The sequence below is a fragment of the Ranitomeya imitator genome, chromosome 10, assembly GCF_032444005.1.
Source record: "Ranitomeya imitator isolate aRanImi1 chromosome 10, aRanImi1.pri, whole genome shotgun sequence".
Taxonomy (NCBI): domain Eukaryota; kingdom Metazoa; phylum Chordata; class Amphibia; order Anura; family Dendrobatidae; genus Ranitomeya; species Ranitomeya imitator.
In genome coordinates this window covers 10,269,471-10,413,649 of record NC_091291.1, presented here as the reverse complement: position 1 = coordinate 10,413,649, position 144,179 = coordinate 10,269,471, and the positions used below count along the sequence as shown (strand labels likewise).

Below are 144,179 nucleotides of genomic sequence, written 5' to 3'. Positions count from 1 at the left end.
AAGATACATCCTGTCTTTCACACTTCCCTACTAAAAGCTGTAGTACCAAATCCTTTTCCAGGACGTTCATCTCCTCCTCCCGATCCCGTTCTTGTGGATGGTCAAGAGCAGCTCATCGTTGAGAGGATTCTGGATTCAAGAATCTTCAGAAATCGATTGCAGTATTTGATTAAATGGCAAGGCTATTCTTCAGAGGAGAATTCCTGGGAACCCATGGATAATATTAACGCCTCCCAACTAATTGAGCAGTTCCATCAAAGGTACCCTGGCAAACCTGCTTAGGGTTGTCCGGATGTCGTTCTTGAGGTGGGAATAATGTCAGTATCTAGTCCTGGAATCTGTTTCTCTTGCCCTTAGACTTGCCCTTAGTTAAAGGGAAGGTGCCACATTTTATTTTTTGTATTAAAAATAATTGTTTATATAAACAATTATTTTTCATACAAATTTCCTTTTTTTAACTTTAACATTTTTTTATTATTAATTTTTTTTTCAGCCACTCCTTTGCAGGAGTGTAAGTGTAGCTGCACGACACTTACGCTCTGCAAATATGGCAGCCCTGGGCATAGACATCTGCGGTCGGGAGCCGACCATATAGTTTACATTGTGCTGCTCTCTGCTCTGGTCTGGCCAGCCCCCTGAGCCGTCCACACCACAGCAGAGGCAGGAGATCAGCGCCATCTTCCTGGAGCTCCAGCTTCCCAGGATAATTGCAGGAGCCCTGCGGTTATAGGAGAGGAGAAGAAGGAGGAGACAATGGACAGGAGGGAGAAAGGACTCAGCAGTGGAGCCGTGAAGTAAGTATCAGTGGGGAGGGGGAGAGGCAATATAATCCTCTCCTTTGTGGTGCTGATTCTGAGCCGTGTATCTCCTCCCATGTGTGCTACTGTGCTGAGCTGTGTATCTAATCCTCTCTTGTGTGATACTGTCTGCTGAGCCGTGCATCTAATCCTATCCTGTGTGATACTGACTGAGCCATATATCTAATCCTCTCCTGTGTGATACTTTGCTGAGACGTGTATCTAATCCTCTCCTGTGTGATACTGTCTGCTGAGCCGTGTAGGTAATCCTATCCTGTGTGAACTGACTGAGCTGTGTATCTAATCCTCTCCTGTGTGATACTGTGCTGAGCTGTGTATCTAATCCTATCGTGTGATACTGTGCTGTACTGTGTATCTAATCCTCTCCTGTGAGATACTGTCTGCTGAGCCATGTATCTAATCCTACCCTGTGTGATACTGTGCTGAGACGTGTATCTAATCCTACCCTGTGTGATACTGACTGCTGAGACCTGTATCTAATCCTCTCCTGTGTGATGCTGTCTGCTGAGCCGTGTATCTAATCCTCTCCTGTGTGATGCTGTCTGCTGAGCCGTGCATCTAATCCTATCCTGTGTGATACTGACTGAGCCATATATCTAATCCTCTCCTGTGTGATACTTTGCTGAGACGTGTATCTAATCCTCTCCTGTGTGATACTGTCTGCTGAGCCGTGTATCTAATCCTCCCCTGTGTGATACTGACTGCTGAGCCGTGTATCTAATCCTATCCTGTGTGAACTGACTGAGCTGTGTATCTAATCCTCTCCTGTGTGATACTGACTGCTGAGCCGTGTATCTAATCCTCTCCTGTGTGATACTGACTGCTGAGCCGTGTATCTAATCCTCTCCTGTGTGATACTGTCTGCTGAGCCGTGTATCTAATCCTCTCCTGTGTGATACTGTCTACTGAGCCGTGTATCTCATCCTATTCTGTGTGATACTGTCTGCTGAGCTGTGTATCTAATCCCATCATGTGTGATACTGACTGCTGAGCTGTGTATCTCATCCTATTCTGTGTGATACTGTCTGCTGAGCCTTGTATCTAATCCTATCCTGTGTGATACTGTCTGCTGAGCCGTGTATCTAATCCTCTCCTGTGTGATGCTGTCTGCTGAGCCGTGTATCTAATCCTCTCCTGTGTGATACTGCCTGCTGAGCCGTGTATCTAATCCTATCCTGTGTGCTACTGACTGCTGAGCCGTGTATCTAATCCTCTCCTGTGTGATACTGTCTGCTGAGCCGTGTATCTCATCCTATTCTGTGTGATACTGTCTGCTGAGCCTTGTATCTAATCCTATCCTGTGTGATACTGTCTGCTGAGCCGTGTATCTAATCCTCTCCTGTGTGATACTGTCTACTGAGCCGTGTATCTCATCCTATTCTGTGTGATACTGTCTGCTGAGCCTTGTATCTAATCCTATCCTGTGTGATACTGACTGCTGAGCCGTGTATCTAATCCTCTCCTGTGATACTGTCTGCTGAGCCGTGTATCTAATCCTATTCTGTGTGATACTGTCTGCTGAGCCGTGTATCTAATCCTCTCCTGTGATACTGACTGCTGAGCCGTGTATCTAATCCTATCCTGTGTGATACTGTCTGCTGAGCCTTGTATCTCATCCTATTCTGTGTGATACTGTCTGCTGAGCCGTGTATCTAATCCTCTCCTGTGATACTGACTGCTGAGCCGTGTATCTAATCCTCTCCTGTGATACTGACTGCTGAGCCGTGTATCTAATCCTATCCTGTGTGATACTGACTGCTGAGCCGTGTATCTAATCCTCTCCTGTGTGATACTGTCTGCTGAGCCGTGTATCTAATCCTATTCTGTGTGATACTGTCTGCTGAGCCGTGTATCTAATCCTCTCCTGTGATACTGACTGCTGAGCTGTGTATCTAATCCTCTCCTGTGTGATACTGTCTGCTGAGCTGTGTATCTAATCCTCTCCTGTGTGATACTGACTGCTGAGCTGTGTATCTAATCCTATCCTGTGTGATACTGTCTGCTGAGCCGTGTATCTAATCCTATCCTGTGTGATACTGTCTGCTGAGCCGTGTATCTAATCCTATCCTGTGTGATACTGTCTGCTGAGCCTTGTATCTAATCCTCTCCTGTGTGATACTGACTGCTGAGCTGTGTATCTAATCCTCCCCTGTGATACTGACTGCTGAGCTGTGTATCTAATCCTATCCTTTGTGATACTGACGGCTGAGCCATGTATCTAATCCTATCCTGTATGATACTGACTGAGCCGTGTATCTAATCCTATCCTGTGTGATACTGACTGCTGAGCTGTGTATCTAATCCTCTCCTATGCACTCCTCTCCCCCGTTATGTGTGATCTATATGGCGTCGTTATGTGTGATGTATATGCCGGTATTATGTGTGATGTATATGCCGGTATTATGTGTGATCTATATGGCGGTATTATGTGTGCTCTATATGGCGGTATTATGTGTGCTCTAAATGGCGGTATTATGTGTGCTCTATATGGCGGTATTATGTGTTCTCTATATAGCGGTATTATGTGAGATCTATATGGCAGTATTATGTGAGAACACTATGGCGTCGTTATTTGCTATCTATATGATGGTATTATGTGAGAACTATAGGACAGTATTATGTGTGATATATATGGCGGTATTATGTGAGAACACTATGGCAGTATTATCTTCATAATGCGGACCCATTCTATGGTGGTTCTGACTGAGCACCTGCACGCGGGTCTGGGGTAATAGAGGGGGCAGCATGACCTCCAGTTAGGTGTAGTCAGGGCTGGTGAGGCAGCTGAAGAGAGGGGTCTCATGGTTATTGTTACTATATGGCTACATTTCCTTCCCAGCGTCACCCCGGACTTCGCCTGTCGCCTCGCTTTCACACATCGCCAGGACAGGAGGGAGAAGACAGGATCTGAGGAGGGGAATGGGGTCTGCATGCAAAGTCTGGATCAGACCAGGCCATCAATCCGCAGAAATGTTCCCTGGATTTCTGAGGAGACGGTCCATCCATATGTATAAAAGACAGCGCTCTATGTACAATCCCTGGCTGCTCCGCGCACCGAACATGGTGTCCCCATAGACCAGCACACTGCTCTCCTGAAATACTCTGTGCTGCTGTCACCCTGCTCCCTCCACCACATATCTCCCAGAATCCTTGCTGCCTGCCATCCTCGGTGACTGTCTACTTGTCAGTATAACTTTGCAGTCACCAACAAAATGGCTGCTCACTGGGATCCTGAATATCATCCTCTCTTATCCCTTACCAAACACCAGAAGGGGAGGAGAGGAGACATCACACACGTCAGCAGACTCCGCCCATATTTACTGCAGTGCAGTAATGTGAGCTAGTTGTCCACTAGGTTTTTGTCAAATTTCATTAGCTGCTCCCCCTAGTGTTTAAAAGTGGAAATGCCAAACCTTTTAAAATTATTTTTCATATTTTACTAAATTATAAACAAATGATAATATTTTTTAAGAAAATGTAAACATTAATTCTTTACATTTTTTCAATCGCTGGAAAAAACATTTTTTTGATGGCACCTTCCCTTTAACATGGATCTTGATGTTTCACGTCGGCCATCTTGCTTCCTGCCAAAGCTGTATATACAGCCAGCACCTGTTCTGTTTCATTGCTTGTGTATTATGTTTTGGACCTTGTTCCTCTGCAGTTCCGAGCCTGGACTTACGATCCTTGTTGGTCCTCTCCTAACGGCGGAGTCCTCTGCCAACCTGCACGTCTGGATCCCTGCCTGCTGACTGAGTGATTGCTGAACACCTGACTTCAGAAACCTCTGCCTGACCACACCTGCGGTGAAGTAAGAACTCCAGCCAGCTAGTGTGTTCCTCTGCTCTGCAAGAGGCTGTGTCTTGTGCACTCATTGCTCAGTGACTTTGCATGCTGTGTCGCAGAGTATCAGCTCTGCTATTACCGTTTATCAGATTGACTGAACATTTATCTGGACTTACATGCTATATTGCATTCAGATCACAAATACAATTCTGCTTGTTCAAACCATTGTGTCTGCAGTCTCTTTGACTTAGCCACTGGTGTCCAGTTGTATCCACTAGTATTGTGACAGTCTTACATGGTAGGTCAAGAAAGTAGGTCTTACATGATAGTCAAGAAAGTAGGTCTTACATGGTAGGTCAAGAAAGTGGGTCTTACATGGTAGGTCAAGAAAGTAGGTCTTACATGGTAGGTCAAGAAAGTAGGTCTTACATGGTAGGTCAAGAAAGTAGGTCTTACATGGTAGGTCAAGAAAGTAGGTCTTACATGATAGTCAAGAAAGTGGGTCTTACATGGTAGGTCAAGAAAGTGGGTCTTACATGGTAGGTCAAGAAAGTAGGTCTTACATGGTATGTCAAGAAAGTAGGTCTTACATGATAGTCAAGAAAGTAGGTGTTACATGATAGTCAAGAAAGTGGGTCTTACATGGTAGGTCAAGAAAGTAGGTCTTACATGGTAGGTCAAGAAAGTGGGTCTTACATGGTAGGTCAAGAAAGTGGGTCTTACATGGTAGGTCAAGAAAGTAGGTCTTACATGGTAGGTCAAGAAAGTAGGTCTTACATGATAGTCAAGAAAGTAGGTGTTACATGGTAGGTCAAGAAAGTAGGTCTTACATGATAGTCAAGAAAGTAGGTCTTACATGGTAGGTCAAGAAAGTAGGTCTTACATGGTAGGTCAAGAAAGTAGGTCTTACATGGTAGGTCAAGAAAGTAGGTCTTACATGATAGTCAAGAAAGTAGGTCGTACATGGTAGGTCAAGAAAGTAGGTCTTACATGATAGTCAAGAAAGTGGGTCTTACATGGTAGGTCAAGAAAGTAGGTCTTACATGGTAGGTCAAGAAAGTAGGTCTTCCATGATAGTCAAGAAAGTAGGTCTTACATGGTAGGTCAAGAAAGTAGGTCTTACATGGTAGGTCAAGAAAGTAGGTCTTACATGATAGTCAAGAAAGTAGGTGTTACATGGTAGGTCAAGAAAGTAGGTCTTACATGATAGTCAAGAAAGTAGGTCTTACATGGTAGGTCAAGAAAGTAGGTCTTACATGGTAGGTCAAGAAAGTAGGTCTTACATGGTAGGTCAAGAAAGTAGGTCTTACATGATAGTCAAGAAAGTAGGTCGTACATGGTAGGTCAAGAAAGTAGGTCTTACATGATAGTCAAGAAAGTAGGTCTTACATGGTAGGTCAAGAAAGTAGGTCTTACATGATAGTCAAGAAAGTAGGTCGTACATGGTAGGTCAAGAAAGTAGGTCTTACATGATAGGTCAAGAAAGTAGGTCTTACATGATAGTCAAGAAAGTAGGTCTTACATGATAGTCAAGAAAGTAGGTCTTACATGGTAGGTTAAGATTGTAGGTCAACATGGCACACCTTACAGCGGTGTAACAGTAGAGAGGGTTCAACCTCAACTGGAGGACAATGTGGTGGGAATAACAAAATTGAGGATGACATAGGCAATGACCCTTTTAATCAAGTGCACCTCTTTGTCATTTTTGTCTATTGGATTTAAATAAAAGCCAATAATATCCTCCTCTCACTTTCAGGTCCAGGCATTGTCAAAATTTGGATCCTATATTGAGTGTTGTCCAAAGATGTGGAGAGAAGGAAAGAGAGCAAGTATGTTGGTTGAGGTATGAGTATATTTTAATGTAAGGGTCTGGTTTAGTGTCTGGTCTGTGGTCTGTATTTATTCCAGGGTCTGAATTTTTATAGGGGTCTTGTCTTGAGTTTTATTTTATTTAGGAGTCCGGTCACAGTTCTGATTTCATTTTGTAGTCAAGCCTACCAACCTTACACACTGCGGCACCCATAGTCTTATGAGTGAGTGCATTGATTACTCAGTGAAAATATTGTTGTAAACCCCACCCTGATCTTAACTTTCATTTTGTAAACTATGAATAATATTTAGTAATCAGTTTGTCTCATGAAATCACTTCCTTTTCAGGATATGGATAATATAGGACTTGACGAGGTTAGGAGAACAAACTGCACCAGCAGAATAGTGAGTGCAGCTCTGGGGTATAATACAGGATGTAACGCACGATCAGTAATGTAATGTATGTACACAGTGACTGCACCAGCAGAATAGTGAGTGCAGCTCTGGAGTATAATACAGTATGTAACTCAGGATCAGTAATGTAATGTATGTACACAGTGACTGCACCAGCAGAATAGTGAGTGCAGCTCTGGGGTATAATACAGGAGGTAACTCAGGATCAGTAATGTAATGTATGTATACAGTGACTGCACCAGCAGAATAGTGAGTGCAGCTCTGGGGTATAATACAGGAGGTAACTCAGGATCAGTAATGTATGTACACAGTGACTGCACCAGCAGAATAGAGAGTGCAGCTCTGGGGTTTAATACAGGATGTAACTCCGGATCAGTAATGTAATGTATGTACACAATGACTGCACCAGCAGAATAGTGAGTGCAGCTCTGGGGTATAATACAGGAGGTAACTCAGGATCAGTAATGTATGTACACAGTGACTGCACCAGCAGAATAGTGAGTGCAGCTCTGGGGTATAATACAGGATGTAACTCAGGATCAGTAATGTAATGTATGTACACAGTGACTGCACCAGCAGAATAGTGAGTGCAGCTCTGGAATATAATACAGGATATAACTCAGGATCAGTAATGTAATGTATGTACACAGTGACTGCACCAGCAGAATAGTGAGTGCAGCTCTGGGGTATAATACAGGATGTAACTCAGGATCAGTAATGTAATGTATGTACATAGTGACTGCACCAGCAGAATAGTGAGTGCAGCTCTGGAGTATAATACAGGATGTAACTTAGGATCAGTAATGTAATGTATGTACACAGTGACTGCACCAGCAGAATAGTGAGTGCAGCTCTGGGGTATAATACAGGATGTAACTCAGGATCAGTAATGTATTGTATGTACACAGTGACTGCACCAGAAGAATAGTGAGTGCAGCTCTGGGGTATAATACAGGACGTGACTCAGGATCAGTAATGTAATATATGTACACAGTGACTGCACCAGCAGAATAGTGAGTGCAGCTCTGGGGTATAATACAGGATGTAACTCAGGATCAATAATGTAATGTATGTACACAGTGACTGCACCAGCAGAATAGTGAGTGCAGCTCTGGAGGATAATACAGGATGTAACTCAGGATCAGTAATGTAATGTATGTACACAGTGACTGCACCAGCAGAATAGTGAGTGCAGCTCTGGGGTATAATACAGGATGTATCTCAGGATCAGTAATGTAATGTATGTACACAGTGACTGCACCAGCAGAATAGTGAGTGCAGCTCTGGGGTATAATACAGGATGTATCTCAGGATCAGTAATGTAATGTATGTACACAGTGACTGCACCAGCAGAATAGTGAGTGCAGCTCTGGGGTATAATACAGGACGTGACTCAGGATCAGTAATGTAATGTATGTACACAGTGACTGCACCAGCAGAATAGTGAGTGCAGCTCTGGGGTATAATACAGGACGTGACTCAGGATCAGTAATGTAATGTATGTACACAGTGACTGCACCAGCAGAATAGTGAGTGCAGCTCTGGAGTATAATACTTGAGGTAACTCAGGGTCAGTAATGTAATGTATGTACACAGTGACTGCACCGGCAGAATAGCGAGTGCAGCTCTGGAGTATACTTGCTGTTGTTGATAAATAATGTCTTGTATTTGCAAAATAACTTAGCATATGACAATTGAACATAAAGTAGGTAATCTGATTTTTTGCATCTGACTATCACTCTAGTATATGCTTTCTCAGTGGGAATACTCCTCAATTACTGATTATTTTATTCAAACCCCAAACAAAATGCAAAATAAAATAATTTTATTGAAAGCAGAAACAGAAAACATATATACAGTGCACTTAAATATGTCAGAAGCCATGCGGTATAACCCTAAGTGGCTCTGTTGGTGGTATTTGAAGCCCCGCCATATAACAGGGGCAAAAATATTGGATTCAAAGACCGTGTCCTATTGGGGCACAGTATGGGCTTAATACACTGATTATTGTACATAACGTAACCCTTCTCACAGACGCAGCCAGGCTGGCACATCATGGGGCAGGCTCTGTTTATCTCCATGTAGTTGTCACAGGTGTCCTGGCAGCGAGAGTTACAGTCTGTGAACTTCGCATTTGGCCCACAGGACGTGCACTGAGACTCGGGGATACAGGTGTTGGAGTTCACAGATGCCAGGACGTAACCAGGTTTGCAGTAACATTCGGGCTGACAAATCTTCAGACATGGGATATTCACGTCACCACAGGTCCTTGGGCAGGGTTTACACTGGTAAAACATCTTATTGGGCTCACAGAAGGAATCTGCAAGGAAGAAAAAAACCGAAACCTCGTGTGATAATAATCACAACACGATATATTCTTCTATATAGGGGCAGTATTATAGTAGTTATATTCTTGTACATAGGGGCAGTATTATAGTAGTTATATTCTTGTACATAGGAGCAGTATTATAGTAGTTATATTCTTGTACATAGGAGCAGTATTATAGTAGTTATATTCTTGTACATAGGGGGCAGTATTATAGTAGTTATATTCTTGTACATAGGAGCAGTATTATAGTAGTTATATTCTTGTACATAGGGGCAGTATTATAGTAGTTATATTCTTGTACATAGAGGGCAGTATTATAGTAGTTATATTCTTGTACATAGGGGCAGTATTATAGTAGTTATATTCTTGTATAAAGGGGCAGTATTATAGTAGTTATATTCTTGTACATAGGGGCAGTATTATAGTAGTTATAATCTTGTACATATGAGCAGTATTATAGTAGTTATATTCTTGTATAAAGGGGCAGTATTATAGTAGTTATATTCTTGTACATAGGAGCAGTATTATAGTAGCTATATTCTTGTACATAGAGGGCAGTATTATAGTAGTTATATTCTTGTACATAGGGGCAGTATTATAGTAGTTATATTCTTGTACATAGGGGCAGTATTATAGTAGCTATATTCTTGTACATAGAGGGCAGTATTATAGTAGTTATATTCTTGTACATAGGGGCAGTATTATAGTAGTTATATTCTTGTACATAGGGGCAGTATTATAGTAGTTATATTCTTGTACATAGGAGCAGTATTATAGTAGCTATATTCTTGTACATAGAGGGCAGTATTATAGTAGTTATATTCTTGTACATAGAGGGCAGTATTATAGTAGTTATATTCTTGTACATAGGGAGCAGTATTATAGTAGTTATATTCTTGTACATAGGGGCAGTATTATAGTAGTAATATTCTTGTACATAGGAGCAGTATTATAGTAGTTATATTCTTGTACATAGAGGGCAGTATTATAGTAGTAATATTCTTGTACATAGGAGCAGTATTATAGTAGTTATATTCTTGTACATAGGGAGCAGTATTATAGTAGCTATATTCTTGTACATAGAGGGCAGTATTATAGTAGTTATATTCTTGTACATAGGGGCAGTATTATAATAGTTATATTCTTGTACATAGGAGCAGTATTATAGTAGTTATATTCTTGTACATAGAGGGCAGTATTATAGTAGTTATATTCTTGTACATAGGAGCAGTATTATAGTAGTTATATTCTTGTACATAGAGGGCAGTATTATAGTAGTTATATTCTTGTACATAGGAGCAGTATTATAGCAGTTATATTCTTGTACATAGGAGCAGTATTATAGTAGTTATATTCTTGTACATAGGGGCAGTATTATAGTAGTTATATTATTGTACATAGGAGCAGTATTATAGTAGCTATATTCTTGTACATAGAGGGCAGTATTATAGTAGTTATATTCTTGTACATAGGAGCAGTATTATAGTAGCTATATTCTTGTACATAGAGGGCAGTATTATAGTAGTTCTATTCTTGTACATAGGAGCAGTATTATAGTAGTTATATTCTTGTACATAGGAGCAGTATTATAGTAGTTATATTCTTGTACATAGGAGCAGTATTATAGTAGTTATATTCTCGTTCATAGGAGCAGTATCATAGTAAAGAAGGACCTCAAGATCACTGTGACTGAGCTCCAGAGATGCAGTAGGGAGATTGGAGAAAGTTCTACAAAGTCAACTATCACTGCAGCCTCCACCAGTCGGACCTTTATGGCAGAGTGGCCGGACGGAAGCCTCTCCTCAAGTGCAAGACATATGAAAGCCGCATAGAGTTTGCTAAAAACACATGAAGTACTCCCAGACTATGAGAAATGAGATTCTCAGGTCTAATGAGATGAAGATATACTGCTTACAATTATCACCAAAAAGGTCTATCTGGAGAAAACCAGGCACTGCTCATCACCTGCCCAATACAATCCCAACAGTGAAACATAGTGGAGGCACCATCATGCTATGGGGGTGTTTTTCAGCTGCAGGGACAGGACGACTGGTTGTCATTGAAGGAAATATGAATGCGGCCAAGTAGAGAAATCCTGGATGGAAATCTCTTCCAGAGAGCTCTGGACCTCAGACTTGGCTGAAGGTTCACCTTCCAACAAGACAATGACCCTAAGCACACAGCTAAAATAACAAAGGAGCGGCTTCAGAACAACTCTGTGACCATTCCTGACCGGCCCAACCAGAGCCCTGACCTAAACCCAATGGAGCATCTCTGGAGAGACCCGAAAATGGCGTCCACCAACGTTCACCATCCAACCTGACAGAACTGGAGAGGATCTGCAAGGAAGAATGGCCGAAGACCCGTAAAGCCAGGGGTGAAAAACTTGTATCATTCCCAAAAAGACTCACGGCTGTACGAGCTCAAAAGAGGCTTCTACTGAATACTGAGCAAAGGGTCTGAAGACTTATGACCATGTGATATTTCAATTTTTCTTTTTTTATTATAGTAGTTATATTCTTGTACATAGGAGGAGTATTATAGTAGTTATATTCTTGTACATAGGGGCAGTATTATAGTAGTTATATTCTTGTACATAGGGGCAGTATTATAGTAGTTATATTCTTGTACATAGGGGCAGTATTATAGTAGTTATATTCTTGTACATAGCAGCAGTATTATAGTAGTTATATTCTTGTACATAGGAGCAGTATTATAGCAGTTATATTCTTGTACATAAGAGCAGTATTATAGTAGTTATATTCTTGTACATAGGGGCAGTATTATAGTAGTTATATTCTTGTACATAGGAGCAGTATTATAGTAGTTATATTCTTGTACATAGCAGCAGTATTATAGTAGTTATATTCTTGTACATAGGAGCAGTATTATAGCAGTTATATTCTTGTACATAGGGGGCAGTATTATAGTAGTTATATTCTTGTACATAGGGGCAGTATTATAGTAGTTATATTCTTGTACATAGGAGCAGTATTATAGTAGTTATATTCATGTACATAGGGGCAGTATTATTATAGTTATATTCTTGTACATAGGAGCAGTATTATAGTAGTTATATTCTTGTACATAGGAGCAGTATTATAGTAGTTATATTCATGTACATAGGGGCAGTATTATTATAGTTATATTCTTGTACATAGGAGCAGTATTATAGTAGTTATATTCTTGTACATAGGAGCAGTATTATAGTAATTATATTCTTGCACATAGGGGCAGTATTATAGTAGTTATATTCTTGTACATAGGAGCAGTATTATAGTAGTTATATTCTTGTACATAGGGGCAGTATTATAGTAGTTATATTCTTGTACATAGGAGCAGTATTATAGTAGTTATATTCTTGTACATAGGGGCAGTATTATAGTAGTTATATTCTTGTACATAGGAGCAGTATTATAGTAGTTATATTCTTGTACATAGGGGCAGTATTATAGTAGTTATATTCTTGTACATAGGAGCAGTATTATAGTAGTTATATTCTTGTACATGGGGACAGTATTATAGTAGTTATATTCTTGTACATAGGAGCAGTATTATAGTAGTTATATTCTTGTACATGGGGACAGTATTATAGTAGTTATATTCTTGTACATAGGGGCAGTATTATAGTAGTTATATTCTTGTACATAGGGGCAGTATTATTATAGTTATATTCTTGTACATAGGGGCAGTATTATAGTAGTTATATTCTTGTACATAGGAGCAGTATTATAGTAGTTATATTCTTGCACATAGGAGCGGTATTATAGTAGTTATATTCTTGTACATAGGAGCAGTATTATAGTAGTTATATTCTTGTACATGGGGACAGTATTATAGTAGTTATATTCTTGTATATAGGGAGCAGTATTATAGTAGTTATATTCTTGTATATAGGGGCAGTATTATAGTAGTTATAGTCTTGTACATAGGGGCAGTATTATAGTAGTTATATTCTTGTACATAGGAACAGTATTATAGTAGTTATATTCTTGTACATGGGGGCAGTATTATAGTAGTTATATTCTTGTACATGGGGGCAGTATAATGTTAGATACATTCTTTGTAATATGTATTAGCAAACAAATTCTGAGTAAATGAAACAATGTAAATATTCTTATATTAATCATTACCTGGCTGTAAAGCTGCTGACTCCTGTGCGGATATAAATACAGTAAATATTTCTGCAAGAAGAAAAAAATTAAGAATTTATGGCTTATATTTAGAATTTATTGCCATTGTTAGCAACATTTATACTTTTCTAAACGTCCATCAGTAGAAAATATATTATCGTAAATATTGTACAATTTATTCCCACTTGATTTATATTTTATAATACAAATAAAAAATAGAAATTTAGAAAATAAATGTAAGATTTGGAAACTTTGACCAGTATTCCACCAAGAATTATAGTTTCGCTGGATTTAAAGGGAACGTGTCAGGACTCCCATGTTCCTAACCCAGCAGCATTCTTCACCTATATATACCTAGGCTTTAAAAAAAAGAATTTGAAGCCGACAGGTTCCCTTTAAGATATAATTTATTGAATCTCTTGAATTTTTCCCTTATCGTGAAGAACATTCTGTGTTTCTTTTGCGCACTGACTTTCCTAATTGAAGTCCCAACAAAGACGAGACACAATCTCGCACCCAAGTGACTCATTGAAAAACTGGTCTCCAGGCGTCCAAGCAGCTGTCAGATCCAACATTCTGGAGGATAGTGTTTTTCCATTTGATTGTATTAATGATTTGGACACGTGATTGATTTGTTTTAGCATGTAAGACTGTGATCATCCGGAAATTCTCATCGTCTGGAACATGGATCGATGCATATACACTAAGATCTCCCCCAAAGTTATATGAGGAAGGAAGGAAGGAAGGAAGAAAGAAAGGAAGGGAGGAAGAAAGAAAGGAAGGGAGGAAGAAAGAAGGGAGGAAGGAGTGGAGAAAGGAATGAAAGATGAGAGGGATGGAGGGAGGAAGGAAGGAAGAAAGAGAGAAAGTAAAAGAAAGGGTGAAAGGGAGGGAGGAAGTAAAAAAGATAGGAAGGAAGGGAGGAAGAAAGGAAGGAAGGGAGGAAGGAAGGAATGGAGAAATGAATGAAAGATGAGAGGGATGGAGGGAGGAAGGAAGGAAGAAAGAGAGAAAGTAAAAGAAAAGGAGAAAGGGAGGGAGGAAGGAAAAAAGATAGGAAGGAAGGAAAGAAGGAAGGGGGGAATGAAAGGAAGGGAGGAAGAAAGGAAGGGAGGAAGGAATGGAGAAAGGAATGAAAGATGAGATGGATGGAGAGAGGAAGGAAGGAAGAAAGAGAGAAAGTAAAAGAAAGGGTGAAAGGGAGGGAGGAAGTAAAAAAGATAGGAAGGAAGGAAGGAAGGAAGGAAGGAAAGAAGGAAGGGGAAATGAAAGGAAGGGAGGAAGAAAGGAAGGGAGGAAGGAAGGAAGGGAGGAAGGAAGGAAGGAATGGAGAAAGGAATGAAAGATGAGAGGGATGGAGGGAGGACGGAAGGAAGAAAGAGAGAAAGTAAAAGAAAGGGAGAAAGGGAGGGAGGAAGGAAAAAAGATAGGAAGGAAGGAAAGAAGGAAGGGGGGAATGAAAGGATAGATAAAAGGGAGAAAGGAAGGAAGGAGGGAAGGAAGAAAGAAAGGGAGAAAATAAGGATGGATGGAAGGAGAATCGAAGGAAGGAAGAAAGAAAGGATGTGATGGAGGAAAGGGAGAAATGAAGGAAGGGGGGATGGAGGAAGGAAGGAATGAGGGAAAGACGAGAGGGAGGAAAAGTAAGGAGGAGAGAAAGAAGGAAGAGAAAATAAAGAACGGAAAGCGAAAGGGAGAGAAGGCAGTAAGGAAAGAGAGAAAGGGAGGGTAGGGAAGAAGGAAGGAAAAAGGAAGGAAGGAAAAATAGAGGGTGGAAAGGAAGAAAGGAGAGACAGAGAAGGAAGAAGGTAAGGATGAGAAGAAAGGAGGGAGGGAGGTAGACAAGGAAGGAGGGTGAAAGTGAAGTAAGGAGAGAAGGAGGGAATGAAGGAAAGAAGTAAGGAAGAATGAAGGAGGGAGAGGAGGATGGAGGAAGCAAGTAGGAAGGAAAGAGAGAAAAAGGAAAGAAAGATGGGAAAGAAGATAGAGATATGACATAGAAAAATAAGAAATAGATGGATGTATAGATACGATAAGAGGTACATAGATATGTTAAATCAATTAAATCTAAAATAATGTATCATCCTACATGATGTCAATGCACTCTTTATAATGAGACCATGCAGCTTCGAGGAACTCGGTTACAAAGCTACCTCTGCTACATCACGGGTACAGCAGGGTGGAACTATCTGGATTTCGGTAGTTACTTGTCTGAGATGTTTCCAGGCCACACTAACAAACTGTGAGAGTCTTCTCTGTCTAATGTGTGCAGGTCGTGTACTCACCAAGTATCAGGAAGACGTTCACGGCGATTCTCTTCTGCATTTTGTATGTATCCTCCGAATCGTCCTGGAAGCTTCTGTCTCGGATGTGTATTGTTCCTCTAAGCTGTAATGACTTTGATGGACTCAGATACTTATAGTCTGAGCAGAAGTGGGTGGTGGACCTTATTAAATGACAGGAATTGTCTGAGTACGTAGGCGGCTGAGTGACATCATCCTCAAATTCTGTCCATTTCCCAAAGACTTTTACAGACGCAAAAAAAAAAATCTTGCCCCGGAGAATGCGAGAAAATTCCTGAGCACGCATGAGCTTGGGTGACTGGTGACTGATTATTTGGAGGTCGCTACATTTATGGGACAGTAAATACTTTTGTTGTTTACAAACACTCAAACACTACGTGCTTTGCCGCAGCAACTAGAGGCTGAGAAACAAATACTATGTCATACTCGGTTAAAGGGATTTTCCTGTTACCCGATTTCTGCTTCTTCTTTTTTTTCATCAAAACATAGAAGGAAAGAAAATGCGCTTTCCTCACCCCCCTCGGGTCCAGAGTTGAGTCTTCTGGTGTCCGTTATTGTCTCACGTCACCAGCGCTGCATGCCAGTTTTTGGGCATGAGCTGCTCAAAACCCATGAGCTCAGTGATTGACTGCAGCGCTGTTGACGCGACAATTAAAAACACCAGGAGCCGTAGTGGAGTCTCGGCCCTGGATCTGGAGATGGTTTCCCAAACTCCACTTACAAAATGCTTAGGCTACTTTCACACTAGCGTTTTTTTGCAATAAGTCGCAATGCGTCGTTTATGGCAAAAAACGCATCCTGCAAAGTTGTTTGCAGGATGCGTTTTTGCCCCATAGATTAACATTATTGACGCATTGCCACACGTCGCAACCGTCATGCGACGGTTGCGCCGTGTTGTGTAGGACTGCCGGGTGCAAAAAACGTTAAATGTAACGTTTTTTGCTGTCGACGGACTGCTTTTTCCGACCGCACATGCGCAGCCGGAACTCCGCCCCCACCTCCCCGCACCTCACAATGGGGCAGCTGATGCGCCGGAGAAATGCATCCGCTACACCCGTTGTGCGGCGCATCAAACGCTAGCGTCGGAATCTCGGCCCGACGCATTGCGACGGGGAGATTCCGACGCTAGTGTGAAAGTAGCCTTATGGTTGGCTTGTGCTTATGCAAAGAAGAAAGAGCAGGAGCCCAAGTTTTGGGACCTGTGAGGGTTTCATCAATCCGATCCCCAGCAATCAGAATTTGAAAACTTACTTTATGGATAGGTGAAATTACCCACTTGGGACAAACCATAATATTAAAAATCCCCTACAGAATTGCAGAATCATTCCCTTTGCCAAAAAAAGGCAATTTTTGCTAATTGTTCACGGATATTTTTTCTGAATTTTGTAAAGCTCCATAATTTTAATTATTTTTCTGATAGTAGTTGACTAGACACGTTCCTGAGAGACCATTGTATTCATTGAGGTACGCACAACATAGATAGATAATACATAAAGCAAAGTTTTTGAAGACTTTCCAATTTTACGGCCAAGACACGTGTAGGCGACCGTTCTGAAAAATATCAATGACAAACGTGTTCCTTTTAACGGTTCAACGCCCTGATCATAGTGCAAGTGAACGAGACTCGTCGATGTTGTATAGAGCGTTTCCTTCGTCAAACGTGACTGCATTTTTGTGAAACCCTCTTCGTTTGGGAGGGATTCCCTCTGAATACGATGAGTAACTCTAGGGACAAAGCAGACACATAGTTGAGGGTTGAGTGTAATCTTCTGATGACTTGAGTGAAATCCTTTCTTTTTATGGATCTTCTCAAGGACTGGTTTATTCCAGAGGACAGGGCGGATCAAACAACCTCTCAACAATGTTTTGATCTTCTGACATGTCTTAGATACATTGAAGAGTCAATCAGTTGAATGTCAAGTTGCCAAAGTAAGTAATTCCACCTTGAACCATTCAAGTCATTTTAGGACCTTCAACTGAATCCTTCAAGATAATATGTAGTGGTACCATAAATGATGTTGAAGGACTCTGTCGCAGCATCTTCTGTTAAAAGATCTTCAGAATCTCACGAAGATACATTAGAGTGACATTCAAGTAGGTCTATCACTGGAAAAAAGATCTTGAAAATCCATGGTGCTAAAGATTTTTCCATAAAGGAAAATCTCTAAAGCTTTTCGAAAGGTTTAAGGAACATCAAAGACATTACACCTGAAAAATTAGAGAAGAATCAAGCGCCAATACTCCAGTGATGTGATCTGACATGGACCTAACAGAACGCAGAAGATTGGTTTTAAATGGATTTTCTTCCAATGCAAATCTCTTCTGAAAACATCTTTAATATCTATGGTGCTTCGAAACATTCCATTATTGAAGATTGTTAAAATGTTTTAGCTGATATCAAGAAATGAATGGTGGACTAAGCCAATTCATCAGTCGTGTAATCTACTGATGTGGACCTGTAAGAACTCAAGAGATTAGTTTTAAAAGAATTTTCATTTATTCGATACCATTGGAGGGTTCCAAATATTGTAGAAAAAAAAATATTGTTCTTACTCAGGTCTAGAGGGTCGAGAGCTGAAAAAGTCACATCTTTTGATCCAGCCAAGCGACTAGTCCAATATTACCAACTTCAGATCCATTAGCTGAGTTTGAGCTGTCAATTGATTAAAAAATATGTCAAATGTGAATAGTGTGAACCACAAATAAGTTTGATTTGGTGTGCCAAGAGAATCGAAAATTAGATTCATGACTGAGGAGTCGGTTGGTCATGTCTTAGAAAGGATGCCAATCTTTAATGAAACCAAAATCAAAACTTTTACACAACTTCCACTGATGAGTTGAACCCAAATCCATAAAATGATCCATGGATATAAATTTGTTTGAGTTCAGTAAATTTTTCTCCTAAAAATCTCCTGAAATTCGATCCTGGCAGATTTTGTCAATTCGAAGAGATTTTTACGTCACATGAATTCAGTACAAAGTGACTCTGCCGGGAAGAGTTTAACAAAAGATAAACTCTTATACTTTCCTCTTCTCCATCCTCCCATGCATGTCCTGCCGCTACCGCTCCCGACTCCCCTGAAGGTCTTCTGATCAGCTCCTCTTCCTTCTTCTTCATCTTCTGGATCTCCTGGCAGGTGCCACCATTGCTAATTAGGCCCTACGGTGTCATGAGTTCCACACACCTAGTTATGCCAGATGCGACGCACATTACTGATGTGCGTCACACACTGTCACCATGACAGAAGACCTAGAGGACAAAGGAAGGAAGAGGCGCTGAATGGAGGTGCATTCAAGGTGGGTTAGATTTGGGGAAGGCCAAGAAAAGATGAGTATAAGATTTGATTGTTTTTTAACCAGTTTCAAGCACCCAAAATCAAGCAAAATGGTAGATTGTTAGTTACCATTTTGCCTATTTGTTTTGTGCTAAGCAAATCGCTCAAGATTCCTAATTGCTCAGATTTTGGGAGATTTTATTAAAATTTGATTGTTTAAAATCGATCCGCTCATCCGTCATATTTGTCAATAATGTTGGCCAATCTTACTTCATTGGATGAAGACATTATCCGTTCTTGACCTTATATCTGCCTTGATTTCTCGTACCCCTCCTTGTTCCTACAACTCCCTTAATGTCTCCTTACATTATGATCAAGAAGGAGGATACCTTCTGGCTGGTGGGTATATTCTCCTGTCGTCTTGACCAAAGACTTGGGTTTTCGGAAAAATCTTAAGAGTCAGAGAAAACTGATCTTGTTTCATGCCATCAAAATCCAAACTAAAGCATAGGTAATTCCTCAGAGCGTCCAGAACAATGGACGGGGTATGACCACAAATTGAACTTCAACCATCAAAGTCTCGTGTGTCACTTTTCTTCAGCTCAACGTAAACTTTCGCTTCCTGATATTTGAAGATGTCATTCTCATACATAACTCAGTATTTTCTTTCCTTATTTAACAGAATGAGAAGTAGTAGTATGAGCATTCAAGGAGGCTACACCGGCAACATGACTCGTCCCAGACATGAATTACTGAACTCGAGGGAGCAAGAAACGCGGCATATCTAAAAATAGTAATTTGACCTCCATCTCCACACAGACCTGGGAGAACACCCATTTTAATTACCACGTTTCACATTGCTCACGATGAGTAGTCCCATTTGTATCTCATGGGTGATGCAACAATAGTCAATACCAAAAAAAGCAATGAAGGACAGCATCCAGTCCGGGTGAAATATCCAAACCAAATTTCTTTATTTGCCACGTGCAACGTTTCAACCACAAGGGTCTTCTTCAAGCATACAATGCATTGGTAATGGCGGACTTATATAGGAAGTGGATTAGCATCCACCAACCCCTACACAATAACCACCACCAATTAACACATATAGTTAAAAACAACATATAAATACATACAAATAGAGTCTATATTATATACAAACCAGATATTAAGGCAATATACAAAAAATTCTTTACAGGTACAACAATAATTGATATACTACCTTTTAGAGGAACAGCTTACAGTAACATCATGGTGTCCATGACAACACAGCTCCAATCGCAATGTATATCACATTTTGAGCACTAGTTCACAGCCAATCAGGCTCCGTTTACGATCCTATTCCGCCACATGTACATATTCTACCAATGTGTGCTTCATATGTTCCCACCCATCAAACATCATACCCACAATGCCTCAGGTCCCAGGGGCACCAATCCCCAGATACGTCACATGTACTGTTTACAAAACAACCAGCCCAACCAATAGATGAGCTGCTTCCCAAAGGCACTAGACAAAAGCGCATGTGCGGTCACCAATGAGAAGGGCTGACAGTCTTACCACCCTTCAGGGATCAGCGTCCGGACCTCCATGTTTGTGTGCAAGAGCGCGGGCGCCCAAGGTTCCACCCACCGGGACGTCATCACTACGGGATGTGTCCCAATGGGGGAAACAATGTACGCCCACCGCCACATCACCGCGCATGCGCACCGGCGTCCAATCACATGCCACCAATGTGACGCTATTTTTGCAACAATAGTCAATGTCTAAAATGTTCTAGTTCATCTTCTGTGAAGCTTGCATATTATTTGGGTTTCTGGAGAGACCACATAGGTAAAAACAAAAGATGGGCACAGTTTTTTGGGTTTTCAAATGTTGCATTAATAACAAATGACTTATTAATGATGGACTACAAGCACCTACCAAGATGTGTCAATTTGGCATTGACTTGGCTGGGATGCGGAGTCTCTGTAATCCCTGGTTTTCACCCTTACGCTTCTCAAAAAGTGTAGACTTCGCTTCAGTAAGCATTATTAGCATCGTAGTCAGGGGTCATCACCAAGAGACTATAAGGCAGGAGAGAGGATCCTTTTTCTTGCCAAACACCATTTGCATTTATACCATCATTTGTGTATCAGCTTGAAAATTATCCTGCCATATTAATGCAGGCAACTCTTTGTGATGGTAAGTTTTGTATAACACTGCAGGTCTCCTCATCAATGTTCACGTTACATTTATAAAACTCAAGCAGTGAGAGATCTGCAGTATGCATCATATAAGGGGATACTGAAACTGCTGTATATATTTCACGTAGGAGACACTAAGACTGCTACAAATACATCACTTAGGAAACACCCACCGATACTACTGTATACACATCACATAGGAGACACCAAGCCCGCTGTATATAAATCACATAGGAGACACTGAGACTGCTACAAATACATCACTTAGGAAACACCCACCGATACTACTGTATACACATCACATAGGAGACACCAAGCCCGCTGTAAATAAATCACATAGGAGACACTGAGACTGCTACAAATACATCACTTATGAAACACCCACCGAGACTACTGTATACACATCACATAGGAGACACCAAGCCCGCTGTATATAAATCACATAGGAGACTCTGAGACTGCTACAAATGCATCACTTAGGAAACACCCACCGATACTGCTGTATACACATCACATAGGAGACACCAAGCCCGCTGAATATAAATCACATAGGAGACACTGAGACTGCTACAAATGCATCACTTAGGGGACAACAAGACTGTTATATACATGAAATAGGAAACACTGAGACTGCTGCATATACATCACATAGAGGACACCGAGGCTGCTGTATATATCACACAGGAGACACATAACCGTATACATGACATAGGAGACACAGAGGGCCATATACATTACATAGGAGACACGGAGACTGCTGTATACATCACACAGGAGACATTGAGACTGCTTTGTATACAGAGGATACTATACGACACACTTTATTGATCTTGAGGGAAATTGTAGTATCACAGCTGCACAACATAAGCAAGAACATTAAATTACTTAATTAATAAAAACAAAACAGTAGAATTAACGGACGAATGTCATACATTACTATTATCCCGGACAGGTTATACACAGGTCATACCCAATTATCCACAGGTTATACCCACTTGGTACCCAATAAAACCACAAATCACTGTGAGGATTTTTAACTTAGGTAATTGTTATACATTTCCATAGCCGTCAGCACAGATTATTTTTTGTATCTTTCCTTCTTACACCTTAGTTACTGAAGGTGCTCCTCTGTCCATACACAGCTCATATATTGGGAGATAATAGAGAGATAATAGATAGATGATAGACAGATAATAGGTAGCTGCATAATAGATAGATGATAGATAATAGACAGATAGATAATAGGTAGATAGATAATAGATGATAGATGACAGATAGATAGATAGATAGATAGATAGATAGATAGATAATAGACAGATAGATAATAGATAGATAATTATTGTTATTATTTATTTATATAGCACCATTGATTCCATGGTGCTGTACATGAGAAGGGGTGACATACAAATTACAGATATCACTTACAGTAAGCAAACTAACAATGACAGACTGGTACAGAGGGGCGAGGACCCTGCCCTTGCGGGCTTACATTCTACAGGATGGTGGGGATGGAGACAATAGGTTGAGGGTTGTAGGAGCTCCGGTGTTGGTGAGGCGGCAGCGGGGTCAGTGCAGGCTGTAGGCTTTCCTGAAGAGATGGGTTTTCAGGTTCCGTCTGAAGAATTCCAGAGGATGGGGGATATTCGGGAGAAGTCTTGGAGGCGGTTGGGTGAGGAGCGGATAAGTGTGGAGGAGAGGAGGAGGTCTTGGGAGGACCGGAGATTACGTGAGGGAAGATATCGGAAGATTAGTTCAGAGATATATGGAGGAGACAGGTTATGGATGGCTTTGTAGGTCAGTATTAGTAATTTGAACTGGATACGCTGAGGAAATGGGAGCCAGTGAAGAGATTTGCAGAGGGGGGAAGCGGAGGAGTAGCGAGGAGAGAGATGGATTAGTCGGGCAGCAGAGTTAAGGATGGACTGGAGAGGTGCAAGGGTGTTATCAGGGAGGCCACAGCAAAGGAATTTGCAGTGGTTAAGATGATGAGGGCATGCACAAGCATTTTAGTAGATTGACAGTTGAGGAAAGGACGAATTCTGGAGATATTTTTGAGCTGGAGGCGACAGGAGGTATAAAGAGCTTGGATGTGCGGTTTGAAGGACAGGGCAGAGTCAAGGGTTACTCCGAAGCAGCGGACTTCCGGTACGGGGGAAAGCGTGATGTTAATTGCGATAGATAGGTCAGGTAAGGAAGATCTATGAGATGGAGGAAAGATGATGAGTTCAGATTTGTCCACATTGAGTTTGAGGAAGCAAGAGGAGGAGAAGGAGGATATGGCTGATAGGCACTCTGGGATTCTGGACAGCAGAGCGGTGACGTCTGGGCCAGAGAGGTAGAGCTGAGTGTCATCAGCATAGAGGTGGTACTGGAATCCATGGGACTTTATGAGTTGTCCTAGGCCAAGTGTATAGATTGAGAAGAGAAGGGGTCCTAGAACAGAGCCTTGGAGGACTCCAACAGAGAGAGGGTGGGATGAGGAGGTAGTGTGGGAGTGGGAGACGCTGAATGTGCGGTTGGAAAGGTACGAGGAGATCCAGGATAGGGCGAGGTCTTTGATGCCAAAGGAGGAGAGGATCTGTAGTAGGAGGCAGTGGTCGACTGTGTGGAAAGCAGAGGACAGGTCTAGAAGGAGGAGTACAGAGTATTGTCCGTTAGCTTTGGCGGTAAGTAGGTCGTTAGTGATTTTGGTCAGGGCAGTCTCAGTTGAGTGATGGGGGCGGAAAACAAGATTGTAGATTGTCAAAGAGCAAGTTAGATGAGAGGTGGGAGGAGAGTTCAGCGTGGACGTGCTGCTCCAGGAGTTTGGAAGCAAATGGGAGCAGCGATATGGGGCGATAGCTGGACATAGCAGTTGGATCGAGGGTTGGCTTTTTAAGGATAGGTGTGATTGTGGCATGTTTGAAAGCGGAAGGGAAGGTGCCAGAAGTTAGTGATAGGTTGAAGAGGTGGGTTAGGGATGGGATAAGTGTGGTGGTGAGGTTGGGGAGGAGGTGGGATGGGATGGGGTCGAGCACACAGGTGGTGAAGTGCGATTTGGAGAGGAGAGAGTTAAGATAATAGATAATAGATAGATAATAGACAGAGATAGAGAGATAGATGGATAGATAGATAGATAATAGACAGAGATAGATAGATGATAGATAGATGGATAGATAGATAGATAATAGATAGATGATGGATGGATAGATAGATAATAGATAGATAGATAGATAGATAGATAGATAATAGATAGATAGATAGATAGATAGATAGATAGATAGATAATAGATAGATGATAGATAGATAGATAGATAGATAGATAGATAGATAGATAGATAGATAGATAGATAGATAGATAGATAGATAATAGATAGATGATGGATGGATAGATAGATGATGGATGGATAGATTGATAATAGATAGATAGATAGATAGATAGATAGATAGATAGATAATAGATAGATGATGGATGGATAGATTGATAATAGATAGATAGATAGATAGATAGATAGATAGATAGATAGATAGATGATGGATGGATAGATTGATGGCTTTATTGGAAGGTTCCCACGTGCTGGATGAGACATATGTAGCGTGTTACGTGTTCTTTTCCCACGCACGGCTGAAGATGTGACATGCCTGTGTTGTAGTAGATTGCTGTTTTGTGCAGCCGTTGCTATGTGTAGTTAGGAGGATGAGAGGTGACACTTTTATGTATGTGAGCGTGTTTGATCACGTCGGGGCCCGGTCCTCAGCGGCGTGCTTCAACCATTGCTGTACTAAGCCATAAAATCCTGAGCCGCTGCTTATTCCTAGAGAGTTATTCACATCAGAGCTGATTGATCCTCCAGGAATGGGGTCAGACCAGCAGGGTCACCAGTCACACCAGTCACACAGCCTACTGGAGATCTGCAGTGAATGGAAATCCGAAGAGGAGGATGCAAGGATGGACGGGTCACATATAGCATATATAGATATGCATACACTCTTCATTATTGACATTGCTTCACCAAGAAGGAGAAGTCGTGAAATGATGTAAATCACAGGATGGATAGAAATGTTACTGATCCGTCAATGATGAGAAACGGAAACATTTTGATTTACTCAGTCTCGAGTCTGAGCCTCGTGCAGAAATCCCGGCACTTATAGCTTCGTCTGCCATCAATGAGGTCATTCATGGTCGTCTGAGGAAGGTTCTGCCGCTGAATGCACTCAGGCAAATCATCAAGATCCACTGCTGGCAGCTCCTGTGTAACCACCAAGCAGTGACGTCCCCGATGTGCTCGATGGAAACAAGTCCGGAGATGCTGCAGCCATGGGAGCAGGTTTAGGCCACACAGGCGGCTCACAGTAGAATCAGCCTGGGGTTGGCTTGGTGAAAAACGACTCCTGGGACACTTTGGAGAAATGGCGGCACCACTGGTTCCCCCACAAATCAATGTAACTGAGCTGTTAGAGCACCTGGAATGAAAACTAAAGGGACCCGGCTACCATAAACTAATAATAATCCCAGGAGCAGGACTGGTGTGACCCTTCTTTGTGGCCCTAATTCTGGGATCATGGTGTGAATGACACAGTGTATGATAGCCGGATCCTTCTTGTCTTCTTTCCAGTTACACTTATTGATTCGGTGTGGAGCCAGTGATGTGGCCATTTATCCAAAGTATCGCAGTAGACGTTTTCCACATGACAATACTAGGCCGCATGTTCCTCATACTATTGTGAGCCGCCTGCGTGGCCTAACATGCTCCCATGGCTGCGCGTCTCCAGACTTGTATCCCTCGAGCACATCAAGGGCATCATCGGTCGGTGATTACACAGGAGCTGCCAGCAGCATCTCCGGACTTGTCTCTATTGGGGACGTCATTGGTCGGTGATTACACAGGAGCTGCCAGCAGCATCTCCGGACTTGTCTCTATTGGGGACGTCATTGGTCAGTGATTACACAGGAGCTGCCAGCAGCGTCTCTGGAGTTGTCTCCATTGGGGATGTCATTGGTCTGTGATTACACAGGAGCTGCCAGCAGCGTTTCTGGACTTGTCTCTATTGGGGACGTCATTGGTCAGTGATTAGATTACACAGGAGCTGCCAGCAGCATCTCTGGACTTGTCTCTATTGGGGACGTCATCAGTCAGTGATTACACAGGATATGCCAGCAGCGTCTCCAGACTTGTCTCTATTGGGGACGTCATTGGTCGGTGATTACACAGGAGCTGCCAGCAGCATCTCCGGACTTGTCTCTATTGGGGATGTCATTGGTCGGTGATTACACAGGAGCTGCCAGCAGCGTCTCTGGACCTGTCTCTATTGGGGACGTCATTGGTCGGTGATTACACAGGAGCTGCCAGCAGTGTCTCTGGAGTTGTCTCCATTGGGGACATCATTGGTCACTGATTACACAGGAGCTGCCAGATGCATCTCCGGAGTTGTCTCCATTGGGGATGTCATTGGTCGCTGATTACACAGGAGCTGCCAGCCGCATCTCCGGAGTTGTCTCCATTGGGGACATCATTGGTTGTTGATTACACAAGAGCTGCCAGCAGCGTCTCTGGAGTTGTCTCCATTGAGGACGTCATTGGTCGGTGATTACACAGGAGCTGCCAGCAGCGTCTCTGGAGTTGTCTCCATTGAGGACGTCATTGGTCGGTGATTACACAGGAGCTGCCAGCAGCGTCTCCGGACTTGTCTGTATTGGGGACGTCACTGGTCGGTGATTACACAGGAGCTGCCAGCAGCGTCTCTGGAGTTGTCTCCATTGGGGACGTCATTGGTCTGTGATTACACAGGAGCTGCCAGCAGCGTCTCCGAAGTTGGGTCCATTGAGGACGTCATTGGTCGGTGATTACACAGAAGCTGCCAGCAGCGTCTCCGGACCTGTCTCTGTTGGGGACGTCATTGGTCGGTGATTACACAGGAGCTGCCAGCAGCGTCTCCGGACCTGTCTCTGTTGGGGACGTCATTGGTCGGTGATTACACAGGAGCTGCCAGCAGCATCTCTGGACTTGTCTGTATTGGGGACGTCACTGGTCGGTGATTACACAGGAGCTGCCAGCAGCGTCTCTGGAGTTGTCTCCATTGGGGACGTCATTGGTCTGTGATTACACAGGAGCTGCCAGCAGCGTCTCCGAAGTTGTCTCCATTGAGGACATCATTGGTCGGTGATTACACAGAAGCTGCCAGCAGCGTCTCCGGACCTGTCTCTGTTGGGGACGTCATTGGTCGGTGATTACACAGGAGCTGCCAGCAGCGTCTCTGGAGTTGTCTCCATTGGGGACGTCATTGGTCGGTGATTACACAGGAGCTGCCAGCAGCGTCTCTGGAGTTGTCTCCATTGAGGACGTCATTGGTCGGTGATTACACAGGAGCTGCCAGCAGCAGATCTTGATGATTTTGCCTAGTGCATTCAGCATCAGAACCTTCCTCAGACAACCATTAATTAGCCCAGTGACAGCAGTCGAGGCTGGAGGTGCCGTAATTTCTGCACGTGGCTCGTACTCCACACCATCATGTGTTTCTATGGATGATCCTATGTATATGACGGGGTCCGCTATCACTGGCACCGTATTATACTCACACACAACGCCATCGCCCTCCACAGAGAAACAGCCGACTGACAGGAAGAAGACGACGGTGGCAGCCATTTCTTACACTGCTGAGGTAAAAAGAAAGCTGAGCTCTGATTGGGTAAAATTAAAAAACTGAGCTGTGATTGGTTGCTGGGTTAACTAAAAGCTGAGCTCTGATTGAATAGTTTGAAAGCTGAGCTGTGATTGGTTGCTGTGGTAAATGGTAATATATAAGCTGCTCTCTGGTTGTTATCAATCGCACAGACGCTCTCGCCATAAGACAGTTCTGATGACTGAAGTCCGAAAAGCGTCGTCCTGTTCAGACCCCACAAGGTAATGGGGGGTTCCGGTTATCATGAACCCGCTCTGTATATACAGCACTGCCGGTGTACCCCTATAAACCAACATGCTTTTAAAAAAACAACATACCCATGTATAACATATAATGAGCTGCCAGTACTACCATGTGATAGAGCGCCCCGATACCAGTACCAGTACGGCTGTAATGGGAGTCACTGAGGTAACAAGTTCGTCCATGATATTTCTACCCCCATCACCTGTGAGCGATAATATTGAGAAGTGGAAGGAACCGCAACTCAGCCACGAAGTGGAGACCCCGTAATGTTACAGAGCGGGGGACCAAGTGCAGAGGAGTGGAAGAGTTACCACGGCTCTGCTGACCCCCCTCTGGTATAAACACTGCGCCCCTTCCGGAAGCTTCATGGCCGAGCAGCTGCATGCAGCCGTACATCACCAAGCAGGGCCGGCTCCTGGTTTTTGAGGGCCCCGGGCGAAAGAGTCTCATTGGGCCCCCCCCCCCCCTTTAACACATACCTTGATTCATGATCGCATATAACACAGCCATGTAGTATATAACAGAGCCCACATAGTATATAACACAGCCACGTAGCATATAACACAGCCATTTAGTATATAACAGCCCACGTAGCATATAACACAGCCACATAGTTTATAGCACAGCCACATATTATATAACACAGCCCACGTAGTATATAACACGGCCCAAGTAGTATATAGAACAGGCATGTAGTATATAGCACAGCCCATGTAGCATTTATCAGTCCACGTAGTATATAGAACAGCCATGTAGTGTATAGCACAGCCCACGTAGCATATAACAGCCCACGTAGTATATAACACGGACCACATAGTATATAGAACAGCCAAGTAGTATGTAGCACAGCCCACGTAGCATATAACAGCCCATATAGTATGTAGCACAGCCACATAGTATATAACACGGCCCACGTAGTATATAGAACAGCCATGTAGTATATAGCACAGCCCACGCAGCATATAACAGCCCATATAGTATATAGCACAGCCACATAGTATATAACACGGCCCACATAGTATATAGAACAGCCATGTAGTACAAAGCACAGGCCACGCAGCATATAACAGCCCATATAGTATATAGCACAGCCCACGTAGTATATAACACAGCCATGTAGTATATAGCACAGACATGTAGTATACAGCCCCCCTCCCCCCAAGAATGGCCCCATAGTCCAGTACTCACTGTTATAGTTACAAATAAAAAGCACTCCTCACCTCTCAATGTTCCCGTGCTGCTCCATGCTCCGGTCTCGGTGGCTGCTGCTGCACTGCCTGACACACAGCGAGTGCGCGATGATGTCATCGCGCACCTGCAGCAGCAGTGTCAGAGGCAGAGTGGGGAATGATGGAAGAGGGAGCATCAGGTGATGCTCTCTCCTCCATCATTTCCTTTGAACTTTACCGGCAGATGCCGGTATAGTTCAATGCGGCGGCGGGGGAGTTGGCGCTGGCGACAGGCGGGCCCCCCTGCCTCACAGAGGCCCCATAGCGGCTACGTGATGTGCCGTTAGCTGAGGGCCCCTGGGGGAGCAGGGGCTCTAGGCAGCTGCCTGCCCCTAACGCCGGCCCTGAATGGCCCCCCTGTCTCGCCAGGGCCCCGGCATTTGCCCATGTACGCCGGGTGCTGACGCCGGCGCTGTCACCAAGCACAATGCCGAGCATCGGATGGAGTGGTGTAAAGCCGCCACCACTGGACTCTGGAGGAGACGTGTTCTGTGCAGTGACGGATCACACTTCTCTATCTGCGTCTGATGGAGGAGGCTGGGTTTGGTGATTCCAGGAAGATGTTACCCCCTGACTGCATTGTGCCCCCTGTACAGATGGTGGAGGGGGATACTGCTATGTGCTGTTATCAGGGGGCGGCCGCGGACCCTCCGGTGATGGGAAATCTTCATATTCAGCACAAGATACTGTGGAGAATTGTAGCTTCAGCTTTGGGGGAACTGTTTGGGGAAGCCCCTTATCTGCCCCCCATGACTGTGCCCAGCGCACAAGCTCCAAAACGACATGTAGGGGGGAACATGAGCGACCACACAGAGCCCGGACCTCAGCCCCATCCAAGAATGGAGATTGTGAGCCCGGACCCCCCCAACATCAGGGTCTAACCGCACAAATGAAGGGGCAAAAAAGTTCCACAGATGACTCCAAAATCTCATAGAGGAGCGAGAGTCATTTTTCTGTAGGGGGGTTGGGTCCATATTAATGTCTATGGATGTCGATGGAGGTCAGAAAAGCCCCCCGGAGGTGTCATGTGGAGGGGTCTCCTAATGACCATTATTTACGACCTCCCTATAGAGAGTTTCCCTGGATTCGTAGATTGGGCAGTGTTTCATTCCTAAGGATGAATTGTATTAATTAAGTGATGGAAAGTCTTCTTCTTTATTAGTAACGAGGTTAATTAGTGTTTTACGTGTCATTTTTCATTAATTAGTGTTTTACGTGTCTGCTGGACCTACGTGAATCCTGGCTGCAGACGCCACTTACTACTGGCACAGATTAACCGGATTAAGAAAATATATTCGGCGCCATAAAATGATTCTGTGTCATAGTAATATTTATTTTTTATTATATTTATTTAATTATTATTTATTATTATTTATTTTATTAATTGTTACCTGTATCGCAAAAGTTTTACGTGACTCTTTTCTTTTTCGGACTTTTTTTGTGACAAATCCTTCAATATGGAACTCGTAGTTTGATCAATTTTGCTCCAAATCCAAGATGTTCTTTTTTTTTATATCTTTTACCTTTTTAGGCACCTTTTAAAGCGAAAAGATGACTTTAAAATGTCGCTCGTTAGTCTTCAACTGCGCCAAAAAATAAAATGATACAGGTTTTGTATTCCGCTAAAATACTGGAGCATAATTAATTAACTTTTTTGACATTTCGAAAAGTCGCAAATGATAAATTTAGGATAAAACTTCTGGATATGGAAAACTACGTCCGCCATGCCGAAAACGGAGAGATTGGAATAAAGTTAACTTAAAAGAAGGCGCAAATTAAATAATAAATAAGGCGCAAACGTAAATTAGTATTAGAACCAGGGGAAAAAAAAAAAAGAACAAAGACAAAAATGAATCTTTGGAAATGTTGGCCAACAGTTTTTTTTGTCGCAAAAAAAGTTTGCAAATTGGCACAAAAAAATGTAGAAAAAAATTGCATGTTGCGCTCAAAAAATTTCGACTTTTACTACACTCTCAAATCAATTTGGAAAAAGCGTATGTGGTCGTCACGTAATAAATCGATTTATTAAGAGAAAAGATAGAAAATTTGGCAAATTTTGGTGAGGATTTCATTTTAGGACTTTAGTCAGTCTAAAATGCACCAAATTGATAGAAAGGTGTGAATTACTGCAACTTATTTTTTGTTTTTAAAGTCTGGTGTGTAAAGTTAAAGTCTTAAAGGGATGGCCGAGGATTTTGATATTGATAGCATTTTATAGGGATGAGTCATTATTATTCGACAAATCCATGATCAGTTACTACCAGCTATGGATGGCGACTATTGTACAAATCTAGAAGAGCACAGCGCCATACACTGTTCAGTGGTCGTTCTCAGTACTGCAGGTCAGGTAGACGCTGAGCTGCAGTACCGAGAGTGGCCACTACACAGTGAGTGGCGCTGTGCTATTATGGCTCAGTTTTGCGGGATTCGGTACCTCGTGATCATAGGGTGAAGAGTGTCAGATGCCACCAATCAGTTCTTGGTGATCTATACTAAGCATAGGCCATTGTTATTAAAGTCTTGGAAGACCCCTTCAATAAATTTGTGTCTATATTCTGTGCCACAAAAATAATGGGGATAGGAAATAAGATAAAGTTGCAGAATTCGTACATACCTTGCTCCACATTTATTCTGCACCCTAGTCTTTTTTTTTGGTCTAAATTATTGGAGAAAGTATCTAAATAGGCGTTTCATACACCAGTCTTGAGCCCAAAGTCATGAAAGTTGCAAATTTGCTAAATTTTAGCTACTATGTTCGCCAATTTTTCGGGTATTTATTATAGCAAGTTTGTGGTGTTGGGTTTCACCGTTTTCCTTGCCCTTTGGATAAACGATCACTGTTTTTAGTAAAGCGCAGCAAAAAAAAATCAAAAAAAGTTTTCGAACAAATTTTCCCGGCCAAATTTTGCAAATTTTTCGACAAAGGATGATAAAATCGTCCCTTTCTTGGGAGTGGAGTTATCCCTCTTGTTCCCTCAACAGAAAAAGAGGAAAACACAAAAAATATGGTGGGAATCCTTTATTAGAATTTTGAAGGAGGACAAGATAGTGTCTTCGGAAGAGAACAATGACAAGTATGGCCGCCTAGACGGGGTATAGGGGTCTCTAGGGTTTTACGTAAACCTAGGGACAATCTTGGGGGAGGACACAAGTGTCATTATCCAGAAACACGTAACCTGGATTACAGAAGCAGCCTTCAACGCACTGTAAAGTGCAAATCTGGGGCTGGTAGGTGCTGGTTTCGGGACAATTGTTGCCGCATGTTGCGTACGTCCGGTTCCCGGTTCAGTCCTCACATTTCTCCTTCTCTACACAAAACTCCCCCAGCTCCACGTATCCATCCTTACAGAAGCAGCCGGGGTTACATCTCCTGTTACAAGGGACGCCATTGAGGTGGGTACAGTTTGGGGGACAGGCGCTCCCACATGAGTTATATTCTTTGTCGGGTCCACAGTCTACATCTGCAAAAGTAAAACAGTGTGAAACGGAGGAAGGATATTAAAAAAAATACACGTAAAAAAGTAAACATATAAATGAGAGTGAAAGTTTGCGAGAAAGCAGGAATATCAGCAAATTTCATGGGTGAGAAGGGTCTCCAGCACTACCTGAAGTCCAGTCTTCGTTGATGTACGAGATAAATCTGCATTTTCAAGATACAAAGCATTTAGGTTCTTGGTTATAGAACCTCCTACATTGTATCAAGGTGATTGATGCTGATTACTTCTGATTTGGGCTAATATAGTGGCTCAGTGAGTAAGAAATGGTTGTATGGTTACTTAGTTGTTATAAAATGGCACAGTGGTTATTTAGTTGCCCAGTGAATAAGATAAAGTGGCCCAGTACAAATATAGCAATTGATTAGTTATATAGTAGGTCTTAGTGGATCGATGAGAAAGATATACTGACTCAGTGATTATATGTTAGTTCAGTGAGTTCTGCGATTTATAGTGGCTCAGTAGTTAGTGACTCAATGAGTAAAAAAAAGTGTCTTGGACTTTATAAGGTGGCACTGTGAGTAAAATAGGGTTTCTTGATAATTATTCAGAGGCTCAGTAAGTAAGTGTGTTTTTTAGTGACTTAATGGTTGTAAAGGGGTCATTAGTGATTGCAATGTTACTTGATTATATAGCGGTCCAGTAAGTAATATCACGTGGCTTAGTGGTTACATTGACTCATTGGTTGTTAAGTGTCTTAGTGTTTTATACAGAAAATCTGAGACCAGTGAGCTAGATACAGTGACACAGTGGTTATATAATGGCTCAGTGAGTAAAATATCATTTTCAGCAGCCCATTTGTTATATACTGGCTAAGTCACTACATGGTATGTCAATTAATGAAATGTTGTGACTCAGTGGTTATGTGTTTTTAGATTTTTTCAGCTGTATTATTGGCGGTCTTACTGACGACGTTATCTCTTATGTATCGCTTCTATGCTTAAAATAGTGAGTAGTTTCCAAGCAAAAGCTTCCTGAAGAATTGTCTGTCACTTCCTTTAACTTTGGAGACTTTGAAGTTACAAGATGCTGAAAAAACTGAAGGTGTGAACAGCGAGTCATCCTCACACTGCACAGCGCATGCGTTTATTGCACTGTGCACTTACCCACATAATTCCTTTTGTGCAGGTCGCGTGCGCTGATCAGGATAACGGCTACACCTACAAAACAGAAATTACCGGAGAATTTCTAGCAGCACTATGGTGAAAGTACAGTAAGTCAATTTTTTCATGTATTTTTGGAGCAATTTTTTTCATATGTTTATATACAGATGTTCTCAAAAGTTTTCATACCCTGACAGAATTTTTGCTTTCTTGGCCTTTCTTCAGAGAATATGAATGATAACACCAAACCTTTTCCTCCACTCATGGATAGTGGTTGGGTGAAGCCATTTATTGTCAATCTACTGGGTTTTCTCTTTTTAAATCATAATGACAACCCAAAACATCCAAATGTCCCTGATGAAAAGTTCACATACCCCATTTCTTAATACCGTGTGTTGCCCCCTCTAAAATCAATGACAGCTTACAGTCTTTTGTGGTAGTTGTGGATGAGGTTCTTTATTTTCTCAGATGGTAAAGCTGCCCACTCTTCTTGGCAAAAAGCCTCCAGTTCCTGTGAATTCCTGGGCTCTCTAGCATGAACTGCGCGCTTGAGATCTCCCCAGAGTGGCTCAATGATATTGAGGTCAGGAGACTGAGATGGCCACTCCAGAACCTTCACTTTGTTCTGCTGTAGCCAATGACAGGTCAACTTGGCGTTGTGTTTTGGGTCATTGTCATGTTGGAAAGTCCAAGTATGTCCCATGTGCAGCTTCCGGGCTGATGATTGTAAATTTGCCTCCAGTATTTGCTGGTAACGTGCTGCATTCATCTTTAATTCAACTTTGACCAAGTTTCCTGTGCATTTGTAGCTCACACATCTCCAAAACATCAGCGATCCACCTCCATGCTTTACAGTAGGAATGGTGTTCCTTTCATCATAGGCCATGTTGACCTCTATCCAAATGTAACGTTTATCGTTGTGGCTAAAAAGTTCAATTTTGGTCTCATCACTCCAAATTGCGTTGCTCCAGAAGTTTTGAGGCTTGTCTCTGTGCTGTTTTGCAGGTGAGATCCTTTGTGGCATTTGAGCAGCAATGGCTTTCTTCTGGCAACTCAACCATGCAGTCATTTCTCTTCAAGTCCCTCCTTATTGTGCATCTTGAAACAGCCACACAGCTAGTTTTCAGAGAGTCCTGTATTTCAGCTGATTTTATTTTGGGGGTTTTCTTTGCGTCCCGAACAATTTTCCTGGCTGTTGTGGATGACACTTTTGCTGGTCTACCTGACCGTGGTTTTGTTTTTACATAGCCCCTGATTTTCCATTTGTCAATCACAGCTTGAGCGCTGCTGACTGGCATTATCAATTCCTTAGATATCTTTTTGTATCCCTTTCCTGTTTTGTACAGTTCAACCAGCTTTTCCCGTAGATCTGTTGACAATTCATTTGCTTTCCCCATGACTCACAATCCAGAAACATCAGTGGCTGGATGAAAGATGCAAGAGTCTGTCTGGATCCCAGAAACTCACTCAGCTTTTATGCACACACTGATTACAAGCAAACAGGTCACAGGTGAGGATGTTACCTTTAGTAGCTATTCACACCCATTTGTGTCAACTTCTGTGCATGTTATCAGGCCAAAATCACCAGGGTATGTAAACTTTTGATCAGGGTGATTTGGATGTTTTGGGTTGTCATTATGATTTAAAAAGAGAAAACACAGAAGTTTGACGATAAATGGCTTCACCTAACCACTAACCATGAGTGGAGAAAAGGTTTTGGTGTCATCATTCATATTCTCTGAAAAAAAGGCCAAGAAAGCAAAAATTCTGCTGGGGTATGTAAACTTTTGAGCATAACTATATAGGGATAGTAAATAGCCCGGTGTCTATCAGTGTCATCAATTAAAATTCAGTGGCAGAAAATTATATTTAATGTGAACTGTACTCAACATATAGTGGGAGTTAGGCATTACATAAATATTTCTGTATGTTATGTTAATATCATAACTTAGCAGCCAGAATACCTGTGCACCATGTTCTCTGTACCACATGAGACCATATAGTGCTCAAATAAAGCCGCCATGTAGTGTTCGCCACATAAAAGAACATTGCATAAAATAATCTGTGTGACAGAGAAAATTAAAATCTATAAAGACATATCCAGAGAGGGGACATATGACCTACACATTGAACACATGGGATAAATTATAACTGGTGAAATGAGAGAGAACTGACACTTCAACCTCCATGGAAGTAGGGGCCCTCTGTAGTGATCAGGTAATTACAGCAGGATCTGCTCTGAGAGCCAGACGCTAAGACTGGGATTGATTTACATAGAGGCGGGGCAGTACGCTTCACAGGCCAGAGCTTCCTCTGATCAAAGCACTATTCAGAGACATTTTTGCAGCCAGAGGTCAGTGATGAATATTGGGGTTTGCATCTATCCAATATTTATAGGAGATATATTTTTGGCGCTCTAGCGAAGGGACGAACATGATATATACTCTCACATGACCGCAAGGCCATTCTAACCTCCAACTTAATATCGATCGGATAGATGGTGTTATCCATACCATGTTTCAGCTCTATAGAAAGGTAAAATCATGATAAGAAACATAACGACCATATCTACCGCCTGGGACCTCCAGGGGTGAAGATATCCTGAAATTTAGGGAACTCATAAAATACTAAAAGACCTAGCATATCTCACAATCATATGAGCTCATCAATGGGAGGCACATGGGCATAACCTTGATCTAATAAACATTAGTTTGGGTGTCTGTCATTGTTCATTCTGGAAGACATCGTTCACTGTTATAGTGTCTCATTTTCCTAATCGGAGTGCTTCCCTCTGCTAAGTTCTGAGCCATCCCTTCAACATCAGGTTTAGAACTTTTCTTTTGTTATCTCATTTATCCTTTGTAATTGTATATCTACGGATTAGATATATGTACTTCTACCTTTCTGGATTAAATAAATAAAATTGAATAGCTCCGTTCCTCTTGCTCTGTAAACCGCACCTCTGAAGCCATACGCTGCCTGTAACAAGTATCCGATTATAAATGATTGGTGGTGGCAGCTAGTGGTGGTTCCTTTTGTTATTGTGGAGTTGGCAGTGATCGTATTGCAGTATATATATATATTCCAGGCATTCAGAGATGTATATACCGTACGCTCACTGTGAGTTCCCCAATAACCAGCCGCGGCAGCGTCCATCACTCATCAGTCAATTGAGTAATTATCCTGACGATTGGAGGTAGCGGAGTTGTGTCCTCTAACAAACTTGTGGCAGCGGTGGGATCCGCGTGACCCCCCGGCTGTTATCCCTGACAATCTGACACTGCTATACAATCTGAAAATAATACTGTTATGTAAATGATATCAAAGGGGTTGTCGGGTCACAAGATATTGATGACCTTATCTGCACATTTGAACCGCAACCACAACACCATGAATCACCACCTGTGCCTATGGCGGCTGATCAATAGGGGCGGCAGGCATCAGACTTCACTTATATGAATTGGTCATCAATAGCTTGGTATCTGACAATGCCTTTAAGATTTATGATGGTGATCAGCTATGTGTTCATGGGCTTCTGTGGCGTCCCTTCAACACGGCTGGGTGAGTAAATGCAAACTTCAAAAGATGGGTGTAATAAATACTTCTCCTCACCCAGGAATGGCAGCAGCAGAGCAGAGATGGGCGTCATTGTCACTTATGTTGCGTCACCTGCCTTCTGTAAAAGACAAAATTGAATCTGAAATATTATTCACACACAGTGCATGACACTATCATATATACTGTATCTGATACTATTATATATAATGTGGGCGAAATAAGTATTGCACACATCACTAATTTTCTAAGTAAATTTATTTCTAAAGGTGCTATTTACATGAAATTCTCACCAGATGTCAGTAACAACCCAGCCAATTCACACAGGCAAATAAATCACCATAGATGTCCATAAATTATGTGTAATAATGAGAAATTACACTGGGAAAAAGTATTGAACATATGAAGAAAGAGAGGTGCAAAAAGTCCTGATAAGTCCTGACACAGGCTGAGATCTATCAGTAATTAGAAAGCAATCCATGACACTTAGTGACAAATAATATCAGCTGATGGCCTATAAAAAGGTGTGTCATTGCCAAGGTGCCACACAAAAAAACATCTCAGGATGGGTACAACCAGGGAGCTGTCTCAAGACCTTTGCAACCTTATTGTTGCAAAACATACTAATGGCATTGGTTACAGAAGAATTTCTAAACTATTGAAGGTTCCAGTAAGCACTGTTGCCGCAATGATCCGGAAGTGGAAATAACATAATTTCACCATAAACCAGCCATGACCAGGTGCTCCCCGCAAGTCTCCAGAGAGAGGAATGAAAAGAATTATCAAAATTGTTGTCCAAGAGCCACGGATCATGTGAGGAGAGCTACAGAAAGACCTAGAATCAGTAGGTCCAAAGGTACAAGTGTTTCTAGCAAAGAAAACACCACATCCTGTATGCACGCTCACTGCGCAACCAGCATGAACTGCATGAACGCTCACCACCCAAGACTCAATTGCTAAACAAAATACATGTTCAAGCACGTTTACAGTTTGCTTAGCAACATTTAGACAAGCCTGTGACATACTGGGAGAATATAGTCTGGTTAGATGAGACCAAAATTGAACTCTTTAGATTCCATAATACCATGTTTGGAGGCCAAAAGGCACTGCATATTACCTCCAAAAAGCTATACCAACAGTGAAGTTTGGAGTTGGGAATATCATGGTTTGGGCCTGTTTTTCAGCGTAAGGCCCTGGCAAACTTCATGTACTTGAAGGATGGATGAATGGTGAAATTTACCGAGACACTCTTCATAAAAATCTGCCATTTAACAGGATGATGAATATGAAACAAGGGTGGATATATTAGCAAGACAATGATCGCAAACACACAGCCAAGGAATCTCTCAATGGGTTTCGGGGAAAGAAAAAGCTGCTGGAATGACCCAGCCGATCACCAGACCTAAATCCAATAGAAAATGTATGGAAGGTACTAAAGATCAGAGTTCATAGAAGAAACCGATCAAAGCTTCAGGATGTGAAGAGTGTTTGTGTGGAAAAATGGGCCAAAATTACACCTGAGCAATGCCTGCGACTAGTTTCTCCATACTGTATCTGATTCCATTATGTATACATTGTATCAGACACTAATAAATCTTTACCATTCAAAAGTTACAAACAAAAATAAATGAAAAGACATTTAATTTTTTTTTTATAAATGGAGAATTCCAAAACTTACTTATTCCTCGTTGTAGTCTTGTCTCCTCCCAGGAATGAGAACAGAAAATCTACAAGTAGCCAAATGGCTCTTTTCCCCCCGGCTTGTTCCCTCGCGGTGTGGATGGGCCATTATTCTTATACGCTCCAGCAGTGGGGTTGGGTTGGGCAGATGATCTTCCTCCTCTGCCTCTCTTGGTCGGTCCACCGGACGGCTCTTCATCATCAATGCACAATGCCGCACGTCGCCCGCACACAGTGATGATGAAACATTGCAGAGCATTGTGCCGACCAGGTGTGACAGAAGTTACACTGACCGCGTCCTTCCATAAATCTTCTTACATCCTGCCCGGTGTCATCCGTGACCGATGTCATCATCACATGGCGGCAAAATTAATACATTATATGGAATATTCGTGTGCACTGGACTGTAATCTGGAGACATAAGGGAGTCCAGAAAACATATCTTATAATATAACATATGTCGGCACCAGGATTAAAGCAGAAGGATGGAGGAGACTGGCATCAGCATCTTACATTAGACTGCGGACTGACTTGTGGCAGCGTTTACACTAGACTGTGGACTGACTGGTAGCAGCATTTACACTGCTTCTTTCTCCACTTATACACCTCTTCTTTCTCTCCCACTGCCTCCTGTTATTCACTGTGAAAAAAAAACTGCTAAAATCTGTCTTTCTCGGGCAACATGGACTTCCACCTCCCTCGGTGTCAGGTTCCATTGAAATGAAGAAAGGAGGAGTAAAGAGCAGAGTGAGAAAATAGGCAGAGGGTGACACAAAAATATTGTGCTGAGCTTTCTAAGAAGTCTTTTAACTCATCGCAAAGGTGGATTCACAGCTGCACTGCACAGTACTTTGGTAGAATTTCCTCCATGTTGCTGTTTTCTATTATGAGTATTATTTCACTCCATCGCTGGATTCATATCTACTCTTCTCAGTACTGCTGCATAATGTCCTCCATGCTTCTGCTTTCTAGCAAGTGTTTATCTCAGCCCAGAGCTGGAATCACAGCTATATTGCTCAGTATTGCTGTATAATGTCCTCCATGCTTCTGCTTTCTATAAAGTGTTTATCTCAACCCAGAGCTGGAATCACAGCTATATTGCTCAGTATTGCTGTATAATGTCCTCCATGCTTCTGCTTTCTATAAAGTGTTTATCTCAACCCAGAGCTGGAATCACAGCTATATTGCTCAGTATTGCTGTATAATGTCCTCCATGCTTCTGCTTTCTATAAAGTGTTTATCTCAACCCAGAGCTGGAATCACAGCTATATTGCTCAGTATTGCTGTATCATGTCCTCCATGCTTCTGCTTTCTATAAAGTGTTTATCTCAACCCAGAGCTGGAATCACAGCTATATTGCTCAGTATTGCTGTATAATGTCCTCCAAGCTTCTGCTTTCTAGCAAGTGTTTCTCAGCGGAATCACAGCAATATTGCTCAGTATTGCTGTATACTGTCTTCCTTGCTGTAGCTTTCTTGTAAGTATTTTGTCTCACCCCAGTGCTGGATTTGCAGCTACACTTCTCAGTACTGCTGTATAATGTCCTCCACGCTTCTGCTTTCTAGCAAGTGTTTATCTCAGCCCAGAGCTGGAATCACAGCTATATTCCTCAGTATTGCTATGTAATAGCTTCCTTGCTGTAGCTTTCTTGTAAGTATTTTGTCTCACCCCAGGGCTGGATTTACAGCTACACTTCTCATTACAGAATTGTGCTGTATAACGTGATTTGTGCTGTGTACGGAAGACATCATAGCTGCTAGTCTTCTCTTACTAGCTCAGAGACAACTGAAAATTACAGATAGGAGTCTGAAAAGGGTATAAGTGATGAAAAACGAAGGAATTCAGTTCTGCAGGGGGCAGAAACAGAGTTGATGACATGAAATGATATTTTGTATCAGTTGTGTGTTCTTAAAGTATATTATGTGAAGAAAAATATCCATTGTTACAAATAATGTAATGCAAGAACGCCTCCGCACAACGATTCTTGGAAACGGCTGGCGTTGACCCTGATAAGAGAAAAAGGCATAAAACATTATTATGAATCTTTTATTATCCTTTTATAGATACACAATATCCGACCACAGAGAACAAAGGAAAGGAGATACAATATGGGGTCTGGGGGATCAGTCTGCTGGGGGACAGTCCTCGGGAAGCACGCACGCTGACTTAACATCCAGGAATATGTAATCGTCCTTACAGTAGCAGCCTTCGGTGCATTGAAATGGACACTTAGCCTTAAAGTTGCAGGTACTGGGGCAGGGGCTGCCGCATGTCGTGTACGTCCGGTTCCCGGTGCAGCCCTCACATTTCTCCTTCTCTACACAAGTCTCCCCCAGCTCCACATATCCGTCCTTACAGAAGCAGCCGCTCTTACAATTCTTCGTGCAAGCACCTCCATTAGGGTGGGTGCAGTTCGGGGGGCAGACGCTCCCACACTTTTTATATACTTTATCGGGTCCACAGTCTACGACCCGGGCTGTAAAATTAGAAAAAATGTCAGATGAGGAAAGGGGATGAATGAAAAGAAAGCTTTCTAAAACGGAAATGTATAATTTTAAGATAGGAGCGAACAAAGAAGAGGGCAGGACTTTCTAACAACCATATGTCGAGATACATCGGCTCAGTGAGTAAAATAAAGTGAGACAGTAATTATAGAATGATTCATTGGTTACATACCTGTAGTTGCTCAATAGTTACACAGTAGCTCAATAACTAAGATATAGTGGCTCAGTAGTTACCCACTGGCTTAGTGAGATCAATATAGTGCCTTAGTGATTATTTAGTGGCGTCGTGAATAAAGTAAAGTGGCGCAGTGATTTTTTTTTTTTAGTTAGGGCTCACTCTGACAGATAGAGTGGCTCAATATTTGGTTTAGAGCGGCTCAGTAGTAAAGTAGTGGCTCAGTGATTTAGACATAGTGGTCCAGTGATATTGTGATGATTTAGTGAGTGTTAAACTGCTTGATGCTGCAAAGTTGTTTGAAGAGCAAAATAAAGTGGCGCTTGGTAGTTATATAATGAGTCTTTGCTAATGTAATGGCTTAGTAGTTATATAATGATTCACTGATAATATAAGGGCTCAGTGGTTATATATTGATTCGCTGGTTATATAGGGGCTCAGTGGTTACATATTGACTAGATGGTGGCCCGATTCTAACGCATCGGGTATTCTAGAATATGCATGTCCACGTAGTATATTGCCCAGCCACGTAGTATATTGCCCAGCCACGTAGTATATTGCCCAGTCACGTAGTATATTGCCCAGTCACGTAGTATATTGCCCAGTCACGTAGTATATTGCCCAGCCACATAGTATATTGCCCAGTCACGTAGTATATTGCCCAGCCACATAGTATATTGCCCAGCTACGTAGTATATTGCCCAGTCACGTACTATATTGCCCAGCCACGTAGTATATTGCCCAGCTACGTAGTATATTGCCCAGCCACGTAGTATATTGCCCAGCCACGTAGTATATTGCCCAGCTACGTAGTATATTGCCCAGCCACGTAGTATATTGCCCAGCCACGTAGTATATTGCCCAGCTACGTAGTATATTGCCCAGCTACGTAGTATATTGCCCAGCCACGTAGTATATTGCCCAGCTACATAGTATATTGCCCAGCCACGTAGTATATTGCCCAGCTACGTAGTATATTGCCCAGCTACGTAGTATATTGCCCAGCCACGTAGTATATTGCCCAGCCACGTAGTATATTGCCCAGCCACGTAGTATATTGCCCAGTCACATAGTATATTGCCCAGCTACGTAGTATATTGCCCAGTCACGTAGTATATTGCCCAGTCACGTAGTATATTGCCCAGTCACGTAGTATATTGACCAGCCACGTAGTATATTGACCAGCCACGTAGTATATTGACCATCCACGTAGTATATTGCCCAGTCACATAGTATATTGCCTAGACACGTAGTATATTGCCCAGCCACGTAGTATATTGCCCAGCCACGTAGTATATTGCCCAGTCACGTAGTATATTGCCCAGTGACGTAGTATATTGCCAAGCGACGTAGTATATTGCCCAGCCACGTAGTATATTGCCCAGCCACGTAGTATATTGCCCAGTCACATAGTATATTGCCCAGTCACGTAGTATATTGCCTAGACACATAGTATATTGCCTAGTCACGTAGTATATTGCCCAGTCACGTAGTATATTGCCAAGCGACGTAGTATATTGCCCAGCCACGTAGTATATTGGCCAGCACAGAGCCACGTAGTATATTGCCCAGCACAGAGCCATGTAGTATAGAGACTTAAAAATAAAAATAAACATATACTCACCTTCCGAAGGCCCGTTGGAAGTCCTGCTATACTCACCCTCCGCCGCCTTTCTCGCTCCTCGCCACGCTCCCGGGACCGCTCCATTGCAAGCGGCAGCTTCCGGTCCCAGGGCCGGTGTGAGCAGGACCTATGATGACGTCGCGGTCACATGACCGTCACGTGACGTCACGGCAGGTCCTTGCCGCACACCAGCCCTGGGACGGTACCGGAAGCTGCCGCTTGCAATGGAGCGGTCCCGGGAGCGTGGCGAGGAGCGAGAAAGGCGGCGGAGGGTGAGTATAGCAGGTTTTTTGTTTTTTTTATTATTTTTAACATGACCTATTTTTACTATTGATGCTGCATAGGCAGCATCAATAGTAAATAGTTGGGGACACACAGGGTTAATAGCAGCGGTAACGGAGTGTGTTACACCGCGGGCCGTTACCGCTGCCATTAACCCTGTGTGAGCGGTGAGTGGAGGGGATTACGGAGCGGGCGCCGGGCAGTGAGTGCAGGGGAGTAGGGGAGGAACTAATCGGACTGTGCCCGTCGCTGATTGGTCGCGGCAGCCATGACAGGCAGCTGCCGAGACCAATCAGCGAATAAATAACTGTGACAGAAGGACAGACAGACGGAAGTGACCCTTAGACAATTATATAGTAGATTCGCTGGTTATATAGGGGCTCAGTGGTTATATATATATATATATATTGATTCGCTGGTTATACAGGGGCTCAGTCAGGGGTGGATTAAGGGTAGCCAGGGCCCCGGGCTGTTCACACACTGTGGGCCCCCCGGTCATGTGACGGGGGTCACGTGACGGGGGTCACGTGACGGGGGTCACGTGACGGGGGTCACGATATACCCGAACCAGATTATTCCAGAAAAAGGGCCGGGCCCTACTCTACTGTAACCTAGGAAATATTTGTTAAAATCTGCAATACAATTTAGGTATATTTTGACCAATAATATCACATACAAGGAACAAATACCACCGCACCATGACCAGACCACAAATTACAACCACAGTGATCGAATAATAGCACATACAAGGGACAAATACCACCGCACCATTTCCAGACCACATATTACCATACCTCCCAACTTTTGAAGTTGGGAAAGAGGGACAAAGGTTGCGGCGCGCGTTGTGCGCCGCAGCAAATTTTAGGCCACACCTCTGACCACACCCATTCACTAGTCACACCCATATCCATGTCTCAACCACACCCATTTAGCACTGCTGATCACACTGTTCATAAAGAATAATTATAAAAAAAAAATATGGCCACACAGTGCTCGATACTGTATAATGGCCACACAGTGCTCCATACTGTATAATGACCCCACATGACCACATGATGTTCAATACTGTATAATGACCCCACATGATGCTCAATACTGTATAATGGCCCCACATGATGCTCCATACTGTATAATGACCCCACATGATGCTCCATACTGTATAATGACCCCACATGACCACATGATGTTCAATACTGTATAATGGCCCCACATGATGCTCAATACTGTATAATGGCCCCACATGATGCTCAATACTGTATAATGACCCCACATGATGCTCCATACTGTATAATGGCCCCACATGATGCTCAATACTGTATAATGGCCACACATGATGCTCCATACTGTATAGTGACTGCACATGATGCTCCATACTGTATAGTGACCGCACATGATGCTCAATACTGTATAATGGCCACACATGATGCTCCATACTGTATAATGGCCACACATGATGCTCCATACTGTATAATGACCGCACATGATGCTCTATACTGTATAATGACCACACATGATGCTCCATACTGTATAACGGCCGCACATGATGCTCCATAATGGCCACACATGATGCTCCATACTGTATAATGACCGCATATGATGCTCCATACTGTATAATAGCCGCACATGATGCTCCATACTGTATGACAGCACATGATGCTCCATACTGTATAATGACTGCACATGATGCTCCATACTGTATAATGACAGCACATGATGCTCCATACTGTATAATGACCGCACATGATGTTCCATACTGTATAATGACCGCACATGATGTTCCATACTGTATAATGACAGCACATGATGCTCCATACTTTATAATGACCGCACATGAGGCTCTATACTGTATAATGGCCACACATGATGCTCCATACTTTATAATGACCGCACATGATGCTCTATACTGTATAATGGCCACACATGATGCTCCATACTTTATAATGACCGCACATGAGGCTCCATACTGTATAATGGCCACACATGATGCTCCATACTGTATAATGACCGCACATGATGCTCCATACTTTATAATGACCGCACATGAGGCTCCATACTGTATAATAGCCGCACATGATGCTCCATACTGTATAATGACCGCACATGATGCTCCATACTGTATAATGGCCACACAGTGCTCCATACTGTATAATGGCCGCACATGATGTTCCATACTGTATAATAGCCGCACATGATGCTCCATACTGTATAATGACCGCACATGAGGCTCCATACTGTATAATGACCGCACATGATGTTCCATACTGTATAATAGCCACACATGATGCTCCATACTGTATAATGACTGCACATCATGCTCCATACTGTATAATGACCGCACATGATGCTCCATACTGTATAATGACCGCACATGATGCTCCATACTGTATAATGGCCACACATGATGCTCCATACTGTATAATGACCGCACATGATGCTCCATACTGTATAATGGCCCCACATGATGCTCCATACTGTATAATGACCGCACATGATGCTCCATACTGTATAATGGCCACACATGATGCTCCATACTGTATAATGGCCACACATGATTCTCCATACTGTATAATGACCGCACATGATGCTCAATAATACTGTATAATGACCGCACATGATGCTCCATACTGTATAATGACCACACATGATGCTCCTTACTGTATTATGACCACACATGATGCTCCATACTGTATAATAATAATAATAATAATAATCTTTATTTTTATATAGCGCTAACATATTCCGCAGCGCTTTACATTTAGCACACATTATCATCACTGTCCCAGATGGGGCTCACAATCTAAATTCCCTATCAGTATGTCTTTGGAATGTGGGAGGAAACCAGAGTGCCCGGAGGAAACCCACGCAAACACGGAGAGAACATACAAACTCTTTGCAGATGTTGTCCTTGGTGGGGTTTGAACCCAGGACTCCAGCGCTGCAAGGCTGCTGTGCTAACCACTACGCCACCGTGCCGCCACGGTATAATAGCCGCACATGATGCTCCATACTGTATAATGACCGCACATGATGCTCAATAATACTGTATAATGACCGCACATGATGCTCAATAATTCTGTATAATGACCGCACATGATGCTCCTTACTGTATAATGACCGCACATGATGCTCCTTACTGTATAATGGCCGCACATGATGCTCCTTACTGTATAATGGCCGCACATGATGCTCAATACTGTATAATGACCGCACATGATGCTCCTTACTGTATAATGACAGCACATGATGCTCCATACTGTATAATGACTGCACATGATGCTCCATACTGTATAATGACCGCACATGATGCTCCTTACTGTATAATGACCACACATGATGCTCCTTACTGTATATTGGCCGCACATGATGCTCAATACTGTATAATGACCGCACATGATGCTCCTTACTGTATAATGACCGCACATGATGCTCAATAATACTGTATAATGACCGCATATGATGCTCCTTACTGTATAATGGCCACACATGATGCTCTATACAGTATATTGGCCGCACATGATAATGGCCACACATAGCTACTCCTACACACGCAGCTGCGCTCCGTAAACTTTGCATACACGGCTCCGCTCCGTACACACGGCTCCACTCCATACATCTCATACACACACGGCTCCGCTCCGTACACATTCAGCTCCGCTCCATACACCTCATACACGGCTCTGCTCCATACACCTCATACACGGCTCCGCTCCATACACCTCATACACACGGCTCCGCTCCATACATCTCGTACACACGGCACTACTCCGTACACCTCATACACACACCGCTCCGCTCCATACACATTGCACACACTGCTCCGCATACCTTGCACACACACAGCTCCGCTGCGTACACCTCATACACATACGGCTCCTCTCCATACATCTCGTACACACACGGCACTACTCCGTACACCTCATACACACGTGGCTGTGCTCCGTACACCTCATACACACGCGGCTGTGCTCCGTACACCTCATACACACGCGGCAGTGCTCCGTATACCTCGTACACACGGCTCCACTCCGTACACCTCGTACACACGCGGCTGTGCTCCGTACACCTTGTACACATGGCTCCGTACACCTCTTACACACGACTCCGCTCCGTACACCTTGTACACATGGCTCCGTACACCTCTTACACACGACTCCGCTCCGTACACCTTGTACACATGGCTCCGTACACCTCTTACACACGACTCCGCTCCGTACACCTCGTACACACGCGGCTGTGCTCCGTACACCTCGTACACACGCGGCTGTGCTCCGTACACCTCGTACACACGCGGCTGTGCTCCGTACACCTCGTACACACGCGGCTGTGCTCCGTACACCTCGTACACACGCGGCAGTGCTCCGTACACCTCGTACACACGCGGCTGTGCTCTGTACACCTCGTACACACGACTCCACTCCGTACACCTTTCACATGCTGCTCCGCTTCGTACACCTCATACACACGCGGCTGTGCTCCGTACACCTCGTACACACGCGGCAGTGCTCCGTACACCTCGTACACACGGCTCCGCTCCGTACACCTTGTACACACGCGGCTGTGCTCCGTACACCTCGTACACATGGCTCCGTACACCTCTTACACACGACTCCGCTCCGTACACCTTGTACACACGCGGCTGTGCTCCGTACACCTCGTACACATGGCTCCGTACACCTCTTACACACGACTCCGCTCTGTACACCTTGTACACACGCGGCTGTGCTCCATACACCTTGTACACATGGCTCCGTACACCTCTTACACACGACTCCGCTCCCTACACCTCGTACACACGCGGCTGTGCTCTGTACACCTCGTACACACGACTCCACTCCGTACACCTTTCACATGCTGCTCCGCTTCGTACACACGCGGCTGTGCTCCGTACACCTCATACACACGACTCCACTCCGTACACCTTTCACATGCTGCTCCGCTCCGTACACCTCATACACACGCGGCTGTGCTCCGTACACCTCGTACACACGCGGCAGTGCTCCGTACACCTCGTACACACGGCTCCGCTCCGTACACCTTGTACACACGCGGCTGTGCTCCGTACACCTCGTACACATGGCTCCGTACACCTCGTACACACGGCTCCGCTCCGTACACCTTGTACACACGCGGCTGCGCTCCGTACACCTCGTACACATGGCTCCGTACACCTCTTACACACGACTCCGCTCTGTACACCTTGTACACACGCGGCTGTGCTCCGTACACCTCGTACACATGGCTCCGTACACCTCGTACACACGGCTCCGCTCCGTACACCTTGTACACACGCGGCTGCGCTCCGTACACCTCGTACACATGGCTCCGTACACCTCTTACACACGACTCCGCTCCGTACACCTTGTACACACGCGGCTGTGCTCCGTACACCTCGTACACATGGCTCCGTACACCTCTTACACACGACTCCGCTCTGTACACCTTGTACACACGCGGCTGTGCTCCGTACACCTTGTACACATGGCTCCGTACACCTCTTACACACGACTCCGCTCCCTACACCTCGTACACACGCGGCTGTGCTCTGTACACCTCGTACACACGACTCCACTCCGTACACCTTTCACATGCTGCTCCGCTTCGTACACACGCGGCTGTGCTCCGTACACCTCATACACACGACTCCACTCCGTACACCTTTCACATGCTGCTCCGCTCCGTACACCTCATACACACGCGGCTGTGCTCCGTACACCTCGTACACACGCGGCAGTGCTCCGTACACCTCGTACACACGCGGCTGTGCTCTGTACACCTCGTACACACGCGGCTGTGCTCCGTACACCTCGTACACACGCGGCTCCGCTCCGTACACCTCGTACACACGCGGCTGTGCTCCGTACACCTTGTACACACAACTCCGCTCCGTACACCTCTAACACACGCGGCTGTGCTCCGTACACCTCGTACGCACGCGGCTCTGCTCCGTACACCTCGTACGCACGCGGCTGTGCTCCGTACACCTCATACACACGCTGCTCTGCTCCGTACACCTCGTACACACGCGGCTGCGCTCCGTACACCTCATGCACACGGCTCCGTACACATCGTACACACACGACTCCGCTCCATAGACCTTTCACACGCTGCTCTGATCCATACACCTTGTACACACACGGCTCTGCTACATCCACCCTGTAAACACCTCCTGACCTCACACATACGCTGCCTTACCCTCCTCCGGCGCCATGGCAACCAGCAAAGTCCTGTACACGGAGGTCCTCCTCCCGATCATGTGACCCCTGACTCCTCCCATCCTGTGACCTCATCACAGGTCCTGTGCACAGAGCAGCCATTATGTGGTGTGCTGCTGTGCAGGCCTGGTGCAGGGACTCGGAGCTCTCAGCTGACCGGCTGATACACGCACCTCCCAACCAATGCGGGCCCCCTCTCTCTGCCCACCGGGTCCGGGGGCACACAAATGCCGGCGGGCATTCAGACAATTAGTGGAGGGTCAATCTGTGCGGTAGCCCAGGGCCCCCCCAGACCACTGGGCCCTGGGCTACCGCCCATATTGACCCTCTGATAATCCGCCCCTGTATCTATGTGCCATCTCCTCCTGTATATAGTATATACCTGTATGTCATCTTCTATATATAGCATATACCTGTATGTCATCTCCTCCTGTATATAGTATATACCTGTATGTCATCTCCTCCTGTATATAGTATATACCTGTATGTCATCTCCTCCTGTATATAGTATGTACCTGTATGTCATCTCCTGTATATAGTATATACCTGTATGTCCTCCTGTATATAGCATATACCTGTGTTGTGAATTCTGTGGCTGAATTCACTTCTGTGGTCACAAGTGGTATTGCAGTCTCTGGGCTTCCTCCCTCAGGTGTTTTGGTGAGCTCGTTGGCTGCCTTGCTATTTAGCTCCACCTGAGTCTGTCTTCCTTGCTCCTTGTCAATGTTCCAGTGTTGGATCTGAGCTACTGCATCTTTCCTTGGGCCTGCTGCTCTGCTAGATAAGTGCTTCTAGTTTGTTTTCTGTTTTTTCTGTCCAGCTTGCTATTAACTTTTGCTGGAAGCTCTGAGAAGCAAAGGGGTGCACCGCCGTGCTGTTAGTTCGGCACGGTGGGTCTTTTTGCCCCTTTGCGTGGTTTTCGTTTTAGGGTTTTTTGTAGACTGCATAGTTCTCTTTGCTATCCTCGCTCTATCTAGAATATCGGGCCTCACTTTGCTGAATCTATTTCATTCCTACGTTTGTCTTTTCATCTTGCTAACAGTCATTATATGTGGGGGGCTGCCTATTCCTTTGGGGTATTTCTCTGAGGTAAGTCAGGCTTGTATTTCTATCTTCAGGCTAGTCAGCTCCTCAGGCTGTGCCGAGTTGCATAGGTAGTGATAGGCGCAATCCACTGCTGCTTATAGTTGTGTGAGGATAGATCAGGTACTGCAGTCTACAGAGATTCCACGTCTCAGAGCTCGTCCTATTGTTTTTGGTTATTGCCAGATCTCTGTATGTGCGCTGATTACTGCACGCTGTGTTGCCTGATTGCCAGCCATAACAGTACAAGGAGCCCTTCAATGATTTCCAATAGAGGGAAAAAAGAAATCCTGACATCATTTTTTTTTCTTAGCTCTGTCTTCAGTCTTTTTTTTCCCCTAGACATTAGAGTGCTTCAGGACACAGCTGTGGACATGGATATTCAGGCTCTGTGCTCCTCAATGGATAATCTCGTTGTAAATGTACAAAAGATTCAAGATACTATTGATCAGAAATCGATGCTAGAACCAAGAATTCCGATTCCTGATTTGTTTTTTGGTGACAGAACTAAGTTCCTGAGCTTCAGAAATAATTGTAAGCTATTTTTGGCCTTGAAACCTCATTCTTCTGGTAATCCTATTCAACAGGTTTTGATTATTATTTCTTTTTTGCGCGGCGACCCACAGGACTGGGCGTTTTCTCTTGCACCAGGAGATTCTGCATTGAGTAATGTTGAGGCATTTTTCCAGGCGCTGGGATTGCTTTACGATGAGCCTAATTCAGTGGATCAAGCTGAGAAAAATCTGCTGGCTTTATGCCAGGGTCAGGATGATGTAGAAGTATATTGTCAGAAATTTAGGAAGTGGTCAGTACTCACTCTGTGGAATGAATCTGCACTAGCGGCTTTGTTCAGAAAGGGTCTCTCTGAAGCTCTTAAGGATGTAATGGTGGGATTTCCTATGCCTGCTGGTTTGAATGAGTCTATGTCCTTGGCCATTCAGATCGGTCGTCGCTTGCGCGAGCGTAAATCTGTGCACCATCTGGCGGTATTGTCTGAGAGTAAACCTGAGCCTATGCAGTGCGACAGGACTATGACTAAAGTAGAACGGCAAGAACACAGACGTCTGAACAGACTGTGTTTCTATTGTGGTGATTCTACTCATGCTATTTCTAATTGTCCTAAACGCACTAGGCGGTTCGATAGCTCTGCCGTTATTGGTACTGTACAGTCCAAATTCCTTTTGTCCATTACCTTAATGTGCTCTTTGTCATCGTATTCTGTCATGGCGTTTGTGGATTCAGGCGCTGCCCTGAATCTGATGGATTTGGATTATGCTAAACGTTGTGGATTTTTCTTGGAGCCTTTGCGGTGTCCTATTCCGTTGAGAGGAATTGATGCTACACCTTTGGCCAAGAATAAGCCTCAGTACTGGGCCCAGCTGACCATGTGCATGGCTCCTGCACATCGGGAAGTTATTCGCTTTCTGGTACTGCATAATTTGCATGATGTGGTCGTGTTGGGGTTGCCATGGCTACAAACCCATAATCCAGTATTGGATTGGAACTCTATGTCGGTAACCAGCTGGGGTTGTCAGGGAGTACATGGTGATGTTCCATTTTTGTCTATTTCGTCATCCATTCCTTCTGACATCCCAGAGTTCTTGTCGGACTTTCAGGATGTATTTGAAGAGTCCAAGTCTGATGCCCTACCTCCGCATAGGAATTGTGATTGTGCTATCAATTTGATTCCTGGTAGTAAATTCCCTAAGGGTCGTTTATTTAATTTGTCCGTGCCTGAACACACCGCTATGCGCAGTTATGTGAAAGAATCCCTGGAGAAGGGACATATTCGCCCATCGTCGTCACCACTGGGAGCAGGGTTCTTTTTTGTAGCCAAGAAGGATGGTTCGCTAAGACCGTGTATTGATTACCGCCTTCTTAATAAGATCACTGTTAAGTTTCAGTATCCCTTGCCATTGATTTCTGACTTGTTTGCTCGGATTAAGGGGGCTAGTTGGTTTACTAAGATTGATCTTCGTGGTGCGTATAATCTGGTGAGAATCAGGCAGGGAGATGAATGGAAAACGGCATTTAATACGCCCGAGGGTCATTTTGAGTATCTGGTGATGCCGTTCGGACTTGCCAATGCTCCATCTGTTTTTCAGTCTTTTATGCATGAAATTTTCCGTGAGTATCTGGATAAATTCTTGATTGTTTACTTGGATGACATTTTGATCTTCTCAGATGATTGGGAGTCTCATGTGAAGCAAGTCAGAATGGTTTTCCAGGTACTGCGTGCTAATTCCTTGTTCGTGAAGGGATCAAAGTGTCTCTTCGGTGTGCAGAAAGTTTCATTTTTGGGGTTCATCTTTTCCCCTTCTACTATCGAGATGGATCCGGTTAAGGTTCAGGCCATCCAGGATTGGACTCAGCCGACATCTCTAAAAAGTCTGCAGAAATTCCTGGGCTTTGCTAATTTTTATCGTCGCTTCATCTGTAATTTTTCTAGCATTGCCAGACCATTGACCGATTTGACCAAGAAGGGTGCTGATTTGGTTAATTGGTCTTCTGCTGCCGTGGAAGCTTTTCAGGAGTTGAAGCGTCGTTTTTGCTGTGCCCCTGTGTTGTGTCAACCTGATGTTTCTCTTCCGTTCCAGGTCGAGGTTGATGCTTCTGAGATTGGTGCAGGGGCGGTTTTGTCACAGAGAGGTTCTGGTTGCTCAGTGTTCAAACCATGTGCTTTCTTTTCCAGGAAATTTTCTGCTGCTGAGCGTAATTATGATGTGGGCAACCGAGAGTTGCTGGCCATGAAGTGGGCATTCGAGGAGTGGCGTCATTGGCTTGAGGGTGCTAAGCATCGCGTGGTGGTTTTGACTGATCATAAGAACCTTACTTATCTTGAGTCTGCCAAGCGCTTGAATCCTAGACAGGCCCGTTGGTCGTTATTTTTTGCTCGTTTTGATTTTGTGATTTCATACCTTCCGGGCTCTAAAAATGTGAAGGCGGATGCTCTGTCTAGGAGTTTTGTGCCCGACTCTCCGGGGTTATCTGAGCCGGCGAGTATCCTCAAGGAAGGAGTCATTGTGTCTGCCATCTCCCCTGATTTGCGGAGAGTGTTGCAGAAATTTCAGGCTAATAAACCTGATCGTTGTCCGGCCGAGAAACTGTTCGTCCCTGATAGGTGGACTAGTAAAGTTATCTCTGAACTTCATTGTTCGGTGCTGGCCGGTCATCCAGGAATCTTTGGTACCAGGGAGTTGGTTGCTAGATCCTTCTGGTGGCCATCTCTGTCGCGGGATGTGCGTGCTTTTGTGCAGTCCTGTGGAATTTGTGCTAGGGCTAAGCCCTGCTGTTCACGTGCCAGTGGGTTGCTTTTGCCCTTGCCGGTCCCGAAGAGGCCTTGGACACATATTTCGATGGATTTCATTTCTGACCTTCCCGTTTCTCAAAAAATGTCGGTCATTTGGGTGGTCTGTGATCGCTTTTCTAAAATGGTCCATCTGGTGCCTTTGGTTAAATTGCCTTCCTCCTCTGATTTGGTGCCTTTGTTCTTCCAGCATGTGGTTCGTTTACATGGCATTCCTGAGAATATTGTTTCTGACAGAGGTTCCCAGTTTGTCTCGAGGTTCTGGCGAGCCTTTTGTGGTAGGATGGGCATTGACCTATCTTTCTCCTCGGCCTTCCATCCTCAGACTAATGGCCAGACCGAACGAACTAATCAGACCTTGGAAACATATCTGAGATGTTTTGTTTCCGCTGACCAGGATGATTGGGTGTCATTTTTGCCGTTGGCTGAGTTCGCCCTTAATAATCGGGCCAGCTCGGCTACCTTGGTCTCTCCATTTTTCTGCAATTCTGGGTTCCATCCTCGTTTCTCTTCAGGACAGGTTGAGTCTTCGGACTGTCCTGGTGTGGATTCTGTGGTGGACAGGTTGCAGCAGATCTGGACTCAGGTAGTGGACAATTTGACCTTGTCCCAGGAGAAGGCTCAGCTTTTCGCTAATCGCAGACGCCGTGTGGGACCCCGACTTCGTGTTGGGGATCTGGTTTGGTTATCTTCTCGTCATATTCCTATGAAGGTTTCCTCTCCTAAATTTAAACCTCGTTTTATTGGTCCGTATAGGATTTCTGAGATTCTCAATCCGGTGTCTTTTCGTCTGATCCTCCCAGACTCCTTTTCCATACATAATGTATTCCATAGGTCGTTGTTGAGGAGATACGTGGCACCTATGGTTCCATCTGTGGAGCCTCCTGCCCCTGTTTTGGTGGAGGGGGAATTGGAGTATATTGTGGAGAAGATTTTGGATTCTCGTGTCTCTAGACGGAAACTCCAGTATCTGGTCAAATGGAAGGGTTATGCTCAGGAAGATAATTCCTGGGTTTTTGCCTCTGATGTCCATGCCCCAGATCTTGTTCGTGCCTTTCATGTGGCTCATCCTGGTCGGCCTGGGGGTTCTGGTGAGGGTTCGGTGACCCCTCCTCAAGGGGGGGGTACTGTTGTGAATTCTGTGGCTGAATTCACTTCTGTGGTCACAAGTGGTATTGCAGTCTCTGGGCTTCCTCCCTCAGGTGTTTTGGTGAGCTCGTTGGCTGCCTTGCTATTTAGCTCCACCTGAGTCTGTCTTCCTTGCTCCTTGTCAATGTTCCAGTGTTGGATCTGAGCTACTGCATCTTTCCTTGGGCCTGCTGCTCTGCTAGATAAGTGCTTCTAGTTTGTTTTTTGTTTTTTCTGTCCAGCTTGCTATTAACTTTTGCTGGAAGCTCTGAGAAGCAAAGGGGTGCACCGCCGTGCTGTTAGTTCGGCACGGTGGGTCTTTTTGCCCCTTTGCGTGGTTTTCGTTTTAGGGTTTTTTGTAGACTGCATAGTTCTCTTTGCTATCCTCGCTCTGTCTAGAATATCGGGCCTCACTTTGCTGAATCTATTTCATTCCTACGTTTGTCTTTTCATCTTGCTAACAGTCATTATATGTGGGGGGCTGCCTATTCCTTTGGGGTATTTCTCTGAGGTAAGTCAGGCTTGTATTTCTATCTTCAGGCTAGTCAGCTCCTCAGGCAGTGCCGAGTTGCATAGGTAGTGATAGGCGCAATCCACTGCTGCTTATAGTTGTGTGAGGATAGATCAGGTACTGCAGTCTACAGAGATTCCACGTCTCAGAGCTCGTCCTATTGTTTTTGGTTATTGCCAGATCTCTGTATGTGCGCTGATTACTGCACGCTGTGTTGCCTGATTGCCAGCCATAACATACCTGTATGTCATCTCCTCCTGTATATAGTATATACCTGTATGTCATCTCCTCCTGTATATAGTATATACCTGTATGTCATCTCCTCCTGTATATAGTATGTACCTGTATGCCATCTCCTCCTCTATATAGTATATACCTGTGTGTCATCTCCTCCTGTATTAGACCTCGTTCACACGTTATTTGCTCAGTATTTTTACCTCAGTATTTGTAAGATAAATTGCCAGCCTGATAAATCCCCAGCCAACAGGAAGCCCCCCCCCCTCCCCCTGGCAGTATATATTAGCTCAAACATACACATAATAGACAGGTCATGTGACTGACAGCTGCCATATTTCCTATATGGTACATTTGTAGTTTGTCTGCTTATTAATCAGTTTTTTTTTAAGGATAATACCAGACTTGTGTGTGTTTTAGGGCGAGTTTCGTTTGTCAAGTTGTGTGTGTTGAGTTGCGTGTGGTGACATGCATGTAGCGAGTTTTGTGAGATGAGTTTTGTGTGGCGACATGCGTGTAGCAACTTTTTGTGTGTGTCGCGTTGCATGTGACAGGTTAGTGTAGCAAGTTGTGTGCAGCAAGTTTTGCGCATGGCGAGTTTTATGTGTGGTGCCTTTTGAGTATGTGCAAGTTTTGTGTGAGGCAACTTTTGCATGTGTTGCAACTTTTGTGCATGTGGCAATTTTTCCGCGTGTGCAAGTTTTGCATGTGGCGAGTTTTCCATGAGGTGAGTTTTGCACTTGTGGCGAGTTTTGCGTGAGCCTAGTTTTTGCATGTGGCGAGTTTTGCGCGTGGCGAGTTTTGAGCGGCGACTTTTGTGTTTCGACTTTTATGTGGTGAGGTTGGTGTATTTGTGGTGAAAAGTGTGTTGAGGGTGATATGTGTTCAAGCACGTGGTAGTGTGTGGTGCATTTTGTGTGTGTGTTCATCTCCCCGTGTGTGGTGAGTATCCCATGTCGGGGCCCCACCTTAGCAACTGTACGGTATATACTCTTTGGCGCCATCGCTCTCATTCTTTAAGTCCCCCTTGTTCACATCTGGCAGCTGTCAATTTGCCTCCAACACTTTTCCTTTCACTTTTTCCCCATTATGTAGATAGGGGCAAAATTGTTTGGTGAATTGGAAAGCGCGGGGTTAAAATTTCACCTCACAACGTAGCCTATGACGCTCTCAGGGTCCAGACGTGTGACTGTGCAAAATTTTGTGGCTGTAGCTGCGACGGTGCAGATGCCAATCCCGGACATACGCACATACACACATTCAGCTTTATATAGTAGATATCTAATATATAATTGCCTAGAATACTACTTCCTGCAATTTGTGCCAACTTCCTGTCCGGAGCTAATGTCCGGAGCTAATGTGCGGAGCTAATGTGCGGAGATAATGTCCGGAGCTAATGTCCGGAGCTAATGTCCGGAGCTAATGTCCGGAGCTAAGTGACGTCAACAGTGTCCAGTGTCTGATTGGTTGCCGCCTGCTGCGAGCGACCAATCAGAAACGTGCCGTACTGTGACACACTCCGCCCGCCATTTTGGTGTGATTTTTGAATTTTTACCTCACAGCAAGTTTCTACTGCGTGGAGGCGGGCCCAGTGACGTTGCTCTTCAAGCTCCTGCCGAATTTCAAGTATATATGGATTCTAGACTCCCGATTCTTTAGAATCGGGCTGCCATCTAGTCTAATATATAATTGCCTAGAATACTATCTAATAGACCTGACAGAATAACAAATCTGCAGGTGGTTGGGCATTTAGGAAATAGCGACCACAATATTGTGCAGTTTCACCTGTCTTTCACTAGGGGGACTTGTCAGGGAGTCACAAAAACATTGAACTTTAGGAAGGCAAAGTTTGAACAGCTTAGAGATGCCCTTAATCTGGTAGACTGGGACAATATCCTCAGAAATGAGAATACAGATAATAAATGGGAAATGTTTAAGAACATCCTAAATAGGCAGTGTAAGCGGTTTATACCTTGTGGGAATAAAAGGACTAGAAATAGGAAAAACCCAATGTGGCTAAACAAAGAAGTAAGACAGGCAATTAACAGTAAAAAGAAAGCATTTGCACTATTAAAGCAGGATGGCACCATTGAAGCTCTAAAAAACTATAGGGAGAAAAATACTTTATCTAAAAAACTAATTAAAGCTGCCAAAAAGGAAACAGAGAAGCACATTGCTAAGGAGAGTAAAACTAATCCCAAACTGTTCTTCAACTATATCAATAGTAAAAGAATAAAAACTGAAAATGTAGGCCCCTTAAAAAATAGTGAGGAAAGAATGGTTGTAGATGACGAGGAAAAAGCTAACATATTAAACACCTTCTTCTCCACGGTATTCACGGTGGAAAATGAAATGCTAGGTGAAATCCCAAGAAACAATGAAAACCCTATATTAAGGGTCACCAATCTAACCCAAGAAGAGGTGCGAAACCGGCTAAATAAGATTAAAATAGATAAATCTCCGGGTCCGGATGGCATACACCCACGAGTACTAAGAGAACTAAGTAATGTAATAGATAAACCATTATTTCTTATTTTTAGTGACTCTATAGCGACAGGGTCTGTTCCGCAGGACTGGCGCATAGCAAATGTGGTGCCAATATTCAAAAAGGGCTCTAAAAGTGAACCTGGAAATTATAGGCCAGTAAGTCTAACCTCTATTGTTGGTAAAATATTTGAAGGGTTTCTGAGGGATGTTATTCTGGATTATCTCAATGAGAATAACTGTTTAACTCCATATCAGCATGGGTTTATGAGAAATCGCTCCTGTCAAACCAATCTAATCAGTTTTTATGAAGAGGTAAGCTATAGGCTGGACCACGGTGAGTCATTGGACGTGGTATATCTCGATTTTTCCAAAGCGTTTGATACCGTGCCGCACAAGAGGTTGGTACACAAAATGAGAATGCTTGGTCTGGGGGATAATGTGTGTAAATGGGTTAGTAACTGGCTTAGTGATAGAAAGCAGAGGGTGGTTATAAATGGTATAGTCTCTAACTGGGTCGCTGTGACCAGTGGGGTACCGCAGGGGTCAGTATTGGGACCTGTTCTCTTCAACATATTCATTAATGATCTGGTAGAAGGTTTACACAGTAAAATATCGATATTTGCAGATGATACAAAACTATGTAAAGCAGTTAATACAAGAGAAGATAGTATTCTGCTACAGATGGATCTGGATAAGTTGGAAACTTGGGCTGAAAGGTGGCAGATGAGGTTTAACAATGATAAATGTAAGGTTATACACATGGGAAGAGGGAATCAATATCACCATTACACACTGAACGGGAAACCACTGGGTAAATCTGACAGGGAGAAGGACTTGGGGATCCTAGTTAATGATAAACTTACCTGGAGCAGCCAGTGCCAGGCAGCAGCTGCCAAGGCAAACAGGATCATGGGGTGCATTAAAAGAGGTCTGGATACACATGATGAGAGCATTATACTGCCTCTGTACAAATCCCTAGTTAGACCGCACATGGAGTACTGTGTCCAGTTTTGGGCACCGGTGCTCAGGAAGGATATAATGGAACTAGAGAGAGTACAAAGGAGGGCAACAAAATTAATAAAGGGGATGGGAGAACTACAATACCCAGATAGATTAGCGAAATTAGGATTATTTAGTCTAGAAAAAAGACGACTGAGGGGCGATCTAATAACCATGTATAAGTATATAAGGGGACAATACAAATATCTGGCTGAGGATCTGTTTATACCAAGGAAGGTGACGGGCACAAGGGGGCATTCTTTGCGTCTGGAGGAGAGAAGGTTTTTCCACCAACATAGAAGAGGATTCTTTACTGTTAGGGCAGTGAGAATCTGGAATTGCTTGCCTGAGGAGGTGGTGATGGCGAACTCAGTCGAGGGGTTCAAGAGAGGCCTGGATGTCTTCCTGGAGCAGAACAATATTGTATCATACAATTATTAGGTTCTGTAGAAGGACGTAGATCTGGGTATTTATTATGATGGAATATAGGCTGAACTGGATGGACAAATGTCTTTTTTCGGCCTTACTAACTATGTTACTATGTATGTTACTATGTTACTTCCTGCAATTTGTGCCAACTTCCGTGGCTTTGTCCGGAGCTAATGTCCGGAGCTAATGTGCGGAGCTAATGTCCGGAGCTAATGTCCGGAGCTAATGTCCGGAGCTAATGTCCGGAGCTAATGTCCGGAGTTAATGTCCGGAGCTAATGTCCGGAGCTAATGTCCGGAGCTAATGTGCGGAGCTAATGTGTGGAGCTAATGTCCGGAGCTAATGTCCGGAGCTAATGTGCGGAGCTAATGTCCGGAGCTAATGTCCGGAGCTAATGTCCGGAGCTAATGTGCGGAGATAATGTCCGGAGCTAATGTGCGGAGCTAATGTCCGGAGATAATGTCCGGATCTAATGTCCGGAGATAAGTGACGTCAACAGTGTCCAGTGTCTGATTGGTTGCCGCCTGCTGCGAGCGACCAATCAGAAACGTGCTGTACTGTGACACACTCCGCCCGCCATTTTGGTGTGATTTTTGAATTTTTACCTCACAGCAAGTTTCTACTGCGTGGAGGCGGGCCCAGTGACGTTGCTCTTCAAGCTCCTGCCGAATTTCGTCAAAAAAATGATAATACCATTTACCAAAACTATATATATTTAGTTGTGAAGTGGTTCAGTGACATTTTCACACCAATTTTGAACTTTTGTTTGGTGTTTTCTCCATATACTGCCTATTATTCACTGACTGTTATACTGAGAGACTGCCGTTTATTAACCTCTTCTTTGCCACATTGGGTATATTGCTCTATTATTTGCCACATAAGGACATTGTCCATTATTGCCCAGCAATTTCTCTGCAATATAAACTGCCTATTTATTAATATCTGCATTCCTGCAAAGAACTATTGCCTATTATTAACTGGCTATTTTCCTACTACCTGACACTGCCTCTTATTAACCTGTTGTTTGCCACCACCACGCTTAAAGCTGTTTAGCTTAGCCAACATGAGCTCTAATAGTAAGGATACTAATGACACAGAGCCCAAAGCTGCTGATGGCGCACGTAAGATTAGGTCTGATATAAAGTATACTAATAATGCAGAGCAAAAAGACGCCGATGCCGCACGTAAGCGCAAACAGCGTGCTAACAAGAGTACAGAGGATAGATGCAAGCGCATGGACACTGTTAAGTATACTAATGACACAGAGTCCAAAGCTGCTGATGGCGCACGTAAGATCAGGTCTGATATAAAGCATGGTAATGATGCAGAGCGAAAAGCCGCCGATGCCGCACGTAAGTGCAAACAGCGTGCTAACAAGAGTACAGAGGAGAGATGCAAGCGCCTGGACACTGTACATACCAATATACATAGTTATTGATACATATTATTTATTATTTACATTATTGTTCTTAAGCAAAGAACCGTTGTTGTGGCATTTGCCACAACACGCAAAGTTGTCGTCTGATGTCTTTCATCCCTCCCCTCATAAGCATGTTCATGGATCCTGTGTAACTGTACCTTAAATAACAAGAATTGTCAAGAGCTGGTGAGTGCAGCCATTTTTTGTTCTTTCTTACTATTATTTATTAATTGTATTATTCTTACATTTGAATAAATAAAGTATATATGGATTCTAGACTCCCGATTCTTTAGAATCGGGCTGCCATCTAGTCTAATATATAATTGCCTAGAATACTACTTCCTGCAATTTGTGCCAACTTCCGTGGCTTTGTCCGGAGCTAATGTCCGGAGCTAATGTGCGGAGCTAATGTCCGGAGCTAATGTCCGGAGCTAATGTGCGGAGCTAATGTGCGGAGCTAATGTCCGGAGCTAATGTCCGGAGCTAATGTCCGGAGCTAATGTGCGGAGCTAATGTCCGGAGCTAATGTCCGGAGCTAATGTCCGGAGCTAATGTCCGGAGCTAATGTGCGGAGATAATGTCCGGAGCTAATGTGCGGAGCTAATGTCCGGAGCTAATGTCCGGAGCTAATGTCCGGAGCTAATGTGCGGAGCTAATGTGCGGAGCTAATGTCCGGAGCTAATGTCCGGAGCTAATGTGCGGAGCTAATGTCCGGAGCTAATGTCCGGAGCTAATGTCCGGAGCTAATGTCCAGAGATAATGTCCGGAGCTAATGTGCGGAGATAATGTCCGGAGCTAATGTGCGGAGATAATGTCCGGAGCTAATGTGCGGAGCTAATGTCCGGAGCTAATGTCCGGAGCTAATGTCCGGAGCTAATGTCCGGAGCTAATGTCCGGAGCTAATGTCCGGAGCTAATGTCCGGAGCTAATGTGCGGAGATAATGTCCGGAGCTAATGTCCGGAGCTAATGTCCAGAGCTAATGTGCGGAGCTAATGTCCGGAGCTAATGTCCGGAGATAATGTCCGGAGCTAATGTCCGGAGCTAATGTCCGGAGCTAATGTGCGGAGATAATGTCCGGAGCTAATGTCCGGAGCTAATGTGCGGAGCTAATGTCCGGAGCTAATGTCCGGAGCTAATGTCCGGAGCTAATGTGCGGAGATAATGTCCGGAGCTAATGTCCGGAGCTAATGTGCGGAGCTAATGTCCGGAGCTAATGTCCGGAGCTAATGTGCGGAGCTAATGTGCGGAGATAATGTCCGGAGCTAATGTCCGGAGCTAATGTCCGGAGATAAGTGACGTCAACAGTGTCCAGTGTCTGGTTGGTTGCCGCCTGCTGCGAGCGACCAATCAGAAACGTGCCGTACTGTGACACACTCCGCCCGCCATTTTGGTGTGATTTTTGAATTTTTACCTCACAGCAAGTTTCTACTGCGTGGAGGCGGGCCCAGTGACGTTGCTCTTCAAGCTCCTGCCGAATTTCAAGTATATATGGATTCTAGACTCCCGATTCTTTAGAATCGGGCTGCCATCTAGTATAATATATTGGCAGATTCCAAAACGTAGAGGATCAGAAAGGCTCCCTTTATTAGTGATCCAATTTTTGTTTATTGCTTCAGTGCATCGTATAACTATGCAAAGAATGTTGATAACTCTTCCACCGTTTTGTGTTTACAGCTACCATGCAGATCTATGCGTCTCCACAGTTAAACATTACAAATAAACCCTGTATGTAGTTTGCTCTCGCAGTCATGCGTCACTCCGCACCCTTTACCCCCTCTTCTCTCCATTGCATATTATTGAGAGAAGTGACTGCTAAAGGATTGCTTGCCTGCCAACCATAGGAGACACATTGCTTTGCATAGGAGCTGTGTACACAAAACACTGGGGAGATTTTTTTTAACAAATACATTGAAACCATTGGAAAATTGGTCGCATACCTTTTAATATTTTGTCAAGCAAATGATCACTGCTGCTAATAGGGGTGAATTTACCCGCAGCGCAGTAATAACAATGAGTAAATATAAAAGTGACCTACAAAAAAGGAGCATTAGAGCGTAAATTAATAACGGATGATACTCACTTTTTTGTGGGTCTTGTGCGCTGATCAGTATGAAGGCTGCCCCTGAAAGATAAGATTTCGGCTGATATCGGAGAGCAGAGGAATGGAGACGATGACACAAAATGTGTCAAAATCAATAGAAATATTTATATTTAAATAAAAACTGAAGTTAGAAAAACGCTCACCCAGCAATGACAGCAGCAGCGCAGAGACGGGCGACATCTTCACCTCTGGAATTTCTTTCTAGAAAAAAAGAAACAATGAAATTAGGAGATTCAGCATTTTTCCAGACCTCTGCCCTGATCATGACACAGGTGTAGGGTTTGTTACATTGTATCAGAACTGTCTACGGAATGGGAAAAGATGAGCAGCCATGATTGTGTCTGGAGGGTAGGAGAGGTAGTTGAGTGGAAGCTGGTACCTGTGTGACCTGTAGGACTGGTGTGCCCGGCGGAGGGGCGGCTTATATAGCACCGGCTGGGTGGCTCCTGATATCTAACCTACACTTCATTTCTGGTTCTATGTCGCCACTGAGGATGTTATGTAACACTTGGGACAATGAGAACTAACATTGCTCCGGGTTATGCTCAGGGCAGATGTCCCAACAGCGGAAATTGCAGCTTTCGAGACTACACAGGTGAAGTCTGATGAAGGGACCCGAGCAGTCTCGAAAGCTTTGCAATTTGTTACCATCTTTTCAGCTAGCCATTAAAAAGGTATCAACCACTGAGGACTCTCAATTCTAAATATTTTAGTAAAACCTACAGGCTTTCTGCTGTTCGCAATAAACCAATGAAACGAGAAGAATGTAAAGGAATGCAAGGAGAGGTTTGTGTATAAAATGTCAGTTTTACTGACTCCTGCAGGATTATTCACCTCTTCATGACCAGCGTCTTAAGTACTTAACAGAGACCCCCTGGCTGTTATGACCTGCTGCAGACGTAATACTAAGACATGCTTTTGACAACATTCTTAGGCCGGTTTCACAAGTCCTGATATTTCCAATACCGGAAAAACCGGTATCGGAGTGTCCTTGAGTCCATGTGTGTAACACTTGCGGCAACCATGCGCCACATCAATATCAAACGTACTGGCCCCAGGGAAGCAGCGATATAGTTAGCACTGTTCCCCGACGTCGGGTGCTGAAGATGGCTCTCATCATTCTCCCCTGCTCTGCCCGCGATCAGGGGAAAATGATGAAAGTGGTCTTCAGCACCCGGTGCCAGGGAACAGCGCTAACTGTACCGCTGATTCTCAGGCGCCGGTACGTATCACGCGGATTACATCCATGTGTGTCACCAGTGTGCGGGACGTTTTGCGGTTCGTGCTGCTTGTAAAAAATGGACATGTGAAGTGTAAACACACGGACGTGTGCACAGACCCATGAATGTGTCTACGTGTGTCAGTGTCTCCGGTACGTGTGAAAACTGTCACCACACGTACAGGACTCACTGACGTCTGAAAGAGCCTTTAAGGAATATTCCATTTCTGTTCTTTGCTTGTTCAAAAAAAAAAAAAAAAAGATCATTACCTTGCTAACTAACAAGGGACTGAATCATTTTGACTGCAAATGCTCCTGCACTTCTGCTGGCTATGCTGCATGCATAAATATGTATACGCAGTGAAGCTATTATATTTATATATACTCATTATATCACATATTCGCACAGTATCAGTCAATATTATAAAATCACTAGGTTCATTCTAGTTAATATAGTAGTTTTCCAGGCATAAAAGAATAAATAAATAAATGATCTGTCGGTCCGCTAAAGCGGGGCTTTAGCTCTTCACTCTTCACTCTTCAGATCATGCAGCCATCCATGGGGTTAGCTATTGTTCCAGACAGCTCTCCCTCTGTGCCTATAAACTATGCATCCCATGAAACAGAGCTAAATCTGTCCCAAACTCAGTGCCCACCCACTCCTCCTACAAAGCACCATCTTGAGACTCTCGCATAGTCTCAGGATTCCTAATATTTCTTCCACTTTACCTGTGCTATTAATATGTTCTCTAGCAGTCAGATATGATCAAGAAGCAATTATTTGTGCACCAAGGCTCATCCTAGAGGGTACGCACAGCATGATGGATTATTTTGCACTGCACTGTCAGACACTAGAGCTGATATTTTACATATACATTTTTTTACATTTATTCATTGCATTGAGTGATATCTATGCCAGCACTAGTAAATACTGTGTATTGTAGGTGAGACAAGTGGACAAGTGGAATATTCATGACACAATTGGCTCACATCTTAAATATAAATACACATCATGTACAGTTTCTTAATATTTCAGGTCCTTCCAGCCGGGTGCCAGAGTCCTGGCAGTGACTACACGTTACATTGTCGTCACTCTTCTTCCTCGTTACTTCATGTCCTCACATATTAATTACTTTATTGTCTTCAATTTTCCTTATGTATATGTATTAAACTCCTTAGGAAAAACATGAGAGAACACAAGTTCCCTCACCCGAGGATCAGCTGACGTAAACACTCGCCAAGTCTCAGGGATTAACAAGCTCGGAACTAATATGGACAAAGGTATCTGAAAACCCCACCGATCCAGAACCAGAATAGACCCCCTTCCCTGCCACCTGACCTATCCTCCATTGATGGTCTTTTCTAGTCCTGAAGCTGTGGGATGCCCCCTATTGCAGAAGTTTAGGTACCAACACGTCTATTGCTTTTGTTCTATATCTCCTAGAGCAGAGATCCCCAAAGTCTCGCTCTGGAGCCACACGTGGTTCGTTGGACCATGATATGTGGCTTAAGGCTGTCGACCAACTTGCTGCATTAGCACCAGATCTGGAAAACAGCTAGAAAGGGCAGGTCGTCAGATGATGTCTTTTAGGCTGGAGTCACACGAGCATTTGAATCGGACGAGTGCAATCCAATAAAAAATTGACAGAGCTACATCTTAGGCTACCTGATCCCTCAAACTAGGGACGCTCTATTCTATCTGTCGTGACTTTGTTGTCAGATGTCCAGGGACCAGGGGCTCCTTCCTTGTCCCTAACACTAGGGTCGCCCTACTCACCCTGTTCCCCGAATTACTTCTAATGGTGAAGACGCTGGGGCCACGTACCTTGCCTTAACTCCTGAATACGCCCTTTGTTGGTACCCTTCCCACACCCAGAGAAGAGGGGAGTAGTAGTATACCGTAATACACCAACCAGACTAATAAGGTAATACAAACCGGGATAACGGAAGATACCAAACATACAAATATACTCACACATGTAACAGAGGAATACATCGGAAAGTGGAGGATGGGGGTTAAACAAAAGTAGGAGAAGAAAGGGAATTATCACACACTCAGAAAATAGCAAAAGTCACAGATAATTCCTCCAAACGTCTTCTCCAATAACCACTATCAGCAACCTCCTGCCATGCAGCAAAAGCTAGCTCTGACAATGAGTGCTAGCCATGGCCCAGATTATATCGGGGATAGGATTATGAGATCTATTATCTATCATTTATCTATCATTTACATATCTATCATCTATGTATCTATTATCTATCATTTATATATCTATTATCTATAGTATCTATTATCTATCTATCTATCCACTTGCAGCATGCTCTGATTTTTTTTCTCAGTTGGATAAGAGCTTACGAAACATTCACAGATCAGCACTGACTCACTGAATAAGGCCGGTGTCACACATCAGTGTCTCCGGTACGTGTGGTGACAGTTTTCTCAGGTACTAGAGACCCTGTCACACGTAGACATATTCAAATGAATGGGTCTATGCACATGTTAGCGTGTTTTCACGTACCCTGTGTCCGTGTGCAAAACCTGCTAACATGTCCGTCTCACGGACCCATACAAGTCAATGGGTCAGTGTAAACACGTACTGCACACGGATGGCGTCCATGTGCCATCCGTGTGTGCTTTTAAAGTCATAGGGTTAAAATTGAAGCAAATTGTTTCAGTACATGGACACGGATACAAGGACACCACAGGGATGTGACAAACGGACACACGCAGGGGTGAACCTAGCCTCCCTGCTGCCTGAGGCCGACTGCAAAACGGCGCCCCCGAAATGGAGTAAAATCAGTACAAATAAATCTGATTTACTCTTTAGGTACTCGCTAACCTGATGCACATGTAAAATATATTCCTATTTAAAAGTGTATGTATTTGAAACATCGATCTTTACACTTGTTACATTTCGGTTTAAGCAGTTGAAAACAAAGGATTTTAAGAATACTACTCACTGCAAGGTTTCAGTTTCAGAAATCAACAGCTGGGCCTTAACAATGAAAATAGTTCAACAATCCCTGTATTATACCGTATGGAGGACCATGTGGGTGCATTATACTATATGGAGCACTATGGGGTGCATTATATCATATGGAGGACAATGGGGTGCATTATACTATATGGAGGTCTATGGGGTGCATTATACTATATGGAGGTCTTTGGGCTATGCATTATACTGTATGGTGGACTTTTATGGTTCATTATACAATATGGAGGTCTATGGGCTATGCATTATACTGTACGGAGGACTATTATGGTGCATTATACTATATGGAGGCCTATGAGGGTGCAATATACTGTATGGAGGACTTTGGGGAGTGCATTATACTATATAGAGGACTATGGGGTGTAGGACTATGGGGTGTATTATACCATATGGAGGACAATGGGGTGCATTATACCATATGGAGGACAATGGGGTGCATTATACCATATGGAGGACAATGGGGTGCATTATACCATATGGAGGACAATGGGGTGCATTATACCATATGGAGGACAATGGGGTGCATTATACTACATGGAGGTCTATGGGCTATGCATTATACTGTATGGAGGACTATTAAGGTGCATTATACTATATGGAGGCCTATGAGGGTGCATTATACTATATGGAGGAACGGTGGACATATATCAGATGGGGATATATACCAGGATGGGGCCAGGATGAGGTACATATACACCAGGATGAGGAACATATATACATATAATTCAGGATGGGGGTGGGCTCTGTCCCAATCTTGCACTGGGGCCCATCAGACTCTAGTTACGCCACTGGTATTTGGCCACCTTAAAAAACAGTAAAGATTTGATCTGCACTATGGGGTCATTGCAGGTGACAGTCTCACATATGCTGCATTTTACACCTTCAGCTCTACAGCCTACAATCCTCACATCTTACATTTCACATCCTCAGCTCTGGCAGATTTAACAACCTTTTTTTTTTTACTTGATACCATTCTGCTATTTCTGACACCCTCTGTCACTTCTATGGCCCTCAGCTCTACTACACTCAACAAACTCATTGCAGCTTGTTCTGAAATAGGCATTTGATTCTCAGTTTGGGATATCTGACAAAATTGAGATTTTATTACATCTGACAACCTCAGCTTTATTTATTCTGACAACAAGCTAGAAACAGCTTCCTGACAACCTCAGGTTTGCTCTAGCTTACAGGCAAAATCTTTATGTCTGTGAAACCCCAGTGATGCATAGCGAGACAATGACCTGTGATGACGTAGTGGTCTCGCGAGACCGCCACCTCATCGGGTCATTTCGCTATGCATCACTGGGAAAGGGAGTTGCTGGCAGCATGACGATCATGGGGAAGGCTGCGGGGGCCGCTCGGGATGCCGGAAGGTAAGAATATCACAATTTTTAATTTTTTTATTCTTTAGGGATGCTCTGCCGCCTGAGGCAAAGTACTCAACTTGCTTCATGATAGCAGCACCCCTGGACACACGGACAGGGATATCTCCAGTACCGGAAATATCAGGACGTGTGAAACTGGCTTAACATTGGTGCGAGTGCAAAGTCATGTTTTCTCACAATGTATTCATTCGATTTATAAGCCCAAACATGTTGTTTCATATCTCCTGGTTTATTTTTAGGATTCCATCATATTTAATTTGATGTGTGTTGCAACAATGTATCTCATGTGCGTGTCTATAGCCACACCTAAATAGGAATAAACTTTTACAAGACGATCAAAACTGAAGCGGTACAAATTATGGCATTGGGAATATTTAAATTTTTCTGTTTTAAGATAATAGTAGACGTAAACATAGGATATCCTGTTCTGATCCTGAGTTACATCCTGTATTATACCCCAGAGCTGCACTCACTATTCTGCTCGTGCAGTCACTGTGTGCATACATTACATTACTGATACTGAGTTACATCCTGTATTATACTCCAGAGCTGCGCTCACTATTCTGCTGGTGCAGTCACTGTGCATACATTACATTACTGATCCTGAGTTACATCCTGTATTATACTCCAGAGCTGCACTCACTATTCTGCTGGTGCAGTCACTGTGTACATACATTACATTACTGATCCTGAGTTACATCCTGTGTTATACCCCAGAGCTGCACTTACTATTCTGCTGGTGCAGTCACTGTGCACATACATTACATTAATGATCCTGAGTTACATCCTGTATTATATTCCAGAGCTGCACTCACTATTCTGCTGGTACAGTCACTGTGTACACACATTACATTACTGATCCTGAGTTACATCATGTATTATACTCCAGAGCTGCACTGACTATTCTGCTGGTGCAGTCACTGTGTACATACATTACATTACTGATCCTGAGTTACATCATGTATTATACCCCAGAGCTGCACTCACTATTCTGCTGGTGCAGTCACTGTGTACATACATTACATTACTGATCCTGAGTTACCTCCTGTATTATACTCCAGAGCTGCGCTCACTATTCTGCTGGTGCAGTCACTGTGCATACATTACATTACTGATCCTGAGTTACATCCTGTATTATACTCCAGAGCTGCACTCACTATTCTGCTGGTGCAGTCACTGTGTACATACATTACATTACTGATCCTGAGTTACATCCTGTGTTATACCCCAGAGCTGCACTTACTATTCTGCTGGTGCAGTCACTGTGCACATACATTACATTAATGATCCTGAGTTACATCCTGTATTATATTCCAGAGCTGCACTCACTATTCTGCTGGTGCAGTCACTTGTTATGTTTGCTAATGACAGGTGTTATGAAGGCAATCCAGAAACACAGTGTGCTTAGCGATCAGAACGCACACAGTGATCTGACAAATACCCAAAAATACAAGAACGAGCTCTGAGACGTGGAAACTCTGTAGACTGCACACCTGATCCTATCCTAAACACAACTAAAAGCGGCTGTGGATTGCGCCTAACAACTACCTAGGCAACTCGGCACAGCCTAAGAAACTAGCTAGCCTGAAGATAGAAAAATAGGCCTGACTTGCCCCAGAGAAATTCCCCAAAGGAATAGGCAGCCCCCCACATATAATGACTGTGAGTAAGATGAAAAGACAAAACGTAGGGATGAAATAGATTCAGCAAAGTGGGGCCCGATATTCTAGGACAGAGCGAGGACAGTAAAGCGAACTTTGCAGTCTACAAAAAACCCTAAAGCAAAACCACGCAAAGGGGGCAAAAAAAAACCCACCGTGCCGAACTAACGGCACGGCGGTACACCCTTTGCGTCTCAGAGCTTCCAGCAAAACAAAAGACAAGCTGGACAGAAAAAAAGCAACAAAAAAGCAAAAAGCACTTAGCTATACAGAGCAGCAGGTCACAGGAACAATCAGGAGAAGCTCAGATCCAACACTGAAACATTGACAAGGAGCAAGGATAGCAGCATCAGGCGGAGTTAAGTAATGAAGCAGTTAACGAGCTCACCAGAACACCTGAGGGAGGAAGCTCAGAAGCTGCAGTACCACTTGTGACCACAGGAGTGAATTCAGCCACAGAATTCACAACAGTCACTGTGTGCTACATTACATTACTGATCCTGAGTTACATCCTGTATTATATTCCAGAGCTGCACTCACTATTCTGCTGGTACAGTCTCTATGTACACACATTACATTACTGATCCTGAGTTACATCTTGTATTTTACCCCAGAGCTGCACTCACTAGTCTGCTGGTGCAGTCACTGTGTACATACATTACATTACTGATCCTGAGTTACATCCTGTATTATACCCCAGAGCTGCACTCACTATTCTGCTGGTGCAGTCACTGCTGTGTACATATATTACATTACTGATCCTGAGTTACATCCTGTATTACACTCCAGAGCTGCACTCACTATTCTGCTGGTGCAGTCACTGTGTGCATACATTACATTACTGATCCTGACTTACATCCTGCATTATACCACAGAGCTGCACTCACTATTCTGCTGGTGCAGTCACTGTGTACATACATTACACTACTGATCCTGAGTTACATCCTGTATTATACCCCAGAGTTGCACTCACTATTCTGCTGGTGCAGTCACTGTGCACATACATTACATTACTGATCCTGAGTTACATCCTGTATTATACTCCAGAGCTGCACTCACTATTCTGCTGGTGCAGTCACTGTGCACATACATTACATTACTGATCCTGAGTTACATTCTGTATTATACTTCAGAGCTGCACTCACTATTCTGCTGCTGCAGTCACTGTGTACATACATTACATTACTGATCTTGAGTTACATCCTGTATTATCCTCCAGAGCTGTACTCACTATTCTGCTGGTGTAGTCACTGTGTACATACATTACATTACTGATCCTGAGTTGCCTCCTGTATTATATTCCAGAGCTGCACTCACTATTTTGCTGGTGCATTCACTGTGTACATACATTACATTACTGATCCTGAGTTACATCCTGTATTATACTCCAGAGCTGCACTCACTATTCTGCTGGTGCAGTCACTGTGTACATACATTACATTACTGACCTGAGTTACCTCCTGTATTATACCTCAGAGCTGCACTCACTATTCTGCTGGTGCAGTCACTGTGCACATACATTACTGATCCTGAGTTACATCCTGTATTATACCCCAGAGCTGCACTCACTATTCTACTGGTGCAGTCACTGTGTACATACATTACATTACTGATCCTGAGTTACATCCTGTATTATACTCCAGAGCTGCACTCACTATTCTGCTGGTGCAGTCACTGTGGACATACATTACATTACTGATCCTGAGTTACATCCTGTATTATACTCCAGAGCTGCACTCACTATTCTGCTGGTGCAGTCACTGTGTACATACATTACATTACTGATCCTGAGTTGCCTCCTGTATTATATTCCAGAGCTGCACTCACTATTTTGCTGGTGCAGTCACTGTGTACATACATTACATTACTGATCCTGAGTTACATCCTGTATTATACCCCAGAGCTGCACTCACTATTCTACTGGTGCAGTCACTGTGTACATACATTACATTACTGATCCTGAGTTACATCCATCCTGTATTATATTCCAGAGCTGCACTCACTATTCTGCTGGTGCAGTCAATGTGTACATACATTACATTACTGACCTGAGTTACCTCCTGTATTATACCTCAGAGCTGCACTCACTATTCTGCTGGTGCAGTCACTGTGCACATACATTACATTACTGATCCTGAGTTACATCCTGTATTATACTCCAGAGCTGCACTCACTATTCTGCTGGTGCAGTCACTGTGTACATACATTACATTACTGATCCTGAGTTACATCCTGTATTATACCCCAGAGCTGCACTCACTATTCTGCTGGTGCAGTCACTGTGTACATACATTACATTACTGACCTGAGTTACCTCCTGTATTATACCTCAGAGCTGCACTCACTATTCTGCTGGTGCAGTCACTGTGCACATACATTACATTACTGATCCTGAGTTACATCCTGTATTATACCCCAGAGCTGCACTCACTATTCTGCTGGTGCAGTCACTGTGCACATACATTACTGATCCTGAGTTACATCCTGTATTATACCCCAGAGCTGCACTCACTATTCTGCTGGTGCAGTCACTGTGGACATACATTACATTACTGATCCTGAGTTACTCCCTGTATTATTTCCTACCCCGATCTCTCCTGGGTATTAGTGGGGGTGCACTCGGCTTTTCAATATTAGAATAAACCAGGAAATATATTGTGTTTAATAATAATGATCAAACCAAATTTACAAAATCTGACATGTGTCACTTTATGTAGTAATAACTCTTTAATGCTCCAACATATCCCATTGATTTTGACAATGTTTTTTCGTGACACATTATACTTTATGATAATGGTAAATAATGGTTAAAGTGTTTAGTTTTTATTTTTAAAATTATCAGAAATGCAACAAAAAAAATAAAACAAAATGAAATTTTCAAGCTTCGAATGATTATCAAACAAAATAATTAATAAATAGCATTTCCCTCTTCTTTCATTTACATGCGCCCCTTTTGTAAAATGTTGTTTTATTTTGTTAACATTTTAGAAGGTTTCAAAAATCTAATATATAAAGCTGAATGTGTGTGTGTGTGTGTATGTCCGGGATTGGCATCTGCACCGTCGCAGCTACAGCCACAAAATTTTGCACAGTCACACGTCTGGACCCCGAGAGCGTCATAGGCTATGTTGTGAGGTGAAATTTTAACCCCGCGCTTTCCAATTTACCAAACAATTTTGCCCCTATCTACATAATGGGGAAAAAGTGAAAGGAAAAGTGTTGGAGGCAAATTGACAGCTGCCAGATGTGAACAAGGGGGACTTAAAGAATGAGAGCGATGGCGCCAAAGAGTATATACCGTACAGTTGCTAAGGTGGGGCCCCGACATGGGATACTCACCACACACGGGGATATGAACACACACAAAATGCGCCACACACTACCACGTGCTTGAACACATATACCACCCTCAGCACACATTTCACCACACATACACCAACCTCGCCACATAAAAGTCGAAACACAAAAGTCGCCGCTCAAAACTCGCCGCGCGCAAAACTCGCCACATGCAAAACTAGGCTCACGCAAAACTCGCCACACGTGCAAAACTCACCTCATGGAAAACTCGCCACACGCAAAACTTGCACACGCGGAAAAATTGCCACATGCACAAAAGTTGCAACACATGCAAAAGTTGCCTCACACAAAACTTGCACATGCTCAAAGCACCACACATAAAACTCACCACACGCAAAACTCGCCATGCGCAAAACTTGCTGCACACAATTTGCTACACTAACCTGTGACATGCAACTCGACACACAAAAAGTTGCTACACGCATGTCGCCACACAAAACTCAAAACTCATCTCACAAAACTCGCTACATGCATGTCGCCACATGCAACTCAACACACACAACTTGACACATGAAACTCGCCCTAAAACACACACAAGTCTGGTATTATCCTTCAAAAATAAAAATCTGATTAATAAGCAGACAAACTACAAGAGCAACAAATGTACCATATAGGAAATACGGCAGCTGTCAGTCACATGACCTGTCTATTATGTATATGTGTGAGCTAATATATACAGCCAGGGGGAGGGCTTCCTGTTGGCTGGTTTTTCCGTCTGTCTGTCTTTCTGTCTGTCTGTCTGTCCTGGAAATCCCATGCCTCTGATTGGTCGAGGCCTATCAGCGACGGGCACAGTATCGACGTAGAAATCCCACGTCTCTGATTGGTCGAGGCCGCCAGGCCTCGACCAATCAGCAACGGGCACAGCGACGATGATGTCATAAAGGACGTAGAAATCCCACGTTTCTGATTCAGCGACGGGCACAGTATCGACGTAGATGTCATAATGGTTGCCATGGCGACGATGATGTCATAAAGGTTGCCTCGACCAATCAGCGATGGGCACAGTCTGCCGCGAATTCTGGAATCATCATTGTCCATATACTACGGGGACATGCATATTCTAGAATACCCGATGCGTTAGAATACCCGATGCGTCTGTCTGTCATGGATATTCATTGGTCGCGGCCTCTGTCTGTCCTGGAAATCCAAGTCGCTGATTGGTCGCGGCAAAACAGCCACGACCAATCAGCGATGGGCACAGACCGGAAGAAAATGGCCGCTCCTTCCTCCCCGCAGTCAGTGTCCCCGGCGCCGCTCCATACTCCCCGCGGTGCAGTCGGTGTCCTCGGCGCCCGCTCCATACTCCCCGCAGTCAGCGCCCGCTCCATACTCCCCTCCGGTCACCGCTCACACAGGGTTAATACCAGTGGTAACGGACCGCGTTATGCCGCGGGTAACGCTCTCCGTAACCGCTGCTATTAACCCTGTGTGACCAAGTTTTTACTATTGATGCTGCCCACGCAGCATCAATAGTAAAAAGATCTAATGTTTAAAATAATAAAAAACCAAAAAACTTGCTATTCTCACCTTCCGTAGTCCGATGATGCGCTTGCGCCGGCCACCATCTTCCTTTCCCAGAGATGCATTGCAAACTTACCCAGAAGACTTGGCGGTCTCGCGAGACCGCTAAGTCATCTAGGTAATTTCGCAATGCATCCTGGGAACGGAAGATGGCGGCCGCATCACACAGCTTCGCTGGATCCCAGAGGTGAGTATATAACTTTTTTATTCTTAATTATTTTTTTTAACAGGGATATGGTGCACACACTGCTAAATACTGCGTGGGCTGTGTTATATACCTACGTGTCTGGGCAATATACTAGGTGACTGGCCAATATACTACGTGACTGGGCAATATACTACGTGACTGGGCAATATACTACATCCCTGGGCAATATACTACGTGGCTGTGCAATATACTACGTGGCTGTGCAATATACTACGTGGCTGGGCAATATACTACGTGGAGATGCATATTCTAGAATACCCGATGCGTTAGAATCGGGCCACCATCTAGTATACTATATACAGGGGAGATGAAACACACATATATACTATATACAGGAGGAGATGACACACAGGTATATTCTATATACAGGAGGAGATGACACACAGGTATATACAATATACAGGAGGAGATGACACACAGGTATATACAATATACAGGAGGAGATGACACACAGGTATATACTATATACAGGAGAGATGACACACAGGTATATTCTATATACAGGAGGAGATGACACACAGGTATACAGTGGGGCAAAAAAGTATTTAGTCAGTCAGCAATAGTGCAAGTTCCACCACTTAAAAAGATGAGAGGCGTCTGTAATTTACATCATAGGTAGACCTCAACTATGGGAGACAAACTGAGAAAAAAAAATCCAGAAAATCACATTGTCTGTTTTTTTATCATTTTTTTTGCATTTTATGGTGGAAAATAAGTATTTGGTCAGAAACAAACAATCAAGATTTCTGGCTCTCACAGACTTGTAACTTCTTCTTTAAGGGTCTCCTCTTTCCTCCACTCATTACCTGTAGTAATGGCACCTGTTTAAACTTGTTATCAGTATAAAAAGACACCTGTGCACACCCTCAAACAGTCTGACTCCAAACTCCACTATGGTGAAGACCAAAGAGCTGTCAAAGGACACCAGAAACAAAATTGTAGCCCTGCACCAGGCTGGGAAGACTGAATCTGCAATAGCCAACCAGCTTGGAGTGAAGAAATCAACAGTGGGAGCAATAATTAGAAAATGGAAGACATACAAGACCACTGATAATCTCCCTCGATCTGGGGATCCACGCAAAATCCCACCCCGTGGGGTCAGAATGATCACAAGAACGGTGAGCAAAAATCCCAGAACCACGCGGGGGGACCTAGTGAATGAACTGCAGAGAGCTGGGACCAATGTAACAAGGCCTACCATAAGTAACACACTATGCCACCATGGACTCAGATCCTGCAGTGCCAGACGTGTCCCACTGCTTAAGCCAGTACATGTCCGGGCCCGTCTGAAGTTTGCTAGAGAGCATTTGGATGATCCAGAGGAGTTTTGGGAGAATGTCCTATGGTCTGATGAAACCAAACTGGAACTGTTTGGTAGAAACACAACTTGTCGTGTTTGGAGGAAAAAGAATACTGAGTTGCATCCATCAAACACCATACCTACTGTAAAGCATGGTGGTGGAAACATCATGCTTTGGGGCTGTTTCTCTGCAAAGGGGCCAGGACGACTGATCCGGGTACATGAAAGAATGAATGGGGCCATGTATCGTGAGATTTTGAGTGCAAACCTCCTTCCATCAGCAAGGGCATTAAAGATGAAACGTGGCTGGGTCTTTCAACTTGACAATGATCCAAAGCACACCGCCAGGGCAACGAAGGAGTGGCTTCGTAAGAAGCATTTCAAGGTCCTGGAGTGGCCTTGCCAGTCTCCAGATCTCAACCCTATAGAAAACCTTTGGAGGGAGTTGAAAGTCCGTGTTGCCAAGCGAAAAGCCAAAAACATCACTGCTCTAGAGGAGATCTGCATGGAGGAATGGGCCAACATACCAACAACAGTGTGTGGCAACCTTGTGAAGACTTACAGAAAACGTTTGACCTCTGTCATTGCCAACAAAGGATATATTACAAAGTATTGAGATGAAATTTTGTTTCTGACCAAATACTTATTTTCCACCATAATATGCAAATAAAATGTTAAAAAAAACAGACAATGTGATTTTCTGGATTTTTTTTTCTCAGTTTGTCTCCCATAGTTGAGGTCTACCTATGATGTAAATTACAGACGCCTCTCATCTTTTTAAGTGGTGGAACTTGCACTATTGCTGACTGACTAAATACTTTTTTGCCCCACTGTATACTATATACAGGAGGAGATGATACACAGATATATATTATATACAGGGGAGATGACACACACATATACTATATACAGGACAGATGACACACAGGTATATACTATATACAGGAGGAGATGACACACAGGTATATACTATATACAGGGGAGATGACACACACATATATACTATATACAGGAGGAGATGACACACAGGTATATACTATATACAGGGGAGATGACACACACATATACTATATACAGGAGAGATGACACACAGGTATATACTATATACAGGAGGAGAGGACACACAGGTATATACTATATACAGGGGAGATGACACACACATATATACTATATACAGGAGGAGATGACACACAGGTATATACTATGTACAGGGAAGATGACACACACATATACTATATACAGGAGAGATGACACACAGGTATATACTATATACAGGAGGAGATGACACACAGGTATATACTATATACAGGGGAGATGACACACAGGTACATACTATATACAGGAGGAGATGACACACAGGTATATACTATATACAGGAGGAGATGACACACGTATATACTATATACAGGAGGAGATGACACACACATATATACTATATACAGGGGAGATAACACACAGGTATATACTATATACAGGAGGAGATGACATACAGATATATACTATATACAGGGGAGATGACACACAGATATATACTATATATAGGAGAGATGACACACAGGCATATACTATATACAGGGGAGATGATACAGGTATATACTATATACAGGATGAGATGACACACGCATATATACTATATACAGGGGAGATGACACACAGGTATATACTATATACAGGAGGAGATGACAGACAGGTATACACTATATACAGGAGGAGATGACATACAGATATATACTATATATAGGGGAGATGACACAGGTATATACTATATACAGGAAGAGATGACAGTTATATACTATATATAGGAGAAGATGACATACAGGTACATACTATATACAGGGGAGATGACACACAGGTATATACTATGTACAGGAGGAGATGACATACAGGTATATAGTATATACAGGAGGAGATGACACACAGGTATATACTATATACAGGGGAGATGACACACAGGTATAAACTATATACAGGGGAGATGACACACAGGTATATACTATATACAGGAGGAGATGACATACAGGTATATACAATATACAGGGGAGATGACATACAGGTGCATACTATATATAGGGGCGATGACACACAGGTATATACTATACACAGGGGAGATGACACACAGGTATATACTATATACAGGGGAGATGACATAGAGGTATATACTATATATAGGAGGAGATGACACACAGGTATATACGTATATACTATATACAGGGGAGATGACATTCTGGTATATACTATATACAGGGGAGATGACACACAGGTATATACCATATACAGGAGGAGATGACATACAGGTATATACTCTATACAGGGGAGATGACATACAGGTGCATACTATATACAGGGGTGATGACATACAGGTATATACTATATACAAGAGGAGATGACACACAGATATATACTATATACAGGAGGAGATGACACACAGGTATATACTATATACTGGAGGAGATGACACACAGGTATATACTACATACAGGGGAGATGACACACGTATATACTATATACAGGAGGAGATGACACACAGATATATACTATATATAGGAGCAGATGACACAGGTATATACTATATACAGGAAGAGATGACACACAGGTATATAGTATATACAGGAGGAGATGACATACAGGTATATACTATATACAGGAGCAGATGACACACAGGTATATACTATATACAGGAGGAGATGACTTACAGGTATATACTATATACAGGAGGAAATGACACACGTATATCCTATATACAGGAGGGGATGACATACAGGTATATACTATATAAAAGAGGAGATGACAGATAGGTACATAGAGGAGGAAATGACATACAGCAGGTAGATACTATATACAGGGGAGATGACATACAGGTATATACTATGTACAGGAGATGACATACAGGTATATACTATATACTTCTCATGTACAGCACCATGGAATCAATGGTGCTATATAAATAAATAATAATAATAATAATATATAGGAGATGACATACAGGTATATAGTATATACAGAAGAGATGACATACAGGTATATACTATATACAGGAGGAGATGACACATAGGTATATACAATATACAGGAGGAAATGACACACAGGTATATTCTATTTACAGGGGAGATGACATACAGGTATATACTATATACAGGAGATGACATACAGGTGTATACTATATATAAGGGAGATGACAAACATGTATATACTCAGGGGAAAATGAGGGGTGTGAGGTGAAAATGAAAAGGTGTGAGTGCAAAATGAGCGGAGTGAGGGAATATAGTGGAGTGATCGTAAAATGACAGATGTGAGGTCGAAATGACAAGTGTTAGGGGGGAATGAGAGGAGTGATGGGAAAATAAGAGAAGTGACGTGCTATAACTAACCACAGATATTTACTATGCCCAGGCAATGCCGGGCTCTTCAGCTAGTGTAGCAATAAATTTAAATTCTTTTCAATAAAATGTACAAAAAATTATTTTTTTAGGGACCAATTCAGGGATTTCATCTATTGGAATCCTTCAAATGTGACACCATTGTAAAAACATCGCCCCCTCATTGTGTTCCTAATTGCTTTCTGGTAGTTTGTTAACCTTTATGCAAAGTGAAATAAAAGGAATGAAAAAAAATGTGTTTTTTACCAACTAAACGTTTCTAACTTCTGAACAGGCCGCTGTCATTTGCCCATGAACTGCCATCGCAAACATCAGATCTCAGGCTGCCGATTGGGTTAAAGATGAAGCCCCCGACACTCTGTTAACCATCGAGATGCTGTAGTCACTATCAACAGCAGTATTTAAGGGGTTAAATGTCCATGGCCGGTGATTGTAAATGATGCAGCTATAGAATACTAGAGACCGGTGCTGGGTTGTCGCCTGTCGGGGGATTCTAGGGTCAATTTGAAGTCGTATTGGTGGTCACTAAGGGGTTAAATTTCCATAATATTCTGATCGTGCAATTCTTGATGTTGATTTTCCGGTTTGCTGTTGGCACAATCACTAGTTTCATGGTGTCAGGTGATGATGACATTGTACACAGGTCACAGATCACACCCGGGCCGCTCCTAACCTTAAGGTATATAAGATGCTGCACTTGTAGGATCCGGCATCACCAGGAGCCGTGCGCCGTGCATCCTCCAGGTAGGTACCGAAACGTCTGCTCTTACTGTATTAAAGGGTTCATCCCGTCCTATAAAATGTAGAAAGAGTCAGAAGCTGGAGATCTTTGTAAAGATCTCCTCTTTCTTGGTGCCCCCCATTTATTTAAAAACCTGGCATGTAATACCACATTACTCCTCTAGTGGCCGCTGTGGGGAATTGAGAAGCTGCACCTCCATCAATCAGTTGATTATAGGGACGGCTTCATTCTGAGAAGGATTTTGGCGAAATAGACTAATGTTTTAAGTGTTATCTCAAACATTTATTAGCAAGAGAAAAAAACTCAATATCTGATATTTTCTCATTCTAATCCATGCAAGTGATAATTTACAGGAAAACAGTGGAACATCATCGCTAACCATGGGGCGAACATCTGCAGTGCTGCTGGCATCCCTGAGTGAGTTACATGCGTTATATATCCGTACATTGTACTATACTATAGATATATTCATATATATTAGGAGGGAGCATAATGTTTATCTATTTGCACTGCAAGCATCATGACATCCCATTTTCCTTGGCTCTTTTCATTGTATATTTTGCAGTAGAAATATTATTATTATTTATCGTATTATTATTTGTAATTATTTAATTATTTATATTATTATTTATCGTATTATTATTCATATTTATTTAATTATTTGTATTATTCTTATTTATCGGATTATTGTTTATTTTATTATTTATATTATTATTATTATTATTTATTTGTATTTATTATTATTTTGCAGCTGTGCTCTTCATAGCGATCATTGTTCCATCAGCAGCCAGTAAGTATTTGATATTCTCTATGATATACACGATGTCCTACGTTGTATCATGATGATTATAATATAAGGATTTGATTTTCTCTAATTTTCCCGGGATCTTCCCGTGGGCCTCAGTGACAACTCGTGCTTAGAGCTGTTGTCACATCCCTTCCCCCACTTTCTTCTTTTGTCGGAAGGATTTACATAAATCTCTTATCTAAAAGTGGAATCTGGAAATGGAACACTGAAAACTGATACATTGTGTCATATCCATTATACAGGCTTCCTTCTTTGTGTTCTGTGCCAGGCCATTAGGTGGCATAACACATTGTATCAGTTTTGTCCACATTTGGAGACACTATATACTATATTTTTTTACATGAAAATAATTTTTGCAAGCTATCAGATGATAGATAGATACTCGTTTCCTTCTGCAGAGCTGATCCAGAGCACGTCTTCTTTATTCGCAGACCCCACAAATATTTATGTGACAATGTTTATTATTGACAAAGAAAAGACAAAACAGAGATGAAGGCTGCTCCTCTCACATATTAGGCTTCTGCAGCTTTTGGTTTAGGACTTATTATTGTTTTTTGTCTTTGAGCGGAAGCACCGGACAAACACTAAAATGCTCCTTATTGTTCCCATCTTATATTTTGCAGCCAGATGTAAAGCAGGCGAGGAGTATAATAATTGCGGGAGCCCCTGTCCGCCGTCCTGCAGTAACAGGAGCCCTATATGTGCTGCTGTGTGTAAACCTGGATGTTTCTGCAAGAAGGGCAAAATAAGAAACGACAAGGGTGAATGTGTGAAGGTGGAGAAATGCTGCAGTGGGAACACCGAGTACCAGGAATGTGGCAATGACTGTCCCAACACCTGTGCGGCATACAGGAGTCCGGAACCAGTAATGTGCACATTTCACTGTTCCAGCGGCTGCTTCTGCAAACGCGGATTCAAGCAACTGCCTAACAGCAAGGAATGTGTCCTCCCCAAGTACTGCCCCAAAAATGGTAGTTACACCTATTAAATCTGCCACTTTATGTCTTTGTAACAACTGAAACATTTAAAGTGACTTTGTCAGAATTTTAAGGAGGCGTCTTATATAAATAAAGTGATTGGCTAACCTCGTTGTTTTTATCTGTATCAGGACATCTGCATCCACAGATCTCTGACCAATCAGATTGTCGTCAATGTAGATAGTTTTATAGGTGAACCTGAATCAGGGTTTGTCCCTTGGTTGCACTTCAGTAATCCACCTCCATGCTTCTTCTTTGCTGAGTGGCAGTGCGCTCCTTCTTGATTGACAGTTCACACAAATATCATCATTGCACCACTGGCCCAAACTGTGCGCTCTCCGATGCTTCGCCTCTGCAGAGCAGTGCAGCAATTCCTGCTCACAAGCTCAGTAGAGGAGAGTTTGTAGGCACTGCCAGTGATGGACGGTATCCTCAGCAATGAGCAAAGCACATAAAAATTGTAATAATTATTTAAATAGACACATTTTTGAAAAAGGTAATAATATCCCTTTAAAGTTGATGGTGGCACCTAACCCACTACAGACTTTGTTGCGAACCCATAAAGCCGCCATGTATGGGAAATAGTTACAACAAACTTTCATGGACTCCAGTCGCCGGATTGATCACATTTCCCTTAGTTAGTATAAGGCAGCGGCTTTCATGTCCGTGCGGTAATGAGGCAGTGACCCAAGACAGTTCAACATAAATGCCTTTATTTTTGCAACTTCTGAAAATAAACTGAAACGTTTTCCTCCATGTGATGATAATGTATAATATGATTTTTAGTTTTCCCTGTTAGCACACATACTGTGGGCTCTGACCCCCCTTCTATTTGTGTTTCTGCTTGCTGAGATGTGTGTGTGGATCCCAAATCCCTCATGGTCCCCACCACAAGAATTTTTATTGCGCCTGTAGCCGCACAAATCTACCTTTAGTACCAGCTGAAACTGGTCTAGTCTCTCTCAAAAGATATGAGGTTCTTTGTTCTATTATAATAAGATATTGGGCCACCGATTTGGGCTAGAAAAATAAGGAGTATATATTGCTGACTTCCATCGGAAGATCTGTTAAACACTGTAAGCTCAAGCAGCTAAACACATCGAGTACAAAGTGTGGATTTCTCCGGAACCATGTGGAACAACTAGGATGAATTTGGTCTCATTAGAAAGCCAATTTTAAAATAAGAGGAATGATGGGTGTGCTGTGATTCTGACATGTTTTCAAGCTAAGATATGAGAATTACAAGTATTGTTGGTAAAAACTGTACATCTGAGGAGAGGGGAGGACAACGGTAACTCAAACCCCTTTAGGGATGTCATAAGCCTGCAGTTATAGTTACATAGTTACATAGTTATTAAGGTTGAAGGAAGACTATATTTCCATCTAGTTCAACCCATAGCCTAACCTAACATGCCCTAACATGTTGATCCAGAGGAAGGCAAAAAAAACCCATGTGGCAAAGAGTAAGCTCCACATTGGGGAAAAAAATTCCTTCCCGACTCCACATACGGCAATCAGACTAGTTCCCTGGATCAACGCCCTATCAAGGAATCTAGTGTGTATACCCTGTAACATTATACTTTTCCAGAAAGGTATCCAGTCCCCTCTTAAATTTAAGTAATGAATCACTCATTACAACATCATACGGCAGAGAGTTCCATAGTCTCACTGCTCTTACAGTAAAGAATCCGCGTCTGTTATTATGCTTAAACCTTTTTTCCTCCAACCGCAGAGGATGCCCCCTTGTCCCTGTTTCAGGTCTATGATTAAAAAGATCATCAGAAAGGTCTTTGTACTGTCCCCTCATATATTTATACATTAAAATAAGATCACCCCTTAGTCTTCGTTTTTCCAAACTAAATAGCCCCAAGTGTAATAACCTATCTTGGTATTGCAGACCCCCCAGTCCTCTAATAACCTTGGTCGCTCTTCTCTGCACCTGCTCCAGTTCAGCTATGTCTTTCTTATACACCGGAGACCAGAACTGTGCACAGTATTCTAAGTGTGGTCGAACTAGTGACTTGTATAGAGGTAAAATTATATTCTCCTCATGAGCATCTATGCCTCTTTTAATGCATCCCATTATTTTATTTGCCTTTGTAGCCGCTGCCTGACACTGGCCACTGAATTTAAGTTTGTCATCCACCCATACACCCAGGTCTTTTTCATTGACGGTTTTGCCCAGCGTTTTAGAATTAAGCACATAATTATACATCTTATTACTTCTACCCAAGTGCATGACCTTACATTTATCCCCATTAAAGCTCATTTGCCATTTATCAGCCCAAGCTTCTAGTTTACATAAATCATCCTGTAATATAAAATTGTCCTCCTCTGTATTGATTACCCTGCAGAGTTTAGTGTCATCTGCAAATATTGAAATTCTACTCTGAATGCCCCCTACAAGGTCATTAATAAATATGTTAAAAAGTAGAGGGCCAAATACTGACCCCTGTGGTACCACACTGCTAACCGCTACCCAGTCCGAGTGTGCTCCATTAATAACCACCCTTTGTTTCCTATCCCTGAGCCAGCTCTCAACCCACTTGCACATATTTTCCCCTATCCCCATTATTCTCATTTTATGTATCAACCTTTTGTTTGGCACCGTATCAAAAGCTTTTGAAAAGTCCATATACACTACATCCACTGGGTTCCCTTGGTCCAATCCGGAACTTACCTCTTCATAGAAACTGATCAAATTAGTCTGACATGAACGGTCCCTAGTAAACCCGTGCTGATACTGGGTCACTGGTTATAAGTTGCTGCACTCGACCCAGCCTTCATTCTTCCCTGGGACCTCATCACAGAAGACTATCTCATGAATTGGGACATTTGGAGCTCTGCCTACCAGCATGGTTTGCCTGAAATGACCTAAGCAAATGTGAGTTTATCTTCCTTTAATCCATGTTTATTTTATAATTGCTTTGTACATACGGAGGTTCTACAAAATAATGGAAACACCTGGAAACATCAACAAAAGTTAGTTTAATATGGTGTAGGTCCACCTTTTGCAGGGAATATAGCCTCAATTCTCCGAGGTATGGATTCATTCAAGGTGTGAATTGTTTATAAAGGAATTTTAGCCCATTCTGCAGTGAAAACACACTCCAGTTCTTTGAGCGACGATGGCGGTGGAAATCAACGTCTAACTTGAATCTCTAAAATCGACCCTAAATGCTCAATAATGTTGAGGTCTTGGGATTGTGGGGGCCAGATGAGATGCTGAACTTCATTAGAATGTTCCTCGTGCTATGCTGTAACGATTCTAGCTGTATGAATTGGTGCATTATCATCCGGAAAGATGGCGTTGCCCTCTGGGAACAGTGCTTGAACCATTGGATGCACTTGGTCACCCAAAATGCCTAAATAATCTCGGCTGTTAATTCCTCCATGAAGGGAAATCATTGGCCCGGTGGATATCCACGAAATAGCACCCCAGATCATCACAGAACCTCCGCAATGTTTTATGTTTGGGAGAAGGCAGTCTGGATGGAATGCTTCTTTCGTCAAGCCGTGGTCTTGCGCTCTCACAATTCGCTTTAGAGTCCGACGGTCTCTCTCAATCAACTCTGACTTTTGGCAGGACCTGTGCTTTGCTGCGGACGTTTTCCTTCTCTTTCAAACGCAGTCATTACTTTGGAGACAGTACCTGTTGACACGCCAAGCATTCGGGCACTTTCTGTTACACTAGCGCCTGCCATACGAGCACCAACAATTTGGCCTCTTTGAAAATTCGAGAGGTCTGCCATTGGTATCAGGTTCTTATCAATGTTCTTATAATTATGCAAAACAGTTAATTTACATACACATATTACATAACACAAATAATCAACTACAAAACATTACCATATGTCACGGTTTGCATGTATATAACATGTTCGAAGATTATGATGCCAAAACATTAGGTGTTTCCATTATTTTGTCCAACCCCTGTAATTTGTCTCATAGTGTAACATCTTTGTATGCCTTTTATAAACACTGCCTAATATTTTATGGAGTAAAATATATAAAACACTAGCTTTGTTCTCCTGCTCTAAAACGTACCCTAAGTCTTCTGAAGTTAATTACACTAATAATTTGGGTTGTCTCGAACCCTTCCCTGTGAGAAATCTGAGCTGGTGGCAGCGAAGTGTGTTCTGGGCTAGGCAGGTGAGCTGGCAGTGACGGAACGGGGTTTTATAAGCTATTGTCTGGCTGCGGCCTGAGCATTTATAAATCCCAAGCTGCAGCGTGCCTGCTAGCCAGTCCACAGGGAAGCGGCCCATCCGGCGACTAATTCTCCCAGGTGCATGCTGGCTGCAATATTGGATTGAAGTTCATTCTCTGTCCTCCATAGTACACGCCTGCGCGAGGCAATCTTGCCTTGAGCAGGCGTGTACTATGGAGGACAGAGAATGAACTTCAATCCAATATTGCAGCCAGCATGCAGCCAGCGGGTAAGGAAAGGGTGAATCAAACACCCGAAAACCCCGCCCCTATGGCTGAAGATTGTTCCCTCCAAATTCAGGTGACAGAGTCCCTTTAAAGTGTTAAGTTTTTATTTTTGAAATTATCAGAAATGCAACAAGAAAAATAAAAAAAATGCCATTTTCAAGCTTTGAATGATTATCCCTTTAATCCAGATGGTCACACAAACAAAATAATTAATAAATAGCATTTCCCTCTTCTTTGCTTTACATTCCCCCCTTTTGTAAAATGTTGTTTTATTTTGTTAACATTTTAGAAGGTTTTACAAATGTAGCAATAAATTTAAAAACATTTCAAGAAAATTTGCAAAACTTATTTTTTCATGGAACAATTCAGTTTTCGAAATTACTTTGGGGGTACCATATATTGGAATCCCCCAAAAGTGACACCATTGTAAAATCATCGCCCCCTCATTGTGTTCCAAATTGCTTTCTGGTAGTTTGTTAACCCTTTATGCAAAGTGAAATAAAAGGAATGAAAAAAAATGTATTTTTACCAACTAAACGTTTCTAACTTCTGAACAGGTCGCTGTCATTTGCCCATGAACTGCCATCGCAAACATCAGGACCCCACGATCAAGATCTCAGGGTGCCCATGGGGTTAAAGAGGAAGGCCCCCCGTCCCCGACACTCTGTTAACCATCTAGATGCTGCAGTCACTATCGACAGCAGTATTTAAGGGGTTAAATGTCCATGGCCGGTGATCGTAAATGATGCAGCTATGGAATACTGTTGACCGGTGCTGGGTTGTCGCCTGTTGGGGGATTCTAGGGTCAATGTGAAGACGTATTGGTGGTCCCTAAGGGGTTAAAGTTGCATATTCTTCTGATCTTGGAATTCTTGATGTTGATTTTCCTGTTTGCTGTTGGCACAATCACTAGTTGCATGGTGTCAGGTGATGATGACATTGTACATAGGTCACAGATCACACCCGGGCCGCTCCTCACCTTACGGTATATAAGATGCTGCACTTGTAGGATCCGGCATCACCAGGAGCCGTGCGCCGTGCATCCTCCAGGTAGGTACCGAAACGTCTGCTCTTAGGTTTATCCCGTCCTATAAAATGTAGAAAGAGTCAGAAGCCGGAGACCTTTGTAAAGATCTCCTCTTCCTTGGTGCTCCCCATTTATTTAAAAACCTGGCATGTAATACCACATCTCTCCTCTAGAGGCCGCTGTGGGGAATTGAGAAGCTGCACCTCCATCAATCAGTGGATTATAGGGACGGCTTCATTCTGAGAAGGATTTTGGCAAAATAGACTAATCTTTTAAGTGTTATCTCAAACATTTATTAGCAAGAGAAAAAAACTCAATATCTGATGCTTTCTCATAATAATCCATGCAAGTGATAATTTACAGAAAAACAGTGGAGCATCATCGCTAACCATGGGGCGAACATCTGCAGTGCTGCTGGCATCCCTGAGTGAGTTACATGCGTTATATATCTGTACATTGTACTATACTATAGATATATTCACATATATTAGGAGGGAGCATAATGTTTATCTAGTTGGACTGCAAACATCATGACATCCCATTTTCCTTGGCTCTTTTTATTGTATATTTTGCAGTAGAAATATTATTATTATTTATCGTATTATTATTTTTTATATTTGTTTTATTATTTATATTATTATTATTTATCGTATTATTGTTTATATATTTTATTATTTATTTATATTATTTTTATTATTATTATTATTGTTTGTGTTTATTTTATTATTTATATTACTATTATTATTTATCACGCTATTGTTTATTTTATTATTTATTTATATTATTATTTATCGTATTATTGTTTATTTATCTTATTATTTATTTATATTATTATTATTTGTGTTTATTTTATTATTTATATTATTATTATTATTATTACTATTTATCATGCTATTGTTTATTTTATTATTTATTTATATTATTATTATTTGTTTTATTATTAATTCACAGCTCTGCTCTTCATAGCGATCGCTGCACCATCAGCAGCCAGTAAGTATTTGATATTCTCTGATATACACGATGTCCTACATTGTATCATGACGATTATAATATAAGGATTTGATTTTAGCTAATTTTCCCGGGATCTTGCCGTGGGCCACAGTGACAACTCGTGCTTAGAGCCGTTGTCACATCCCTTCCCCCACTTTCTTCTTTTGTAGGAAGGATTTACATAAATCTCTTATCTAGAAGTGGAATCTGGAGACGGAACACTGAGGAGAAAACTGATACATTGTGTCATATCCATTATACAGGCCATTAGGTGGCGTAACACATTGTATCAGTTTTGTCCGCATTTGGAGACACTATATACTATATTTTTTATATGAAATTAATTTTTGCAATCAGGTTTTATTAAACCTTTTGAGCCGTTTTGCTTTTGCAGGCTCTTTGTATCATCACACACTCAATTTTTGATTTGGTCTGCGGTCATAGATCAGCAGAAAGACATAAACAAACACTAAAATGCTCCTTATTGTTCCCCTCTTATATTTTGCAGTCAGATGTAAAGCAGGCGAGGAGTATAATAATTGCGGGAGCCCCTGTCAGCCGTCCTGCAGTAACAGGAGTCCTATATGTGCTGATGGGTGTAAAACCGGATGTTTCTGCAAGGAGGGCACCGTAAGGAACGACAAGGGTGAATGTGTGAAGGTGGAGAAATGCTGCAGTGGGAACACCGAGTACAAGGAATGTGGCAATAACTGTCCCAACACCTGTGCGGACTATAACAGTCCGGGTCCAGTATTTTGCCCAGAGTACTGTACTTCCGGCTGCTTCTGCAAACCCGGATACAAGCAACTGCCTAACAGCAAGAAATGTGTCCTCCCCAAGTACTGCCCCAAAAATGGTAGTTACTCCTATTAAATCTGCCACTTTATGTCTTTGTAACAACTGAAACATTTAAAGTGACTTTGTCAGAATTTTAAGGAGGCGTCTTATATAAATAAAGTGATTGGCTAACCTCATTGTTTTTATCTGTATTCAGGACATCTACATACACAGATCTCTGACCAATCAGATTGTCGTCAATGTAGATAGTTTCATAGGTGAACCTGAATCAGGGTTTATCCCTTGGTGGCACTTCAGTAATCCACCTCCATGCTTCTTCTTTGCTGAGTTGCAGTGCGCTCTTTCTTGATTGACAGTTCACACAAACATCATCATTGCACCACTGGCCCAAACTGTGCGCTCTCCGATGCTTCGCCTCTGCAGAGCAGTGCAGCGATTCCTGCTCACAAGCTCAGTAGAGGAGAGTTTGTAGGCACTGCCAGTAATGGCCGGTATCCTCGGCAATGAGCAAAGAACAGAAAAATTATAATAATTATTCAATTAGACACATTTTTGCAAAAGGTAATAATATCCCTTTAAAGTTGATGGTGGCACCTAACCCACTGCAGACTTTGTTGCGGCCATATATGGGGAAAAGTTACAACAAACTTTCATGGACTCCACTCGCCGGATTGGTCACATTTTCCTTATTGACTAGTGTAAGGCAGCGGCTTTCACGTACGTGCGGTAATGAGGCCGTGACCCAAGACAAGTCAACATAAACGCCTTTATTTTTGCAACTTCTGAAAATAAACGTTTTCCTCCATTTCGCAGCGGAATCGTCTGTCACAGTCTATTGTCGTGGGCGACTGCACCGCCGTGTAACTCGTGGGTGCGGCAATGGCTTTGCTCTCTGCGTCTGATCTGTGTTCAGTCTCCACTATTAACAGTTCTATAGACCCATTAGGGAATAACAGAAGTATAACATACACCCTAAAATAACAAACTTTATTAAATCTCATTAAAAGCAGGGCATATAAATATCAACCCAAGTGAGAACAAATTAGTCACACCCCTATAGATACACGTCCGCTCAGACTGATGGGTCACGTGGATCTAAATAATTACCAGGTGAAATCCAAAGCTACTCGCCCTATAAGCCTCCTAGCCTCGGACTGCGGAGGGTGGTGCCTTATATATAGATGACAGCGGCGCCCCCACTCCACGGCAGCTGTCCCTACAAGACCCTAGAAGTCCTTTATTAATGATAACATAAATCAAGTACAAGCTTAGGGGAGTGACTATTTTGTTCTCACTGACACACCGAACCCTTACCTGAAAGTTTAATGTGAATCGTGGACATGGGCCACTTCCGAGACCCGGAATGAAGGGAGAGATCCATCCCACTATCGTCCTACAGATCTTTCCAAATATAAAAACCCATGTCAAGTGTGAGGATCTGAAGTTGTGCATTATAATAACCACCTAGGCAGATTAACGATAGAACAATTTTTTATTCCTTACGTCCATGGTTTAACAGTAAATCCAGGTAGATGGCCAAAATATTTTGTCTCCAGTCCACAAGATCCCCTCCCCAGGCTGGTAGTCCCACTGCCTCCATATCAGGTGATACTCACTGTCTCCCAACTTTTGGTTGGACCACAGATTTCGTATCTCCCGCGAGCATAGTCAGTAGTCACAGTTCACGCTCCTCCAGAGGACAGATAACACAACTGAAGCCCATGTACCCAGGAGCAATTGTCCTTAAGAAAGCTCATAAAATCCAGATGACAGATCCCTCAACCGTAGCAGGTGTGTCCAGTCCAGCCGGGAGCTCCACAGCTCCATAGGCCGTCCATCCATGGCTCCAGGACTTCAGCCTACATCCTCTCCCCTCAATGTCACTCTTAAAACTCTCTGACAAAACTCGTGGTGGCGTCTTCTCCTTCCTCCCCCTTATACATATGCTTTTAGCTCAAAGAATGAAGAACATTCCAGAAACCCATCACCTGGAACTGCATGTTAGGCAGTCACGGTTCTGTGGTCACGGCTCCCCATGAGTCTACAATACCCATCCACACAATGGGACTACTGGCTGTAAGAACAATGGAATGATCGAGTTCCTTGATCACTAATCTTGTTATGCATAAGATCTAGTCTGGACGCCTTCCTCTGCTTACTGTCACTGAATGGAAACACTGATTCCCGAGGATGAACTGACGAGTAAGCAAATCTCTAATAAAATACAACAATAACATTGACGCAAGCGGTGCTCCGTGCTGGAAAACGTCTGCATCCCTTACATCCGTGGACTCCGCTCTACGTGCATTGGTCCAAAAGTCTTTAGTAAGTGGCCGGCTCCTCACGTCAAGTTTTCCTAAATCTGACCTGGTCAAATAGCTTGACCAAGTCCACACTTTTATTTTGCATCGTAACCACAGCCGTGGCTGTAATTGCAATGTTCTCCAGTGGGTTCTATGTGGAGGCTTTGTAGACTGGAGTCCGATGGGCATAAGTAACAACAGAATAGTTGTCACGTCACGTCCCTTCCTCCAGTCACCAATGGGGCCTTCAGGACTTATGTACTCCGTGTAGATGAATAACCAAGGATAGGAAACGTCTGGAGTCCAGAAATGCAAAACTCTAAAGAAAAACCCCTATCAGCTCTTGAACACGTCTGTATTCAGTAGATATCCTTTGTCTCCAACACGTTTCGCCCATACATGCTTCTTCAGGGAGACCAATTTGTAGGATCCCACTTGTCAGGGTTTAACTGGTCAGAGTCCAATTGCCATCTTTGGTGGAAACTTAGGGACTTGGAATAGCGACTGGGTTCAAACATCATTGTGGGATCACCCTTGAAAGGGTGGGCAACCTGCTGAGACGGTATAGACTGTAGGGATAGATGGGATCTCAGCCTCCTTAGTACAAGGCAAATTAAATTAGGCACATATGAACCAACATCAGGTTTAGTGTTCCTCTTATCTGTTTCTCATTTATTCAGTGATAAATGCCCCAAATATTTTATTTTGGAAAAGAAAGGGATTCTCCGGCGTAGGTTAAATATTTAAAACTTCACATTTAATTTTTCTTCTTCATAAAAAAATGGACATTCTGGCATATCACTGTATAGCCACCAACCTGAGCGATGCGTTTCTACTTTTACAGTCTTACTCATAGTTAAACATTTTATTTTGATGCCCCCTGATGAAGATGGGCGAAACGCGCCAGGTTCTTTCTACAGTAGCAATTTGTAAGTCTTTTCAACAACTATGTCTGACCTTTTATTTTCCACTGAAACTTAGATTTTAGGTACTAATATACTACAACAGATGTACAGTGCAGCCGTCCATTGAGTCATTGTGTCTTTTTTAGAAAACTATATATTTTCTTTAAACTAGTAAAGCATTTTTTTTCTTTGTGAGACATTTTTGCTGCATCTCCTTTTCCTTTTGGTCTTAGTTATTGTCATGATCCAGACCGGGTTTTGAGTCCTGTCTTCCCTTTTCCCTGTCTGATCATGTCAGGGGTTAACTTTTGTCAGCCTCAGTCTGGTCTCAGGTTGGCTATTTAGCCCCGCTGCTTCCTGCTGATCATGTCAGTTATAGTTTCTGCCTAGTGCTGCTGTAGCTGACTCTGATTGCTCTGATTTGTCCTGCTGTGTTTGTTGTCTCTGTTTTCCCCTGTTCCCATCTTGACTCAGTGTTTCCCACTAGTGTGCTGACTCCCAGGTTTTGACTTGGCTTGTATCCAGACCAGCTTCTGTCTTTTGTCTTATCCGCTCCTGACCGTTACTGACTCTCTGGCTTGTCTCTGACTGTGAGTTTGCTTATTCCTTTGGTACTGTCTAGGATTTGACCCGGCTTGTTTGACTATTCTGCTGCCACCTGTAGTAGCCTCACTGCTGTACTGCAGGTCAGCCCTGTATAGGTGCAGTCCTGCTTCCACTCTACTGCCATCTAGTGGAGCCTGCACCTACCTGCATTGCAGCAGCGTGACAATTATATTTAATTTAAAGTGTTCTATATCTCGTTCCTCTTTTTTGGAGGAACGTGAAATGGTTTTAAATGTATCAAATAAGTGTTCTGTTTTATTCACAGTGCTTCCATTACTATATGATACTACTGCAATACCTCATTCAACCTCAGGCAAGTGTGGCGCTGTTTATTTATTTAAGAAAGCAGACGTGTTTTCCTAATCTTGGAGAACCTTGTTAACTTTTAGTTCTTTTGCAGCCACCTGTAAAGTAGCTGCTGCGGAGGGAACACCACCTACACTGAATGTGGCACATATTTGTGAACCAAACCTGAAAATCAGCTGCTTCGGCAAACCCGGATACGTCCTTCCTCAGGAGTGCCGAAAACTCAATTGCCGTAATTAAACTTTTCCGTGTATATTGTACCAAAATCTGGATACTGTCACGGAAATGGCTCAGAGCATAGCAGAGGGACGTACTACTTAGGAAAATGGACAGAACTACAGCAAAGCTGCAACTTCCAGGACCGACAAATGATCAAACCCAAATTCTGCTCTTTAATTAACTCAAGGTTACCCCCACATACCTCCCCTTGGTGAGCTCATGCGGGGGCTGATTGTGAGATATACTAGGTCCTTTTAGAATTTTATGAGATCCCCAATTTATCGGACGTCTGGAGGTCACAGGAGGTAGATATTGTCGTTATGTTTCCTATTGAGATTTTACATTTATATAGAAATGAAACATGCCATGGATAGCATCATCCATTAAAACGTTATTAAGTTGGAGGTGTTAATTCGGCATTATGGTGATGTGAGCGAATGTGTTATGTTCGTCACTTTGCTACAACGCCCAAAATACATCTCAGATGAATATTGGATCAATGAAAACCCTAATATTCATCACTGACTACTGGCTCCAAAAGGTCTGGGAGCTGTGTTTTGATCAGAGGAAGCTCTTTGGTTTGGAAGTGTACTTCTCCACCTCTGAATAAATGAATCTCAGCCTTGATGTCTTTTTCCCCAGAGCAAACCTTCTGATGTAGTTACCTGGTCACTGCAGGAGGCCCCTGCATCAATGGATTTTGAAGTCTCCATTCTTTCGCCAGTTATAATTAGTCCCAAATGTTCACTGTGAGGGTGAGATGTCTGTATGGATTTTTTTTCCCATAGAGAAGTAATTCAGCACCATGAGGAGCGGACAGCGCGGCAGGAAGAACTCAGGATCGGTGCGTGGCATCACCCAGATGTGAGGGGTGTAGAAGCGAGAAACGTAAGGATTCATTATCAGATGGACACAGGTGATTTTATTATTTTAGATGCAGATTACGCCATAAGACAACATTTTAAGACTGCAGAAGACACGGGTGCTATAAAGCCACGAGCGATCCTCAGCTCCTCTATATTTAGAGACACAGGTTGTGCAGCGTCTCTTTAAATATCAGAATATCCTGTTTTGGCTCCGAAATAGCACAGGTTGCCCAGAATTACACTTCAGACTCGAAGGGTATACAGACATCAAGACACTGGGTGTCCTCGGTAGGATAACAGGGGCGACAGAGAGGTCTGCAGGATGTTCCGTTGCAAGTGTCTTCCACTATGGGATTTGCTAGAGACAAAGGAGACAAATGATAGAACAAGGGGCGGCGGAATGCGACTCTTGTGTTCCGAGATATGATATGATCTATAGGATACTCTGGGGACTGTGATTTGGACGTGCTCTTTATAATGGACATAGATTATAGTGCCCATCAGAGAATAAAACCTTCATGATTCCCAGGTTGAACAGTAAATTGGGTTTTAACAGTTACAACAGCCCTAAAGTGCAAATGATCTAATTCTTGTTACTAGAGTCCACCACTAGGGGGAGCTAACTGCATACAGCTGTGTACAGCTACTACAAGCTGGAAATCTCAAAGCACTGAGCTCCCCCTAGTGGTGATAAATGATATAATTCTGTTTCCTAAAGTCACCACTAGGTGGAGCTAACTGCATACAGATGTGTACAGCTACTACAAGCTGGAAATCTCAAAGCACTGAGCTCCCCCTAGTGGTGATAAATGATATAATTCTGTTTCCTAAAGTCACCACTAGGGGGAGCTAACTGCATACAGATGTGTACAGCTACTACAAGCTGGAAATCTCAAAGCACTGAGCTCCCCCTAGTGGTGATAAATGATATAATTCTGTTTCCTAAAGTCACCACTAGGGGGAGCTAACTGCATACAGATGTGTACAGCTACTACAAGCTGGATATCTCAAAGCACTGAGCTCCCCCTAGTGGTGATAAATTATATAATTCTGTTTCCTAAAGTCATCACTAGGGGGAGCTAACTGCATACAGATGTGTACAGCTACTACAAGCTGGATATCTCAAAGCACTGAGCTCCCCCTAGTGGTGATAAACGATATAATTCTGTTTCCTAAAGTCACCACTAGGTGGAGCTAACTGCATACATAGGTGTACAGCTAATACAAGCTGGATATCTCAAAGCACTGAGCTCCCCCTAGTGGTGATAAATGATATAATTCTGTTTCCTAAAGTCATCACTAGGGGGAGCTAACTGCATACATATGTGTACAGCTAATACAAGCTGGAAATCTCAAAGCATTGAGCTCCCCCTCGTTATGATATATGATCTAATTCTGGTTACTAGAGTCATCTTTAGATTGAGCTAACTGCATACAGATGTGTATAATTAATACAAGCTGGATATCTCAAAGCACTGAGCTCCCCCTAGTGGTGATGACTAATCTAATTCTGGTTGCCACCACTAGGGGGAGCTAACAGCACACAGATGTGTACAACTAATTGAAGGTGGATATCTCAAAGCAGTGCGCTCCCCCTAGTGGTGAGTTTTGATCAAATTCTGTTTCCTAGAGTCATCACTATGGGGAGCTTAGTGCATATAGTTATGTACAATTGATGCAAGCTGGATATCTCAAAGCAGTGAGCTCCCCCTAGTGGTTATAAATGATCTCACCACTAGGTGGCGCTAACTGCATACAGATGTGTACAGCTAATACATGCTAGATATCTCAAATCACTGAGCTCCCCCTAGTGGTGACTGTAGATTTTTGCTCTGACACTGTCTCATATTTACTAATGATGTGCCCCCTACAAACATGAGATTCAATGCAACTGTGCATCTTCCCTGTGACTTTTGCACTTGCCCCCACTTATCTACAGGGTTTAGGTCTCACACAGATACGTCATCTTTGTTTTCAGGACTTCAGAATTACTTGGTTTCTTAAAAATCCTTAGAGCTTGGTCATATCATTATAGATGCATTAGTAATTCTCAAGAACATTAAGATTAGGAGTTGTAGTTATTGGTTGTGTAGATTAGTAAAAAGGGATTTCCATCAAAGACATTGAAGGTACGTGGATGCAATAAATGGCTAAAACACAATGAATAAATCTATCTGTATCTGTAGGTTTAATCATAAAGAAGAATGTACCTGTGGTGACATCAAACACCTGGAAACACAAAACAGTGAGGACTGTATGGAAGAAAATAAGAAAAGGTGACAAATTAATGAAGGAAATGATTCATATTCTATAAAACAAAGTTTATAAAGCAAAAGTAAAAAAAAAAAAAAAATAACCCTTAATTGTCAATTGTCTCTGAGCTGGTGGGTGGACACTGACTGCTATGATGTCTCCAATAAACAGCACACACAGACATAAGTGACACAGAGGAATGGAGCGAACAGTAGGACCTGGAAAGGATTGAGGAGTCGGGAAGGGTGAGAAAAGTCACGAGGGGACAGAGGGGTCAGAAGAATCAGAGAAATCAAGAGGGGTTAGAGGAGAGGTCTGGAAAGGACAGAAGGGTCTGGAAGGGACAGAGGACTCTGTGGGAAGGGACAGAGGAGTCTAAAGGGGGACAGAGAGGTCTGGAGAGGACAGCAAGATCAGAAAGGAGACAGAGGGGTCTGGAAGAGACAGCAAGATCAGAAGGGGGCAGAGGGGTCTGGAAGAGACATCAGGATCAGAAGGGGGCAGAGGGGTCTGGAGAGGATAGCAAGATCAGAAGGGGGCAGAGGGGTCTGGAGAGGACAGCAAGATCAGGAGGGGGACAGAGGGGTCTGGAGAGGACAGCAAGATCACAAAGGGGACAGAGGGGTCTGGAAGAGACATCAAGATCAGAAGGGGGCAGAGGGGTCTGGAGAGGACAGCAAGATCAGAAGGGGGACAGAGGGGTCTGGAGAGGACAGCAAGATCAGAAGGGGGACAGAGGGGTCTGGAGAGGACAGCAAGATCAGAAGGGGGACAGAGGGGTCTGGAGAGGACAGCAAGATCAGAAGGGGACAGAGGGGTCTGGAAGAGACATCAAGATCAGAAGGGGCAGAGGGGTCTGGAGAGGACAGCAAGATCAGAAGAGGGACAGAGGGGTCTGGAGAGGACAGCAAGATCAGAAGGGGGACAGAGGGGTCTGGAAGAGACAGCAAGATCAGAAGGGGGCAGAGGGGTCTGGAAGAGACATCAAGATCAGAAGGGGCAGAGGGGTCTGGAGAGGACAGCAAGATCAGAAGGGGGACAGAGGGGTCTGGAGAGGACAGCAAGATCAGAAGGGGGACAGAGGGGTCTGGAGAGGACAGCAAGATCAGAAGGGGGACAGAGGGGTCTGGAGAGGACAGCAAGATCAGAAGGGGGCATAGGGGTCTGGAGAGGACAGCAATATCAGATGGGGGACAGAGGGGTCTGGAGAGGACAGCAAGATCAGAAAGGGGACAGAGGGGTCTGGAAGAGACATCAAGATCAGAAGGGGGCAGAGGGGTCTGGAGAGGACAGCAAGATCAGAAGGGGGACAGAGGGGTCTGGAGAGGACAGCAAGATCAGAAGGGGGCAGAGGGGTCTGGAGAGGACAGCAAGATCAGAAGGGGGACAGAGGGGTCTGGAGAGGACAGCAAGATCAGAAGGGGGACAGAGGGGTCTGGAAGAGACATCAAGATCAGAAGGGGCAGAGGGGTCTGGAGAGGACAGCAATATCAGAAGGGGGACAGAGGGGTCTGGAGAGGACAGCAAGATCAGAAGGGGGACAGAGGGGTCTGGAGAGGACAGCAAGATCAGAAGGGGGCAGAGGGGTCTGGAGAGGACAGCAAGATCAGAAGGGGGCAGAGGGGTCTGGAAGAGACATCAAGATCAGAAGGGGGCAGAGGGGTCTGGAGAGGACAGCAAGATCAGAAGGGGGACAGAGGGGTCTGGAGAGGACAGCAAGATCAGAAGGGGGACAGAGGGGTCTGGAGAGGACAGCAAGATCAGAAGGGGGCAGAGGGTTCTGGGGAGAGTAGAGGCCTCAGGAGTGGATAAAGGGGTCTGCAGAGGATGGTGATGTCTAGAGGGCACAATAGCGTCTCAATGGGCAGATGTTTCTGGAGAGGACAGATGGAGGCCGAACCAAGCGAGTAGGTGAATTGGAAAGATACAGAGATAGCTGATGGCCCAATGCTATATAAAGTGTACAGATGCTTTAATAACATACAGTGTATAGTGATACATTATATCTACGTCACCTGATATCACCACTATCATGACTTTTTTCTATACATCATTCCTTTCCTGCAAGGATCTGTTTATGCCGCAAGATTGATCTTCTTATGTGTACAAATGAATTAACACTCACCAAAGGCCGCAGCGATTGTCAGTCGGAGATCCATTGTTACAATGTGACTGATCCCCTAATTCCTAATGAAAGAGAAATGGAACACAAGCAGCCAATCAGAGCAGAAAAAATTACAGAGAGACTGGACTTCATTTTATCACAGACTAAAAGGTGCAATTACAGAGCACAATGATCCGGACTGAGCAAACCTGGAAATTCCAGAAAATCAGGAAGAGTCAGGAGGCCCGAGCCGCCAATCACCGGCAAACAAACACAATGTTCCTCCATTGTTCTCAGCATGAAAGTCTAATTACCATCTCTAGCTTGTTCTTTGCCCTAAAATAATCCCCGGCCACTCAAACAAATTATTTTATGTGTTAGAAAAAAAAATTAGAAGACAAAAATATTAGAAGATCCAATAAAAACAAAAACTAGTAATGAGGCTTAAATGAACATTTGACTTTATACTTCATTAACATTGCTGAATTATTCCTATTGATCTACATAGAATCCACAGAACCCAGAAGAATTTTAGAATCTAATCAATATCGATCCCTTAATCTTCACTGGGCTGTAAAATTTTTTTTTTTTTTTTTGTCAAGAAGGACTCAAGATGTATTTTTCTTCTGCTAAAACTATGGGGAAAAAGAAGCATAAAATCTAAAGGTTATTTAAGAAAAAAAAAAAGTTATTTTACAAATAAAAGTTGTTAAAATGTTATTTAATAAATAAAGTAAATGTTCTATTATTACAGTTGTACACATATAAACATTATACATATTTTTTCTCAATACTTAAGAAGTTGACTTTCTTACAATATAGTTTGCAGTGAGTAATATATATATATATATATATGTATATATATATATATGTATATATATATATACATACATATATAAACACATCTAATTTTCTGTTGTTGCTAGTTTTCCTACAGATTGAAACATGAAAGAAAATATAATTGAAGTTTATGTAATATAAAAAAAATTATATATATATATATATATCATATTAGATGCACAATTTTATTTTTTCTCCTGCTCCAAACTGTATTGTATATTTAAAACAAGCAAAAAAATGAAATGGAATATATATATATATATATATATATATATATATATATATATTCTAGTTTATTTTATGTGCTTGCTAGTTTCAATACAATACACCTTGGAGCATGAGGGAAATAATAGTAAATAATATATACAGTAATATTTAATATTTAAAATATTGCATATGTTATTAATTGTGCGTGAAAGACATAAGACCTGACCTACCTGCTGGTGTCCGTCTTATCTCTGCTCACACAAGACTGCAATACAATGAGACTTTGTTTTAGGAATTCAGAAGCCAAACTCAACACAAACCTGACACAATAGTGAGAGGAGTCGTCCTAATACAGTGACAAAGAAATGGAGATTCAATGTGTATACAATCATTATGGTTGCTTTGCGACTTCACGGCATTGATATTACTGGGACATTATTAGTGATCATTTTGGGGTAAGTTTAGAGAAAACCTTATTTAGGATATCACCATTCACAATAGGTTATGTCACAGCTCACCTCCTCCTCCTGTACAATAACTGATAACACCTCTATATACAGTAGATAACACAGGATCCACCATTCACAATAGGTGATGTCACAGCTCACCTCCTCCTCCTGTACAATGACTGATAACACCTCTATATACAGTAGATACACAGGATCCATCATTCACAATAGATGATATCACAGCTCACCTCCCCCTCCTGTACAATGACTGATAACACCTCTATATACAGTAGATAACACAGGATCCACCATTCACAATAGATGATATCACAGCTCACCTCCCCCTCCTGTACAATGACTGATAACACCTCTATATACAGTAGATAACACAGGATCCACCATTCACAATATATGATATCACAGCTCACCTCCTCCTCCTGTACAATGACTGATAACACCTTTATATACAGTAGATAACACAGGATCCACCATTCACAATAGGTGATATCACAGCTCACCTCCTCCTCCTGTACAATGACTGATAACACTTCTATATACAGTAGATAACACAGGATCCACCATTCACAATAGGTGATATCACAGCTCACCTCCTCCTCCTGTACAATGACTGATAACACCTCTATATACAGTAGATAACACAGGATCCACCATTCACAATAGGTGATGTCACAGCTCACCTCCTCCTCCTGTGCAATGACTGATAACACCTCTATATACAGTAGATAACACAGGATCCACCATTCACAATAGGTGATGTCACAGCTCACCTCCTCCTCCTGTACAACTACTGCTAAAAAAAAAAACAAATGGGACTTTTATGAAGCATTTCAGTGGCTTCCATGATTAATGTTTTTTAATAATTGTTTTTTTAGTATTTACATCAATTGGTGAAACAAAAACAATAAAATGTATCATTCTACAGAACTCAGAAACAGAAGCAACAATGTATCTCTGATTCACAACCTTGGCGGCTGTGCCTGAGATCAGATATTGACATAAACCTGTATCACCCTGGGGCTGTAGAAGTCGCTATTATCTGCCATTTTCTTGTTCATGCAATAATTTTGAGATTATAAATTATACAAGTTTAAAGAAACTTTCTTCCTCTGTATTTTTCCATGTTCCGATTTTTTTGATGTTGTCTTTGAAGACAAAGTCAGTAATGGACTGAAGAGCAGTCAGTATAAATAACAGCTTGTAAGGAAAGAGACCCTGAGGAGGTGTCTTCTGTAAAAGAAGTATAAAGAGACTATATAGTTAGCTTCCAGAAGGGGAAGGAGACTGATTAACCTCAGATCTATTGTGTTTTTAGTCCTTTTTTTTGGCATGTTTTTAGGTTTTCATCAAATGAATTATGCTTTTGCGCCATTTTTTGTAACTTTTTACATTTCTCGTTATTTGTTAGATTTGCTCATAATTGAAGATTTTTTGGGAAACGCGAAGGGCACTATTTATTGAGCAGTTTAGGAATAACGCGGGACATTTTAAGACTTATTGAAAGGTTTGCGCAACATTTTACTTAAGATAAGAGCAAGTAAAGTGAAAGAGCAAAGAAAAAAAAAGCATTTTGCATCAAAGTCGTGAAACATTTCGCGCCGTTTATATTAATTAGGTCCAATAACTAGCAGTGGGAAAGAGAAAAAAAGAAAGTTAAGGCAAAATAAAAATTGACTTCAATGATGAATATCTGACTTGACCTGATGCCTGTAGACTAAGTTGCGTGTGTAACATTGTATATGATAGTACGGGACATTGTGTTCCACCTCAAGATTGCGAATGAGAACGACTCTGTCGTCGAGAAGATAAGGTTTTCCGAGACCGGCGGTGAAGACGCACAACTCAAAGTTACAGTTGAGCGATTATGTCTTTGCTACACTGTATTTATCATTATTGGGTTTATAGGGTATAAAAAAAATTATGAAAACGTCCTCTTCGGTCAACTTGAGATAATCGAGTGGAGTCTCTGAATAAGCAGGAGATAGTCTTCTCCGGAGAACTTGGCAAAAACTGAATTGAATGGTTTCTCCGCAAAGTACATTTAGCACGTATCTACAGGATAAGGGTCCCATTATTGCATGCCACCGGTCCATTCACAATGGGAATTCTGGACCCTGTTTTGGGGGTCTCAGTGTTTAGACTTCTTGGGATCATTTCTATCCTGAAGATAAGTGAGAGGTGTATTTAGGGGAAATCCTCCTTTAGTAGATATTTACTGATTTTTACGGTCACCATTGAAGCTCAGATTTTTTTCTTCTGTATATAGGGCATCGATCCCAAACTAGTGCAAAACAGCAACTTCTAACAACTAACATGCCTTTACAGTCTGGAATGGGAATGTTGGGAGTTGTAGCTTTGCAGCAAATAGATGGCCGTATCTGGGGACCAATCGTAGCCTCCATCATCAGTATCTGGTGACCATCCATTGCCTCCATCACCAGTATTTGTTCACCACCTGTCACCTCCATCATCAGTATCTGGTGACCATCCTCCGTTGCCTCCATCACCAGTATTTGGTGACCACCTGTCACCTCCATCATCAGTATCTGGTGACCATCCGTTGCCTCCATCACCAGTATTTGGTGACCACCTGTCACCTCCATGATCAGTATCTGGTGACCATCCATTGCCTTCATCACCAGTATTTAGTGACCACCTGTCACCTCCATCATCAGTATCTGGTGACCATCCATTGCCTCCATCACCAGAATTTGGTGACCACCTGTCACCTCCATCATCAGTATCTGGTGACCACCTGTCACCTCCATCACCAGTATTTGGTGACCATCCATCATCTTGGCAGGAGGTTGTTCCAAACATCTCGGAGACCTGACCCCAGATCTTCTGTGTATGAGGCTTCTGCGGATCCTTCTGTCTCTTCATGTGATCCCGGACAGGCTGGATGATGTGAGATCTGTAGGGTCGGATCATCACTTCCAGGACTCCTCGTTCATAATTACATTGACTGGATGATGGGGGTCGTTGTCTGGCTGCGAAATAGATTTGACGGTAAAATGAATTTTACAGAAATCTTATATTGCCAGATTTGATTTTTTTTTTTTTGGCGATGTGATTTGTGCACATCCAAACGCCGTTTCGCAAAATTCTAAAGTTTTAGTAAGTGGTTAAAAAGGTGGAAAACAAAGACCGTCATCTAGTCCTCACTTGTCTACTTCAGTCCACTTACCGTGTGTTCTTCACGAGGCCTCCTTTAGAGTCTTTTGGTGTACGTCATCTTTGGAGTCCCCAGTGCTGATTAGGTTATGATCTCACGTAGCTCAGTCAGTGCAGGAGATGCCAAAAATCGGAGGATGCCGAAAATGGTCCAGTGAAGACGACACAAGTGATTGGACTGAAGATGACCATGTTGTAGAAGGTTTACGCAGCAGGATCGATGAGGGCTGGGTGAGTATAATTTTTTTCCATTTTTCTTTACAAATGTTTATTTTGCTCCAGAGTCTGAAGAGGGCATAATATGATGTAGATTACTTGGCCAAATTTGAGAGCAATGTAGATTTTGAATTTCTCCAGGTTCGTCCATCAGTAAAGACGAGTTCTAATTATATTCCTAATAATACTTAGAATTATAGTCCTACTAACTTTGGAAAAATTCCAGGAACGAATATGGTGTAATCGAGTCTAGTCAACCATGTAAATCAGTATTTCTCAACTCTCATCCTCAATCAACCACGACAGATATCTTTAAAGGTGGTCCCATAGAAATGGGGGCTGTAGTAAAAAAATCCTGAATATACTGTATGACCCATGGACATTCCTCTAAGACAAGGGAGCACAAGGTTTTTTTGTCCAAGGACCATATTACCATACTGAACCAATCCAAAAGGTTGCAGAAAAACATAGAGTGACTAACATGAATACATCACCAGAACCATCATCAGTACATTAATACATCACCAGAACCAAGTTTTTAGTATTTGAGAAGGATTTGGAGAGTTTCTGCAGCACCAGAACCACTGTTAGTACTTGAATGTAGCATCAGAACCACCATCAGTATATGAAAACAGCTCCAAAACCACCATCAGTACATGAACGCAGATCCAGGACCACTATCAGTACATGAATGCAGAGTCAAAACCACCATGATTGCAGCACCATAACTGCCATCAGTACATGAATGTAGCACCATAACCACCATCAGTACATGAATGTAGCACCATAACCGCCATCAGTACATGAATGCAGCACCATAACCACCATCAGTACATGAATGTAGCACCATAACCGTCATCAGTACATGAATGTAGCACCATAACCACCATCAGTACATGAATGTAGCACCATAACCGCCATCAGTACATGAATGCAGCACCATCAGTACATGAATGTAGCACCATAACCGCCATCAATACATGAATGCAGCACCATAACCACCATCAGTACATGAATGTAGCACCATAACCACCATCAGTACATGAATGCAGCACCATAACCACCATCAGTACATGAATGTAGATATTATGGAAAGCAATAAATACATTTAAATATAGGAAGAATGGAGACAACATCTCCCTTTTCCAGTGGGCTGTAACAAACCTTTTTGTGAGCTTCATGCGACACGGGGGCTGTATGTTGTGCAGACTTGCTCTACGAGATGCCTACATAAATACGGAGGAACCTAAGCAATGGAGGACATCTCTGGGCTTCAGGACTAGGAGAGCCCATCAATGATATCAGTTTACTGTCTTCATGAATGCAGTACAGGGCCCCCTTGTTCTTGACGTTGAGATTTTGTCAGTCCCTCGGGCGGTGGATCTGGTGTTCCCAACTGTTTCCTCTTTGGCAGAAGCCTCCTCAGGTTGGGTAATACGTTAATATTGGGAACACTGCAGACAGTAAAAGTCAATAATCAGTGAGGACGAGGTGTAACCACGAGGAGTGACGACAGTGAAAGGTGTAATCATTGGGAGTCTCCGCAAGAGGACGGAACGACCCAAGATATTGGGAAACTGCACATGATGGTGACATGTAGACCATGAGTCATTTAATATTCCAGGACTCCATTGTTGCACAAGCAGACAAAAAAGACAGGTTAGCAAAATGTACAATGTGCCCACACCCTCCCGGCCTGTATATATAATCTGCCCCTCTGCTGGGACACATCAGTACTACCAAATCTGGCAGATCACATAGGTAGGTACCAGCTCCAACGCAACCACAACCCCTCTCATCCAGCCACAATAATGGCTGCACATCATCCATCATTACCATGGAGAGCTCTGATACACTGCAAGCAGATGTCTCGATAATGCAACGTTTTCTAATTGCATTGTTTTTTTTTTTCTTTTTCCAGGAAGAAGAAGAAACTCCAGAAGTGAAGATGTCACCCGCCTCTGCTCTGGTGCTGTCATTGCTGGGTGAGGGTTTCTTGCGCCTCCTACTTCTCCCGTCGGGGTTTATGGAGTTTTCGTAACATGTGACAACTTTCGGAGAAAAGCAGAAGTTTGATTTCTGGTCATTTGTGTGTTGCAGGAGCTGCCTTTATCCTGATCAGCGCAAAAGACCCTCAAAAAAGTGAGTATTTTCCATTCTAACACCTTTTAAGACTTTTATAAATGGTGTGGAATATATAGCTTTACATTTACTCCTTGACATTATTGCTGCCCTGGATACTGTGAGTGAATAAACTACAACGTGTCTTTTAAAAAGAGCAAAAAAATAATATTGAGTCCATATAAGAGGGTGGTGGCCCACCGGAGGATCGCCCTGTCCTCCCGTCGGCCAGTCCAAGCCTGGATGGAACTATGTGAGCCGCAGTGATACTTTGTCCATCGCAATGTTATCCATTGGTTCTAACAGGACATTATACCACTGCAGATGGAAAGTTACACCTAGCTTACAGGATGGAGTGTATCAAGTGCATATACATAGAGCGTCCGCAGCAAATCTGCAGAGTAATGTGGAATTGTGATTGACTTCACTTAAGAAAGGGACAAGTTTTATTCTTCTTTTATATTTTTTACATCGCAGTTGAAGGACTGAATGTAGGAACTTGGGTTCCTTTTATTCTCGAAGATATTTTGTTTTTTTATCCAGCAAATCTCCATTTGTAGACACGTGTTTCGGGATTGTTGCCCCTCCTCAGTGCAAAGCAAGAGATCTGATTTGGCCGTATGAGACACCTCAGACTTAGGTCAACGTCTCTATTTGTGCAGATTGCTACTTCCAGTTGGGGTCACTAAAGTTCAAGTCCTCTTTCTTTGCATATTTCATTTCTCGAAGGAGCATTATATGGCCATTAAGTCTCCTTACACTGGCATGGACAAGGAGAATAGTTACCAGTGTACACGTCATGTTTTTGCAGAGTTTTTTCCACCCATTCTAATAACTGGGGAAAAAAACTTTTTAAAAAGTAGTAAAAACTTATTTTATATTGATTTTTTTTCCTGCCAATACTTCACTGTTTGCAATAAAAAAAATGTCTGCACATAAGCCTAGACTGAGTACAATCTTCTCAGTGGGTACTCTCCTTTGTCGGACCAACCTGCCCCCATGGGTGGTGAGATGGCCTCACCGCTGCGTCATCGGCTCCAGAAGAGTGTCAGTTTCTTCTTGTCTCTGTGGCTGGACTGATATCCTCCTCTTCACGGTGTTGACTTGGTTTTTCTCACTCTTCACTGATTCCTTCCACCTTTCGATGAGTCCCATTCTCAGCACCGTCTTCTTCTTGGTCATCATGAAGTTGGGACCCTCTGTTTCTTCCATCTCCTTATTGGTGGGACCCATTGTAGCTTCTACCAAACGATAAGATAGGTCATCATCACCTGTTACTTGCTGAGTTTGGCCACCGACACTGCTCGAAAGCCACCATCAGTGTCTCGGTCTACCTGAGGATTGTTGCCAGTCCATGGCATGAACTCTTCTGCCATCATGATGTTCGCAAACTCAACAAGCAATTTTTCAACCATTAATTCACTCTAGAACCCCGGAGTTACTATGTATCACTGAATGAGCCATTATGCCATGTCTCGTGGTTGTCGGAAAGTCCTCCCTCTCTTCTATCATTTATGTTTCCATCATATAAAGTTTTCTTTTCCTTAATCCCCTGACGTAATATAATTTTTTTTTCTAATTTTGCAGCCACTGCCATAAACTGTCCACCCGATAAAGAATATAAAGAGTGTGGGAGCGCCTGCCCCGCCAACTGCACCCACCCTAATGGAGGTGTTTGCACGAAGATTTGTCAGAGGGGCTGCTTCTGTAAGGACGGATATGTGCAGCTGGGGAAGACTTGTGTAGAGAAGAAAAAATGTGAGGCCTGCTCCGGGAACACGACATATGTGCAATGTGGCAGCAAATGCCCCAGAACCTGCAACAAAATGTATAAGTGCACCGCTGAATGTAACGAAGGCTGCTTCTGTAAGGAAGGCTACGTGTTACTGGACGATAAGTCAAAATGTGTGCGGAAAGAGGAGTGTCCTAAAAGCACAGCACCCTAGATTGCCTGGAATTTTTCTAACCTTAATAAAACATTCACAATAATTTTTATGTCTTTTCGTCCTTTTTATAAGATTGTCAGATACAATGAATATACTGTATAGAAGCATCAGATTGGGAGAGAGGAACAAAGCAAGTATGATAGTATCAGATGCAGCACATGCAGTACTACAACCTTAGCTTTGCGGACCACCAGAGGATTCCCCTGTTCCCCGATAGGCCAGTCTGAGCCTAAATACAATGAATATACTGCATAGAAGCATCAGATTGGGAGAGAGGAACAGAGCAGATATAATAGTATCAGATGCAACACATACAGTACTACAACCTTGGGTTAGCGGCCCACCAGAGGATTCCCCTGTTCCCCGATGGGCCAGTCTGAGCCTAAATACAATGAATATACTGTATAAAAGTATCAGATAGGGAGAGAGGAACAGAGCAAATATAATAGTATCAGATGCAACACATACAGTACTACAATCTTGGGTTAGCGGCCCACCAGAGGATTCCCCTGTTCCCCGATGGGCCAGTCTGAGCCTAAATACAATGAATATACTGTATAAAAGTATCAGATAGGGAGAGAGGAACAGAGCAAATATAATAGTATCAGATGCAACACATACAGTACTACAACCTTGGGTTAGTGGCCCACCAGAGGATTCCCCTGTTCCCGATGGGCCAGTCTGAGTCTAAATACAATGAATATACTGTATAGAAGTATCAGATATCGAGAGAAGAACAGAGCAAACATAATAGTATCAGATGCAACACATACAGTACTGCAACCTTGGCTTTGCGGCCCACCAGAGGATTCCCCTGTTCCCCAATGGGCCAGTCTGAGCCTAAATACAATGAATATACTGCATAGAAGTATCAGCTAGGGAGAGAGAAACAGGGCAAATATAATAAGCAACCTCCTCATGTTCCTCTATTCCTTACACCGACAGGTTGGGAGAAATTCATATGTGTGAAGCTTCTACGGTGTTTGTAAGGCAGGTAATCACTCTTGGCTTTGCGGCCCACCAGCGGATTCTCCGGCACTCCGGTGGGTCAATTTGCAAACTCGGCTTTGGGAAAATGGCCGCCGCGATCTCTTCTGCGCACGCGCGGCATCCCGCGGCCATTTTCCTGAAGCCCCGTGCAGCAGAGCACTACATCTGCGCACGCGCGGCCCCAGGAAGATGGCCGCCCGCACCGATGAAAGGAATGACAGCGCAGATCGCGCGCTGTGTCTTCACGTGGGCACAGGGAATCCGGACCTTGGACATGCGCACACCACTACGCCACCAACGGAAACCTGGGGAAGAAAAGAGCGCTGTGAACACGCCCACCTGACCAGACCAGCCTGATTGACAGGCGAAAACGCCGACTTTGGTAATGTATTTCTCGGCATACATGGGGAATCAGGGTACACTACATACACTATAGTAACGCACAGCGCAGGCCCTATTTAACAGTATTTATATCTCAATCTCAAAAAACGGGGTGACAGGTTCCCTTTAATGCCGCAGGCAGGATGATATTATTTGTAAGTGAAGACACGTTGCTCCTGTGTACTCAGCCGCTCCTGATCCAGATTTCCTGGTGCTGAATATTTGCTCATTATCTCCTGAGTTCTTCTTGTTCCCGTCCCTGGATCCGGCCGTGTGTACTTGTGTATCAGATTATCTGGCCATATGTCTACATGGGAATTGGTGGCTAATGGCTCCCGAATATTCCCTGTCTGACCATCATGAAAATCATTGTAGTGCCGTCATCTCTGCATGTGGTCCCTGTCCCTCTGCAGAGACACCAGCATACTCACCGCCGTGCCCCCCGTCCTGCCCCTTTTACTCTGCAGCCGTCAAAGCTGCTTGCACTGCACACAGGTCCCCAGGCACTGTGCTTAGGGTATGCACAGTTCCCCTTTTTTAACGGGGTCGTGCGTGTTCACCAAAAGTTTCCCCAGCCAAAAGCTGGAGGACACTTACTATTTAAGACACCTCCTCCAACATGGGGGTGCCTGTGCAATGTTGCAAGTTTGTTTCCTAACACCCTTCTGAGTTCTCCGGTCCCAGTGCTCGTCTCTCTGTATGCTGCACCTTCCAGTGCTCATCGCTACGTCAGCCAGTCCTGTTACACAGCCAGTGCTCATATTTCTACGTCAGCCAGTCCCATTGCACCTGCCAGTTCTTATCTCTACATCATCCAGTCCCACTGCACCTGCCATTGCTTATCTCTACGTCACCTGGTCCAGTTGCACTTGCTAGTGCTCATCGCTCAATCAGCCAGTCCCTTCTGCAACCGTGGTACCTGTCTTCTTTCTCGTCTGCCTGTCTGCCCCTTCTATATACCGTAAGAGCCCCCAAACAACGCCCCCATTTACAGCATGAGCCCCCCATAGCCTGTCCATGTCCATCATGACCCTCCAGTGCCTCCCCATGTCATTATAAGCTCCCCATAGCCAGCATGAACCTCCCATGGCCTCCCCATGTCCAGTAGGAGACCTCCATAGTCTCCTCATATCTAGCAGGAGACCTCATAGCCTCCCCATGTAAAGCTGTAGACCCCCATAGCTTCTCCTTGTCCATCAGAAGATCCTCATAGCCTCTCCATGTCCAGCAGGAGCCCACCATTTCCTCTCCATGTCCAGCCGGAGACCCACATAGAATCCTCATGTCCAGAAGGAGATGTCCATAGCCTCCCCGTTGCCTATATCCTCTCCATGTCCAGCAAGAGACCCCCATAGCCCCCCCCATGTCCAGCAGGAGTCCCCAATAGCCTCCCCATATCCAGCAGGAGTCCCCAATAACCTCCCCATGTCCAGGAGGAGACCCCAATAGCCTCCTGATGTCCAGCAGGAGACCCCCATAGCCTCCCCATGTCCAGCAGGAGTCCTCAATAGCCTCCCCATGTCTAGGAGGAGACCCCAATAGCCTCCCCATGTCCAGCAGGAGCCCCCCATAGCCCTCCCATGTCCAGCAGGAGTCCCCAATAGCCTCCCCATGTCCAGCAGGAGACCCCAGTAGCCTCCCCATGTCCAGCAGGAGACCCCAATAGCCTCCCCATGTCCAGCAGCAGACCCCAATAACCTCTCCATGTCCAGCCAAACATACCATCCACATGAAAAAACAGCACCACCTACTCCCCTCGCTCCCATTCCCCCGGCGCTCTGCTCCTGTCTCCGATGCACTGAATCTCTGCAGGGCACAGCTGACGAGATGAAATGACTTCATTGCATCAGCTGTTTCACACACTGATTGGGGGATGAAGGGCCAGGGGTCCCTCCCTCACCAATGCATTTACCGTGGATGCAGCCAGCGGTGACAGCGGGCGAGGAAGGGTAGCCAGTGAGCGAGTGGTTTCAGTGGGCCGGACTGGAACAGCAAGAGGGACTGATGTGGCCCGCGGACCACAGGTCTGGCTTTAAGGGGTTAAGAGTTTGTCCAGGTTTACCACGTAAATCTGCAGTCATTCCAGGTGACTTCAGACTTGTGACTCCTCACATGGTGCACTGTTGTGAATTCTGTTGTCAAGCTCCCTCCTGTGGTCATGAATGGTACTTCGGCTGGTTCTGTCCATGGGCTTCCTCTGGTGGTTGTGAGTGGGGCTGCGGCTTCTGAGTTTCCTTCCACAGGTGACGAGGTTAATTCGTTAGCTGGCTGCTCTATTTAACTCCACTTAGATCATTGCTCCATGCCACCTGTCAATGTTCTAGTATTGGTCTAGTTCGCTCCTGGATCATTCTGGTGACCTGTCTTCTCCAGCAGAAGCTAAGTTCCTGATTTTCTCTGCCTGATCCACTGAATTAGGTTCATCATAAAGCAATCCAAGCGCCAGAAAAAACGCATCAACATCACGCAATGCCGGATCTCCTGGCGCAAGGGAAAATGCCCAGTCTTGAGGGTCGCCACGTAACAAAGAAATAATGATTTTCACTTGTTGAACAGGGTCACCTGAGGAGCGAGGTTTCAAAGCAAGAAACAATTTACAATTATTTTTGAAATTCAGAAACTTAGATCTATCCCCACAAAACAAATCAGGAATTGGAATCCTAGGCTCTGACATCGGATTCTGAACCACAAAGTCTTGAATGTTTTGTACCCTTGCAGTGAGATTATCCATCCAAGAGGACAGACCTTGAATGTCCATATCTACACCTGTATCCTGAACCACACAGAGGTAAAGGGGAAAAGAGAGACAAAACACACTGCAAAGAAAAAAAAATGGTCTCAGAACTTCTCTTATCCCTCTATTGAGATGCATTAATACTTTGGGCCACCTGTACTGTTATGACCTGGTGGTTAGGACAATAATGGACCTGGTGGTTAAGAGCACACGGAAAGACCTGATAGTTACAATAATACAGGACAAGCTCTGGGACGTGGGAACTCTGCTGACCGCAATCCCTAATCCTATCACACACACTAGAAATAGCCGTGGATTGCTCCTAACGCTCCCTATGCAACTCGTCACAGCCTCAGAACTAGCTAGCCCTAAAGATAGAAAAATAAAGCCTACCTTGCCTCAGAGAAATTCCCCAAAGGAAAAGGCAGCCCCCCACATATAATGACTGTGAGTTAAGATGAAAATCACAAACACAGAGATGAAATAGATTTTAGCAAAGAGAGGCCCGACTTACTGAACAGACAGAGGATAGGAAAGGTAACTTTGCGGTCAGCACAAAAACTACAAAAAACCACGCAGAGTGCGCAAAAAGACCCTCCGCACCGACTCACGGTGCGGAGGCGCACCCTCTGAATCCCAGAGCTTCCAGCAAGCAAGACAAAATTCAAAATAGCAAGCTGGACAGAAAAATACCAAACAAGAGAAAATCAGGAACTTAGCTTCTGCTGGAGAAGACAGGTCACCAGAACGATCTAGGAGCGAACTAGACCAATACTAGAACATTGACAGGTGGCATGGAGCAATGATCTAAGTGGAGATAAATAGAGCAGCCAGCTAACGAATTAACCTTGTCACCTGAGGAAGGAAACTCAGAAGCCGCAGCCCCACTCACAACCACCAGAGGAAGCCCATGGACAGAACCAGCCGAAGTACCATTCATGACCACAGGAGGGAGCTTGACAACAGAATTCACAACAGTGCACAGCGCACGCTTTGAAGATTCTCCGGCGACACCAAGCAGTCAAACAACCACAAGTAGGCGATATGCAAACTCCTTGTCACGCCGTAAGTGGCCTTAAAGGGGCAGGAGGGCGTACTGGGACCCGCACCTGTCTGTTGTGAATTCTGCTCTTGGGCTCCCTCCGGTGGTGGTTGATGGTAATGCAGTTATTCCTGAGCAGCAGTCTTGGACAGGTGTTTCTGCTAATTGTGATTCTGACTTGGGTATTTAGCTGTGCAGGACTCATTAGTCCTTGCCAGTAGTCAATGTTCCTTTGGAAGTGTTGGTCCTCTGCCTGGCCTCTCCTGCTTGCTGCCAATTCAGCTGTGTGTTTATTTTTCTGTGCTTTTCTTGTTTCTATTTTGTTCCTGATAGACTGTGCCTGATGTTTTTCTCAGTCTAGTTGGACTCGCTAGAGTCGCAGATATACTCTCCACATCTTTAGTTAGGTGGTGGAATTTTTGTATTTTTCTGCTGTGGATATTTTGTAGTGTTTTATGCTGACCGCATAGTATCCTGTACTATCCTTTCCTATCTAGGTAGAAGTGGCCTCCTTTGCTTATCCCTGTTTTCTGTCTGTGTGTGTCTTTTCCTCTGCTACTCACAGTCATTATTTGTGGGGGCTACCTATCCTTTGGGGGTCTACTCTGAGGCAAGAGAGTTTTCCTATTTCTATCTTTAGGGATATTTAGTCCTTAGGCTGTGTCGAGGTGTCTAGGTCTGGTTAGGCACACCCCACGGCTACTTCTAGTTGCGGTAATAGGATCAGGGTTTGCAGTCAGTATAGTTACCACCGCTCCAGCGAAGGTCATTTCATGCTGCTCCAAGGCCACCTGATCATAACACCTGTCCCTACCACTTTAATGGGGCCCTGGCTTTCCCTTATCTTGGGGGTACCTATGATGGTTAGGAGGCCCGAGCCGCCAGCGTCTCCCTGTCTCCTGTGCAGGCCCTATAAGTGGACCCCTCTCCCCCCCAGGGAGGAGGACTGCACCAGTGTATAACACAACAATAAACAGGGTATACAGACAAGGTAACTAAAAGTCTCAAACCCACCAAATGCTCACACAACCACAGAGGGTACACATAGAAGGGAAGAGAAGGTGAAAACTAGGAAGGAAAACAGGTTTAACAAGCAACCAAAACAGCAGACACCAATCTCTGTAATAAACCTCCAAGCTCCAAATATCACTCTTCTTCAACCTCCAAGCCAGGTAGCAGAACTGATCACTGACACCAGCTGTAGTCAAGGCTGGGTCTATATAGAGGAGGAGATTACAATAATCCACTTCAGCTGAGAGACCCAGCTCACCTCAACTTAGCAAATAAGGTTAACTCCTGCACTGTTGGCACAAAGCAGCGAGGTCAAAATACAGGAGAAGAGCTTCTGTTCACTGTGTGTGAACGAGGCCCAGAGCGCTGCGGTTCTCTGGAACCTCTCTGTCGCAGTAGCCCCGTGACACTCCTGGCCACATTCCGGCTAGGCATGTGTAACCTCGCACAATTTAGTTGTGATAACATGATCGCTCGATCTCGTCTCTGGCATCGGAGAATCCTCATATTGTGCTGCGCGAGATGTGAGGACTCACAAGTCTACAGTCACATAGTGTGGCTGCAGATTTTCATGATAATCGTGGATCACCCCTTCAAGCTCTTGCTTTGAGTGCTAGTGTTAAATAGCTTGTCTGGGTTCGAAATGCGTAGGGAAAGTTTTTGTTCTAATCTTCTTTTTTTTTGAGGTGTTACAATTAAAATAAATTTGAAGTTTTTTTCTGCAGATGTTGGAACCGTTAATCTTTTACTACATTTACTACCTTACAGTGCCTGTCCTGTTCTCTTCTCTAGGACCGAACTGGAGGCTTTAAGACCTTCTCTGTTTCTCTTCACTGTACGACAGTGTAAGACTATTTTCACTCCGAGGGGGCCACATTCTCTGTCTGTCCTGGTCTTGTTTTTGTCCTCTGTCCCCTTCATCCCCAGTATTTTTCAGAGGAACAGGGTCAAGAAGTACTGAGAGATGTAGTCGAGTGCAGTCCTGAATGAGAAGTGTCCATATCTGCTGTTGTCAGTCTCTTCTTGGCATCCACTGCACTCAATGTGCCCCGTTCTGGGATTACATCTGTATTTTATAACAATTTGCAAAACGTATAGACTAAAGAATGATTCCCAGCGTTGATGTCACTCCAGAATGTAGAACTGTACATGAATAAATAAAAGACATTGCCCATCGTATAATTCATCCGCATGAAGGAAAGTGTCATTGCCCTGCGTTGCCCTAACCAGACGTTCGTAAGTGAAGTAATTGCTACAGTCATAGAGCAATATCAATATTAAATGGATACATAATCTTGTGGAAGAAGTCTTCACCTAATCCTCACCAGGGAGGAGACCAACACAAAAATCCACGCGATTTCCTGATCTGGATTTCAATTCTTGTTGTTAGGCGTACCAGGTGAGGTGGATCTTCCAAGCCCAAGGTCCGGGTGGACACATGGGCCACAGTAAAGCAAAATGGTGAGACAGGAAGGACATGGATTCCTGGGATACTAGAAACTGCAGGCAGGCGGGAGACGTTCCTGGAGATCACAGGAAACTACAGGCAGAAGACATTTACAGGTAGCAGAGATGGTGGAAACCGCACGCAGGAGACATTCAGGAGATCACGGACAGGCAAGCTGGAATGCTGGAAATCGCAGGCAGGAGATGTTCACAGGTAGCAAAGATGATGGAAACCGCAGGCAAGCAGGAAACGTCAAGGAGACCACGGACAGGCAGCAGGGATTTTGGAAACCGCAGGCAGGAGATATTCAGGAGACAACAGACAGGCTGGTGAGATGCTGGAAACCACAGGCAGGCGGGAGACATCCAGGTGACTTCAGGCAGGGAGGGTCAAAGTGCTTAGAGCAAATCAGAGTCTTAGCAGTCATAACACCAAGACACCGGTGTGTGTTTCGGTGAGTCTTATATAGGCCCAGGCAGATGCTCTCGCTGGACCATCTGCAAAGCCCAAAGTGAAGCACAGCAGAGTTTAGTGAACCGGGGTGAGGGAAGCAAAGCGGAGATCCGGGACAGGTTTGTTACACTTGTGATTGTTATTATACCCTGAACCTGACTTTCATATTCTCTCTGGATATTGTTTTGACTCTTGTTTATGCTTTTGTTTCATACTCTGATCTGCCACTTCCTAACCACTCTCCTTAGGCTTCATTTTTGATAGTACAGCTCCAGGACTTGAACGGCTCACCGAAGGATATAAATTGTATAAAAATCACAGAAAAAACAGCCTTATTGACCCCAGGTCCAATTACCAATGCATTAGCAGGATGCAGGAGACCCCCATCATAAAGTCGGGGGGAGGAAGAGTGCCAAATACTGTTGAAACAACCACTCACAGACCTACCAATTCATGGCGGGGATGGTTGCCTTATATTTTGTTTAAATCCGCCATATGGTTCCAGAGATTCTTATTTATTGCTGATATGTAACCTTAGATGTTCCATGCTATTGCTATGGCTTAGAAAAGCCCTACGTGACAAGAGCGTTGCCAATGAAGAACATTGACAGAGCCCCGGGCACAACCTCTGTGTACACAGCCGGGTTCCTGATCTCTTGTGTGCTCAGCTGTTCCTGCTCATTATCTGTTACACATCTCCTCAACCCAACATTTTACCCTCTCTAACTTATAAAGTCTTTAAAAAACTTTTTTCCCCCATTTTGGACCCCAAAGCTTCTCCCGTGCTTCTCTTTTCTTCTGGAATTCTCTCCCATAATGCATTCAATTCTCTCCTAGTCTTCATGCCTTCCCTTGCGACCTCCAATCTTCTTGATCTATGATGATAGTCAAGTCAATGGGATGTGATGGAGAGCTGCTAAGCAAGAAAAATGTAGATGCGGCTGCAGTTCTTTACCTTTATACACAGCCTCGGTGAATTTTCATGAGAGCTTAGACCTACACCAAGTATAAAGGGATGTCATATCTTTCTGATATACCACTCGACGCCTCTCCCTTCACAGCAGAGTGAAGAGTTGAGAACAGTTCTGTAGGATCTGACTACAAAAGGATGTCTCCTGACTGCCTGGGGTTCCCAGTACCTTTGCTACCTGTCTGTGGTCTCCAAGTTGTCTCCTGTCTGCCAGCGGCTTCCAGTACCCTCCTACCGACTTCCAATTCTCCTGTCTGCCTTGCAACTTCCTCTGTTAACTATCTGAAATCTCCTGGACCTCATTTGCCTGTGTCCAGTCTCCAGGACCTCTGCTCCCTGTCTGTGGTCTCCAGAACCTCATCTACCTGTCTCCAGCCTCTTGGACCTCTGCTACCGGTCTGCAGTCTCCAGGACCTCTGCTGCCTGTCTGCAGTCTCCAGAACCTCTATCTGTCTGCAGTCTCCAGGACCTCTGCCGCCTGTCTGCAGTCTCCAGAACCTCTGCTATCTGTCTGCAGTCTCCAGGACCTCTGCTACCTGTCAGCAGTCTCCAGGACCTCTGCTAACTGTCTGCAGTCTCCAGGACCTCTGCTGCCTGTCTGCAGTCTCCAGAACCTCTGCTATCTGTCTGCAGTCTCCAGGACCTCTGCTGCCTGTCTGCAGTCTCCAGAACCTCTGCTATCTGTCTACAGTCTCCAGGACCTCTGCTACCTGTCAGCAGTCTCCAGGACCTCTGCTAACTGTCTGCAGCCCCCAGGACCTCTGCTATCTGTCTGCAGTCTCCAGGAACTCTGCTATCTGCAGTCTCCAGGACCTTTGCTAACTGTCTGAGGTCTTCAGGACCTTCGCTACCGGACTGCAGTCTCTAGGACCTCGGCTACCTATCTGAGGTCTCCCGCGTGCCTAAACTGCCTACCATACCGATGCCTGTTGTCCATGTACCCACAGGGACCCTGAGCTTTGAGGGTCCACCTCACCTAGTGCACCTAACAAAAGTGAACACAAGTTCAAGTCACATAGATGAGCTAAAAAATGAGTCAAAAGTAATTAAAAAAAGTTTTTAAAAATGTAAAAAAAAGCAAAAATTAAAATCTCACCAGTTCTTTTGATCTGAGTTAACTGCTTCAGACATCCCTGTGGAATTCTTGTATATAGTGTAAGCGATCCCAGATTCAAATCCCCTAGGTCAACTAAAAAAAAGTAAGTCAAATTTGGGTAAAAAAAAAAAAAAGTTTAAAAAATGTTACAAAATAATTAAAATTTTAGCCCCTTCCCTTTTCTCATTCAAAACTAACCTAAACTTCTTCATCTCTGCCTATGGTATCGTAAACGGACCTCAGAGTCACGTTCCTTAAGAGAACTAAAAAAAAAAATTTAAGTAACAAATAAAAGTTTTGGAAAATATAAAAAAGTAAAATAAATAAAAAAGTAAAAATCGCAACTGACCTCCTTCAACCTGAGTTAACTGCTGATATATGTTTATGGTATTGGAAAGCAATCACAGGTTCACATTTCCTATTGTAAGTAAAAAAATAAATTAAATATAAATTAAAAAAAAGTTATAAAAGTTAAAAAAATAATAAATAAATAAAATCACAACCGGCCGGACCTCCGGGTCTTCTGACCTAATTTAACTGCTACAAATACACCTGTGGTTTTGTAATATATAGCACAAGTTATCAGAAGTTCAAATGTTCCAGAGGAACTGAAAAAAAAAATTCATTTCAATTAAAAAAATGAATAACTTAAAATGTAAATAACATCCATCCTGACCTCTGAATCGTTGCTCTATTTACGCCTATGGTTTGTAATATATAGTACAAGCGATTGGAGGTTCACATGTCCGAGAGGACCTGAAAAAAATAAATTGAATGGAATGAAAAAAAGTTTTAAAAATGTTTTAAAATAATTATACGAATTATCTGTTCAGAGAGGAAGAGGACTTGAACTGGAGCGCCACCTATTGGAAGTAGCAATCCTACAGGTAAATATTTACCTTCAATGAGCCTTGAAATATGATTTAGGATAAAAGCCACACCAGAATCTCAATTTGCAGACACGGAGTTTTATTTATGAGATAAAAAAAATAAAAATAAATTCAAAATAATTTTTTTTAATCACACCCGACCTGAGATAGCTGCTCACTATACACCTATGGTTTGTAGAAAGCAGATTTAAATTGCACAAGGAAACTAAAAAAAAGGTCAAATATCAATAAATAAGTATTAAGAGTGTTATTAACCCCTTTCTGCCATTAGACGTACTATTGCGTCCATGTGGGGTGGGCTTTACTTCCCAAGGACGCAATAGTACGTCATATGCGATCGGCAGCGCTCACGGGGGGAGCGCCGCCGATCGCGGCCGGGTGTCAGCTGTTTATCGCAGCTGACATCCGGCACTATGTGCCAGGAGCGGTCACGGACCGCCCCCGGCACATTAACCCCCGGCACACCGCGATCAAAGATGATCGCGATGTGCCGGCGGTACAGGGAAGCACCGCGCAGGGAGGGGGCTCCCTGCGGGCTTCCCTGAGCCCCCCGCAGCAACGCGATGTGATCGCGTTGCTGCGAGGGTCTCACCTCCCTCCCTGCTCCCTCCAGCCCCGGATCCAAGATGGCCGCGGATCCGGGTCCTGCAGGGAGGGAGGTGGCTTCACAGAGCCTGCTTAGAGCAGGCACTGTGAAGGCTGCAGCGCTGCATGTCAGATTAGTGATCTGACAGAGTGCTGTGCAAACTGTCAGATCACTGATCTGTGATGTCCCCCCCTGGGACAAAGTAAAAAAGTAAAAAAAAAAAAATTTCAAATGTGTAAAAAAAAATAAAAAAAAATATTCCAAAATAATGAATAAAAAATAAAAATATTATTCCCATAAATACATTTCTTTATCTAAATAAAAAAAAAAAAACAATAAAAGTACACATATTTAGTATCGCCGCGTCCGTAACGGCCCGACCTATAAAACTGGCCCACTAGTTAACCCCTTCAGTAAACACCGTAAGAAAAAAAAAAAAAAACGAGGCAAAAAACAACGCTTTATTATCATACCGCCGAACAAAAAGTGGAATAACACGCGATCAAAAAGACAGATATAACTAACCATGGTACCGCTGAAAACGTCATCTTGTCCCGCAAAAAATGAGCCGCCATACAGCATCATCAGCAAAAAAATAAAAAAGTTATAGTCCTGAGAATAAAGCGATGCAAAAATAATTATTTTTTCTATAAAATAGTTTTTATCGTATAAAAGCGCCAAAACATAAAAAAATGATATAAATGAGGTATCGCTGTAATCGTACTGACCCGAAGAATAAAACTGCTTCATCAATTTTACCAAACGCGGAACGGTATAAACGCCTCCCCCAAAAGAAATTCATGAATAGCTGGTTTTTGGTCATTCTGCCTCACAAATATCGGAATAAAAAGCGATCAAAAAATGTCACGTGCCCGAAAATGTTACCAATAAAAACATCAACTCGTCCCGCAAAAACCAAGACCTCACATGACTCTGTGGACCAGAATATAGAAAAATTATAGCTCTCAAAATGTGGTAACGCAAAAAATATTTTTGCAATAAAAAGCGTCTTTCAGTGTGTGACGGCTGCCAATCATAAAAATCCGCTAAAAAACCCGCCATAAAAGTAAATCAAACCCCCCTTCATCACCCCCTTAGTTAGGGAAAAATTAAAAAAATGTATTTATTTCCATTTTCCCATTAGGGCTAGGGTTAGAGTTAGGGCTAGGGTTAGGGCTAGGGTTAGGGCTAGGGTTAGGGCTAGGGTTAGGGCTAGGGTTAGGGCTAGGGCTAGGGCTAGGGTTAGGGTTAGGGCTAGGGTTAGGGCTAGGGTTAGGGCTAGGGTTAGGATTAGGGTTAGGGCTAGGGCTACAGTTTGGGTTGGGGCTAAAGTTACAGTTAGGGTTTAGATTACATTTACGGTTGGGAATAGGGTTGGGATTAGGGTTAGGGGTGTGTCAGGGTTAGAGGTGTGGTTAGGGTTACTGTTGGGATTAGGGTTAGGGATGTGTTTGGATTAGGGTTTCAGTTAGAATTGGGGGGTTTCCACTGTTTAGGCACATCAGGGGCTCTCCAAACGCGACATGGCGTCCGATCTCAATTCCAGCCAATTCTGCGTTGAAAAAGTAAAACAGTGCTTCTTCCCTTCCGAGCTCTCCCGTGTGCCCAAACAGGGGTTTACCCCAACATATGGGGTATCGGCGTACTCAGGACAAATAGGACAACAACTTTTGGGGTCCAATTTCTCCTGCTACCCTTGGGAAAATACAAAACTCGGGGCTAAAACATATTTTTTGTGGGAAAAAAAAAGATTTTTTATTTTCACGGCTCTGCGTTATAAACTGTAGTGAAACACTTGGGGGTTCAAAGTTCTCACAACACATCTAGATTAGTTCCCTGGGGGGTCTAGTTTCCAATATGGGGTCACTTGTGGGGGGTTTCTACTGTTTAGGTACATTAGGGGTTCTGCAAACGCAATGTGACGTCTGCAGACCATTCCATCTAAGTCTGCATTCCAAATGGCGCTCCTTCCCTTCCGAGCTCTGCCATACGCTCAAACGTTGGTTCCCCCAACATACGGGGTATCAGCGTACTCAGGACAAATTGTACAACAACTTTTGGGGTCCAATTTCTTCTCTTACCCTTGGGAAAATAAAAAATTGGGGGCAAAAAGATAATTTTTGTGAAAAAATATGATTTTTTATTTTTACGGTTCTACATTATAAACTTCTGTGAAGCACTTGGTGGGTCAAAGTGCTCACCACACCTCTAGATAAGTTCCTTAGGGGGTCTACTTTCCAAAATGGTGTCACTTGTGGGGGGTTTCAATGTTTAGGCACATCAGTGGCTCTTCAAACGCAACATGACGTCCCATCTCAATTCCTGTCAATTTTGCATTGAAAAGTCAAACGGCGCTCCTTCCCTTCCGAGCTCTCCCATCCGCCCAAACAGTGGTTTACCCCCACATATGGGCTATCAGCGTACTCAGGACAAATTGTACAACAACTTTTGGGGTCCAATTTCTTCTCTTACCCTTGGGAAAATAAAAAATTGGGGGCGAAAAGATAATTTTTGTGAAAAAATATGATTTTTTATTTTTACGGTTCTACATTATAAACTTCTGTGAAGCACTTGTTGGGTCAAAGTGCTCACCACACCTCTAGATAAGTTCCTTAGGGGGTCTACTTTCCAAAATGGTGTCACTTGTGGGGGGTTTCAATGTTTAGCCACATCAGGGGCTCTCCAAACGAAACATGGCGTCCCATCTCAATTCCAGTCAATTTTGCATTGAAAAGTCAAATGGCACTCCTTCGCTTCCGAGCTCTGCCATGCGCCCAAACAGTGGTTTACCCCCACATGTGGGGTATTGGCATACTCAGGACAAATTGTACAACAATGTTTGGGGTCCATTTTCTCCTGTTACCCTTGGTAAAATAAAACAAATTGGAGCTGAATTACATTTTTTGTGAAAAAAAGTTAAATGTTCATTTTTATTTAAACATTCAAAAAATTCCTGTGAAGCACCAGAAGGGTTAATAAACTTCTTGAATATGGTTTTGAGCACCTTGAGGGGTGTAGTTTTTAGAATGGTGTCACACTTGGGTATTTTCTATCATATAGACCCCTCAAAATGACTTCAAATGAGATGTGGTCCCTAAAATAAAATGGTGTTGTAGAAATGAGAAATTGCTGGTCAACTTTTAACCCTTATAACTCCCTAACAAAAAAAAATTTTGGTTCCAAAATTGTGCTGATGTAAAGTAGACATGTGGGAAATGTTACTTATTAAGTATTTTGTGTGACATATCTCTGTGATTTAATTGCATAAAAATTCAAAGTTGGAAAATTGCGAAATTTTCATAATTTTCGCCAAATTTCCGTTTTTTTCACAAATAAACGCAGGTACTATCAAATAATTTTTACCATTGTCATGAAGTACAATATGTCACGAGAAAACAATGTCAGAATCACCAGGATCCATTGAAGCGTTCCAGAGTTATAACCTCATAAAGGGACAGTGGTCAGAATTGTAAAAATTGGCCCGGTCATTAACGTGCAAACCACCCTTGGGGGTAAAGGGGTTAAAGTTTTTAATAAGTTTTAATAAAGTTTTTTGAAAATGTAAAAATAAATGAAATCAACACAAATTGAAATTACCTGGAACAACCTCCGTGTCTTCCAAACTATTTCGTATACACCTATGGAATCCTAAATAAGTAAAATATAATTTAAAACAAAATAAATACATGAACATTTCAATTCACCATTTATTTCTCCTAACCAAAAATAAAGAAATAAAAAACTAAAAAAAAAGCACATTTGTTATCTCTGTAGCCACAAAAATCCAGATCTATAACAATATATTTATTACTCCAAACAGTAACCGTCATGGAGAAGAAAATTAGTCAAATTGCTGTAGTTTTATGAAATGCAAAAGTGAAATAAAAAGAGATTAGAATGTTTTATTGACCCCAAAATATTATTAATGGATGGAATTTTTTTTTTTAAAAAAAAGCGTGCTCCAGGCGATCAGGGGTGATAATTTACTACGATATTTGCTGATATTAATCCTTTTTTCCTAAGGAAAGAACTAATTACCCCTCAATCAACGTCTAAAAAGTTATCTTCCCATCCCAATGATACGGCACCAATGGAGGACTCAGATTCCAGTAACGGCGACTCTGATAGTGAATCGTTATCTGCAGACTTGGTCCCTATCTCTAGGAATCTAGGTCATTTCCTAAAAAATTCTCTTGTCCAAGCCATGAAATCTTTGTTGTCTTAGATCTGACCTAAAATAAGGGTCGACTCATTCGACTCCGCACAGACGGACCTTACAAAATTCTCTAAGGGAACAAGTAATCTACCATCAGAATCGGCTCATCAACCATCCTAGATCTTGAAGACCAGGAGAACAGAGGCAGGCGCAAAAACATTAGAGTTAAAGGAATTCTTGAGCACTTTTCTCCGGAATCCTTGGAAAAAGTCACTAACGAAATGTTTACTTCCATTGTAGATTCCGAAAGAGCTGAAAAAATAATTAATAGAAAGGGTCTACACGCAAGGGGTGTCAAACTGCGTTCCTCGAGGGCTGCAAACAGGTCATGTTTTCAGGATTTCCTTGTACTGCACAGGTGATAATTTAATCACCAACTCATTATTTGTGTAGGTGATTAAATTATCACCTGTGCAGTACAAGGAAATCCTGAAAACATGACCTGTTTGCAGCCCTCGAGGAATGCAGTTTGACACCTCTGGTCTACAGAGCTTCAAAACCTAAGCCGAAACCTTCTGACCCCCGACAAGATGTGGCCTACTCAGTTTGTGGACACTTCACCTATCCTTACTAAGGCAGGAGATTAACCATCCCTTTCTTATGACAACTCTCCCATCCAAATCTTTCCAGATATTGCACCTTCCACTCCAGCAAAAAAAGAAGGAAGAATAAAGGGAACCTGTCGTCATTTTTTTTCCGATATAACCACCATCTTTCTGCCAAGTATTGTTCTGAGCATACGCTGGGAAAGGTCAAAATAGCGCTGGCGCATGCGCGTTACACGGCAGAGAGAAGTGCGCCTGCGCAGAAGCGCGGAGGGGAACGCTGTGTGGATGACGTAGGACGCGTCATCCCCATGAAGCACAGAAGGAGGATGGCCTCGCAAGAAGAGACCAGACACAAGACCAAGACCAGTGACGCCCATCGGACCGGGTCTCCCCGTAGCTGACCATAATTAAAGATTTTTTTGTGCTCTGCAGGGCAAATTGGAGTCATATGTACAGCATTATAGAATGCTGTCACATGGGGCTGAAAGGTGGTGGGCCCTAGGTTATATCGGAAAAAGGGTGAAAGGTTCCCTTTAAGACACTACTGGATGTAGAGCAATAATCGTCGATCAAAGCATCGTATCTACCACAAAATGGGGTCAGGAAAAATGTTAGGTCAAAAATTAAGCCCTCACCCAGCCCCAGATCCCCAAAAATGGAGACACTACGGGTCTCGGAAAATGGAGACAAAAGAAACATTTTTTTCTTACATATTTTGTATTTTTTTTCACCACTTAAATAAAAGAGAACCTAGACGTTTGGTGTCTATGAACTCGTAATGACCTGGAGAATCATAATGGTGGCTCAGTTTTAGCATTTAGCGAACCTAGCAAAAAAAAAGCCCAAAAAACAACTGTGGGATTGCACTGTTTTTGCAATTTCACCGCACTTGGAATTTTGTTCCCGTTTTCCAGTACATTATATGGTGAACCCAGTGATGTCGTTCAAAAGTACAACTCGTCCCTCAAACTATGAACCCTCACACGGCCATATTGGCGGAAGAATAAAAAGGTTATGGCTCTGGGGAGAAGGGGAGGAAAAAAAACGAAAGAGCAAAAGCAGAAAATTGCCTGGTCCCTCAAGGGGTTACAGTGAGCAGGGACGAGCCACAATACCACGTGTCACCTGTGGACTGGTGGGGCGCTGTTTGGAGGACGGTTCTGACGGAGCAGCGCAGCAGTGCGCCGCTCGCTTTATGGTAGTTTCTATAACAACCACACACAAGAAAAGTCGCCTCATGTTTTAATGACGCATGAACGCTGTTGTTTGTAGCAACCGATGAAAGATTTATTTTATAAAATGATTAGAAGGCGCTGGCTGGTTTCTATGGATACGGCCAAGGGCAGTTTTTATTCTGAGTTTTATTGAAGGGATAATTCTAATGTTCTTTTCATTCGCAGTAATCACAAGCTCGTATATGGCAACAATGGAGAATTCCTGAACGTTTTCACATCATTCATTAGTTAATTACAACTAATTTGACTGATTGGTCGCCAACAAAATGGCGGCGCCCGTGCACCACACCACAGTGCGGACTTCCGCTGTTGCAGGGTGAAGATACCGGAAGTACTTTAGTGTCGGAATGTGATTGGTCGAGCGTCTGGAGGGCGGGGCGTACAGTGTTGGCGGCTGTGTGGGATACGAGCTGCAGCCGCGGACATGGCGAGTCTGTGGATGGGAGACGTGAGTGTGGCCGGGGGCTGCGCGGTACACGGGGGTCCTCCCGACACACCGGGGGGCAGAGGAGCGAATACCGAGCGGCTCCATAAGCTGTGCAGGGCGAGGAGCAGGGCATGCTGGGAGGTGTAGTGGTGGTACGGTAGGTGTGGGGCACGCTGGGAGTTGTAGTGGTGGTACGGTAGGTGCGGGGCACGCTGGGAGTTGTAGTGGTGGTACGGTAGGTGCGGGGCACGCTGGGAGTTGTAGTGGTGGTACGGTAGGTGCGGGGCACGCTGGGAGTTGTAGTGGTGGTACGGTAGGTGTGGGGCACGCTGGGAGTTGTAGTGGTGGTACGGTGGGTGCTGGGCACGCTGGGAGTTGTAGTGGTGGTACGGTAGGTGTGGGGCATGCTGGGAGTTGTAGTGGTGGTACGGTGGGTGCTGGGCACGCTGGGAGTTGTAGTGGTGGTACGGTAGGTGCGGGGCACGCTGGGAGTTGTAGTGGTGGTACGGTAGGTGCTGGGCACGCTGGGAGGTGTAGTGGTGGTACGGTAGGTGTGGGGCACGCTGGGAGTTGTAGTGGTGGTACGGTAGGTGCGGGGCACGCTGGGAGTTGTAGTGGTGGTACGGTAGGTGCGGGGCACGCTGGGAGTTGTAGTGGTGGTACGGTAGGTGCAGGGCATGCTGGGAGTTGTAGTGGTGGTACGGTGGGTGAGGGGCACGCTGGGAGTTGTAGTGGTGGTACGGTAGGTGCAGGGCATGCTGGGAGTTGTAGTGGTGGTACGGTGGGTGAGGGGCACGCTGGGAGTTATAGTGGTGGTACGGTAGGTGTGGGGCACGCTGGGAGTTGTAGTGGTGGTACGGTAGGTGCGGGGCACGCTGGGAGTTGTAGTGGTGGTACGGTAGGTGCGGGGCATGCTGGGAGTTGTAGTGGTGGTACGGTGGGTGAGGGGCACGCTGGGAGTTGTAGTGGTGGTACGGTAGGTACGGGGCACGCTGGGAGTTGTAGTGGTGGTACGGTAGGTGCGGGGCACGCTGGGAGTTGTAGTGGTGGTACGGTAGGTACGGGGCACGCTGTGAGTTGTAGTTGTGGTACGGTAGGTGCGGGGCACGCTGGGAGTTGTAGTGATGTCACGGCAGGTGCAGGGCATGCTGGGAGTTGTAGTGATGTCGCGATAGGTGCAGGGCACGCTGGGAGTTGTAGTAGTGGTACGGGGCACGCTGGGAGTTGTAGTGGTGGTACAGTGGGTGCTGGGCACGCTGGGAGTTGTAGTGGTGGTACGGTAGGTACGGGGCACGCTGTGAGTTGTAGTTGTGGTACGGTGGGTGCGGGGCACACTGGGAGTTGTAGTGGTGGTACGGTAGGTACGGGGCACGCTGTGAGTTGTAGTTGTGGTACGGTGGGTGCGGGGCACACTTGGAGTTGTAGTGGTACGGTAGGTGCGGGGCACGCTGTGAGTTGTAGTTGTGGTACGGTGGGTGCGGGGCACGCTGGGAGTTGTAGTGGTGGTACGGTAGGTGTGGGGCACGCTGGGAGGTGTAGTAGTGGTACGGTAGGTACGGGGCACGCTGGGAGTTGTAGTGGTGGTACGGTGGGTGCTGGGCACGCTGGGAGTTGTAGTGGTGGTACGTGCGGGGCACGCTGTGAGTTGTAGTTGTGGTACGGTGGGTGGTGCGGGGCACACTGGGAGTTGTAGTGGTGGTACGGTAGGTGTGGGGCACGCTGTGAATTGTAGTTGTGGTACGGTAGGTGCGGGGCACGCTGGGAGTTGTAGTGATGTCACGGCAGGTGCAGGGCATGCTGGGAGTTGTAGTGATGTCGCGATAGGTGCAGGGCACGCTGGGAGTTGTAGTAGTGGTACGGTAGGTACGGGGCACGCTGGGAGTTGTAGTGGTGGTACAGTGGGTGCTGGGCACGCTGGGAGTTGTAGTGGTGGTACGGTAGGTGTGGGGCACGCTGGGAGTTGTAGTGGTGGTACGGTGGGTGCTGGGCACGCTGGGAGTTGTAGTGGTACGGTAGGTACGGGGCACGCTGTGAGTTGTAGTTGTGGTACGGTAGGTGCGGGGCACGCTGGGAGTTGTAGTGATGTCACGGCAGGTGCAGAGAGCAGCGCACATCGGACAAGGTCATGGTGTCTCTGATATCCAGATTCTTTCCTCTGACAGATCGACGAGAACATGGACGAGGCCTTCATCATGCAGGCCTTCAAGAGCATGGGCGAGAGCGTCCTCAGCGTCAAGATCATCCGCAACCGCTTAACAGGGTGAGGGCACGTGGCCGGCGCTTCTGCAGGAAATGGCCCGACTGTGCGACTGGTCCGTTTCCTGTTCACAGCTCCCATGCAGAGCTATGCCTGTGGCTACAGACTCTGCGCAGTCGGCTGTTATTGATGCTCCGCAGGCAGTTGGAGGAGGATCAGGCTGGATCAGTCACATAGTTCTTCATAGGAGCTGTATACACCACACGGGAGACCAGGTAGCATTATGTGCTGTCATGTGACGCTGTGTTTTCGTTCCTCTGTTCCAGCGCTCTTTCCGGTTACTGTTTCGTAGAATTTTTAGCGCAATCCTTGGCTGCCAGGTGCCTGGCGAACGTAAATGGAAAACTGGTGCCCGGTGCCAACCCCGTGAGTACGATCAGTGTTTTCATGATCTGCGGCGGTCCGGAGGGAGCGGAGCAGGACGCACAGCACCGCAGAGCCTCCATGTCATGCTCCGCCCCCGGCAGGCCGAAGTATCGTTTCTTTGTGTAGTATTCCTTTAAGTGATTAACAAATGAGATGCAAATTGACAAAATTGATTCATTTTTCAGCCCAAAAGATTCAAGCTGAAGCACGCGCTTTACACGAAGCCGACCGACACCATGTGAGTAGTTGCACCGTCTATTGCTGCTGCAGAAGGAGTTCACTGAGAATCTATCAGCGAGCTCCTTCCAATGTTCCAGTTTGTAACTTTTATCTCTCTTTATATCTTTTTTTTTTTTTATTCCCTAGCTCCTCTCAGCTGACTTCACTTCAGAGGTAAGAGTGCAACATTTATAATGAAAACCAATTGAGCCCCAAATACAGTGAAGGAAATAAGTATTTGATCCCTTGCTGGTTTTGTTAGTTTGCCCACTGACAAAGACATGAACAGTCTATAATTTTAAGGGTAGGTTAGTTTTAACATTGAGAGATAGAATATCGCAATAAAATCACATTGTATAAATTATATACATTTATTTGCATTTTGCAGTGAGAATTAAGTATTTGATCCCCTACCAACCATTAACAGTTCTGGCTTTTACAGACTAGTTAGATGCTCCTAATCCACTCGCTACCTGCATTAAAGACAGCTGTCTTACATAGTCACCTTTGTAAAAGACTCCTGTCCACAGACTCAATCAATCAGACTCTAACCTCTACAACATGGGCAAGACCAAAGAGCTTTATAAGGATGTCAGAGACAAGATCATAGACCTGCACAAAGCTGGAAGGGGATACAAAACCATAGGTAAGACGCTGGGTGAGAAGGAGACAACTGTGCAATAGTAAGAAAATGGAAGAAATACAAAATGACTGTCAGTCGAGATCGATCTGGGGCACCATGCAAAATCTCACCTTGTGGGGTATCCTTGATCATGAGGAAGGTGAGAGATCAGCCTAAAACTACACAGGGGGGGGGGGGGGGGGGAACTTAATGATCTCAAGGCAGCTGGGACCACAGTCACCAAGAAAAGCATTACGCCGTAAAGGTTTAACATCCTGCAGTGCCCACACGGTCCCGGTTCTCCATAAGGCACATGTGCGGCCCGTCTGAAGTTTACCAATGAACACCTGGATGATTCTGTGAGTGATTGGGAGAAGGCGCTGTGGTCAGATGACACAAAAATTGAGGTCTTTGGCATTAACTCAACTCGCCGTGTTTGGAGGAAGAGGAATGCTGCCTATGACCCAAAGAACACCATCCTCACTGTCAAGCATGGAGGTGGAAACATTATGTTCTGGGGGTGTTTCTCTGCTAAGTGCACAGGACTACTTCACCGCATCAATGGGAGAATGGATGGAAAATCCTGAGTGACAACCTCCTTCCCTCCGCCAGGACATTAAAAATGGGTTGTGGCTGAGTCTAACAGCAAAACATACAGCCAAGGCAACAAAGGAGTGGTTCAAAAAGAAGCACATTAAGATCATGGAGTGGCCTAGACAGTCTCCAGACCATAATCCCATAGAAAAGTTAAGAAGGGAGATGAAGCTCCGAGTTCTAAAGTGACGGCCACAAAATCTTAATGATTTAGAGATGAGGAGTGGAGCAAAATTCCTCCTGACATGTGCGCAAATGTCATCATCTACTGCAAGAAACGTCTGCCTGCTGGGCTTGCCAACAAGGGTTTTACCACCAAGTATCAAGTCTCGTTTGCCAGAGGGATCAAATACTTACTTCTCACTGCAAAATGCAAATAAATGTATATAATTTATACAATGCGATTTTATTTTTGACATTCTATCTCTCAATGTTAAAATTCTAGACTGTTCATGTCCGTCAGTGGGCAAAGGTACAAAATCAGCAAGGGATCAAATACTTATTTCCACCACTGTACATAAAATCCAGTGTAAAAAAAAAAAAAAAAATGGCCCCTTTAAGGTGGTTGGTGAACTAGGGGTCCAACCTTTGTAGGATGTCGCAAAAAAAAAAAAAAAAAATTTATTTCCCCCAGTCCTCCATCAAGGAATCCGACCACTGAGTACGTGCAGGCGTTCAACTACTACACCCAGCAGTTTCAGCAGATGATGACCAACTGGAAGTATGACGATAAAAATAACACCTACTCCTACCAGCAGTACGGCTACACCGACGACAGCTGGCAGGTAGGTCCTGCTCACAGCTGCAGCCTGTCACAGTGTGTCAGCGCGGGCGACGCTTTCACATCTTGAACTTCTTCTTAAACTTCTTTTCTTATTTATTTTTTTTAGGCACCTGAAGAGTTTGAAGAGGAGGATCTGGAAGGTCAGGAATTATTTTTCACCACTAAAATAATAGAAAAAAAAAAAACTTGTTACGTTTGGTATTGACGTAAATGTACTGATGAACGGAATCGCATCGCGTGGCCATTTTTGCCATTCACCCCGCAGCCGTTTTTCTTTTTTTTTTTTTTTTTGCTCCCCTTATTCCCAGAGCCATAATGGGCTTTTTTTTACTTTTTAGGACGAGGTGCACTTTTGAAAGATGCCTTTGGTTTTACCATTTTGGGTACTAGAAAATGGAGGGGGGGGGGGGGGAATCCCAAGTGCGGTGAAATTGCAAAAAAAAAAAAAGTGCGATCCAACAACTTTTTTTTTATTTTGTTTTTACCATGTTCACCAAATGCTAAAACTGACCTGCCGTTATGATTCTCCGGGTCATTGCCAGTTTGTAGACATCAAACATGTCTAGGTTGGATTGTTTTTTTTTTTTTTTTCTTCTTCACCATTTAAGTAAAAAAAAAAAAGTTTAATTAAAAAAAAAAAAAAAAAAAAGCATCATGAGCACCTACCACCGGGTGGCGCTCATAGCCATCCGGCTATGACAACCATAGAGGTCTGCTGGAGACCCACAATCATGTGACGGGGTCACCGATGGGTGGGGGATTAGTGGCGCGATCAGAGATTGATAGCATTTATCGGGTTAACAGCCGCGGGTGGATCACGATTCCACCCGCGGCTGTTAGGGGGCACATGTCAGCTGTTCAAAACAGCTGACACGTGCCAGGAAAGATGTGGGCTCCGCCGCTGAGGGACATGACATGCGCTGTGCATGTACGGCGCATGTCGTGACGGGATTAAAAACCATTCCTATAAATAAATTAAAAAAATGATGTCTCTGGTAAGAAGGGGAGGAAAAACCAAAATGTACATTGGGGTTAATGGGCACCGAGGTCTTGAAGTCTCCCGTTCCCGATTGTTTTCTGTACTCTCGTTAACGTCTCTTCTTTGGTTTGATCATTTCCAGATCCCAACCCCTCGGCGGACGTGGCGGAGGCCAATAAGAAGTTCATGGAGCAGAGCGAGGAGCTGTACGGGGCCCTGATGGGCTGTCACTGGCAGCCGCTTGACACCGTCACTGCCGCAATCCCCAGTGAACAGTGAGCAGCGCCCTGGAGCTTTCCTCGTCCCCGGGGTTCTGTCCTGTGTTGTACATTTCTGTATAGATGCCGTATGCGATGATTTGGGCGATGGGGGAGAAGAGCTCATGCATCAGGTGGATCAGGATGAACACTGCTAGATGCCCCAGCTCAGAGAGGAGGGTAATGACGGCTGTGCTCCAGGAGACCAGAACAAAAGGATGTTCAGTGTAAAGAAACGTATCCTGTAATATACTCTGCTATTAAGTTTCCTATTGTTCTTGCTGTCATTGAATGGAAACCATATATTGACACACACACCGGCGCACCGTCGTTGCCATTCTCTGTAATTGCTCCGCTGCCAGGCTGTCATCGCAGCAATCAGGAGGCAGCAGCGGCGGCCGCCCAACAGATCCTTTAATAAATGAAAAATAAATCCGGGCCTGATTTATCGCAATGATATAAATTCATATTCCGGTGGGTTGGGAGCAGGTTATGCAATTAGAGATCATTATTTCTATCATCTGGTTCCTGTAAATGACCACGGGGGGCCGGCTCCAGGGAACCGAGGGGCTGAGTAGGGAGAGGTAGTAGTCCATTCTCTCATGCAATTTTCTAAAAGACCACCAGGTGGCAGAGAGATCACACCTGACGTTAGTGTTTGCTGCTGTGACCAAATGATAGGACTCGGGAGATGTTCCCTGCTCTTCTGGAGGTGTTCCCGGTGTGCGGCGTCTCTTCCGGGGGTGTTCCCGGGGTGCGGCGTCTCTTCCGGGGGTGTTCCCGGGGTGCGGCGTCTCTTCCGGGGGTGTTCCCGGGGTGCGGCGTCTCTTCCGGGGGTGTTCCCGGGGTGCGACGTCTCTTCCGGGGGTGTTCCCGGGGTGCGACGTCTCTTCCGGGGGTGTTCCCGGGGTGCGACGTCTCTTCCGGGGGTGTTCCCGGGGTGCGGCGTCTCTTCCGGGGGTGTTCCCGGGGTGCGGCGTCTCTTCCGGGGGTGTTCCCGATGTGCGGCGTCTCTTCCGGGGGTGTTCCCGGGGTGCTTCGTCTCTTCCGGGGGTGTTCCCGGGGTGCGGCGTCTCTTCCGGGGGTGTTCCCGGTGTGCGACGTCTCTTCCGGGGGTGTTCCCAATATACGACAGGTATATGGGTTTTATGAATTGTTCTCGTGATGCGGGGTGTTTCCAGCAGGTGGCGGTACTTGTGGGGTGTTCCCGGTATACGGTAGATCTTATTGGGCCCCTGATGTGCAGTGGGTCTCTTGGGGCCACAGGTGTTGCGGAAAGTTCCCCATATTCAGTAGAACTAAATTGGTACAACCACGCTGTACAGGTCTGCCCAGAGGGGCGTAAGCCCCCCGGACTGCTCCACCAACGCGAGCGCCTGATTCAGGTGCATGAGGGTCCGAAGACGTACGTTCAGCAGAAATGTATTGTGACGCAGTGTCCCCCACCGGCTCCCCGCACCGCTCTGCATGCCGCCGGGGTGACCGTGGCACATAGCGGCGTGTTCAGTTGCCATCGGTGGATGGATGGTGCAGGCAGCTGCCTCCGTCTAGAGAAAAGAATGATGTGTGACGAGGGAGCAGAGGACGGTGAAAGGAAGCAGTAGTTATTTTTTCAAATGTACTGGACAAGAGCAGCTGAATGGGGACATTATTCCTGGAAGGGGCCCAGGATGGAGAACATAATTACAAGAATGGGCCATGGATGGGGACATAACAGCAGGAAGGGGCCCGGGATGGAGGACATTACGGCAGGAAGGGGCCCGGGATGGAGGACATTACAGCAGGAAGGAGCCCGGGATGGAGAACATTACAGCAGGAAGGAGCCCGGGATGGAGGACGTTATTACAGGAAGGGGCCTGGGATGGAGGACATTATTACAGGAAGGGGCCCGGGATGGAGGACATTATTACAGGAAGGGGCCCGGGATGGAGGAAATTTTTACTGGAAGGGGTCTGGGATGGGACGTTATTACAGGAAGGAGCCCGGGATGGAGGACATTATTACAGGAAGGGGCCCGGGATGGAGGACATTATTACTGGAAGGGGCCCATGGGTGGGGGGCATTATTCCTGGAAGGGCCCCGGGATAGGGGACATTATTACAGGATGGAGGACATTATTACAGGAAGTGGCCCGGGATGGAGGACGTTATTACAGGATGGGGCCCAGGATGGAGGACGTTATTACAGGATGGGGCCCGGGATGGAGGACATTACAGCAGGAAGGGGCCCGGGATGGAGGACGTTATTACAGGAAGGGGCCCGGGATGGAGGACGTTATTACAGGAAGGGGCCGGGAATGGAGGACGTTAATACAGGAAGGGGCCCGGGATGGAGGACGTTATTACAGGAAGGGGCCCAGGATGGAGGACATTATTACAGGAATGGGCCCGGGATGGAGGACGTTATTACAGGAAGGGGCCCGGGATGGAGGACGTTATTACAGGAAGGGGCCCGGGATGGAGGACGTTATTACAGGAAGGGGCCCGGGATGGAGGACGTTATTACAGGATGGGGCCCGGGATGGAGGACGTTATTACAGGATGGGGCCGGGAATGGAGGACGTTACTACAGGAAGGGGCCCGGGATGGAGGACGTTACTACAGGAAGGGGCCCGGGATGGAGGACGTTATTACAGGAAGGGGCCCGGGATGGAGGACGTTATTACAGGAAGGGGCCCGGGATGGAGGACGTTATTACAGGAAGGGGCCCGGGATGGAGGACGTTATTACAGGAAGGGGCCCGGGATGGAGGACGTTATTACAGGATGGGGCCCGGGATGGAGGATGTTGTTACAGGAAGGGCCCAGGATGGATGACATTATTATAGGAAGGGGCCCGGGATGGAGGATGTTATTACAGGATGGGGCCCGGGATGGAGGACGTTATTACAGGGAGGAGCCCAGGATGGAGGACGTTATTACAGGATGGGGCCCGGGATGGAGGATGTTGTTACAGGAAGGGCCCAGGATGGAGGACATTACTATAGGAAGGGGCCCGGGATGGAGGATGTTATTACAGGATGGGGCCCGGGATGGAGGACGTTATTACAGGATGGGGCCCGGGATGGAGGACATTACAGCAGGAAGGGGCCCGGGATGGAGGACGTTATTACAGGAAGGGGCGTGGGATGGAGGACATTATTACAGGAAGTGGCCCGGGATGGAGGACGTTATTACAGGATGGGGCCCAGGATGGAGGACGTTATTACAGGATGGGGCCCGGGATGGAGGACATTACAGCAGGAAGGGGCCCGGGATGGAGGACGTTATTACAGGAAGGGGACCGGGATGGAGGACGTTATTACAGGAAGGGCCCGGGATGGAGGACGTTATTACAGGACGGGCCCGGGACGGAGGACGTTATTACAGGAAGGGGCCCGGGACGGAGGACGTTATTACAGGAAGGGGCCCGGGACGGAGGACGTTATTACAGGAAGGGGCCCGGGACGGAGGACGTTATTACAGGAAGGGGCCCGGGATGGAGGACGTTATTACAGGAAGGGGCCCGGGATGGAGGACGTTATTACAGGAAGGGGCCCGGGATGGAGGATGTTGTTACAGGAAGGGCCCAGGATGGATGACATTATTATAGGAAGGGGCCCGGGATGGAGGATGTTATTACAGGATGGGGCCCGGGATGGAGGACGTTATTACAGGGAGGAGCCCAGGATGGAGGACGTTATTACAGGATGGGGCCCGGGATGGAGGATGTTGTTACAGGAAGGGCCCAGGATGGAGGACATTACTATAGGAAGGGGCCCGGGATGGAGGATGTTATTACAGGATGGGGCCCGGGATGGAGGACGTTATTACAGGATGGGGCCCGGGATGGAGGACATTACAGCAGGAAGGGGCCCGGGATGGAGGACGTTATTACAGGAAGGGGAGTGGGATGGAGGACATTATTACAGGAAGTGGCCCGGGATGGAGGACGTTATTACAGGATGGGGCCCAGGATGGAGGACGTTATTACAGGATGGGGCCCGGGATGGAGGACATTACAGCAGGAAGGGGCCCGGGATGGAGGACGTTATTACAGGAAGGGGCCCGGGATGGAGGACGTTATTACAGGAAGGGCCCGGGATGGAGGACGTTATTACAGGACGGGCCCGGGATGGAGGACGTTATTACAGGAAGGGGCCCGGGACGGAGGACGTTATTACAGGAATGGGCCCGGGACGGAGGACGTTATTACAGGAAGGGGCCCGGGACGGAGGACGTTATTACAGGAAGGGGCCCGGGACGGAGGACGTTATTACAGGAAGGGGCCCGGGACGGAGGACGTTATTACAGGAAGGGGCCCGGGATGGAAGACGTTATTACAGGAAGGGGCCCGGGACGGAGAACGTTATTACAGGAAGGGGCCCGGGATGGAGGACGTTATTACAGGAAGGGGCCCGGGATGGAGGACGTTGTTACAGGAAGGGGCCCGGGATGGAGGACGTTATTACAGGATGGGGCCCGGGATGGAGGACGTTATTACAGGATGGGGCCAGGAATGGAGGACATTACTACAGGAAGGGGCCCGGGATGGAGGACGTTATTACAGGAAGGGGCCCGGGATGTAGGAAATTATTACAGGATGGGGCCGGGAATGGAGGACGTTAATACAGGAAGGGGCCCGGGATGGAGGACGTTATTACAGGAAGGGGCCCGGGATGGAGGACATTATTACAGGAAGGGGCCCATGGGTGGGGACATTATTACAGGAAGGGGCCCATGGGTGGGGGGCATCACTGGAGGATAAGCAGGATGGGGCCAGGAATGGAGGACGTTACTACAGGAAGGGGCCCGGGATGGAGGACGTTATTACAGAAAGGGGCCCGGGAATGGAGGACGTTATTACAGGAAGGGACCCGGGATGGAGGACGTTATTACAGGAAGGGGCCCGGGATGGAGGACGTTATTACAGGAAGGGGCCCGGGACGGAGGACGTTATTACAGGAATGGGCCCGGGACGGAGGACGTTATTACAGGAAGGGGCCCGGGACGGAGGACGCTATTACAGGAAGGAGCCCGGGATGGAGGACGTTATTACAGGATGGGGCCCGGGATGGAGGACATTATTACAGGAAGGGACCCGGGATGGAGGACGTTATTACAGGAAGGGGCCCGGGATGGAGGACGTTATTACAGGAAGGGGCCCGGGATGGAGGACGTTATTACAGGAAGGGGCCCGGGATGGAGGACATTATTACAGGAATGGGCCATGGATGGGGACATTATTACAGGAAGGGGCCCGGGATGGAGGACATTATTACAGGAATGGGCCCGGGACGGAGGACGTTATTACAGGAAGGGGCCCGGGATGGAGGACATTATTACAGGAATGGGCCATGGATGGGGACATTATTACAGGAATGGGCCCGGGACGGAGGACGTTATTACAGGAAGGGGCCCGGTATGGAAGACGCTATTACAGGAAGGAGCCCGGGATGGAGGACGTTATTACAGGATGGGGCCCGGGATGGAGGACGTTATTACAGGAAGGGGCCCGGGATGGAGGACGTTACTACAGGAAGGGGTCCGGGATGGAGGACGCTATTACAGGAAGGGGCCCGGGATGGAGGACGTTATTACAGGAAGGGGCCCGGGATGGAGGACGTTATTACAGGAAGGGGCCCGGGATGGAGGACGTTATTACAGGAAGGGGCCCGGGATGGAAGACGCTATTACAGGAAGGAGCCCGGGATGGAGGACGTTATTACAGGATGGGGCCCGGGATGGAGGACGTTATTACAGGAAGGGGCCCGGGATGGAGGACGTTACTACAGGAAGGGGCCCGGGATGGAGGACGCTATTACAGGAAGGGGCCCGGGATGGAGGACGTTATTACAGGAAGGGGCCCGGGATGGAGGACGTTATTACAGGAAGGGGCCCGGGATGGAGGACGTTATTACAGGAAGGGGCCCGGGATGGAGGACGTTATTACAGGAAGGGGCCCGGGATGGAGGACGTTATTACAGGAAGGGGCCCGGGATGGAGGACGTTATTACAGGAAGGGGCCCGGGATGGAGGACGTTATTACAGGATGGGGCCCGGGATGGAGGACGTTATTACAGGATGGGGCCGGGAATGGAGGACGTTACTACAGGAAGGGGCCCGGGATGGAGGACGTTACTACAGGAAGGGGCCCGGGATGGAGGACGTTATTACAGGAAGGGGCCCGGGATGGAGGACGTTATTACAGGAAGGGGCCCGGGATGGAGGACGTTATTACAGGAAGGGGCCCGGGATGGAGGACATTATTACAGGATGGGGCCCGGGATGGAGGATGTTGTTACAGGAAGGGCCCAGGATGGATGACATTATTATAGGAAGGGGCCCGGGATGGAGGATGTTATTACAGGATGGGGCCCGGGATGGAGGACGTTATTACAGGGAGGAGCCCAGGATGGAGGACGTTATTACAGGATGGGGCCCGGGATGGAGGATGTTGTTACAGGAAGGGCCCAGGATGGAGGACATTACTATAGGAAGGGGCCCGGGATGGAGGATGTTATTACAGGATGGGGCCCGGGATGGAGGACGTTATTACAGGATGGGGCCCGGGATGGAGGATATTACAGCAGGAAGGGGCCCGGGATGGAGGACGTTATTACAGGAAGGGGCGTGGGATGGAGGACATTATTACAGGAAGTGGCCCGGGATGGAGGACGTTATTACAGGATGGGGCCCAGGATGGAGGACGTTATTACAGGATGGGGCCCGGGATGGAGGACATTACAGCAGGAAGGGGACCGGGATGGAGGACGTTATTACAGGAAGGGGCCCGGGATGGAGGACGTTATTACAGGAAGGGCCCGGGATGGAGGACGTTATTACAGGACGGGCCCGGGATGGAGGACGTTATTACAGGAAGGGGCCCGGGACGGAGGACGTTATTACAGGAATGGGCCCGGGACGGAGGACGTTATTACAGGAAGGGGCCCGGGACGGAGGACGTTATTACAGGAAGGGGCCCGGGACGGAGGACGTTATTACAGGAAGGGGCCCGGGACGGAGGACGTTATTACAGGAAGGGGCCCGGGATGGAGGACGTTATTACAGGAAGGGGCCCGGGATGGAGGACGTTATTACAGGAAGGGGCCCGGGATGGAGGATGTTGTTACAGGAAGGGCCCAGGATGGATGACATTATTACAGGAATGGGCCATGGATGGGGACATTATTACAGGAAGGGGCCCGGGATGGAGGACATTATTACAGGAAGGGGCCCATGGGTGGGGACATTATTACAGGAAGGGGCCCATGGGTGGGGGGCATCACTGGAGGATAAGCAGGATGGGGCCAGGAATGGAGGACGTTACTACAGGAAGGGGCCCGGGATGGAGGACGTTATTACAGGAAGGGGCCCGGGATGGAGGACGTTATTACAGGAAGGGGCCCGGGATGGAGGACGTTATTGCAGGAAGGGGCCCGGGAATGGAGGACGTTATTACAGGAAGGGACCCGGGATGGAGGACGTTATTACAGGAAGGGGCCCGGGATGGAGGACGTTATTACAGGAAGGGGCCCGGGATGGAGGACGTTATTACAGGAAGGGGCCCGGGATGGAGGACATTATTACAGGAATGGGCCATGGATGGGGACATTATTACAGGAAGGGGCCCGGGATGGAGGACGTTATTACAGGAATGGGCCCGGGACGGAGGACGTTATTACAGGAAGGGGCCCGGGATGGAGGACATTATTACAGGAATGGGCCATGGATGGGGACATTATTACAGGAAGGGGCCCGGGATGGAGGACATTATTACAGGAATGGGCCCGGGACGGAGGACGTTATTACAGGAAGGGGCCCGGGATGGAAGACGCTATTACAGGAAGGAGCCCGGGATGGAGGACGTTATTACAGGATGGGGCCCGGGATGGAGGACGTTATTACAGGAAGGGGCCCGGGATGGAGGACGTTACTACAGGAATGGGCCCGGGATGGAGGACGCAATTACAGGAAGGGGCCCGGGATGGAGGACGTTATTACAGGAAGGGGCCCGGGATGGAGGACGTTATTACAGGAAGGGGCCCGGGATGGAGGACGTTATTACAGGAAGGGGCCCGGGATGGAGGACGTTATTACAGGAAGGGGCCCGGGATGGAGGACGTTATTACAGGAAGGGGCCCGGGATGGAGGACGTTATTACAGGATGGGGCCCGGGATGGAGGACATTATTACAGAATGGGGCCAGGAATGGAGGACGTTACTACAGGAAGGGGCCCGGGATGGAGGACGTTACTACAGGAAGGGGCCCGGGATGGAGGACGTTACTACAGGAAGGGGCCCGGGATGGAGGACGTTATTACAGGAAGGGGCCCGGGATGGAGGACGTTATTACAGGAAGGGGCCCGGGATGGAGGACGTTATTACAGGAAGGGGCCCGGGACGGAGGACGTTATTACAGGAAGGGGCCCGGGACGGAGGACGTTATTACAGGAAGGGGCCCGGGATGGAGGACGTTATTACAGGAAGGGGCCCGGGATGGAGGACGTTATTACAGGAAGGGGCCCGGGACGGAGGACGTTATTACAGGAAGGGGCCCGGGATGGAGGACGTTATTACAGGAAGGGGCCCGGGATGGAGGACGTTATTACAGGAAGGGGCCCGGGATGGAGGATGTTGTTACAGGAAGGGCCCAGGATGGATGACATTATTATAGGAAGGGGCCCGGGATGGAGGATGTTATTACAGGATGGGGCCCGGGATGGAGGACGTTATTACAGGGAGGAGCCCAGGATGGAGGACGTTATTACAGGATGGGGCCCGGGATGGAGGATGTTGTTACAGGAAGGGCCCAGGATGGAGGACATTACTATAGGAAGGGGCCCGGGATGGAGGATGTTATTACAGGATGGGGCCCGGGATGGAGGACGTTATTACAGGATGGGGCCCGGGATGGAGGACATTACAGCAGGAAGGGGCCCGGGATGGAGGACGTTATTACAGGAAGGGGAGTGGGATGGAGGACATTATTACAGGAAGTGGCCCGGGATGGAGGACGTTATTACAGGATGGGGCCCAGGATGGAGGACGTTATTACAGGATGGGGCCCGGGATGGAGGACATTACAGCAGGAAGGGGCCCGGGATGGAGGACGTTATTACAGGAAGGGGCCCGGGATGGAGGACGTTATTACAGGAAGGGCCCGGGATGGAGGACGTTATTACAGGACGGGCCCGGGATGGAGGACGTTATTACAGGAAGGGGCCCGGGACGGAGGACGTTATTACAGGAATGGGCCCGGGACGGAGGACGTTATTACAGGAAGGGGCCCGGGACGGAGGACGTTATTACAGGAAGGGGCCCGGGACGGAGGACGTTATTACAGGAAGGGGCCCGGGACGGAGGACGTTATTACAGGAAGGGGCCCGGGATGGAAGACGTTATTACAGGAAGGGGCCCGGGACGGAGAACGTTATTACAGGAAGGGGCCCGGGATGGAGGACGTTATTACAGGAAGGGGCCCGGGATGGAGGACGTTGTTACAGGAAGGGGCCCGGGATGGAGGACGTTATTACAGGATGGGGCCCGGGATGGAGGACGTTATTACAGGATGGGGCCAGGAATGGAGGACATTACTACAGGAAGGGGCCCGGGATGGAGGACGTTATTACAGGAAGGGGCCCGGGATGTAGGAAATTATTACAGGATGGGGCCGGGAATGGAGGACGTTAATACAGGAAGGGGCCCGGGATGGAGGACGTTATTACAGGAAGGGGCCCGGGATGGAGGACATTATTACAGGAAGGGGCCCATGGGTGGGGACATTATTACAGGAAGGGGCCCATGGGTGGGGGGCATCACTGGAGGATAAGCAGGATGGGGCCAGGAATGGAGGACGTTACTACAGGAAGGGGCCCGGGATGGAGGACGTTATTACAGAAAGGGGCCCGGGAATGGAGGACGTTATTACAGGAAGGGACCCGGGATGGAGGACGTTATTACAGGAAGGGGCCCGGGATGGAGGACGTTATTACAGGAAGGGGCCCGGGACGGAGGACGTTATTACAGGAATGGGCCCGGGACGGAGGACGTTATTACAGGAAGGGGCCCGGGACGGAGGACGCTATTACAGGAAGGAGCCCGGGATGGAGGACGTTATTACAGGATGGGGCCCGGGATGGAGGACATTATTACAGGAAGGGACCCGGGATGGAGGACGTTATTACAGGAAGGGGCCCGGGATGGAGGACGTTATTACAGGAAGGGGCCCGGGATGGAGGACGTTATTACAGGAAGGGGCCCGGGATGGAGGACATTATTACAGGAATGGGCCATGGATGGGGACATTATTACAGGAAGGGGCCCGGGATGGAGGACATTATTACAGGAATGGGCCCGGGACGGAGGACGTTATTACAGGAAGGGGCCCGGGATGGAGGACATTATTACAGGAATGGGCCATGGATGGGGACATTATTACAGGAATGGGCCCGGGACGGAGGACGTTATTACAGGAAGGGGCCCGGTATGGAAGACGCTATTACAGGAAGGAGCCCGGGATGGAGGACGTTATTACAGGATGGGGCCCGGGATGGAGGACGTTATTACAGGAAGGGGCCCGGGATGGAGGACGTTACTACAGGAAGGGGTCCGGGATGGAGGACGCTATAACAGGAAGGGGCCCGGGATGGAGGACGTTATTACAGGAAGGGGCCCGGGATGGAGGACGTTATTACAGGAAGGGGCCCGGGATGGAGGACGTTATTACAGGAAGGGGCCCGGGATGGAAGACGCTATTACAGGAAGGAGCCCGGGATGGAGGACGTTATTACAGGATGGGGCCCGGGATGGAGGACGTTATTACAGGAAGGGGCCCGGGATGGAGGACGTTACTACAGGAAGGGGCCCGGGATGGAGGACGCTATTACAGGAAGGGGCCCGGGATGGAGGACGTTATTACAGGAAGGGGCCCGGGATGGAGGACGTTATTACAGGAAGGGGCCCGGGATGGAGGACGTTATTACAGGAAGGGGCCCGGGATGGAGGACGTTATTACAGGAAGGGGCCCGGGATGGAGGACGTTATTACAGGAAGGGGCCCGGGATGGAGGACGTTATTACAGGAAGGGGCCCGGGATGGAGGACGTTATTACAGGATGGGGCCCGGGATGGAGGACGTTATTACAGGATGGGGCCGGGAATGGAGGACGTTACTACAGGAAGGGGCCCGGGATGGAGGACGTTACTACAGGAAGGGGCCCGGGATGGAGGACGTTATTACAGGAAGG

At 44.8% G+C, this 144,179-nt stretch overlaps 6 protein-coding genes and 2 long non-coding RNA genes across 12 annotated transcripts; 4 read left to right on the top strand and 4 right to left on the bottom strand.

Moving 5' to 3' along the window:
- Positions 1-8,635: 8,635 nt before the first annotated feature.
- LOC138651610 (zonadhesin-like) lies at positions 8,636-18,710 on the bottom strand. The gene is made up of 4 exons (XM_069741928.1): positions 18,617-18,710; positions 15,575-15,814; positions 13,290-13,340; positions 8,636-9,147 (listed from the first exon to the last, which is right to left on the bottom strand). The coding sequence occupies exons 1-4, from the start codon at positions 18,708-18,710 to the stop codon at positions 8,723-8,725; spliced, it is 810 nt and encodes a 269-aa protein (XP_069598029.1). The 3' UTR covers positions 8,636-8,722.
- A 13,479-nt stretch (positions 18,711-32,189) lies between these two features.
- On the bottom strand, positions 32,190-40,905 carry LOC138652143 (chymotrypsin inhibitor-like). The gene is made up of 4 exons (XM_069742912.1): positions 39,016-40,905; positions 37,395-37,458; positions 33,786-33,839; positions 32,190-32,646 (listed from the first exon to the last, which is right to left on the bottom strand). The coding sequence occupies exons 2-4, from the start codon at positions 37,429-37,431 to the stop codon at positions 32,471-32,473; spliced, it is 267 nt and encodes an 88-aa protein (XP_069599013.1). The 5' UTR covers positions 37,432-37,458; positions 39,016-40,905; the 3' UTR covers positions 32,190-32,470.
- Positions 40,906-41,047: 142 nt separating this feature from the next.
- On the bottom strand, positions 41,048-63,918 carry LOC138652142 (alpha-tectorin-like). Its single transcript, XM_069742911.1, has 4 exons — positions 63,894-63,918; positions 63,658-63,715; positions 63,494-63,535; positions 41,048-41,493 (listed from the first exon to the last, which is right to left on the bottom strand). The coding sequence occupies exons 2-4, from the start codon at positions 63,692-63,694 to the stop codon at positions 41,141-41,143; spliced, it is 432 nt and encodes a 143-aa protein (XP_069599012.1). The 5' UTR covers positions 63,695-63,715; positions 63,894-63,918; the 3' UTR covers positions 41,048-41,140.
- A 17,215-nt stretch (positions 63,919-81,133) lies between these two features.
- Positions 81,134-90,488, top strand: LOC138652138 (venom serine protease inhibitor-like). Of its 4 annotated transcripts, none has more exons than XM_069742907.1 (4): positions 81,134-81,282; positions 81,634-81,697; positions 82,032-82,070; positions 90,028-90,488. In XM_069742907.1, exons 2-4 carry the CDS (start codon positions 81,661-81,663, stop codon positions 90,390-90,392), a joined length of 441 nt encoding a protein of 146 aa, XP_069599008.1. In that variant the 5' UTR covers positions 81,134-81,282; positions 81,634-81,660; the 3' UTR covers positions 90,393-90,488. The 4 variants fall into 4 exon arrangements, with proteins under 4 accessions (XP_069599008.1, XP_069599006.1, XP_069599009.1 ...); XM_069742905.1 differs by lacking the exon at positions 90,028-90,488 and adding an exon at positions 82,712-83,172 and having other exon boundaries at positions 81,165-81,282; XM_069742908.1 differs by having other exon boundaries at positions 81,232-81,282; positions 81,621-81,697.
- Positions 90,489-95,555: 5,067 nt separating this feature from the next.
- LOC138652140 (uncharacterized) lies at positions 95,556-106,240 on the bottom strand. 2 transcript variants are annotated; one of them, XR_011315581.1, is made up of 5 exons: positions 105,948-106,240; positions 101,157-101,191; positions 99,901-99,962; positions 97,733-97,774; positions 95,556-95,880 (listed from the first exon to the last, which is right to left on the bottom strand). It is a non-coding gene; the product is annotated as an uncharacterized lncRNA (long non-coding RNA). The 2 variants fall into 2 exon arrangements; XR_011315582.1 differs by lacking the exon at positions 105,948-106,240 and adding an exon at positions 104,581-104,599.
- LOC138652141 (uncharacterized) lies at positions 97,734-100,627 on the top strand. Its single transcript, XR_011315583.1, has 2 exons — positions 97,734-97,798; positions 99,844-100,627. It is a non-coding gene; the product is annotated as an uncharacterized lncRNA (long non-coding RNA).
- A 245-nt stretch (positions 106,241-106,485) lies between the features above and the next one.
- Positions 106,486-108,893, top strand: LOC138652139 (cysteine-rich venom protein 6-like). The gene is made up of 4 exons (XM_069742910.1): positions 106,486-106,544; positions 106,705-106,768; positions 106,884-106,925; positions 108,492-108,893. The coding sequence occupies exons 2-4, from the start codon at positions 106,732-106,734 to the stop codon at positions 108,848-108,850; spliced, it is 438 nt and encodes a 145-aa protein (XP_069599011.1). The 5' UTR covers positions 106,486-106,544; positions 106,705-106,731; the 3' UTR covers positions 108,851-108,893.
- A 16,312-nt stretch (positions 108,894-125,205) lies between these two features.
- On the top strand, positions 125,206-133,223 carry TRNAU1AP (tRNA selenocysteine 1 associated protein 1). Its single transcript, XM_069741587.1, has 8 exons — positions 125,206-126,897; positions 129,039-129,136; positions 129,400-129,499; positions 129,685-129,737; positions 129,866-129,892; positions 131,569-131,719; positions 131,825-131,858; positions 132,840-133,223. Exons 1-8 carry the CDS (start codon positions 126,874-126,876, stop codon positions 132,974-132,976), a joined length of 624 nt encoding a protein of 207 aa, XP_069597688.1. The 5' UTR covers positions 125,206-126,873; the 3' UTR covers positions 132,977-133,223.
- Positions 133,224-144,179: the final 10,956 nt, after the last annotated feature.

Excerpts from the sequence above, each read along its gene's own strand:
- TRNAU1AP (XM_069741587.1), top strand. The coding sequence starts at position 126,874 with ATGGCGAGTCTGTGGATGGGAGAC. Across the intron at positions 126,898-129,038 it reads CGAGTCTGTGGATGGGAGAC|ATCGACGAGAACATGGACGA; the intron begins GTGAGTGTGGCC and ends TTCCTCTGACAG. Across the intron at positions 131,859-132,839 it reads TGAAGAGGAGGATCTGGAAG|ATCCCAACCCCTCGGCGGAC; the intron begins GTCAGGAATTAT and ends GATCATTTCCAG.
- LOC138652139 (XM_069742910.1), top strand. The coding sequence starts at position 106,732 with ATGTCACCCGCCTCTGCTCTGGTGCTGTCATTGCTGG. Across the intron at positions 106,769-106,883 it reads TCTGGTGCTGTCATTGCTGG|GAGCTGCCTTTATCCTGATC; the intron begins GTGAGGGTTTCT and ends TGTGTGTTGCAG. Across the intron at positions 106,926-108,491 it reads CGCAAAAGACCCTCAAAAAA|CCACTGCCATAAACTGTCCA; the intron begins GTGAGTATTTTC and ends CTAATTTTGCAG.
- LOC138652143 (XM_069742912.1), bottom strand. The coding sequence starts at position 37,431 with ATGACGCCCATCTCTGCTCTGCTGCTGCCATTCCTGG. Across the intron at positions 33,840-37,394 it reads TCTGCTGCTGCCATTCCTGG|GTGTAGCCGTTATCCTGATC; the intron begins GTGAGGAGAAGT and ends TCTGTTTTGTAG. Across the intron at positions 32,647-33,785 it reads GCACAAAAGGAATTATGTGG|ATGTAGACTGTGGACCCGAC; the intron begins GTAAGTGCACAG and ends TTACTTTTGCAG.
- LOC138652138 (XM_069742907.1), top strand. The coding sequence starts at position 81,661 with ATGGGGCGAACATCTGCAGTGCTGCTGGCATCCCTGA. Across the intron at positions 81,698-82,031 it reads AGTGCTGCTGGCATCCCTGA|CTGTGCTCTTCATAGCGATC; the intron begins GTGAGTTACATG and ends ATTATTTTGCAG. Across the intron at positions 82,071-90,027 it reads CATTGTTCCATCAGCAGCCA|TCAGATGTAAAGCAGGCGAG; the intron begins GTAAGTATTTGA and ends TATATTTTGCAG.
- LOC138651610 (XM_069741928.1), bottom strand. The coding sequence starts at position 18,710 with ATGAAGAAGAAGGAAGAGGAGCTGATCAGAAGACCTTCAGGGGAGTCG. Across the intron at positions 15,815-18,616 it reads GGAGGATGGAGAAGAGGAAA|TCTTTGGGAAATGGACAGAA; the intron begins GTATAAGAGTTT and ends CGTCTGTAAAAG. Across the intron at positions 13,341-15,574 it reads GAACGTCTTCCTGATACTTG|AAATATTTACTGTATTTATA; the intron begins GTGAGTACACGA and ends TTCTTCTTGCAG.
- LOC138652142 (XM_069742911.1), bottom strand. The coding sequence starts at position 63,694 with ATGTCGCCCGTCTCTGCGCTGCTGCTGTCATTGCTGG. Across the intron at positions 63,536-63,657 it reads GCTGCTGCTGTCATTGCTGG|GGGCAGCCTTCATACTGATC; the intron begins GTGAGCGTTTTT and ends CTTATCTTTCAG. Across the intron at positions 41,494-63,493 it reads CGCACAAGACCCACAAAAAA|CCCGGGTCGTAGACTGTGGA; the intron begins GTGAGTATCATC and ends CTAATTTTACAG.